A 130465-nucleotide genomic window follows, 5' to 3' on the forward strand; every position below is an offset into this window, starting at 1 on the left:
GAGAATCACAATTTATTGCAATTCTCAACGTATCGCAAAATGCTTTAAAGCGCAATATCAAATCCTGACTCAAGTATGTTGATAATATTGTATCGTGGGGCCTATGGGTGATTTCCACCCCTAATGTTTATACCCACTATCAGGAAGGTTTACAGAAACCAAGAGCCAATATTTTGAATTTTTACAAGCTTTGGATTATGTCAATCAGGCCATAAGTGCCATAGGTGGAAAGCTAATGTGTATTTGGGTTTCCACTTCCACTTTTATCTTACACCTCTGATGATCTGCTGTCCAATAATCCAGCTTCGGGTCCTCATGCAGGAACTTGAGGACTGTTCCAACCTGAAGAATAAGACTAAGGGGGACAGAGTGTTTTTGCTTTAAGGGTTCCACTTCTGTGCACAACCTGCCCAATTAGCTATAGCTTGCTGCATCGGTTACCTTTTTTTTCTTTAAGGGCTTTCCTTTAGCCATTAGCTAAAGGGTAAAACATTTTGTCCTTGGTCCTTTAGTTATATACATTTGGTTGGAAGATGCATGCATACCTTCAGTTTGTGCTGATGTGATCCATGGTCATTGAAGCAGTGAGTGGATTAGAGTGAGTATTTGCATTGATGATCCGCATGAGACAACACAAAGTGAGAGCTTAGTAATCCAATATGCAGTGGAACTTAAAGTAACCTACATATGATTAGCATTCACGACCATTAGTATAGATCGGGTTGCTCCTCCTTGAATAACAAAGACCTCTACGCTTTGCCATGACAGCCCGAGGAATCCGTTTAATTGCCTTCCTTATGGCAATATTTCTCAATACACGCAGAGACTGATAACATCAGAAGACTATACATGGCTGAAAAAATACTGTCTGCGTAACATTTGGTGCCACAAGAGACACGAGTTGGATCGGTGCATCAGCTGGTTCAGTTTTTTTTTCCCCTTCAGTTTTACGGAAGAACAGTTTCTTCTCCAAAGTTTGGACTAATGAGTGTTTCTTTCATAGGAGGAAATTCCACCTTTAGCAATTTGAATTGCTTTTAAATGTCAGTATGTAGTCAAACAACCTGGGAGGGAGGGAAACCTTCATTTCTTAAAACAAGTGATAAATCATGATTGGAGTTAAAGCCTGAAGGTATTGAAGGTAATGACTTAAATGTTTCAATCAAAAGTAGGACAAATTGAAAGTTGTCTTTGGATATACCATGACATGTTTCAAAATGGTAGCACTTTGGGGAGCCTGTGGATTAGTGGTTAGTTTGTTCGCCCACTGTACAGAGGCTACAGTCTGCAGGCAGCCCATGTTCCAATCCGACTCGTGGCTCCCTTGTTGATGTCATTTACAATTCTCTCTCTCTCTATCTGATTTCCAACTCTAACCACTGTCCTGTCTCTCAATAAAGGCATACAAAGTCCTTCCCAAAAAACCTTTAAAAATGGTAACACCTAGATGTGCCCATTGAACCCCGATAAGGTCTCTTGTTCCAGACCAGACTTTCTTAAAATCTCCTCTTTGCTGTAATTTTAACATTATTCTGTGAAGTCCAACGATGCCACTGTCCCCTCCTGGTCTCCCTCACACTCTCTTTTCAATGAACAGCAGTTCCACTCAGCGCCCCTATAGGCATTGAGTACTAATATTGACTGGAGTTGCAGCATTTTCATTTATTCAGATATTTTCTGAACATGTGCGTCTTTGACTTTGTATCCTCTTTTTTTCAATGCGGTTGCTTTTGATGAAGTTGTTTCGGCTTTTACAGTTTTTCTTATATATTTAAAGCTCATTTCTGTAGTTCCAATTTTTTGTACTTTTGCAATTCTAAATTTGCTGAACGCTTTTCCTCAAGTATATCATTATGGCCATTGCTGATTGTTTGCTTTTGTCGACGACTGTATCTGCTAAGTTGTTTGTTTACCATTTCTAAAGAAATCTATTATATGTCATAATTATATATTACATCTGCTGTAACTTTATGACATCTAAGAAATGCTTATAAGTGGTTTATAAACCACTAAAAGTATGAACTAGCTAGGCAAAATCACATAAAATGTTATCATGAAAAAAACCTTCTTTATTGCCAGAACATGACAAACCATACCTAGAACATTTCAGTATCAAAAGGTCAAAAGATGTCTGCTTTGTCGTGTAGTGATGTTGGACATACCTCTTTTAATGATCTGTCACGTATTGAAATCTATGAGTCATACTGGTTTCAAACTGCCGGTGAAGAGAATGAACACGGAGGAGTCGGTCCATTCTTGATCGAAAGATCTGCTTTTGGCTTTTGCTGTCAATTTTTCTCTTTTTACAGCATGACATGACTTTTCCTGGAATCACATATTTCACCTGTAGAGTCTCAACAACTCTCCTCTGGTCTACCTGCTCCTCTGTATGTGTGTGTGTGTGTGTGTGTGTGTGTGTGTGTGTGTGTGTGTGTGTGTGTGTGTGTGTGTGTGTGTGTGTGTGTGTGTGTGTGTGTGTGTGTGTGTGTCCTCAGAATTAAATAACAGTTGAGTGCGGGTCCGGATAGAGCAGCATCTGGGTCTGGATCCGGACTGCAGTCTGTCTTAGTGATATAGGTTCTAAAGTGATGTTTGTTCTAAAAAAGCCTTCACTGTAAGCTTTTTTTCTGACAGTTCAGCTGATGAGTCTAAAGTAATATCCACGTTATGACATCAAACATTTCCCTTTTTAACGTTCCCTTTAGTTATTTTCATTTAGTGTTTGATCTCTAACCAGTTCCTCTTTATGTGGTTAAGTTAATGTCGTAACCGGCCTTCTACCAAAAGGTCATTAGGTTTTTCAAAGTAAAGGCAGGTTTGAAGTCAAGTGAAGTACTCTCAGCTTAAGACAGTTCAAAAGTTCAAAATAAAAGCCTAATGATTTTTATTTTTGTATTCAAAATAATGGAATTTTAAACATGCAACTAAAAATGTGATTAATCGCGATTGAAGAATTTAATTGTTTGACAGCCCAACTTTTTATGCCTTTAATACATTCAAACTTTTTTCTTAGCTTAACTGGAAATGAATCAACAAGATCATTTGAATGGGTTTCATTTGTGTCATAATCACAAAAAGCCTGATAACTGCCTCACTTAGCACACAATAAAACCCCAAGATCAGCATTAAAGTCCTTGAATGTTCCTGACCTTGTGCTGTGGTTGATTGCCATTAATGCAATATGTTGATTATGGAGAAAAAAAAAATGCAAGAAGAGAAATGGTAACTATGACACTTTTGTAAGGCAGCTCTTTTTTTAAAGATTTATTTGGGGGAATTTTGTGCCTTTATTGGAGAGAGAGGACAGCTGATAGAGTCCAAAATCGGGGAGAGAGAGAGCGGGGGAACGAGGCTGCCAAGGATGCAGCCTGTATATGAGGCATGCAAACTAACCACCTGGCCAATGGTGGCAGCTCCTTAAGTAGTTAGCAACCTGGCTTATTCTCTTAAAAACATGTGAATTAATTTAGCAAGTTACCATATTTACTTCTCTGCAATTGTTTAAAACAAATGGAATTGTTGTAACGAGTCAGTTAAAAAAGAGAGGATTTGATAAGCTTGTTTTTTTTTTTTTTGAAGTATGGGTAGGAAAGCAATTTTCCGCAGGGGAACCATGCATGAGCTGGGCTGAGGAGAGAACAGGAGGAAACGGAGAGCAGCAGAGTGAAAATGAAGTTTATTTGTTCAAGTGCGTCAGTGTGACTGCACGTGTTCAAGGTCTCTGTTTGTCCTCGTATTGCCAATTATAGCTTCCTTAATTCTGCTCCTTGTATCTGTTGCATTTGCATGAAGCCTAACAGTGACTGATATCATTCCTTATGGCCGATTTTTCTCTGCATTGTATAGTCTGTTCTGTCTATTTTATGTGTAGTGTAACTGTGATTGATCTCAGATTGACTGAGTGAAGAAGTCAACAAGCAAATCCCCATGTCTGAGGTTGACTTTTAATCACATGCTTCCTGAGAAACATACAAAGATCTCATTCTGGAGGAGTTATAGGTGGCTATATATATTGTAGTTTTATCAGCAACAACACCTTGCTTGTCGAGACACACTGCATGCAGAGCATGTAAAGCAGCTGCAGAGAGGAACGACATAAGAACAGAGGTGGGATTGGGAAGGAAGAATAAAACCTTATCTCACTGATAGGAGCAGAGATGGCTGTCTCAAGTAAATTACCAGCTGCTACGATGGGAAGCAGCCTGTGTAGACGAGGCTTGTGATGTGAAATCACTCCAGAGGTTTGTTGCCTGCTGGGAGCCGTGTGGGGACAGGAGCAGGGCAGTGAGCGATGAGTGGCAAACAAACAGTTCACTGAGTGACATGCAGCGTGCACAGCATGGACACCCTGGGCTGGAGGTTAAAACAGCAAGAGCAGTGAACTCTCAAGGGTGGCAGGAGCCAAACAGACTGAGAGGGAGTGTGTGTATGTGTCGGACATGTGTGAATGTGTCAGACGTGGGCGTTTGTGTGTGTGTACACCATGTGTTAGTGGAGGGGAGGGTGAGTCATTCCTGAGAAAAGGAAAAAGAGAAACTGAGGGAGGCCAAATTGTCTGTTTTATTATCTTCAAGTGATACTTCTCTTAATGTGGACTTCCTCATCTTGTGAATAAGTATTTCTTCGATCTTCTTGCCTGGTATAGACTAGATTAGTATGTATCTGATGCGATAGATAATTTTAACCACTGTGGCAACTTGAAACTTGAATAGACTGTAATGTCTCTACAGTGGAAGAAGCTAGCCTCTAAACAGCCGAACACAGTTATTAAAGGTCGTAATTAGGCCCAGTGCGAGCCGGGTCCCTCCCTCAGGATGGTTTTTGCTACCTTTTTTTTTTACTAGTATTTTTGGTTAGCCCAAACCTCAGGCCATCACAAGTTTAACGACCACTCCCAACTCGGGGCCGTTTTGCCCTGGGGGGCCAAAAAAAACTATTTTTATTTAAAAATTTAATTTAATTTATAAGCTTCAATTTAAGCCCAAGATGACCTTTTTACTCTGTATATTTCACTTTCTCTGGCCCAAAATACTTCACTATACTTCTCATCAGAGGGAAACTAATGAAATCAATTAAACTAATCATAATCCATACGATTTTGTGCCGCAGAGGCTATTTTTATTGTCTTTTTGTGAGTTTTGATACAATTTGAACAAGATCATTTGTAACATTACATTATCTTAACTGAAGCCTTTTTGAAAAAGGGGGTTTCTGGCCCCCGAAGGCCAAACGGCCCCGAGTTGGGAGTGGTCGTTATCAACTTGCAATGGCCCAAGGTTTGGGCTAACCAAAAATACTAGCAAAAAACATCCTGACGGAGGCACCTGGCTCCCGGACTAATAGCTAATGTTGGCCAAGTCCGAATGAAATGTGTCAAACTTGAACCACTGCACTGTGTAACTACTACATCGTCACATGATACATTCTGGCCCTGAAAATACTTTTCAATCCCTTCCCTATCTGTTCCCATCAATTGAAATAGTGAACGAGATTCAATTAAACAGTGTGATAATATTTTTAACACTGAAATCATTCCTTATTTGAATCATTGTGGCCTAAAAGTAAAAAAATGAACTAATTGATAAATTGAGTTAATTTCCTTGGCAAGCTGAAAAGGAAATGATGGCCCCCTTTCTCCACTGGCTGCATGATGCAAAAGCTTCCCCAACACTGGGAGTACTTTGTCAAAGTTTATTGATTTTAATTACTGAGCACTTTTCAAATGATTGTAGCCTCTCCTCAATGCAGTGTTCAGTTATCCTTCTACATAAAAGATCCTCAAATGTCAACACTGTAGTGTTTTACTGTGGCATGCCAGCATCTGCTTATTAGCATAACGCACAAAGAAGAAGAACATTTTAATTTTGAACTTGCAATGACGCTGCACGTTAACTTAAAATGATCTTAAATATCTGTAATTCTTGGAGCTGCTTGAAGCAGTTTTAAAGGCTTTTGTGAAGTAAATTACAAGCCAAATGAATTACCTCCATTGTTGCTTCCTCCAGCAGCTTTTTCAGTGTGAAAGGTTCCCTGTGGCGGGAAATAAAGCTAACAAAAGTGGGCCATTTTCAGAGAATTCCTGCAAAGCCGAGCCTGTATGGCTCTATAAAACTCTGCTTCACAACAAAAAAGATTGAAATGTTGAGTAGAGAGCTCACAAAGACGGTTATGTATGTAAGTCTTTTATCATTTCAGGTTAAAGTTTTGTGCAGACATTTAAGATAATAAACCTCACTTCACTGATTACTCTTTTTCTTTTCTTTTTTATCACATGGAGCCATTGGTAGCTCAAGTGACTATGAAATCAAACTGGTGGGAAACACTGAGCTATTACATTGTGGATTTAGTTCAGTGTTTGCATTATGGCTCATACTCATTATAAGGGCAAAACTGGCTTTATTGAACTCCATTATTAACATATTCTAGTGGGCAATATTTGTCATCAAGCTATCCCAATGTATTCATCTAGCACCTTTCAGGCTAATTCAATTGCAGTCGAAGTGCTTTACAGGGGAGTGGAAAAGTCCTCTCGTATCAGGTTAAAAATCTTGATGAAAGTGCCAGACCAATCCAAGGCATGTCTTTGTGTCTCATCACAAGTGTCTAGAAATGATAACTGCACATTTTTATGTCATCACATTTATCAGTGAAATCATGTTTCTAAGTGTTGTCAGACACATCACGAGTTAAGCACTGATTTTATGAGTATGCAACTAAAGATCATTTAAATTCATGTCACAGTTTTAGTTTCTTATTTACTCTTCTTTGGATAATGAACTATACCCAAGGTCTTTGTTATGTCTGGGCTAAAAAGGTCTCTCTCCAATTAGAATTAATTTAGCAATCACTTCATTCCTTAAGCCCAATAGTTCAAAATAAATATAAATAATGAAATAAATTTAAGTGATAGCCTCCCTCTACAATGTGTCCACATTTTACACTTGCATATTTAAACATAGATGGATAACAGACACTCAAAACTCAATCATCAGTGAAACAGTAACATGTCTTTATCTAGTTCATCATTACACTCTGCTACACTGGCACAACACCCTTTGCCAAAATACACATGTCCCCTGAGTTAATGAACAAACTGCCAGACAGACTGTCAAATTTATCCTGACTTTGATTCAACAAATGCTGAATAAGTTAACTGACTGCTACAATCGAGCCATTTCAGTTTAATTGAATCCTCTTGTAAGAAAATCAATCAGTCTTTATTCGATTAGACATCTCAAGACATTTTACACAAAGAGCAGGTCTAGACAATAACATCTGTTGTATACTTTATACAAACAAAAAGCACTTGGAAACATTTAGAAAAGTAACAGTGGCAAGATACAAATCTTATTTTATAGGCAGAAACCTTGAGCAGATTATTTTCTGCAACTGTTTGGGCTTGCAAAAATTAAAAGAAAAAAATTAAATTAAAAGAAGAGACAAAACAGAGAAACAACAGCAGCACAAACCACAACAAATAAAACAGGTTTATGGCTACAATGCCAAGAATAATGACAAAACTATGTGTGGTATTAGCAGTAACAACAAAGTATAATAATCAACTGATCAGTCAAATAACATTAAAAATCATAACGAGGATAAAATGAGGAGGACTGATCATGTGTGTTAAGCAGTTAGAGGTAATCAGCTCTAAGTTTCTCATTGACATTTTTAAGAATGATAATACACTTAAGGCTGATATTAATAGTTGTGGCTGTTGGAGTCCAGCAGATCTCCAGCAGCAGAGCGTCTGCAGCAATGATCCAGAGGAACCAACAAGACAAGAACTCCTGGGAAGATGATGATTAGAAACCAAAATAGTACTTACAAATTTAAAGTCGGTGACATGCAGTAATATGTGTAAATGAATGCAGATAGAGAGAGAGGGAGAGAGAGAGAGGGAGAGAGACAGGAGGTGGGTGTACCAGGTCCCCCAGCAGTCTAAGCCTATAGTAGCAAAACGAGGGCTGGTCTATATCCAAGCCAGTCTTAACTATAAGCTTCATTAAAAAGGAACATTTTAAGGCTTATCTTAAAAGTAGAGAGGGACCCTGACTGACAGATGATTCCAAAGGATTGGTGCCTAATAACTGAAGGCTCCACCTCCCATACAACTTTAAGAGACTTTAGGTGCCACAAGCAGGCCTGCTTTTTGGAAATAAGTTCAAAGCTACAACACTGGGGCACTGATATCCTAGCGGTTAGGATCTCGCCCTATGTACAGAGGCTATAGTCCTCTTAGAGTGTGACCTGGATTCAAGTCCAACTTGCTGCTACTTTAATGCATATCATTCCCTACACTCTCCCGATATCCTAATTTATCCAGTATCCTATAGTTAATTAAAGGCCAAAAAAAATAAACCCAACACTTTACTAGAAGGGACCTCAAGGCTAATGCCTCCAAACAATGATAATAAAATTGAATTAAGGGTTTCAGTTCTGTAAAGCATTTCAGATATAATTTATTTTTAAGTTTAAAGGTTCTATATGTAACTTTTTGTATTTTTGTATAAATCGTTTTTTATCGCTCATTAATAAGGGAACAGTTAACTGATGTGAAAAAGTAGATGTTACCTGTATAAAATTTTTACCAGGTCGTATTTTCCGCGAAAGCTCCAGGAATCAATCAGATATCAACAGTACAAACTCATCACACACTCCCGGTCTTCACCTCCACAGCCAGAGGCCGTCTTCCATACACTTCTATCCGCTCTGAGAGCTCTCAAAGGTGGACAAACTCATCACACACTCCCCTCTCGGGGTCAGCTCTATGTTCCCATGTTTCTAAGGATTTTTTTTTCACTGAAAATTAGGCCCTATGTTCCCATATTTCTAAGATTTTTCTCAAAATTAAATCCTCTGACCGGAAGCTAGTCAATGCGAGGCCTCTGTGCTACTTAGTTTAGTTTGTTTATTTAAAAGGACCATGTGCACTTACATTAAATGTTTGCAATAAACAAAGAGATGGCCGCACCAGATTTAGCCAAAAGCTACATTCCATCTGTAGTCCATTGCTGCTGGATAATAGGTTGGGGGCAATTGGCTACCAAATTGGGAGAAAGGGAGATAAAATCTGATACAAATTTATGAAAAAGGAAATGTGGGAACATAGGGCCTCATTTTGGAAAACAAATCTTAGAAATGTGGGAACATTGGGCTGTGGGAACAGGCACGCTCCCCCGCTCTCAGCCAGTGCCTGCAGAGACTGTCGTTTGAAGGATGGAGAATGAATCTAATATAGAATCTGTTAGCACAAATAAACGACCGGCCTCTAGCACAACACAGACTCCTTCACAGACTTTCACATGTGTTTGACCAACTCTGTAAACATTATGCTGTTACGCCAGTGTTTCACGGCCGATGATGATACTCGTTTGTGTACGTATGAGCACGTATGAGCACGTATGACGAGCACGCGAGGGAGAGAGAGCAACAGGTTACTGGTGCAGTTCACCTAACGGCCATGTGATATCGCAACAAACGCAGTACTTTTGAAAGTTACATATAGCCCCTTTAAGACAAAGGATTGCTCAAAATGGAAGAAAAGACGCTGTTATATCAGACTTTTAGTTTTGCATTAAACCCTTAAATTTGCACTGTGCAACATTAGATATTTTGAATCATGCCCATGTTTGTAACACAGTATTTCAGTATTGAAGTGTCAAGCTTAATCTGAGATAGCCCAGATGACATCATGAAAGCTCCCGTGAGGAGGTTTCAGCTGTTTATGAAACACTTCACAATTAATATTGATGTCTCTTTTTGGCTCACAAATCAAACTAAGCCATTGTTGTAAAGATTAACTTTTTCTATAGCTAATTTAAATATTGAATCTCTATTTCAGGATAGGTGTCAGGTAAATTGATTCTCAGCACAATACAAGATTCTCTATCAGTGATACATTTGACTCCTAAATGGCAGCAATGACATATTTCCTGTTTTGGTAAAAAAAACTACTCACCCTTGGACAGGTCAAAATCAACAAAGATATAAGAGTGGTGCCAGAATTGACACAAGCTAAAGGTTCCTTCCTACACTAGGTTTAAGAATGTTTCTTCAGAGTTTGCTAAATTCCCTCCATAGCCACAGAAGAAGCAGGACAGCTCTTTTCACAGGCTTAGGCATAATCCGCATGGCAATTAAACCGACCTTTATGTGTGAAATCGATGAAATTTGTCCTAAAAACACATTATTACATTGCAATGCACAATGCCTCCAACATGAATGCCTTCAGACAAATTATAGAGGTGAATCAGCATCTATTCAACATGACTTCAATAAAAAGTTAATATCAGAGACTTCACAGAGGTTTTGTTGTATTTCTTTCTCGGCCACTCCATTTATGAGAATCCCTTTGCACAGGTTCTTAAACTTGTCTGGTCATTAAATGCATTGTGCTTTAGAAATAAAGAACTGAATCAGACCCGCAGCTTCTTTTTTAGACATGCACTAGAAGAAAAGATGTTTCTAAAGTATAAGAATAACCTTTTTCTGTATAGATATATCTCAAAGTAGTGTTCAAACTCTAAAAAGATGCTTGTGTCTGTCCTTGGTCTCACTCAAGTAGAGTGATTCTTGTGGTAAGTAGATAGCGAAGAAAAAACATCTCTTGAGTCATGTGAGGCCAGTCGTAAATTCAGGGATGAGGTGAATGTCATCTCTAAGCTCCAAATCACTTGATATCTAGGAAGGCCTCTGTTAAGCACAGAGGTTTGACAGATCTGTATGAAGTCAGTTAGTCTAGCCAGACACAGCTTATCAAAAAGAAGGTCAAATAACTCCCTATCCTTCCTCTCTGGGAGGCCCCTCACATTCTCCCTCAGCATCAACAGTGTGTCCATGACCTTCCTGAAATAACTACTTGGGTACACAGTAGAACAACAGGTGATCATGCTGTACCTCACATCTTCCTGCATCACTGTCAGACAAGCTATTTCATAAAGGATCTTAAAGAGAGCCCTTTGTGACCTTCTCTGTAACACAAGCCCTAGTTAGCTAGCAGTCGATGTGCTCTAAATAGTAAATATCTTACCTCTTGTTATATATTTTCCCTGAGGATATTCAGTCCCTCCTAAAAACACAAGCAACCAGCATCATCCAGGTTACAATAAATATATAAAATTATTTGAATTAGATGATTAACACACACTACGACCTATTGCTTTTGATTTAAATACAGCCATTATACGTTTCAAAACATTTTCAGTGTCTAAAAAGGCTAAGGCTACAAAGTCAGCTCTCCCATGACATCAACCCAGGTACAGCTTAGATAGAAGATGCACTGTAAAACTTACATTAACATGCAACCAGTTAACCAAACATTACATAACAAAAATGGATTGTAGTTCAGTTGTTTTTTTTAAGTGTGCTAGCGTTCTTTACCTTGCTAGCCAAACATTGTTATGTTAGCATCAAGCAGCAGTCTTGGGTATTGACTAACTAGGCCAATGTGGAAATGCAAAAAAATAAGTTTCTCTAACATCTACTTGGGCTGCATAGGTCCTTGAATTTTAAATGCCCATTTTCTAGCAGTAATAAACATGTTTTACAGCAAATAAATCAATATAAGAATAGATACAAGGTAAATAAGCACTTAAAATATAAAAAATAAGAATAAGAAGAGATTTATACATTAAGGATTTAACTTAACATTCTTACTGGTTAAAAAAATTAAAATGAAATTAAAGCGGACCCAGTGGAAGCACACACATTGAATAAAATAAAAACCTATCACCTCCACTGCCGGAACGGAGCGGAGACGGACCAAACATGCATCTGATGGAAGTTGGCCAGTCACTGACAGGTGGACACATTTTAGATGTTTCTCAGATAAGGCCAGCCTCTTCTACACCCCTGTATCTACATTGAAACAGCAGCATGTTAAAGTGTCCTTAGGCATTAAACTTAACCATAAATTGCCTCTGAAGGCAATCCTGTTTTGAATGTATGTGAATGAGTTAGATTAGATCCTGATGGGGAAAATGGCACATAGCATGGCACTTACTGCCTTCAGTGTGTCAAGGTGTGAGAAAGTAAATTGCCAACATGTAGAACAAAGCACTCTGGTTAGTCAAAATGCCAGAAAGGTATTTTTTATGCAGTCCATTAACTATTTCTTCTGTACATATTTACTGGGTAATGACAGGCCTCCTCTGGTTGTTGCCTGTTGCTATAATAGACTAAGTAAATTAGTGTTGGTCCTTTCCCACACAGAAAATTCACAAATCAGATAGCAGAAAACAAAATGGATTCACACTAGGAAACTGGTAAATCGTTTTAGGGAAATAACCATTTGACAAAAAAAGCACACACAAAATAAATACATTTGATTTATTTGAAAGAAAGCAAAGAATGGAAATACAAACCTGTCGAAGCATGAATAATTCCAAGTTATTTCTGTCCGATACACATCATATCTTGAAGCCAACAAGAAGTAACTGAATGCTATTAGGTGATCCTTGAATTAAGAGGGGAGGTGATCACTTTACAGTTACAGTTCACTGGAGGAATGATTGCTTTTCTTGTGCCATGAGAGTACAGAGTTTTTGTGAGTGTATATTTCCCTAAGATGCACTCGCATCATTTTTCAAACCACATGAGATTACTGTCATATAACCTGTGCACCTCTGCGGCAGCTCTGATTTGTTATTATAAGGAAAGTTTCCAGTTATATATATATATATATATATATCCATTCTTTATATATATATATATATATATATATATATCCTTTTCTTATCCTAACTCTCATAACAACAACAGAGAATCATAAAGCTACTCCTCATCTTTCTCCTTACAACTCACCCAAGGCTGTAGTTAAGGGACCTATTGGTTTTTTTGTAAATCCTAATTAAAAAAAAACACTGAAATGGCTACAGTATAAACATTTTTATGACTTTTAGCAATGCACAAATCCCTGAAATGCATTTTCTCATTTTTGATAAAGGCCATTAGTCAGTATTTCTTTCATTTTAATCACAACTTGCCCTACCAGGCCACTATGTATATCGAAATTGCTGCTTGAGTGCTAGTAACGAGGGCGCCAAAACTCATGCTGGTATTTTCTGTTACTGTGCCTGCTGACACAGTAGTGTCTGGAGACGTTAATGCAAAAAAAAAGGCTGAGAATACAAATTATATCCTCATGACACTGAATGCCAATTATTGTAAATTTAGCACCCTTGTTATCATGGACTCAGTGACTTGTCCACTGCCCAGGCAGTGTGTCTGAATCTTTGTTTGTTGCCTTTAAAGACTCAGCTTGTACTCGCACTGCGGGTGTCCTGTAACAAGCTGTCTTTTTTTTGTGTATTTCACAACTCTTCAGGTCCATATATCTTCACAAATCACATGTTGTGACTACTTTTTCATGTCTGGCTTTTTTCTCCTTTGTAGTTGATGAAAAAAGACATGCTTATGATGTTGGGATATAAGTGGGAATGTTGTGATCATTCACAGTAACACCTTATCACACCCGGGGGTACGTTTAAACATCGGGTTTCTTGTGAATCAAAGCCATTTTATTAACTAGCAGTATAGTAAGTAGCAGTAAGGATTTGTGGATCTAGCTATTTGCTGATCAAAAAAGGACTTTGGTATATCTTTTATTCATGATTATTTTCAATCCTCTTACTATGTGTGAATGATACTTTGATATGTTTTTTTCCCCTAGATTCTTTATGGCATTTCTTACACGTATTGGATTGTAACTAGAGATGTGGGCTATTAGAAAATCCTAGTCTGCACCAGAATTATACGTTGATTTGACAAATTATTAGTATTTGTATTATTTCAATGGCTGTAGTGCTGGTCAAATGTTATGTGTAAACTATAACCCACTACCCTGATGTAAACCAGCACAGAGGATAGATGGCATCTCGCTGGGTGGTATGGCAGAATAATCATTAAGAAAATGGAGCTCAAGCTTTGTGTAGACTGTGTCAGGTTAAACTCTCATATAACCACTGGACCAGAGCAAAACGTAACCAGCACATTCATGTGGATGTTCACCCCCCTGGGTTCACAATGGCTGGCAGCCATTCTCTTCTAACCAATGTGACATTGTTTACTCACAGATGCTGTGATCACCATATAAGTAATTGTTTTGTATTATATCATAGATAATTGGATATTAGTGTTAGGGTTAGGGTAATAACAGTGAATTAAGTAAAAAGGGGTTGGATAAGTTTGAACGTCTTTTTACTCCTTTCAGGGTGTGTAAGAGTGAATGAAGGACTTTGACTTGTCTTTCTTTTGTTGTGTATTTATTTGATTTATTTTCTACATATGTTTGTAGGTTGTTCATCAGCTATTGTTTTTTGTTTTTTATGTTTAAAATAAAGAAATCAATCAATCAATAACCATGTTAAGACAAGATGACGGCAGGGCTAGCGGGGATTCATGGGAGTTCTCTCTGCAACGCCCTCCCCTTGTGAAAACGAACTCTGCACTGATGTAGTAAAGACAAGCGGGAGAAGCATACAGCAACAGTACGGCAGCTTTCAGTAGTCATTTCCGATTCCGCCAATGATCCAGAGGAACCTAAGAGAGCTCAGGAGCTCCTAGGAAAAGATGTGGTTAGTAACTGAGATTTACTGATAGTGACATGCAGCTTCTTTATTTAGCGGTCTTTGATGTATGGAAAGCCGATTGAAGATTTAATAGATATCCTTGATATCAAAGCTCAGTTTCCTGTACTAGTCAAGTCTTTGGCCGCACTAGTTTACTAGTAGAACGTTGAAAGACTTACTAGTAAACTAGTAGAAGGCAAAAAGTCCTACATGTTAACTAGTAAGGTGCAAAATATCTACTAGTTAACTAGTAAGATATATTTTGTGTCTACTAGTTAACTAGTGAGCCTAAAAATGTTTACTAGTTAACTAGTAAGAGCAACAATGTCCACTAGTAAGCTAGTTTGACTCTTTTTAACCTTACTTGTAAACTAGTGAGGTTCAAAATGTTTACTAGTTAACTAGTAAGACCCAAATGTCCACTAGTATCACTAGTGATGCAGTTACAAATTTTACTAGTTTACTAGTGAGGCTCTTAAAGTCCACTAGTTAACTAGTTAGTGCAAAAAGCCAACTAGTAACACTAGTTCAGGACATTTTAGTGCTACTAGTGAACTAGTGAGGCTCAAAATGGTTAACTAGTTATCTAGTAAGAGCCAAAATGTCACTAGTTACACTAGTAGTACTCTTTTTGGCATAACTAGTTAACTACTACGGTTTTAAATGTTAACTAGTACTACTAGTGAAAGCCAAAATGCGTACTAGAAACACTGGTTGAAGTACATGCTAATAAGTGGGTGGGATCAGGGCACTCTCTGAACCTTATCATTGGTTCTCCATATAGACCTCCACCTTCCACAAATTTAACCCTTTGTAAGAAGGAGCAAGTGCTGTGAAGCAACGGCTTCTTCCTTACTTTCCATGGAGAGTAAAACATGAAAATTATATATATATTAAATGTTAGAATTGTTTTATAAACTTAAAATAAGATAGAAGACAGTATTTACAGAAAACATAAGAAAGAGTACATCTTAAGGTCAGTAGAGTGATAAAAAAAATGCCCAAGGTGCAATTGTAAGTTAAAAATGAATGTGTAAATATTTCATATAAATTCATGCTGTTTTTAAAAAGGAAAAAAGTTAATCAGATAAAATTATGGACTTTAAAACAACTGGAACTTGATACAGAATTTATGTTCTTGTACTTAATACGTTTTAATTTGGCCTAAAGTCGGTAAACTAAGAAAAATAAAGGGATTCAAGATTAGGGCCACGTAAAAGGAAAAAAACCTAAAATTTAGAGATTCAAATAGTTAATTTATGAGAATAAAGTCAAATGTACGAGATTAATTTCTTGTTTAAGTCTATATCAGAAGAGCAGCAGCCGCCTGTTCGAAAATGATAAACGTGGAGCATCTTGTTATAGTAAAGGTTTAACAAATAAGGAAATAGGCTCCTTCCTTGTGTAGTCTGTAAAAACAGTTGGACAAATATATCCGATAAGTTGTTTTATCGGCATATCATCATCACAAATAAAATATCAGGACCCTGAAAAGATACTGGAAGCAACTGTAACTTTTGTGGCAGAGGAAAATGCTTTAGGGGTTCTCCTTTCATCATTTATGCGCAGGCGGAAGGCTTCTCTATGAATGTACATTTTCGTAAATTTATGACTTTATTCTCCTAAATCTACATGTTTATTCTCGTACATATACAAGATTAATCTCAAATATTTTCTTTTTTTTTCTTTAAGATGGCTCTACTCCATCGTATAAATGAGCCCTAAAAATGTAATTTTATTATGTAAAATGAAGGTTAAAAATTGTACTACTTGCAAATGCCCCACAGATGGGGCTATACGTATATATACTGCTAATGTCTACAGTACTAGTTGCACTAGTAGCACTAGTCGTACTAGTAGCACTAGTCACACTAGTCGCACTAGTCGCACTAGTCGCACTAGTCACACTAGTCACACTAGTCGTACTAGTCGTACTAGTAGCACTAGTCACACTAGTCACACTAGTCGTACTAGTAGCACTAGTCACACTAGTCGTACTAGTCGTACTAGTAGCACTAGTCACACTAGTCGCACTAGTCGTACTAGTAGCACTAGTCACACTAGTAGCACTAGTCACACTAGTTGTACTAGTAGCACTAGTCACACTAGTAGCACTAGTCACACTAGTTGTACTAGTAGCACTAGTCACACTAGTTGTACTAGTAGCACTAGTCACACTAGTAGCACTAGTCACACTAGTTGTACTAGTAGCACTAGTCACACTAGTAGCACTAGTCACACTAGTTGTACTAGTAGCACTAGTCACACTAGTAGCACTAGTCACACTAGTAGCACTAGTCGTAGACAGAGACAGAGAGAAAGAGAGAGAGAGAGAGAGAGAGAGAGAGAGAGACAGACAGACAGAGACCCTTTTCTTGGCTCGGTGCCACTTCAGCTAGCACGGATAAGCACCTCCACTACTGTGGGTCTACCTGCTGAAGGTGTTTATAAACTGATGTCTCATTGTCTTAAGTCCAAGATGATTCAAATAAGTTGGCTGTGGCTCTAACTCTTGGGCAAGGAAGTGGCTGAGTACTCTTTCTCACTACAGCCTTCGCAACTACAATCGCCGCTGCAGCTCCGAGTGATAAACGCATTTAGTTCCGGAAAGTCTTTCACAATAAAAGTCCCTTATTACCATCTATGTCATGTGCTTTTATTTTGAAGCAGATGAATGAGGAAGTTGGGTCTTGTAAGCAGCTGCAACTTAACATATCTCAGATGTGTGAAAATAAATACTTAAAACCAAGAAGATTCAGTTAGAAGCTTCAGTATTTAATAGGTAAACAAACAGAGACTAAAACATCTAATATTTAAGCTCATACAGGTTCATTTTAAAACAATAAATGGATTATCTTTCATCTCAGGTTTAGTTGCAGCTACATCAGCCTTTGAGGCTGCATTTGAGACTAAAAATAAAAAAACTAAAAACACTAAAATACTCTACACTGTTTATGATTGAGACAAAGTCCCCTTTAGTATTTTCTTAAATAGTTTAAACATTTCCCTTCATAAAACAGCTGAATACTTGAACATATAATATATTATATAATATAATAGTAGAATATATTGGTATATCAGAAGAGCAGGAGCCGCCTGTTCGAAAATGATAAACGTGGAGCATCTTGTTATAGTAAAGGTTTGACAAATAAGGAAATAGGCTCCTTCCTTGTGTAGTCTGTAAAAACAGTTTGACAAATATATCCGATAAGTTGTTTTATCAGCACATCATCATCACATTGTCATAAAATATTAGGACCCTGAAAAGATACTGGAAGCAACTGTAATTTTCCAAAGAAAGAACCACACTGACTTGGATGAAACTGTCTCTTTTGTGGCAGAGGAAAATGCTTTAGGGGTTCTCCTTTCATCATTTTTTTATTCTCCTAAATTTACATGTTTATTCTCGTACATATACAAGATTAATATTTTCTCTTTTTTTCTTTAAGATGGCTCTACTCCATTGTATAAATGAGCCCTAAAAATTTAATTTTATCATGTACAGTAAAGGTTAAAAATTGTAATATTTGCAAATGCCCCACAGATGGTGCTATACGTACATATACTGTCTACAGTACTAGTACTACTAGTTGACATTTAGGCCTTTACTAGTGCGACTAGTAGCACTAGTCGCACTAGTCGCACTAGTAGTACTAGTAGCACTAGTGCTACTAGTAAGAGCCTAAATGTCCACTAGTAGTACTAGTGCTACTAGTACAACTAGTGCTACTAGTACTACTAGTGCAACTAGTGCAACTAGTGCTACTAGTACTACTAGTGCTACTAGTGCGACTAGTGCTACTAGTAAGAGCCTAAATGTCCACTAGTAGTACTAGTGCTACTAGTACAACTAGTGCTACTAGTACTACTAGTGCAACTAGTGCAACTAGTGCTACTAGTACTACTAGTGCTACTAGTGCAACTAGTGCTACTAGTAAGAGCCTAAATGTCCACTAGTAGTACTAGTAGCACTAGCACTACTAGTGGACATTTAGGCTCTTACTAGTAGCACTAGTCGCACTAGTCGCACTAGTAGCACTAGTGCTACTAGTAAGAGCCTAAATGTCCACTAGTAGTACTAGTACTGTACACATTAGCAGCATATATAAGTATAGCACCATCTGGTGGGCATTTGCAAGTAGTATCTTAATTTTATGCTTTAATCATAAAAACATGACTCCTCATATGATAAAATAAATCTTGATGTATGTTGCTTGTGCACTTATATCTGCTCACTGCCATATGTATCTTTTCTGCTGGGCTTACTCGAAGCTAAACCAAGAAAATTTAGCAAGTCCATAACATACCGATCCTGCAACTGACACCTAATGGCCGAAATGCATATCTCTCTGCAGCTACTTCTTGTATAAGGGTTATTTCTCCAGATGTAAGAGGCTGACTTTATATTTATTAAAAAAAACATTAAAACATCTTATTCACATTAGTTTAATAATTCAGTATACACTTGTCCTAAATCCTAATATTTTATTCAATATTTTGCATGATCATCTAGCAGATAAACTAAATATAAACACATTTCTTTCATGATTTAAAAAGAATATACTTAATTTTTCACTTTGCAAGTTTTAAACTAGTATATCTTTCATATTTTATATTGCCATATTTTCAATGGCAAGAAAAAAGCTAAAATCCTTGAACATTAATGTTGTGCAAGATTTTATTTTATTCAATCATACTACTATATATAAATATTAAGTGATGGGTTATTGTTTATTTTTTGACAAATACTGCAATAATGAATAATCATTAGTGATTTTTAGAACAAATAATACTAAGTTTAAAAAAACAAAAAAGATGAATAACAATGTAACATCAGATTTGGATTTAATCTGTGCATGGGTCATAAAATTCTATCAAAGGGCATTCAGTGAGTTACCATTTAGTGATAATATAACATGACACAAATGAACAAACCTTCAGAAATTAGTGCTGGTTTAACCGAAGGTACTATTCAGATCTGGCCCTTTAAGGCTGGCAAAATCGCAGGTTTGACATTGACCAATCAAAATCCTTGTCCCGCCTGCTTCATTATCATGCGGTCAACTAGTGCTACTAGTACTACTAGTGGACTGCCAGTTGACCTTTACAAGTAAACTAGTAAGGACCAAATGTCCACTAGTTACACTTGTAAAACACATTTCGACTTTACTAGTAAACTAATGATGTTCAAAAAGCTTAACTAGTTTATTACTAAGGGCATAAATGTCACTAGTACCACTAGTTGCAGTCTAATTGACCTTACTAGTTAACAAGTAGGGCTCAAGATGTTTACTAGTAGTACTAGTGAAAGAAAAATGCACACTAGTATCACTACTTTGGTCTTCAAGGCCTTACTAGTAAACTAGTGAGGCTTTAAATGCATACTAGTTAACTAGAACGAGTCAAAATGTCCACTAGTTTACCAGTTAGACCATGTGTGACCTTGCTAGTTAACTAGTGAGGCCAAACACAGTTAACTAGTTAATAAGTAATTGCAAAATGTCCACTAGTTGTACTAGTAAGGGTCTTTTTGGCAGTACTAGTTAACTAGTTAGATAAATTGTCAGTCACAAGTTAACTAGTAGTCAACAGATCAGACTACTAGTTGACATCTGTGTTCAACTAGTTAACTAGTAAAGGGTTTTAACTGTTCAGCATGTAAACTTGTCAAATTATATCATTCAACTAGTTTACTAGTCAAAAGCAAATGTCCACTAGTATGCTGTTTTGTCTGCAACTAGTTTACTAGTGCCACACAAAGTCTTCAACTAGTTTACTAGTGAGGCCAAAAAGACACTAGCTAGTTTAACTAGTGGACAAAAAGGCACTTACTAGTTTACTTGTAAACTGTATAGGGCTTTACTAGTAAACTAGTAAGGTTAAAACCGCCCTCAGTAGTGTGACTAGTTGACATTTTAGCTGCTACATGTTAACTAGTAAACGTTTCCGAGCCTCACTAGTTAACTAGTAGGTTTAAAAATATTCCAACTAGTGTTACTAGTTGACACATTTTATCTTACTAGTGACCTAGAAAGGTAAAATGCATCTTCACTAGTGTTACTAGTTACCATTATGAGATTAACTAGTTAACTAGTTAGCATTTTTTTCTAACTAGTTAACTAGTAAAATGAAAACAGATATCGACTAGTAAGCTAGTTCTAATCCTGCAATCCAACTAGTTGACTAGTGTGCAATATGTAAATGCAGTGGGTGGGATTATAACCAAATCCTGGGTCCTGATTTGATGTTATTTTTGTTCTTGATTTTTAGAGCCTATCATAAGCCTCAATCCACACTTATCCCCCACCTCCTCGTTACCATTTTGTGCAACAAGTGTTACTAGTGACATTTTAGATCTAGCTAGTTTACTAGTAAAATATTTAAGTCTCACTAGTTAACTAGTACGACTTGTAAAGATGATACTAGTGCAACTAGTGGACATTTGTTCTCTTACTAGTTAACTAGTGAACATTTAGAGCCGCACTAGTTAACTAGTAAGACTAATAAAGCCATCTCTAGTACAACTAGTGGACCTTTCTGCTCTTACTAGTTAACTTGTAAAAACTTTTTATCCTAACTAGTTAGCTAGTATGGTCCATATATATGCCTTTCTAGCTTACTAGTGGACATTTTGGCTCTTACTAGTTAACTAGTAAACATTTTTAGGCTCACTAGTTAACTAGTAGACACAAAATAAATCTTACTAGTTAACTAGTAGATATTTTGCACCTTACTAGTTAACATGTAGGACTTTTTGCCTTCTACTAGTTTACTAGTAAGTCTTTCAACGTTCTACTAGTAAACTAGTGCGGCCAAAGACTTGACTAGTACAGGAAACTGAGCTTTGATATCAAGGATATCTATTAAATCTTCAATCGGCTTTCCATATTGATGTAAACATTGTCGGAAAATGCCTCATATTGTGCGGTTAATCAACTTTGAATTTAGTCACTAGGAAAATCCCTAATTGTGAAAGCCAAAAAGAAACATGAAGGGGATGCCAACATTTAATTAATGTCTTAATGTTTTACAATTTCACTAAAGGCTGGATGCAAGCGCAACACACAAACCAGTAACTGTAGGGTAGTTAATGTCCAACAAAGAAGCAGAGTGGCAGGTAAAAAACAGGTATGCAGCAAGGAGGGGGCCGATGGACTCCTACCACACAGACAAACAAAGACAGGGCGGAACAGACAGACACAAGGGAGATTGGGAAATACAAGAAAACATAGACAGCTGAGAGGTTGCGGCCAAGGTGTAAAAAAATATTCTTTTGTATTTTCTTACAAATTATTTTTGGTGTGATTGATGGCCTGTTGGACTATTCTTATTATATTTGGATGCCTTTTTTTTTTACAGTGTATGAAGATGGATGATGAAACTTAATGCAAAAGACATTTTACAGCCCTGTGCTGATTGACTGGTTTTCTGTGATTCCGAATTTGTGATGTTTTACAGAGCTTGAGAGGATCATCCATTCCTTGATTCCGAAGTCACACTGACATGACTAATGCTGCTGTGATGATCTAATCTTGTTTTGTTGTAGATGTCAAAAAGTAATCTGTGTCGACGTATAACAGGAGGCCTAAACTCTGGCATTGTCAGATTTATAGCATAATGTATCAGTGGGGATTTATTTTCCTCACCATTCTCTTATTTTCTGTCAACATTAACAATAACGGAAAGTGTCTTTGAAAGAGACATCGATGCGCCCACAGACTCCGCTCTCTCTGCATTACGTCATAATTGAGACTATGATTGCTCAAGGACATTCTTGAAAATAGCCTTGAAGAAGTCGTACTCAATTTCATTAGTGGTTCCTGCTTTAATCCTGTAGCACTACACCTTATGAATTATCTGTCTGCTGTGCCAAATGGCTTTTGTCCCTGTTTCAGCCAGTAGAGCAGTGCCAGCTACAGGGCAGACGAGGACAACTATGACGAAACTCGGACTATTAGACATTTTATAGTGTTCCGAAGGCAAATTTCACCTGTTGCTTTCAGTAGACGCAGTAATCTTCTTTTAGCATTTCCTTTTTTTGTTCCAAAATGATGATGTAATCTGATATCAAACTTGATGGCATACGTTTCAGAACCTAGTGTTCACATCTCTTTGACATTCTCAACTATGATGTCATGTCAGCCGGTATCTGCAGTCTTTTCAGTTTGACAGACGTTAATACACAAGTGCAAAGCTGGAGTCTGAAATGATGGAGCATCTCAGACAATTGGACAGACGAACAGCTGGAAGTGACAGACCACATCAGGGAATGCAGTCGAAAGCTGTCGGAAGTCAATCTTCTATAAACATCATGTAAGCTAGATGTTAACGCAGTGAAAGGTTATGGTTACTGTCATTAATTACCTTTTGATAAATGTCAAACAAGTCCAGTGTACCAAGGCAAGAAAATGTAAACATCTCTAAAAATAAACAGTTATAAATAGTCTGAAATATAAAAACACTAGACGGAACACTAGTGGCGCAAATTAAACTCAATAGTCCTCAGACTGATTGCATTCACTTTTTATCTAATTTGTTGTTTTGCCAACACAGTCGACCCTACTAACCCGTTTTTCATTGATTTGACTAATGGCGTAATCTATTTGCCTGAAACAGAGAACATTCATTGTGCAAAACAGCCCATTGACAGCTGCATTTGGAGGTGAAAACAGACAATTTACATGATAATTATCATAATCTATACTTTGAGCCTTAGGCTATGCACTCAGAAAGTTGGATGGAAATCATAGAAAATGTTGCAAATGATGCCTTTTCATTCCCAGACTAGTAATTATAAAGTACAAAGCCGCAAACAAGTGGCTCTTTGTGCATTCCTATCAGACATTTGGCTTAATGTTAGTGCCTGTATGACAGCTCATTCTGACAGCACTGCACTGTCATTTTTCTGTCACATTTTGCATTGCCAAGTTTTTTTTCTTTTTTTTTTGTGCTCCTGAAAAAGTACAGGTATGCTGCTGCATGAAGCCCTTGTCAACCGACACTTTCCATTTCATTTCACAGAATGGGTACCAACGGCAAGGTCATACTTCACATCAAGGACAGCCTCAACATTCTCGGTCCCAGTCTGCTGTCGGAGGTATTTTGACGAATCTCGGAGATGGAGCGAATCAACAGGTGTAATATGGAGATTGTGTGAACGTGTGATGTTGTGCAGGTGCTCTGAATGAAATGAACAGCTGCAGGCAGCATCCATCTCATCTGATTGAGGGCAAACTGTCATGGGAGTGATGAGTGACTGGGGATCACAGTAACACCATAAGCTGGAAATGGACCTGGGAATTTTTTAAACCTGTGGATACTAAAAACACTTACACATGACAACATATTTCCACTATACAGATTTATTTATTCATGACAATCATAGAGGAGCTCCTATTGATTAAAAAAGAGGGCATTTGTTCAGGAATAGCTTTCCTCGTTGATTCAGTCTGAAGTTTGATCTTAGATATAAATATAAAAAAAGGGAAAAGCTATATAATAAAATAAATAATGTTGTTGAGGGTTATGAGGTGGACATGTCCTTTGTTCTGTTTGTTGCCACAAAACACCAGGAGGCATTGATCCACAACCTTTTTGAAAGAAAATGCTATGTCAAAGGTTGTTCCTGAAAGTTGTAATGCCAAACCAACTAGTGTATTTTACCTTTTTCACTTTTTTAAAAACCTTTAAAATTCCTCAAAAGGTGAAAGTATGCCGTATTTTCACAAGACCATGGAAAAACTTAAAAGTAAAGGTCAGCCGAGAGGCACAATTAAAGAATGGTTAGTGGACATATTAAGCCACATATATCACTGACATTCATGTTGACAAAAAAAAGAGTCGAAGTGAATATTGCACTCACATTGCCAGCTTTGTATTTCTATTTAGTCTATTTACCTTCAGAAATGTATATCCAAAGGCCCATTGCAATCTTTATTTACAACTGCCAGATCGTCTCTGCAGGGACACAACAGAAATCTGGTAAAAGAAAAAAAAACACCTGTCAGCTGCAGCCTCTTCATGTTTAAAACAACAAGACTTACACAGTTAGGTTACCAGCTGTTGCTGTAATGACTGCTGGTATCTCTTCCTCGTCCATTCAAGTGGCTTTGGCCATGTCATTTCAGAGCAGCAAAGGTCGAGCAGAAGAGTTCAAGCGTGTAATAGTCAAATGAAATCAAGCCAGAAGAGTGGAGTAAAATAAAATCACATGTCAAGAATAAAGAGTGAAAACATGAAACGTTTGGGCACAATAGTTCAGAGACAAAAGGAAAAAAAAAAAGCTCAAGGGTAGCACTTCAAAATATTTTCTGATTATACATTTAATATTCAAAAGGAACACTATTGTTATTGATGATTCCAGATACAGTAGACATACAATCCAAATAACAATCCAAACATTACTCCCAACAAGGAAGCAGCAGCAGGAGGATCTCTGAAGAGTAACAAAAGGAATCTACTGCCAAAGACAGGGAACATAACACCTCTGAGCAGGTGCTACCTGTCATAACAGTGGAAAGCTAGGTCAGACCAGAGTAGTAAACGTGGCATTTTTTTGTGTTTGAGGGGATGTATTTAGTTTATTTTGGCATTTTGTCATCATGCTTTAATTTAATGTACCACTGTCTTTTACTGTTATGCAAATCCTTTTTAGAAGCAGGTGAATGTAATGTATGCCTTACTGGCAGTTTCACTCCCGAGCTGATCACGGCCTCTCTAGTCAGTGCTCGTGTTTCCACTGTATGCACCACATTACATCTCTGGATCTTGCCAGCAGCGCCACAGCGATGTGCTCTTATTCAAAGTTTGTTTTTGACAGAGCCCCATGAACGCACGCGCCCAAGCAGAAATACAGAGAAGGGAACAAATTGAGCATTTGGTCAATTTCAAAATAAAACGTAATGTGCAGGCCCACAATTGTAGGAGAACTACAAGATCACGCGAGAATCAAGAGAAAAACATGCAAACAACATGTTGATTTTCTGTATTGTGTTTCATTTTGAAACTGGATGTTTCCTTGGCGTTTCCTTGTCTGACTTCCTGTCCGAGTCGTTCTATTCTGTCGAGCTTGACAGGTACTTGGTGTGAGCTCCGTAGAAAATAGACTTGCAGTGTATTTGAAACCAAGCTAGCTGTGGTAACAGGAGCATTGACTAGAGTGGCAGCAAACTGACGGACAGCAGAGCGGATGGAGTATGTGAAAACTGGCAGTATCATGGCCCCAAAGTCAACTGGAAAATATTCTAATAGTAACTTGTCAAAAGGGGGCATATCTGAAATACTTTTTTCAATAGTCAATTCTGTGCTCGTTTATTGGGAAAAGAAGAGTATTCCAATTGAATGACCCAATCAAGCTATACCTGTAGCTCAACTTAACTGTATGTAAACGTACTGAGTGTATAAACATACATCTTTATACACTAAAAGACATTATCAGACACCTCCGTCGCAAAAACTCCTATATATTTAAAACCTTTTTAAACCTTGTCTGAAAAAAGAAATGCTACCTAAGTTTGTGAAATATGACTGAAAAAACCCAGTATTGCTCATACTGACTCTGGAGTGATGTCTCCAACATGTCTCAATTTGTTCAGTTCCATGCTTTCAGAAGCTAATATTTTGAGGCATACACATAGAAACACACTGTGGTCATTTTTCATTACCTACTGTTGCACAGGTGAATCAGAGGGTGACATCGTCTTATCTATATTTAAGTAGTTGTGACATTTCATGAAGATTCATCATTAACATTACATTTATCTGGTAGTCCTTTCACAAACTTGGCCATTCTTTGCTAGCAGTACAGGACTTAGCATGATTTATTTTTAGACTTGCTGATCCCCTGTGGCTCCCCACTAATTGTTTATGTTCTTGGTGAGTAAATGTAAGAAGAAGATGTTGGTGGAAACCTCTCCTGTCATACTGGAGACAGGAAGATGGTTTCATCTTTCCCCATGTGGGAACATTTGTTGGTCTTGGAGGGTGTCATAGACTGCTTGAACAGGAAAGTGTTCGGGTATGAGTCTGATCAAAACATTTCCACTGCAGTGTTCATCCACCTTGGCAGGCTCCTCGCTGATCAAACCCACCATCTTGTTGACTTTTACCTTGTCTACACCAGCATGCACTTCTTAGAACTAGACGATGTTGAAAGTCTTTCTCTCTGGCTCTGCTGCCTAACCTGTGCCTCTGATAGCAATTCATTTCTTGCCAGTGCAAACCTCAATGCCAACTGCTGCTACCTTGAGTTCCTTGGTGTGTCTGTGTTTTTGTATATCAACACAAATTCTTCTGTGAAGCCACACAAGTTCATTGGCAAGCCAAGCCGTCTTTATAAAGCACCAAGTTTTGGACAGTTGACCGGAAACATTGTACAATAGCAGTTGCCATAACTTTCTTACAAATTGTCAAGCTTGGAAATCCAAACCTTCAAATGTCCAGGAAAACCAGATATGTCAACCTTTGTAAGCCGGATATCCAAATCTCTGCAGGCTGTTTTTTGAGACAAAGGACAAAGGACAAAAACAGAGAAACACAAACAGAGAAATGATACGAGAGAAACATGAACAGTTAGCATCAAGTATCAGGAAATCAGACACTTGACTAGCTGTTCTGTCAGGATGTTGGTGTCCCGGCTGGCTTATGTAACTACGTTCTTTCCTTATGCTCATGAACATCAAGAACACAAAAAGGCTACTAGTTCAAAATAAAGAGCAGACTGAAGCTCAATCAACCACAGCAAAATAAACAAAACACCATAAGTGCATCTTCAAATGACATCCACATTACTCCGCTCCATTTTGCTTTGGGGTCACATGGTTTTTTTCTCCATTGAAGGCAGACTCAATATTTTTATTTTGCTATCATTTTAGTGGTACATTTAGTATTGTTTAAAAATTATTATAAATGTACATCTTAGATGTGGATGTGAGGTTGAGCTGTGATGTGTATTGCATATTTATTGTTGTGGGGATATGAGATTGCAAAAGTCTGAACTATTACTATAAATTTGTCAAAATATTTCATGTGAATGAGCAAATGCTTTGTCAATAGAGATGTAAACAACTTATCTATTGGATGGAGAGAAGTGTATATGTGTTTACAACATTTTGATGCAGTCAGATATAAATAGTGAGCTAATATCTACTATCCATTTTTGTTCATTTATTGAAAGTCATAATTAGATTGCAACGTTAAACAATATTATTGCAGATGAAATACTTAGCTGAACTCGAGCAGGCCCACTGTGTGTGGGTTGCTGTATGATCACATGAGGGAGATCATGGTGTCAGTCTCAGGTTTGTTCCTGTTTGTCTTACAACAAAAGAAAAGTGCTTTGTGAACTAATGTGTGGATCTGCATCTCCTGTTCTACCAATGTACTCTTTAAATAGAAGGAAATCAATGCGCTATTGATTTAAAACCAGGTTTCTGTTTTTTAATGGTGGAGTGGCTTTCGGCTGCCTCAAGGTAATGTGCCTGTGTACACCTCATTGTACGTTTTACACAACCCTGGGCACACACTTTGGCACTGGTATATTTAGTACATCGGCCCTCGGCAATGCATCAGTCAGTGATCAACAGTCACACATGTGCCGTGCCCGTTCTGACTTTTGTTTATCAATCATTCTATCAATTTTGATTTGTATACGGCCAATTAATAACATTTTATTTTTCACATCAGGCTGATGTCTGCAATATGAGAAATATTACTAAGCTAATGAACATCCAGCGTTTCCCACACATAGACTTTACCTGGGCGTCACAACCAAGTGTCAGACTTCTGGTTTTGAAAAATGAAAGTTAGGTTGAGACGGCGTTCCCAGCACGGTGACAGCCATCGATCTACAGTAACGGATTGATGATGTCACTCAGGCTTAGTCCATTAATATTAACAGTCTATGGTTACAACCAAGTATGTTAATTGTCAAAAGGCCTATATACATGTATTTATTTTCAGAGACAAGACTTGATCACCTGTACATTTTATTGGAAGAAGCATGAGTGACGTCACCCATCTGTTACCGCAGGGGGCTCCGGAGGCTCTCAGCCTGACTTTCAGTCAACCTAACGACAGGCTGAGAGCTGGAGCTGAGGCGGGTTTTAAGTCTCCTGACAAACCGTTTCATTGTGACCGCCTGTCAATCATGTCAGCTACAGTATGTGCCTAACTATGCATAACACATTTCATAAAATCAAAAAAGATTAGTCTTTAAAAAATGCACCCTCGTACAGTGTGTGCCAATGAGGATTATAACTAGGCAAGGCAAGTTTATTTATATAGCACATTTCAACAACAAGGCAATTCAAAGTGCTTCACACAAGACATCAAAAGCATCATGACAGAGGAAAGAAAAGAAACATTAAAATATAAAATTTAAAAATCACTGAAATTATTAAATCTGAACATATGTTCAAATAAAAATAATTCAAATGAAATTAATTGAAATAAATAAAGTAAAAATATAAAAAGAGTTAAAAGTTACAGTGCAGTACAGTTAAAATTTAAAATCTTATTAAAGCTGTTTAATGAAAGGCAGCTGTAAACAGGTGAGTCTTCAACCTCGATTTAAAAGAGCTGAGAGTTTCAGCAGACCTGCAGTTTTCTGGGAGTTTGTTCCAGATATAAGGAGCATAGAAACTGAACGCTGCTTCTCCATGTTTGGTTCTGACTCTGGGGACAGAGAGCAGACTTGTCCCAGATGACCTGAGCGATCTGGATGGTTCGTAATTAATCAGGAGGTCACTAATGTATTTTGGCTCTCAACCTTTAAGCGCTTTATAAACCAGCAGCAGGATTTTAAAATCTATTCTCTGACAGACTGGGAGCCAGTGTATGACCTCAGAACTGGACTGATGTGATCCATTTTCTTGGTTTTGGTGAGGACTCTAGCAGCAGCGTTCTGGATCAGCTGCAGTTGTCTGACTGATGTTTTAAGCAGACCTTTAAAGACACTGTTACAGTACTCAAGACGACTGAAGATAAAAGCATGGACAAGTTTTTCCAGGTCCTGCTGGGACATAAGTCCTCTAATTCTTGATATGTTCTTCAGGTGATAGTAGGCTGACTTTGTAATTGTCTTAATGTGGCTTTTAAAATTGAGGTCTGAGTCCATCACTACGCCCAGATTTCTTGCCTGGTCTGTGGTTTTAAGTCTTACTGACTGAAGCTGATTGCTGACTCTTAGTCGCTCCTCCTTTGCTCCAAAAACAACAACCTCAATTTTGTCTTTGTTTAGCTAGAGAAAATGTTTGCACAACCACTCATTGATTTGCTCTATGCATTTACCCAGTGCTTTTATGGGACAATGGTTGCCTGGTGACATTGTAATATATATTTGTGTGTCGTCTGAGTAGTTATGATGACTTATCTTATTGTTTTTTATAATCTGAGCTAGTGGGAGCATGTAGAGGTTAAACAGAAGAGGCCCCAAGATGGAACCTTGGGGAACTCCACAAGTAATTTTTGTTTGCTCAGATTTGAAGTTACCTATAGACACGAAGAAGTCCCTGTCCTTTAAGTAGGATTCAAACCAGTTTAGTAGTGTGCCAGAAACTAATCAACCCTATTTAGTTTTTTGAACCAGGCTGTAAACATGTTTATGTCTACTGTAAAAACTGAGGTGTGTATGTGACTTCAGGTTGCTCATGGAGCCAGCCTCAAGCAGCCCCTCGTCAAACTGCAGGATTTTGCACTTTTGTTCACCGTGTGCTGAAAATCACTCTATTTATGTCCCTCCTGTAAATATGTCTCCCGTTGAATGTTAACTTATTCCATTGTTTAGGAAGTGAAGCTGTTTGTACCTGATGTAAGTCTCACTTTGGTCAGGGACATTTCATTTTTAAAAGTAGTCTTCTGTCACTTCTAAGCAGCCAAGTAATTATATGGATTGATTTAAAATGTTGTGTTCATTAAAAGGATTAGTTACCTTAACTTTACTATATTATTGCAGCTAGGAGAAACAGCTGCCAGCCCCCCTCAATGCTCTTGTTTGTAATCATCTGACAGTGCTATAATTATAAAGACACACTTTCTGTCTTTTCTGCTGTGACTAATGAGGAAGCGGGGAAGATGCCCACTCAACTCCTCTGTGAGTGTATTTATCTATGAGCAATTCAGTTTTGTTTTCTTCATTTATTACATGTGTGTGGCTGACTGTTTGACGGGGGTCCTGGGAAGAAACTTGTAACTCCAGTGTTCTGATGTGAAAATTATAGGCTACACAATCCTTTTGGTAATTTGCCTCTTCCGTTCTTGAATCATTCTCAGTCATTCAAGAACAACAAAGACGTTTGGTCTTGCTCCACATACAGTGGAGCACAGTTAGTGCTAAGATTTGAACAGCAAGACTCATTATTCATCACTTTGATACAAAAAGTCCAATCATGGTTGAAGTAGTAGTGAAGTTTCCAATTCTATAATATGTCATAATCATGTTACAATATGTAATCAATGATTACATTAATTTAAAATTGACTAAACCTATGTAAATCTTTACCTCACATATTTCCCAGAGAAATCTGTAATTGTATAGTTGTAACGTATGGACGTGTCTTGTCATGTTACGTCAAAGACCACCACACAAGGACGCGGTAACTGCAACTGAAATCTGCCATACTTTTGCTGTGTGTGATAAAAAGGACATGTAAATTGTACTTGGATACATCGTAGGTAAACATATTCCCTTCCTCAGTTCTCTTTCAGCCGTTCGCCTTGACTTCGGTCATCGCGGAGTTCAGTTTCCAAAACGAATCATTTCAATTGCTCGCTGAATGGTGAGCAAAACAATTAACATATACTAGCGATGTGATCTGATGAATCTATGCAGATTCATAGCACTCTTTTTTGACCCATCAGCACCTTTGTTTTGACCATGTGACTACATGTATCCATGGGATTTATGCACAGCCATTTCTTTCTTTCCATTGTGGATGATCCGCTCACCATAGAGATAATGATATTCATATTTTTCCTTACTGTTTACCATTATAACTATGTAGTGGGGTTGTGTTGTTCTGTCAGCGAGTGTTTAAGTTTTTCTGTTGTCATGTTAGGCTAAATTAGCCTACTAGCTTGTGAAGATAAAAATAGTTTAACACTCAACCATTAGCTAATATTGCTTAAGTCAGCAACTGAGTGTTTGATTAGTAACTTTAGTCCACAGTCAGCACTCACTGTTTGTGTGATATTAAGCAGATTACTATTATCTGTAGTTGTTGGCTGTAATCCTTGGTCAGTACTGTCACTGGTATTATCATCTGCCACGTTATAGATTTTTGCAAGACCGTCATTTGTGTTGTAGGTGTTTAAACACATACATTTCACTGTAGTTAACCGTTGCCACACCATAGCTAAACCTACAAGCCGTGATGGGTAAATAGAAGTAGTAACCCAATGATTTGTGACCACAGCTCAGATTGAGTCTTCTGCATGTTTCACTGTGACGCTTAGCTGAGCCAGGCAGACCTACATGATCACTGACCAAACAGCAATTTTCAGGTTGATTCAAATACACATGTACAGAATTCTAATTCAGTATCTGCTGAGAACTATGTTTTGTCCATATAGAGACTGCAAAGTGCTTCTTCACTTCTTCACAGTGTACATCTATTTGTGACAGTGATGAAAATAATCTCTGTGAATAATTCCGACACCAGTGAGCGCCTACATTCTCCTTAAATAGCCATGTTGTTTTTTCCAAAGGATTGGATCAACAAACTCTAAGATTCAATTCCATTCATTCTGAAAGTATTTTCAATACAAAAAAAAACAACCAGCTCAAGGATTTGAGGTTACATCTGACGTAGGAGAAGCTGGTAAATGATTGAAAACCATTTAGCTTCAATATCTGATTAAAAACAAACGTGGGTTCCAGTCTTTTTCATAATAAAACCATTTATTACATACAGTGCTGTCAGATGCTTCAGAGTACTGAGTATGAAATACAGGAGACATTTGAAGAGGCAGTAAAGATGGAGGATCAGGGAAACTTACAAATATATCTTTTTAAGCAACCTATATAAATATCTGTAGCTATATCTAAATATGATTTTTTTCTTATTTTCAATATTTTACAATATTGCTTTTAATTTTCAAACCAAAATCTGATCCAGGATATGCTCCAAAGAATTATTAACTCAAATATCCCAATAGTTTATCATATTATTAACAAACATAAAAAAAACAACGTACATACCAAATCAAACTTATATACAAAATGTGCTGACATCAGCAAACATTGACAAATAAATCGCAAAAAATATTACCAAAAAAAAAGATTTGAAAGTAAAAATTTTAAAACTTTGATTCCTCATCCAAACACCAAAAGTGACTCCCCACAAAAAAAAATTGACATGTTTCTCCATTATGATAATCATATTATCTGTAAAATATTACTGCAACCTTAGCTGCAAGTTTGATGAAATCTGTGTGAACATCATAAAGAATATGTACAGAAAAAGACAAAATACAAATACATAAAATGACAGATTTAATCATATACATCTGTGTATTTGACCACATTGAGTTAAAGTGAGTCTCTATAACCAAGAATGATGGAGTCCAAATCCAAAAGTTTGACATCTCTTTCAGTGAATAAAAAGAGCGTCATATGATGACATTTAAAGGAAAAACCTCAGAGGTGCGTTACAATGTCAACAGGTGCAGTGAGAAAATGGGTTCAATCATCTTATTTGTACCACTTAATTCTCTCTGACGCAGAAAAAAAAGCACCAGTTATAATAAGGTCATCAATTCTGGATGAACACGCTTGGTAATCAATAAGAGAATAAGAAACACTTACAGAAGGTTATAGCCCCTGGGATAACAAGAACACAGATGTTTTTCAAAAAACTAAGTCTCCTGGGCTACCGCCTAATTAAAGTGACATAGGGGTTAAGAAAGACTCAGCTGTAGTATAAAAGCAACACAGCAGAGTGAAAGTCTTTCTCTCCCCTGACGCTATTACTCCACACTCTGCTGGGAGGCATTCGCTGAGGTAATTAACTTGGCTGACATGTTGTGAATTCTCGCCTCTCCAACTCAATGCTGGATGTGCAGATAGACTGATTGAAAAACTCCCATTTGGCTTTCAATCTTTAAATTATCCACGTCCAGCCATATTTTTGGTAATATTGCCGGTAATCGCGCTAATTTTACACTTGGCAGGAGATAATAGTCGCAGCTTTTCCTCTGCAACAAACGCTAATTGCCATCCTTGTTTTTTTTTTTGTCGTGCAAAACAAGATACCTGCTTTAGTCCACTCCAAGATGGCAACAAACAAAAGTAATGATGTCTGCCAGGTTAAATGAAAAATAAATGCGTTACATCTCAGTGGAGACCTTTGTAGGAATTTCACAGTGGAGCTACAAACTGATCATGGATGTAAATCAGCTGTGGTGTTGTAAAATGTTTCAATTAAAGTATCAGACACGAGCTGTTTTCTCGTTCTCATTTAAAATCCTTAAAGGCTCATGAGTTCACTATTGGGGCCACAACATTAATATATATATATATATATATATATATCCTATTTTATATATATAATATCAATATAAAAACTGATGCCTTAATGGGGGTCTGGCTTTTCTACAGCAGTTAAAGTAGCCATCATGGTCTCACAGTTACATTTCAAGTATCTTAATTTCATTTGATTAAGTTCTCTTTTCATTACCGGTTGAGTCACGAGCATATGAGTAGATGGAATAAGCATTGATTTCACGGTGACAAAGAATGAATACAAGTTGTACACTCATTCACTTAGTCTGACTCAATAATAGGTCCTTAAAAAAGGAAAGTACACATTGTCCACTTACTGAGCATCTTATCTGGCCTGCAAGTATAACAACTGAAGAACATTGTACTTCCTGTTACTTATCAGTCATTGAAATGGGCACCAACCAATGACAAAAAATAAAATGGAAAAATTCACATTCTTGGAGTGTTTGACAATCAACTTCTCAAACTTTTCTTAAAACTTGAATCATTCAGATTTTCTATTTTTGATGACCTTTTCAGTAATTCAATTCAATTCAATTCAATTCAATTTATTTTTGTATAGCGTCAACTCATAACAAGTGTTATCTCGAGACACTTTACAAAAAGCAGGTAAAATACCTTACTCTTTGTCTGTTAACATTACAAAAGAGCAGGTAAAAAGACCTTACTCATTGTTATGTTACAAAAAGCAGGTAAAAGACCTTACTCATTGTTATGTTACAAAAAGCAGGTAAAAGACCTTACTTATTGTTATGTTACAAAAAGCAGGTAAAAGACCTTACTTATTGTTCTGGCAGGCCGTCAACCAACGATCTTGAGGAACACTTTTTACATTGAGTAACTTCATTTACCATGTTTCATTGGTAGTGTTAGAGTCCATGGAGTGAACTGTTACCAGTGTAATTGTTTTGAATTTTATCCCAACAATATCAGCCTTATGTTTCCTCTTATCTCCCCTTCAGACAAATGCTAACCAAAGTCCATTCTCCAAATGTTCTTTCTGCTGCTGCTTCTTATTATAAAAGTTCAAATGGTGATTCACCAGTTTGGCTTTTGTTGTGACCTAATTTAAAATGCAGTGTATTATGAGTGACATTTGTGCTTGCCTATTGAAATGCATCAACCAAATGTATTCCTAACATTAGTTTTGTAAAGCAGATGAATTTAAAATAGTGAGAACAGTAATGAAACTGGAAGTCAAAGCACATAGATGTATGGAGAAAATACACCATTAAGTAGTTCAGACTCCAACCCACTGTGACTGAATTGTATGTGTTAAGAATCAAGGAGCATTTCAAAGAATAAAAACTGTATGTAGAAAAATCCATACTTCAGTTCAACCCACCCACTTTGTATAAAGCCCCATATCAAGCTGGCATTGTGTCACTTCTATAGAAAGCTGAGAAAAAAAGATGAAATAAACATCTCCAATGAAAAATATAACTTCACAAACCACCAGTCAGAGCTGCGTTGACAGCCCCAGATTGAAGTTAGAAAAAAAAGGCCTTGAGTGCCAGTGAAATATAAAGCTGATAAATTCACTCCACATACAAGTACTGAAAACCAGAAAATGTTACCTGTCAGTGTTGTTTTGTTGTGTGAGTGCTGTGACTGCTTCCCTTTGAAAGGAACCGTTGAAGTAGCCCTGTCCAGGCTGAACTTGCCCATACTCATTACTGTTTCTTTGTTCGCACCCGACATTGTCAGAATTCCACTCGGCAGCCGCAAGACAAGAAATATGTGTTAGTCCCACCTCATAATGTTTGACGTCAACGTGATATAAACGCAGAAATAAAAAGAATTGCAGAAGATTAAAAAAGATGACTATGACATTTACCTCCGATCATTTCCTCTGGATGGGGGCTGTCGTCTGGTGCCGCAGTACTAACACCATTAGTTTAATTAAAAGCTGGTTCAGATGTAAGACAAGAATTTTATCAGTCAATGAAGTCAGCGGCCCACTCCGAGTCAAAGAGCAGAGTGAGGCTGTATATCTGAACACCAGCTCAGATTGCTTCTCTGCTAAGACATTGTGTCAATGGAGCTGAGCAAGCACTCAATGTTTGCTTTCAGCAAGAAGATCTGATAACTACAATCAAAACTTCCTATGATGCTTATATTTATATTATGTTCTTCTCAAACGACATGATTAGAATTTTCCTCTGAGTGCTACTATAGTTATCATAAATCCAGAAATGTGAGGAGAACACAAAACTGTTGCTTAAGCTAATTATTTATATTGACAATTACGTTAATTGGTGGATACGACCGGCGGCATGTACAGAGGCTGTGGTCCTTTTAATTGTGAAGTCTGCGGTTCAACTTCGACCCACCAGCCCTCTTCCCACAATATACTCCCCACTCTCTTCTCCTAAATTGGCTTTACAGCATTAAAACAGTGTGGCATCCTCTTCCACTTACTTCAATAGAGTTAATGTGTGACAAGTGCAATGGCAACGCCCCCTTGATTTACTTATCATTTGGGCTAAATGCATTCAGCCAACAGGCCAACGACTTATGACCAATGACACAACAGTAGTGTTACCGACTGTAACTCCAAACAAACGTACTAAATATCTCTTTACTTTAGAAACGGTAAGTTAAACTCCCAATGCTGATTCAGTTAGCCTCTTAATGGCATTTCCCATTGCATGTTAGCATCAAGCTAACAATCTAAGATGTACATTCTGGTCCATCTGTGAGAATGCCCCCCCAATATGCCAACTGCCACTGGTGACTTCACATGCCAGAAAAACTGTGAATACAAAAACAGTGTAGTATTGAGCCCTGGTTGTTATGAATCACAGTTAATGGATTTAAAAACTATATTTTGGCTCAAAGTTAACATAGTTTTTGTCTTTATATTTGAGAAACTTATTTTCCCGTCTCTATGCTTTTCTCACTTAAATGAGACTTTAACAAACGTTTCTGGTTGAACCAGTAATTGTTGTCCAAAGTCTGTTGAAGGTTCTATTGTGCCCATGTGTGAACAAAAGCATGTTATTGTCCCCAGATTCAGAGCCAAGAAAATGTAATTTACAGAGGAAGCTGACAGTCTGTTAACAGGCGTGCACTTCTCTGAAGGCCTGAGTAACATACACACTGTTATACACACTAGTTGCTGCACGTTTATACAGTAAAGAGTGCTATGTACCTGAGTTTTTCAATGTGGATATGACATTTTATTTTAGAACATCTTGATAGGTTTCTAACTTTGTGAGTCACTTCATGACATTTGCAAAAAATAATTCACTGCTTAGTGGACATAATGAAGGAGTGCTTGCATTAAAGCTAACCCCCCTTAGTTCACGCAATAACTGAAAAAAGTAGCAGGAAACAATCAGGTTTATGAGCCCCCGCTGTTCTTCACTTCTCTTTGTGGGCAGCTTTTTCTGATTGAAGTCTGTTTTTCTTTTGTGCTGTTGTACTTTGAAGTGTACTTTATATGTATAGCCAGTGGTGTGTTGTGCTTATTTTCTATAAGAACACTTTATGCTTGAGTCCTCCTGAGAACTTCCCTTCTTCACCTTTTTGCCTCAAATGTCAAAAAACGTTTTTTTTTCTTTGTGTGTAAGGAACACAGGTTTTCATATACATTTTTCTTGTTTGAATTTCAAAACGTAGGCAAAAAAGAAAAAAAAAAAGAAAAGTGCTGACTACAAATCCCCCGAGCAGAACATTGGGTTTGATCATTTATAGACTTGAGAAACAAAATGTGCAAACAGAAAATGAAAATGTTTTACAGGACTGAAACATTGATTTGCAGTAAATGCAGCCTCTATGAGTGAATTTCAATTATAGGATGGACATCCCGCATTGCTTTGGTGTACTGTTGAGCTTTGAGTTAATTATTTGGTTGACTAATGTGAAGGCCCTAAGCGAGAGCAAAAAGCAGAACAAAAAACCCAATTTTCCCCTTTTCTACTATTGTACATGAAGAAAGGAGTGCATGAGTCACAATCATGTTTCTCTATAGCTGTTAGAGGTTATTAGAAACAGGAAACAGCTTAATCAGCATTTAGAAGTAGGTCTCATTGTTTATTTTAAAGATTTATTTTGGGCTTTTTGTGCCTTCATTGTAGAGATAGGACAGTGTGCAGAGCTGGAAATCAGGGAGAGAGAGAGAATGGGGAACGATGTGCAGGAAAGGAGCCACAGGTTGGACTCAACCCGGGTCGCTTGTTTTGAGGACTACAGTCTCTGTACATTGTGAGCGCACACTAACCACTAGGCTACCAGCGCCCCCTCACAGTTTTAGGATTTAAGGGGTTAGTTTTGAGAGCTCATTTGCTAAAACAGATAACTCTGTTTTAATTTATTGTTTATTTCAGGTAATTTCACTCAGACTCAAGTTGTGCGGCTTTGACCGAGTTCCCCACAGACTGTGTTTTTTTTTAATGTCTATTTAATGTGCTAATCTAAACTCTCAGGGTGCTGTTTTCCAGAATGGCTTTTATCTGTTTTTGCAAATGAACTCATTGATAAACGGTTTGGGAAATTTGAGGGGAAAAAAACGAGATCAAGTGTCTTACTGGGGTGGGGTAGGTATTCATGTGTTCAAGTGGCATTGAGGTTTTTTCTTTTTAATGATCACCTGTCTGTGCATCATAATACTGGATGTTTTTATTTATTTATAAATGATTGGAATAATGTTGGTTGCAGGGTACTGTTTCTACTGTATATCAACAATCAAATATCTGCTTAGTCGCACACTAAAAAAAATAGTGGCTTGGCACAATTCATTTTTTGTTTCATTGTTAAATAGTTTGTGCTGGAGGCAGGAGGGAGTTTCACTCGCTTGATTTATGTAACCACTTATTATGCCACCCTTGAGTTAGTGTGTGCAGCAATGAAAACAAGGCAGGAGAAAGTAAACTGTGTCATCAGAGAAGACATGTAAAAAAAAACGCAGATGATGCGTGATCCTTCTGACTCTGCCCCCGCATTTTAGACCACATGTATCCACAGATCGATGGAGAATTTATCGTCATGGTGATAAACGTACTAGAACTAAAGTAGTCGAGTAGTTGTATTGGAGAACCGCTGTTCAAATGTTAAGACAATTCTGTTGTTATAAATATTTTTAAGCAAGTACGGTATTTTGGCAGACTTTCACGCAGGAAGCAGTCGCAGAGTGTTGATATGTCATTGTGGATGGTTTGTGCTTCTACCTTTCTCCTCCCATTCTCGCTGTCTGCATTTATCATGCAGGTATCAGCTGGTGGTTGCTATTGACAACAATTAGAAACTTAACATAAGTCACATTATCCTCCTGCCTGCTGTAACCTGTAGCTGTAAACTAAGCCAAACAAGCAACATTTAACAGCTCTGTTTGGTTAAAAAACGATCTGATCCAAGGGACAAATCTGTGATCCGATTCCAAACAGTGAGATTTGTGATCTTTTGCTCCCCATCAAGCAGAGGGTGTGTACAAAAGTTTTGTTCATGTCAAAGATGGACTGCCTCATTAAGAAAAAAATGTGTTGTGAAAAACTTTGATTGAAACATTGACTTCAACAAATTAAATCTTCAATAAAGTATGTGAAGTTATATTTCCATTTCAGTTTGTTACTTTTAATTGGAAAATTGCTTTAAAATTCTTTAAAATCACTGCAAAATAATACAATTTGATTGTCATTCCAAAAACAAGAATAATTATCCCCCTGTCACATTAGGATGTGCTCACTCTTTGCCTCTAATGAACCCTCAAGCAAAGCATTCATCTGGGGCCGTATTCACAAAGCTTCATACATACAAAGAGGTGCTCCATAGTGACAAAATTCTTAGATTCAAGACATTTTTCTAAGAATTTCCCCGTAAAGTAAGGACTTCATCCTGGTAAAGATAGAAGTTATTCACAATGCATCTTAGCCTTTAAGAACGCTCATATGGTAGGAAACTGTTAGGAGCAGTGAGGAGAACTTTTAACTGGATTTAGAGTTTCTTAAGCAGAGGACAAAATAGAAAAAATGTTCTTCAAACACTGACTGAAGAATATTCTTATTGAATGATAGTATGGCTAAACAGACTAAAAATATCTATGCAGACATTTTAATCCATCTTGAACTTTCTACAGTAAAACTTGAAGCTGCACAGTGAGTTCCTCATAATGTGTTTACCTCCACAGGTGCATCTAATCACCTATTAAAGGCTCTTTATGTGAAGAGACGACTGTGGGGAGTGGGCATGTGATTTTAAACATTTTGTAGGTTATATACCTTAAAGTACGGCTTACAATTTATTCAACTGAGATGTTAATTTCATAGTGGTCATATTTACACAATGTGTGACTAGATTCTATGATTGGGCCCAATTGATTTCACAGTCCTTTTATGTCTATTATCAGTCAGAGAGCACTTTATTCTCAAGCTTTTGAATCAACCAATCACAGCTTCTGAAAAATGCCATGCCTAGAAACGGGGCCAACCACACCTCCTCAATAAGAGAAAAGTTCCTGTCCCTTCATCGCTCAGAGTTTCTCTGAGAATGTTCCTGAATCACTCCTAAGCTAGGACTCCTTGCTAAAAAAAAAATGTTAAGCTCAGTTTGGAGCTCTCTGAGAGGATTCTTTGCATTGTTGTGACTGTCATCGGCACCATTGAGCTTTACTGTGTGTGCATAAACTACTGTAGGTACTGGTAGGAGAAAAGCAGTCAACTTGAGTGATTCAAAACAAGGACAATCCCTTCAAGCGGACCCGATCCTAAGTCAATTACCAAACATAATTGTAGATTTTGCTTTGTTGAACAATGAGAAAGCCCGGGGAGAAAACTGAGGCTTTCATCCTTTTTGAAGGGTGCTGATGATTTAAAAATTCACAGTATTGTAAGTTGCAGTAGAAAGAAGGTAATGACCTCTGTTGGGAAATTACTCTAACAAAAAAATGTTGAACTAAACTATTCTATTTATCTTCCTTATATAATGACATTTCATAAACAACTCTTTTGTTGAACTCAAAGATGATTGATGATATCTAAAAACTTCATCGTCCCCAGCTTAATGCAGTCACTTCATGATGACTGAGATCCTTTCGTCCCTTGTGTGGCCAGTGAGTCATCCCTGGATGATGAATGCTTAGCAAAGTACACACACACACACGCACACACGCACACACACACACACACACACACACACACACACACACAACCATCAGCACAGTGAAATGCTTTGATATCGACAGATCGACAGAATGAAGTAGGGATCAACAAAAAATGTCAAGAGCTTGACAGTGAACGGACAAAAAGGAAAAGAGACTTTGAAAGCTCTGAACGACGGTAAAGGTGTTTTTCTGTCTTTAACTGAGACTTGTCTCATTTAAGAGACCTATTTTCTTCAAGTGATGCTTAACAAAGAGACTAGGCCACGTATCCTTCAAAAAGAGCTAACCAGTTAACCTTTTGTTACTTTAAAAAAAGGAGAACTAGATTGATCAGACAAAAGCTCTCCTTTTTTTTGGTCACATACGCTTTTTGTCGCCTTGTGATGCGAGTCAATAAGTTAAAGGACACACTAGGTGAGATGAGCCAAAGGCGGGTGCTGTCAGAACAGCACGGTGTCTGGTTCTGGCTCGGCAGAGCAGCTGCTTTGATGCCCCGGGAGCAAAGAGAGCTGAGTGTAATTTTTCAGTGCCTTAGTGGTGCATTGCATGCTTGGAAGGCTGCAGCACCGAGAAGGTTTCAGAAGAGTCAATGAAGAAAGCAAGCCTGTGGGTAAAAAAAAAAGAAAGTTGTGAAATTATCTTAGTTTGCTGGTATTTTACCACAGATTGTATTTCATTGAATGTCTGCACCCTGTTGGTTTCATCATCTCCTCCCTGAACTCCCAGAGACAGGAAACACTCACAGGTTAAGGGTTAGACATTACACTTTGGTGTCTGAGTTGAAATGCAGGTTTGCTTGCAAATTAATTCAGAGAAGGAACTTTCACTTATATTTACCCTGATAACAAAGCAACCTTTTTTTACCCTGATCGGGTTCAATTTTCTAAGTGCTCCATAATGGACTGTTAAATGTTGCTCTTTATCACACATGCCACACTGCATTTGCATTTAAGTCATGTCCTTGTAAAAAACAATCAAATTCATACCTATTGTTTTACATGTGTACCAGTTACCAGCAGACAAATCAGAGATTTATATTTAGGATGCTGTTTCCCAATTTAAAAACCTTACCATACACTTGAATCCCAAGAATTTACTAACATATAGGAAATTATTTCTGGTTGTACTCTTTGAAGAGAAAAAGTTTGCAATGCCTAACCTTACTGCTAATTTCCACATAGCCCATGCGCGCCGCAGTCCGGCAGCACCACGTACTGTACTACGACGCCATACACTGCCACTCTAGTCCTGTTTCCACAGCAAGAGCAGTGGTCTGGAGCGTCCCAGCAGCCCCACTACGCTCTGCTTTGTTCCTAATACGCTTTCAAGTCTATACCTCCGAGAGAGCCTGCTGCACGCAAGCTGAACAGAAGAGATCGACCAAGAAAGGAAATCAGACAAGGAAATGCACAATATCCCGCTTGTATTTTCAATCACCCTATCAACATAACGTCAAAACAGGAAACATTGAATTAACAGCAAATCACCCTCAGAAAGACAAAGCAGCATGTTGTTTGCACCTGTTTTTTCCTCTTGATTTCTTGCCTGATCTTGTAGTTTTCCTGTGATGTGTAGAGCTGCTCATGGCTTGGCTCATCCCCCAGTGGTGGGGCAGGGCATGCGCCATATGAAGGAGCGAAACCGTGATGCTGACGGAACACAGCGTGCACGGACTATGTGGACATTGGCAGTTGGTCATTGGCCTCACACAACCCGATCAGTTGGCAAAAAGACTGCACAACTTTATTCATACTGTAAGCCCTTGGTGCCATAACTTGTACAAGATTTGTCGACATTAAAACTAAGTTATGTTAACCTAATTAGAGAGCTAGTGTGTTGGACAAAACTGTGTTTTATTGAGGTCATCTCTTAAAGCTTAGATTCTAAAGATAACTGTAAATGAACAACATTGACTCAGTCATTCATTTTAAAGAATAGCTTGATGATTCTGTGCGTTTACTTTGACATGCGTCTTACATTGATGTCATTTATTCATTCATCAGAAGAATGATTTTCCCTTTCTTTAAATTCCTCAGGAGTTGTGAAAACATAAAAAGTCAGGAGCTGATACTGCCATGCCCTCGGCAGAAGAGGAAGAGAACATCTCACACAGGATCTGACAGGTAAATGACAATGAAGAATGGAAGTCACTGATTGGCTGTTTGCTAACAAATAGACAAAATCAGTCAGCCATGCATGTTGACGCTGAAACCACTTACTGAGTGGTAACTTGTTCTTCCCCAGTACACAACTTGAGGGCATATTAAAAAAGTTCAACCAACCTGTTAGAAGGTTTTAGTCTCTAAAAACTCATTTATTTCAATTTCCCTTTTTAGGTTGATCGATTTAGAGGCTACTTAGTAAATTAACCTGAAAAGAATCCCTTTATAAGAGGTCACCAGTAAAGTCATGACTTTTCTCTTGCCTGCCATCAGCCATAAAACTCTAATGTCCACCTTAAATAGACCTTCACCATATCAATAACAATGCCATATCGCTGTGCTGGGTCCATTTTTACATCCTTAAAAAATAAATCTTTCTTACTTATATCATTCTCCATGAAGGTGCATGACATGCAAATTGATTAAATTATCTGTTTTTTGTAGTCCGCTTTATTATGATACCATTAGAACAAAGTGTAATTGTTCACCTAGTGTAATACTAATACCTATTGTATCATTTGTTTTAACTTCAGCATTGTAATAAAGAGTTCCTATCAGACAAATCTATCCAGTTTCTTCACATATTAGTTGTGAGAAATGAATAATCCTCACCATCACGGTCTCCATGTGAGCACAAATCAGCAGCATCCCACTCGTAATTTTCATCGACTGAGGCCTTTCTCCTGGAGAGGTCACAACACAGAACTTTATTTCAAAAAGAGTTTGAATGTTTAACACTGACATACGTACACTCATTGGTGACAAGAATTATGAAAACTCTTGGGATAAACTATCCATCATGTCCAAAAAAGACTTCTTATTTTTGCTACATATTTCTTCTGTTTTCATGTGTCCATCAGATTCAAACTGAACATTTTATTGCAGTTTTATTTGCTAACAGTAATAGGTTTGATATTACTTTGTGAACAGTATTTCATTATTACCTACCAAAATAGATTATCTGTGAATTTCTCATATCTGAACAACATCTGTTGCTGCAATATTTGCTGAGCTATAAAAAAAAAGAAACATTGCTTCTGATATTGTGCTGATATTGCTCACACTGTATTTCTTATCTTAGCAAGAGGAGCAAACAAATGTTAGAAGTGATGCTCTTCAATACAGTTTTAAGTATAAGTCACTGGTAAGACACATCTTTGAATCAAAATTGCTGTAATACCTTTGGCTTGGTTCCATTTGGAGACTGTGTTTGTCATCTGTGCTCTCCTGGATTTCCTCTACAGTCTCAGGTGAGCTGGTGAGGGTTGGGGAAAGTTGACACACAGAAAGACGTCCGTTAGCTGGCTCCATACTTCCTCGGCCACTGCTGGCATAACTGCTGTAGCTGCTCCCTGACTCTCGCACTCCATCGTAGCCTCCTGCTTCTATTTCTAGAGGCTCTTGATCTTTTTTGTCTAATGGATAGTATGTGTAAGCTTTCTTCATGGCCTCCAAGGAACCTTCAGCCTCTTTCATGGACTCCTGGTAGGGGACTGTCCATTTGGCTTCTTTACAGATGGACGCCTCTCTTGTTGGCTCATAGTGACAAGGCACGTTGAGATTTAAACTAGGCCTTGGAGACATAGCATCCACAGTGGGAGGTAAACGGGAAGCAGCTTGGGCAGCAGAAGGAGTACTTGCAGGAGATTTGAAGATCTTCCTTGACGGCGAGCTCAAGGGCTCCAAAAACAGAGATTGTGGACGAGAGGAAGAAGCAACAGAGCAGTTCTCTTGGCTGAGTGAATCTATCCACGCGGCAGGAGTCAGGAAATTGCTTTCTTTCCTTCTTCTTGAGTCGAGGCTTTGACTTCGTCGCTTGGAGTCCCACATTTTAGAACTTGGGGTTGCAGCTTTAGTGCTGGCAGGAAGTTGCACAGAAGCTGGGTCAGTGATAACATCAGCCACAGGAGCAGAACCACGGCAGTTAAAGCTTGAACGCCTACTCATGTCTCTGAATCTGCCTCTGCTAGTCAGTGAGTGCCCTTGTTGCACATGGGAGGCGATTCTTTGGTGAAGCATTGGCTCTGTAGGTTGCATGACACACACATCCATCTCGGGGTCATCCACACTCATCTCAATGCACATGTATTCATGAGTGGGCTCAGGGACCACTACCTCCAATTCTGAAGAGTCTGGCACTGCATTTGGAGCCAAATTTAATCTTTCTGTGTAATTATTGCTATGGAAAGACAACGTTGAAAGGCTGCCACGACTAAGATTGTTCTGTGTCCGTGCCTCGGAGCATGATTCAAATGTTTGCATTTCTAAGAGTGTCGATTGTGGTGAATTATCATAACCCTCTGGTGCTGCCTGTATCCTTTCATGTCCCTGGTGCTTTGAGGACAGATGTGGGAGTGTTAATCGGTCTTTGGGAAGGCTGCCTCTCTCGTCAGATCGGAGATAGGACTGCCGGGTGAACGATGGGGCAGGATGATGGTTATAGGACTGAAAACAAGATGATCTTGTAGGTAACGTCTCATTGAAATGGCTTGGGATAGGGATCTGAGAGCAAGGAGAATCAAGAGTACGGGCATCCCAATACACAGACGATGAAGAGAAAGGGCTCTGTGACCAAGCAAAGCTCTCCTTGCTGCCTTGGGGCAATCTGTGAGGCAATGTGCTGCTCTTATATTGCCACACATGATCACAAGTGTCAGCCTCTCTCCCTTCCAAGTCTAATTGCTCCCTATTGAGTTCTCTCACAGAGCTTCTTTCCATCGTGTACTTCTGGAGCTCGATCTCCAGCTCCTCTCTCTCCTGAGCCAGTTTCAGGCAGTGGCTCAAGTTTCCTCTCTCCCGCTCGTGCTCCATTTGGAGAACGAGAGTGCTGGCTGTGGTAGATGGCTGACCTAGGCTGGATCGGATATGTGGGAGCACAGGAAATGTTGGAGCAAATTTTCTGTCTTGATAAGAGACAGTAGCCAAGCTACTGTTTGAGCACATGCTGCGGAGGTCAGGAACGCCATCGCAGCTTGACTTGTGATCATAGATATAAGAGCCATAATTGGGCAAGGGCTGGGCCATGCCACAAATTTGTTTTCTTGAATCAACCACTGCTGGTGTGCTCAGCGGGAGATCAACAGAGAGTACAAAAGGTGGCTCTTTGCTGTCCCTCTCAGAGAGTAGTGACACAGATCTTCGGACTCTTGCTGGTTGGCCATGCCTTACGTTTTTCTTGCTCTGAATTGTCATTGTATCATACTGCGGGAGCACAAAGCGCCCATCTGGACCTCGTGAGATCAACTCCACTGAAGAAGAAATTGGGGAAGAATGTGTCCTCATAAGGCGACCTCTGCTGTAGTTTGAGAGAGGATGCTTCCGCTGTTGAGGATTCTCAGTGCCGAAGGAGGAACAGTCTGTCTGCGAGGAGGAGGTGGTGGTGGTAGAGGAAGTGGTGGGATAGAGGTTGCTGGCTGGAAGTAGGCTTTTCTTCAACATACTGTCTGGACTGCCGGTGCCTGAAGTCTTACTGTGTCAGAGAGAGAGAAATACAGAGAGAGAAGGAAAGAGGGGGAGTGAGGGGTGAAGAACAAAATTGTAAGAAAAAAACGGAGGTGTAAGAGGGAGTGAAAATAAGACCGAGAAAATAAGATTGAGTAAGAGTGAAAGTGGGGGCGGGAGAGATGCAGACAGAAAGAGACCAAAAACAGCAGAAGCAGCAGTAGAATAAGATGAGACAGAGAATGAGGATATGTAAGAGAAAATGACTCTGGTGTTGGCATTTTCAATGTATATCAGTTTGTAAGGCGAAGCAGAGGGAAAGGTTAATGAGGGGGTATTAAAATAAAATGATGAAGGGGTACTTACATTGATGGGGAGCGTTTATGGATGGCAGGATGGGGCTCTGAATGGGAGGGAGAGGGGTAAAATGGTATCTGACTCATTAGGATACAACCACTGACCAAGGAGTAAAAACATAATCAACCCTAATAAGAGCCCATTAAAGGGCCCGAGGCACCCAAGCTTGTCCAAAAAGTTAATTACACTTACATTTATCAGCCACTAATGAGAAATTACCCTAATTAGCAAGTAATGTAAATGACATCAATAACTTTTACAACTGAATGGACGAGCGGGGGTACAAGAGGAGCGCCAAATCCATGCAGTGGGGTATGATTTATATAATGGACTGAAAGTGCCTTCAATATTTTATTGAATAAATGATGATATTCATGATGCAGTTCATCAAAGTGAGTGTCTGCTGAGTCTCTCGAGTGAGGGGCGTTTTACCATCCTTCTTTCTGCGCCGCTGGTCCCTCTTGTAGCTGATGATATAGGCGGACCCCAGCAGCAAGACCAGTGCCAAGCACATGAAGCCGACCCCGCCCAGCACGCCGGTTAATGAAGGCTTTGGGACGAACTCCAGAAGTCGAGATGGGGCAGGGTAAATCTCCATCCCTATCAAATATTATAAACAAGTGGTGATATTTATGTATTTTTCAAAATAAAGACAAGGTAAGCGCAACCAAACTGTTAGCATAACCATCATCTTAAAAGATACTTGTGACCAAATGAAAGGGTTAGGCCTGAGTCAGGAAACCCCTCATCCAAAGTCATGGCTACAGTTGCCACCCCAACAGATTGCAGAAACAATACCACATTGCCTCTCATGGCCCCCACAACCCAACTGTTGCGACCATGGGTAGCAAGAGCCAGGCAAGCACCAGGGTTATCAAGTTAGGAACTCCCTTCATGGATGTTTGGTCCAGTTTGGTCCACAACTTTTAAGGAAGGGGTCCCAGAGCCAACCCCCCCTCTATTCTAGATCTTACCACTCATCGTACCCACCCTCTGAACATATTTGTGCTTTGTTAAAACTGAGGGAGGGGGTGGGGCAACTCTTTCAAGTACCAACATTACACATAAAAAGAATGGGTGAAAGGAGACAAAATACTAAAGCAGAAAAGAGATTTTAGAAAAAGCACAGGAGATGTAGATTCAAGGTGAGGAGCCCTGAAATTAAAATAAAGAGGAAAAAAACCTTCTTCTATAATAATAAAATAAATTAAAAGATATCATGATTTATGTGATCATACTGACTGACCTACAGTAAATTCACATTTCAAGACACTTAAAATAATGCAACTTGTTTACACCAACTGCAAATAAACTCATAAATTTGTCAAATAAGATTGCTTGAGATTTTACCTTAACAGCTTTAAGTGGATCTAATTTGCAATCAGCGTCCCTGATGATCATTTTCAGCGAATCATCAACTTGATTGTTTTGCATAATTTACTCGAAACGTTACATTTGATTTTATCAGCAGAGCTATGTAAAACAATATACAATCCTCGGGTGATGCCATTTAGGCTTGTAAAGCCATCTGTTTGATGAATCTGTACCATATCTGATGAAAAATTCATGTCCCATTCACATAGGAATCAGAAAATACCAGTATAAATGATATCTATAAGTCTAGTGAGGAGTTATTAGTGAAGCTATCTCTATCACTCCGGCTTCTAATGGACAGTGTTCCCCGGGGCCCTGCTCTAATTTTGGTCTGACGCTGGGAACAGAAGGAAGGGGAGAAAGGAAAAAAAGAGAAGGCGAGTTAGAAGGCGCCTGATAGAGGAGGATGGGTTGTAAGAGAGGGTGGGGCGAGAATGCAAAGGGGGGCAAGGTTGCTCTTGAAACACCTACCCACTGTGGAGACATTGACTGATGGACTGGGCTCGCTCAGCAAGTCCCCACGACGAGATAGCAGCCGCAGCTCGTACACACAGTCCTGGGACAAGCATCGGCACGCACACAAACACACACACACACACGCATACACACACACACACACACGCATACACACACACACACACACACACACACATACACATACAGTGGGGAGGACAGAGGATAAAACCACACTTTGTCAACACGGACTGTGCCTGCAATGCTAATGAAGATGATTTGAATTTGTCTGGGCCTATACAGGACAGCATACGAAAGATGGGGGAAGAAAAGACAGCGCTCACAGATTGAAAGAAGACAGAAAAGCCATGTCGGCTGTATACTGAGCATAATTGAGAATCTACAAAAGTAAAATCACTGAGATGTAGCCTAGATAAAAATCTCCAAGGCATTCAACAAGCGGTGTGAACTGATTAGTCTCAGAGGGAGCAATGTGACTGGCTTGTTACCTTGTGCAGACCCGGAACAACTACCGCACTACTGTTGGCACTGATGTCCTCATCCAGATTAAACCACTCCCCTTGTTCGGTGCGGGACTGAAGAACAAAGGCTGTGATGGGAGGATGCTGTGCTTCGGGAAGGGACCATTGCAGAATAACACCTGCTGAGCCCTGATCAGCCGACAGCGACGCAGGGGGCTTTAGTTTACTTCTCCTCAGTGGAGGATCTGTTGCAGGGGGAATAGGAAAGACCTTCAGTCGAGCAGCCAGACACACTCTGGCGGAAAAATTAAATTACAGCGCAGGAAATTGCTACTGCCACAGATGTTCAACCTTGAGAGTGTAAGGGGAAAGTTTGGAGTTTGTGAGTAATTCTGCAGACCACATAAGAACACAGTTTCGGTCAAGCTTTTCAGGTTTGATCAAACATAGGACCAGCGTGGTGTTAAAATATATATACTATATATACAGAGTCTAATCATTCATATTATTTTAGTCCCTTTTTTCTGTGATTTTGTGATGATGCAGGTGCATCCTACTCACTTTTCTACACCCTGCTGTTCAGGAGCTTCTTCTAAATGCAATTTCAAACAAAATTGTTATGCTTGAAGTAATGATGGATAATTAAGCATGAGCTTAATTAAGAGCTTCAGACGACTAAAATTGACAGGACCAGTCAGATGTTTCCTATCTCTCTGTCTCCGACTCTATCCTTCTAAATGCTTTTAAAACTTTGCATTCAGCTGGAGGTTGCATATTCAAATATATTTCTGTGATCTCTCAGCTGTATCAAGGATGCCTTATCTCTGCCAGAAACGTTAATCTGTTTCCAGGGGCAACATCAACATTTAATTCACAACTTTTCCTCAGACTGAGTCATCCACTGACTTGGCCTGCCATGAGCTAGGACAAACTACTTGAGATAAGTACATGTACTGTACATCCTGTTAAGAAGAAGAGAAAAGCAGCCGCACATTCTGTAAAAACACAGATTCTGAAGTTGATTTTACCCTGTGCACATATTTGAAATTCCTGTTGCCTGTCTGAGGTCATGAAATACATGTTAAGATTCAAGTCAATGCCTTTTAAAATGTAAAACCAGAGAACTTTTCAACAGTCACACAAGCTGCTCTGTCAGGCTGTAATTTGTAGGATACACACTGAGGTAAATACTTAGATGCTATAATGCTAACATGCTGACCTTTAGCTGCAGCTGAAGCTGAAAGGTTCATTTCTGAGTAGAATTTTATGTGACCAAATAACAAAGTAACATAATTTTATACAATGATGAGAAGCCTGAACTGAGGAAAAACAGACAATAATACTAGTTGTGTTAAAACAATCTTTGGCTGACAGACAGCAGCATACAGCTAACAAACTTATGACAAGTTTCTTTTGGCCTTTAGGAATGTTGCTCATATCAACTGTAGCTAAGTTTAATTACATTTTTAAACACTCGATATGATCTAAAGCTTTCAGCGTTTCCCTTTTCAAAATGTGATGGACAGCACCGGCTTGGAAACCAAGCCTCCCAGCTGAATGTTTTGTCTGCTGTTCATTGATAAAAACAAAAGACTAAGGAGAAAAGCAACACTTGCAAAAAGGTTTGTTAGACTTGGAACTTCATCTTGAGTATTTTAGACTCCCTGCACTGGTTTTCTATTATTTTCATAATTTGTGTGTATTTCTCTTAACCTGTAAGCCTGTACATAGTACATCAGTTCACTTTTAACTTTAACTGTCCAATAGAGCCTTTCAGATGTGTCTGGTTGGGCCTGCTTCAATCTCTGACCCATCACTTATAATCTCATGACGATGTACTGTAGCCTCTAGAAGCGATGGACAGTTTTTCAGGGCTTCCAATGTAGCCAGCAGTCAGGGATACGATTTACTTTTCTATGCATTGCCATTTTTTAAAGGCGACTATCAACCTGAAAGAAAGAATGGCTTAAAGATAAGTGATGAACTGTAAGAGTGGGTTATTAGCTTTACTTACAGATGTCTATTTAGATAGATGAATAAAAGCTTTAAATCACTCAGAAGCCAGCGGATGAAATCAGTTTTTCTACTCTTTTTACAGATTCTGGACATTTATACACAGACTCTATCAAAAGAGAAAAAGCTCTGCCGGCTGTTCCATAATTCAGGTTAATGTCTAAGTGTGATCGAGCTTGCTGTCACAACTTAGTAGTCCTAAGCAACGAACAATAGTCTGCTGAATTATTTTTTTTGTATTAAATCCTTTCTAAAACATTTATACATACATGTCTTTTATTCTACCAAATACCCTGCTCTGTTTGTGCAGAGAGAGTGGGGAAGAGATGCGAGAAAGGAACCACAGGTCGGATTTGAACCCGGCCGCTGGCTTGGAGGACTATAGCCTCCGTACATGGGGTGCCACCTAATCACTAGGCTAGGCCATCGCGCCCCAAGTAATTATTCTACTACTACTTATTCTACTTTTCATGATGCATTTGAAATGTCATTGACAAAGTATTATGAGTACTTTGTTTTCCTGTGCTCCTAGCTTTGAAAGGGCTGTGCATCGTCACAATAATTTTCATTGAATCTGCATTGATATAAAAAAAAAGAACGGATGGCCAGAAAGCAACAGATATAGAAGACGCTGTGTATAGTACTGACCCAATGTTTGCGCAGTGACAATATCACTAAAAGGCCCAGAGCCCATTTTGTTTTGAGACAGGATGCTGAACTGGTAGTCGGTGGCAGGAGACAGGCCTGTCACCTGCAGCCCGGTTCCAGAGGAGGGGGGGACGGGCACAGAAAACCATTCTTGCTTCCTGTTATTATCACGTCCTGAAATCTTTTTTACCCTGCAGAGAGAGCGAGAGATGGAGGAAAAAAGAAGTGAGAACAAAAAAAAAGTAGGTTTCATCAATCATTTATACGGTACTCATCATCAGCTGCAGATTTTGTGGCAGAGACAGCTCTGATGTATCCCTACAATTGCAAAGGAAGCTTTGCATCTCCAAATATGAGGATTTGCATGTTCTTACCAGGGCTAAGGTTTCTTCACATCCATCTTACACACAGCAAATTCATTGACCTTTGGCATAAAATAAAACAAATCACAGATTCACCACTCAAAACTGCAGAGGCTTTTGAAAATGATTAATGTCAGTCTGAAATGAAGGCATTTCTCCTTGACAGAGTTGCGAGTTCTTTTATGGGGAAACGGAAATGGAAAAGAATATCAAATGACTCTCATTAACCAAGCATTACTAATTATACACACAAGGCTGTTGCGTGTGAATTAGCCTCTTAAGTGCTGCATGAAACAGGTTATATTAATAAAGCACAATAAAGAGCTATACAACAAATGTGTGGGTGTTGTGTGGTCATTAATTTCACAATAATTTGATTATAAAACATGATAATGAGCGTTCACAGTTGTCAAACACCTGCTTTGATTATTGAAATATCATTCAGTGAAAGCCACAGTATGATTTATCTTTTATCTTTTTAGCCTGCACTTGAGATGTCAAGTCAACCATCACCAGTCATCAGACTCATAATGACACTGATAAACCCAGGTCATGATACGTCAGGCACTTAGAGCCAGGACTGACAGAACTTGCCGAAGTTGTTTTTGTTCATCGGCAAATCTATTTTAAGACTTTTGATGTGAATGATATTTATTTCTAGGCTGCTCTTTGCTGCAGTGATGACCCAGTTCCCTCTCAGGGATTAAGATAACTCATCTCATCTTCATCTGATGTAGCGCTCACGGGTTACAACATGATTACGATGAGCATTAGGAGATCATCTCTTGCCTTCTCGTACATCAAAAACAAAGGAGAAAAAAAAAGTAAGAATGGTTTTCTAGAACATCCCTTTTTTCTAATCACTTTAACTTAAATGAACTAACATGGTCTGCTTTTAAAGACATCATGCCCGTACAGTAACACAAGGACTGTCTACCACACACATGCTTTTTAAGAGAACACATTCCAAACAGAAATGTTCTGAGTCATGCAGGCTGCAGTTTTTGCATCACTTTCCCCGGTACATCACTCTCTTTTCATAAATACCAAACATATCTAACAGCTCAAGATCTTTATCTGTGATTTGTATGCCAATTCAGAAGCGCTGATTCACCAAAAATAAATGCATGACGCTGTACTTAGTTGATTACCTCCTGTGGTAGCTAGCATGGTCATTGTTTTCCATGCTTTCTTTTCATGGCCACTGTGTTACACAGCTATGCTCTGCACCAGCTTTTTTATTGTAGCTGCCAAGAAGTGATAACACATAAATGAATTCCTCATCCTCGAGATCAATAGAGTAATACCAGTGCTGTCGATGGCTGCCATGGTTACAGCCCAAGAAGAAAGTGGGAGGCTTTACACCCACCAAACTGAAAATGTCTGTGCTGATCCTCCATCAAAGCCTGCCTCCCAGGATATGTTGGCCTGCTTCACCCCCGGAGAGACGGACAGAGCGGTAGCTGCATGGGGACTCGTTCCTGTAGTGGAGGAAGAGGAGAGGAGTTGATGGAAATCGGCCAGCACTTCAACTACCTAAATCTGCAAAGTTTAGAGGCCATCTCAAGATGTACTACATTTATCTTTTGGAGGCGGATTGGAGGCACAGTGTTGGATGTAAAGGAGGTTGAAACATGTATGGAGAAGACAATGTGAAAAACATCTCTGAAAGGAATCCTTCTGTTTGCACTCACCGAGGACAAAAACCTGTGTAGTGGCTTTCACAGAGGCTACACGGTTAGCAGCACTGCACTCCCACCAACCCTGGTGATCCTTAGTGAGAGGCTGCAGAAGAAGAGAACCATTGGGTTCTATGGAGTAGGCAATCTGGCGAGCCAAGTCGACCTATGAAGAAGAAGGTCAAGACCAGTCAGTCAGAACAAAACACAGCTTTTTATTTAACAAGTATAGTTAATATATTGCTAGGATGGACTATGAAACCAAATGACAAACACAGCACATCTTTTTCTGAGCTAAATTTACTCGCACTCATAAATTATCCAAGAATAGCTAAAAAAAACAATGTCAAACGGATCAAACTTAAAAAAAGAAGCAACAAACGTAGGGAAATAGAATTGATTCATGCAATAAAATGTTTCAATTCCATTTAATATAATAAGAGTAAATCTGAAAATGTAGCACAGTGTAGATTCAGGTCAGTGTCCAGCTCTTGTATGCATTACAGTCTTTGGACAGTGATGTATTTTTGGCTTTTTTTTTTTTTTTTTTTTTTGTTCTTTCTACTTCAGTTGATTGGATTTTTTAAATAAAATAATGGATGAGGGTTAAAGAGTACCTTACCTCTGAATTTGAGTTAATAAATTATACAGCACGCACAATCACTTTGTTATATTATTGATTCTGGCAGCTGATTCTGGTCCCAGGTCTGTGTCTGAATATGAATGCATTTTTTTTTAATTGAGGAAGTTGGCTTCTTAGTTTCAAATGTGTTGAAGTTACTCTTTAAAGGGCAGACTTCCTAATCAAATGCTCATTTAGTCTCTCTGAAGCTAAAGTAGAAATAAGTATCGCATAAGTAGCATTATTATTCTCATGAGGTAAAAAGTTCATCGACACATTGATGAGGGCTGATCTAGAAAGGGAAAAAATGTATTCGGAGCATCATTTTACATAATTAAAAGAACTAATTTAAAGTTATAGTTAAACAACACTTAGTCGTTTATTAAACTTCATGTTCTTATTACATAAGTGGATGTGGTAAAAAATGGCCAAGAGCTTCAATCAAATCCTCCAGTAGAGTGACATTTGACAGGCAATAGACTGTCCATCTGTTCCCTTCCATGGTCAGGTTATGAGGAGGAGCATGAAGTGGAAATGAATAAATCAGACTTCAACCTTGCTTAATTGGAAATCACTAACTTTGCTTGGTTACATATATGTCATTGATTTCTCCGCTAGCAGACGGCAACCCTCTATTTAAAGGTCAAGTGCAGTTTAACATAATTTGTAAGGTTAGCTCATCATCTGGAGTCTGATTTGACTTGACACATTTCAATCCCCAAGTGCGGGATGAGTCATTGCACATGTTTTTTTTTTCATACACAAAAATTCTCTGAAGAAAAAACAAATGTTTGAAAACAGTATTAGAAAATATTTTACCAATACATTCTGTCCCTCAGTGTTTCTTTAAGTAAGAACTTTAATACTAGAGCACACTATTAATTTTCTGATTCATTTCTAACACATAACCACTAAAATAGATAATATATTACTAAAGAGGCATGAGGAGAAAACATCAGAAAAGGTGTCATGTTCAAATAGAGCAGAGCCCCATTTGAACATGGACTCAACCCCTTAAATTGTTCCAGCATTGTCCTGGAGGGTTTCATGTATGCCAAACACATCGGAATGTGTTCAACTTGACTTTATGCAGACAGGAGAAATCATAGGAAAAGCTTTCTGGCAGACAAGGTGAGTGATTTTTGAATTTAGCAGGTGGTAATAACCTGGAACATTCACCTCAAGGAGGCAGGCGGGATGATAAAGTTCATGTTGAGCAGAGTGTCTCTGCTTCAAACTCTTTTCTACCCTCCTCAGTTGTTAGTGTATTGTTATCTACTGATGTCTTTGTGTGTCTTTATACATGTTATAGTGATATTACACTAAAAGCAGTCCTCCTCCTGCACTCTCTACCAAGGAAAACCCCTCACCCAAATGAATCAATGACACAAACAGGCTCCCACTGTGCGGGACAAGTATGAAAGGCAGTTCTGAAAAATGTCATGACCTAAATGTGCTGATATTGTCTAGAAAATGTCAAGTGTTCATGTGTGAGATGGGCTCAGGGCTGCACTGTGTTATGAGCATATTTCTGCTTGACTTTTCGCCTGTGCATGCTGAAAAGGTACAGTTTGTGTTTTGCATAGAAAACACTACAGGCCCAAGCTGAGGTATACAGAAACAAAGAAAAAGATGAAAGCTCATCATTAATGTATCATAAGGGCTCACTTCTATGATGAGCTTTGCAGGGTTATTTACCTTGCTCCAGGTCACTTTTATCGTCAGGTCATCGTTTCCCTGACAAGGGATGAGCAGAGTCCTCCCAGCTTCCTGCTGGTACTGCTTCTCCGGAGTGACGCTGAAAGATGGGGGGTCCTACAAATTGCCAAAGCAACATAACTGAATCAAGGAGATTGCAGCATTGCCAACAATGGATTTTAAGACTGGATTACTGCCGCTTTGGACAAGATTATCTTAATAACAAAAGGATTAGCCACACAATTAACTCCCTAACAGCGGAGCCATTGTAGTGCATCTGAGTTGACTTCCATTAACGCCAGAGGGCCACACATGGCTGTGAAAAGGTCATTAAAATGACGTTTATGTTAAGTTTTTAATTTGCTGTGACAGATGTCGTTTTGGGTAATTAAAACACATGCACAGTGGGAGGAAAGATAGTTAAACAGAACTAGGGCAGATTATGTGCCGGTTTCTTGGCTTCCAGGTCCTGATGGACCGGCACTTTGCACTTTATGGTGCAAATAATGTTCTCATTTGTATATTACGTTTTAGAATTACTTCCTTTTTCCCTCTAAAAGGAGCCCACACTGACCTGTAAAATGACAATTGTTGGCCCAGAGGATCCCATGCTGCCGTAGCTGTTGTATGGAGTACATGTGTACACGCCTGCTGAATCATCATTTACTGTTGCCATGAACAAAGAGCCCTCTGGTGTCAAGGTCCATCCTGGATACTGAGAAAAAAACACACAACTCTGATGGATATAAAAGAAAAACAAGTAGCATGTGCGGTCGTGAATGATACATGTCATTATTTGCTTAAAAAATATAAAGGTAAGAAGTGTGCAGAGAGCTTAGAGAGCTAAAAGGCAAAAATATCTGAAACTATTGCAAAGCCACACATGAGCTCCTCGGCTGGGTTTGAGGGATTTCAGAAATATTTTTTGGTATCTGCCTGCAACAGTCCTGCAGTGGTTAAGTACTGAAATCCCCACTGGGCAGATTATTTCCATACTTCTTGAGAATTGCTTATTATTTATTAATGTTGTCGCAGCTTTTGCATGATGATATCTAACCGTAAGAGGATTTATCTTTTTCCCTCTAATTTAAAAAAACACTATTTGGGAAATTCCCTTCATGATTTTGTTATGGGAGGGAGGGTTAAAGCCAAACACATTAAGAGAAAAAAGGTTTTCAAATTCCATAAAGCAGGTGCTTTTTCAAGTCTTTTTTTCTATTCATTAAGCCAAAGTGGAAGTCTTGTGCTGCGTTATGATTCATCAAAAGGTTTCCACTCAGTTTTAATGAAGTCAAAATTGCTATTATCCTCCCCCAAATGAGAGACAGTATCACAGTGGGTATAAGAGCTCGTCACATCCAGAGTAAATTTAAAATAATTGGCAGAATAACAGCCTGACTCCGACAACACTATACTCTCACACTACAGGAATGAATCACATTTCCTTCAGTGTCTCTCATCAGGCGACATGTCCATCACCAAAGTGTGGAGGGGGGGGAGGGGTGGACTCTGCTTGTGACGGGGTCAGGAGGAGGAAGGGCTGGATCTTTTGTGAGCTCTTAGTTTAAAAGAAAAAGAAAACGTAAAAGAGCAAGGGGCAGTCAGGAGATCCTTGGGGATTGCTCCAAAGCTTTTAAGATGGAACACATCATCCCTGTCCATTACGATGAATGTGATTGAATGACAGTGCAGTGGAAAAAGTGGTTGCAGGTTTCCATCAGTGGACAAAGCAGATGTCCTTTGTTAAAAGCCTGGAAAAATGATTCAATGTCCTGTCGAGTTTTCACATTATAATAGCATGGAAACCATTGCTCTGCTGTTCTGTAGGCAAGTGGACTGTGGGCTGATTGATAGGAAAGTGTTTTGCATGATGGCTGCCTGGAGACTGTCGCTTCATAGATGCTTGTAGTGAGCAGCGTGTGTGACACTTCTCTGCTGATAGAAAGTCAATGGATTCTGTCGCTGCTCCCCTGTGATGTGTGCTGCATCAGAAATCAATTAATAAAGTATTCACAAAGACAGACATATGAGGTCTGGTACACAGACTAGAGCAGGATTATGTCAACTGAATGATCTTGACCCTAATGATGTTTGTCTTACCAATGAGAGGTCAAGTGGCTCTCCATCTTTGGTCCAATCAACACGCAGCAGTGGAGGCTGAGCTGCTGCTGCACAGGTGACCACACCATCCATACCAGTGGGGAGGTAGGTCTTCTGGGGCATTTGAAGGGCCTGGGCGGGGTCTATGCAGAGGGAGGCAAATCAAGTTGTTTATTTTTGTATAATTAAGATGAAACTTACTGTTTCATTACCAGGGGATGCCACATGTACCAGTACATAGAACCCTTTCCATGATTTATCATTTATGATGCATTTTCTGGAGATAGTGTGAAGTTATAATCATTTTCCTGTGCCCATAACTCTCTACATAAAGTCTATGACTCAGACTTTATTTGGACAGCTCTTTGTATTTACAGCTCACTGAGTGTGTGAGATGGGTTTTACTCGTCTCTAAGCAGCAGCAATATGTTCAAGGAGAAGGTCATCTCTAACTTAGAATGATCCAATCCCTGGACATTTACAAGTGAAGCATCACAGAATATGAATTTCTAAAAAATCAAGAACCAATGATAATACCACCTCCAAAATAAATAAATATATATTTAAACCTGTGGCAAATAATAACATTGATTATGGTAATTGTAAATTAACAATGACTAAATCATCAAAAGTAACAGAGAAGCAGGCGTATATTTCCAGCTATGATAAATTGACACAGTGTTTTCTCATTTAAAATAAATTATGTCAATTCCTTGTATAGATATTTTCTAGTCTTCTGACTACTCAAAGCGCTTTCACACTGCAGGCCACTCCTACTCATTCACACTCTGATTGCAACCTAGGGTTAATTGTCTTGCTCAAGGACACAGCAGACATGTTGCTGCAGGAGCTGGGGATCCAACCCCTGCCCTTTCGGTTGAGAGACGACCGACTCTACCAACTGAGCCACAGCCGCCCAATGTATATGGTCAGGAAAATTAGGCAGCACAAACCACAAAGTTTGAAGTAAACAAATGTCTGGCAATGGCAAAACAATGTTTAAAATCTCCTGAAGTGGGCTTATTCAAAATGTTTGTTAAAAAAAAGAGAAACTAAAGTATTTTTGAGTTTAGCCCTGTTTTTGTTTTGTTTGTTTTACCTGAAAAGTTCTACTAATGCAGTTATTTAACAACATCAGAAAAGATACAGACTGCATTTAAAATGGCTGGCCACTCTTTATCTTCTCTAATTTTATATTCATAATGTTAAGGTTTATCAAAAAGCTCTAAATATTTTCACTCATCTTCTTTGAAGGAAGCATAGAAAAGTCTGGACTCCTTTTTGTAAAACTATATGGTAGTCTTTGTTTCTCTGTCTTTGATTTTCTTGAAATGACTCTCATGTCATGTCAGGTTAAAGAGCGTCTTCACATCGTCACTATGAATCTGGGCATTACTGACCTCTAGTGGCAGCAGTGATGTACCTCAAAGTGAGTCAGCACTCAATGACATCACTGATGGGTGTGGTTACAGGTACCACACACACACACACACACACACACACACACACACACACACACACACACACACACACACACACACACACACACACACACACACACACACACACACACACACACACACACACACACACACACACACACACACACACACACACCAGTGAGGTCAGAGGAGGGACACTTACCTGTTGTTGGGTAACTTATCAAGTATTATTGAGTGTGTAACACCTTAAAGAAGCCTAATGTTGCTCAACATATCTTTAGTTTAGAAAGAACAAGTTTAATTTGTAAATCCCTAGCGACAACAAATGAACACTTTGATGCATGCAGATCACCACCCATGTGATTGGAAATATGTGTTTAGATGTGCAGACCAAACACACAGAAACTATACGGACTATACAGTGAAACCTACGCATCACTGTGAGGATGGCAGAGGCGGTGGGCGGGGTCAGCAGGCCGTTGGTGGGCATGCAGGTGTAGTTTCCAGAATCCACGGGGATGAGACCGGAGATGAGTAGAGTTCCATCGATCATGATCTTTACTCGTGACTTCAGAGACCTTGAGAATAAACACAAGAACATTCTTGAGAATAACAACGAGAGGCAACTGAGCTCTTGGATTTGAGTCGAGTCAAACACCCTCTCAGAGCTTCGACAGTGTAGGAGGGCTTTTTCTTTTTTTTTTCTAAGTTATTCACCACTGTGTGTGCAGATGGAGGTTAAGGAAATATGATTTCATTTCAGTTAAGAGGAGGAAGAGAGGAGCCCACTCGTTTATACACACTTACATTAACAGAAAAACTGAAGGCTGAGCAAAGCTTCTTACAAACAGGTTACATATTCAAGCTGCTCCACGTACTCAAGACACACAGTCATATATTTAGTCAAATGACCATAAAGGTGAGATGACTCATCATTTGTAACACTGAATATTCCTTCAAACTTTTCTTTTATTCTCTTTGCATTGAAACAGTGTGAGTGAATTCTTTGATTTTTCAGCTTACTTGCTTATTTTAATTTAATTGACACTAAACTGATTTAAGAGAAGTTACTATCAGAAACAAAAACTCGAAGAATCTGAAATGCTGTTGCCATGTAAATGTACACAAGCAAGGAATCTGACTCGTTGTTTAGCTTCAAGAATAATGAACATAAAAGTAGAGAAGCAATAGGCTACTAAACGGAAGCACTGCTACTGTCAAGGAATAAAATATATTAAATAAAAATAATGAAATCTACAAAAAACTACACACAGCGACTGATTAACTAAGAATGGATTTCAGCCGCTGGTAGATCCAAACAATCGTGCATCATTTGCCCCCTCTGTCTGCTCCACCTCTACGTCTAAATCACTGAGCATATAGCGCCTATGATATTCACACGTCCAAGAAGTTGTGCCGTTCCGTGCAGTTTGCTCTTGTTTTGAGTCTGAATGTGGGGAAAAGCCGTCTGCACCTCGGCTCTGTGCAGAAATGAGCTCTCATGCTGACAGGGCTCTCAAGCTGTCAGAGCTGTTTTGTCCACATAAAGATGATGAGCTAGGAGGGGGAGGGGGAAACTTTTTCAGGGTTTATTTCGATGCCAGACTTAAAAAATGTAACTCGAGTTTCACTGTTTAGAACAAAGCTTCTTCTCAGAAAAGAGCAAGGAAGAGCAACTCGGAAAAAACTTGCATCCTCAACTTATGTGGATGAAGTGTCCAGTCGCTGACAGGCCCAGACTGATTGAACCCCTGGTAATAATAGTGATAATAGTAATGTTGACTTAAACACATCATTTAGGTCGTACAGAAGTGGGATTGTTTTCCTGATCACTGAATAGTTTGCATGTGACATCTCTTGTAAAAACTGTGCCACAGTAAGCACCAGCTGACTGCATTTTTCCCTCCTTTTGCTTTTGAATGAGTGAGTGGAAAGAGACAGTAAGAGAGTTGTACCTATTTAACATACAGTCTCAATGGTGTTAAGAAGCACCAAGCCTGTGGCAATTAGCGCTGGTCTTTGGGAATTAGATAGTATCTGCAACGAGGACCATTTGCATGGGAAGGGGGCAATTTTGCACCTAATTTTAGAATATTCCCTTACTTACATACAAGCAAATGAGACACCCAGGACACTGTCTGCTTGGCTGTGCAGATTGTGTGCATTTCACCTTTGTGCTTTCTTAGTCGTTGACACGCTACCCTTTCTCTCATTCGCTCAGGTTTAGAGGGCGCAAAACAGCACAATCCTTTTGTGACTCATGCCCATGGAGTGCAGTGTAAACAGTAAATTCTCAGTTATCATGACTCTCCACAGCTCTGTAGAGCTATTCAGGCATTTAGTTGAATACCTGATGAACCAACCTTACAGTAAATGCCCCAGAGAACAATAGAAGACTATTAAAAAAAAAACAGAAGCTTAAGAATTCCTAACCTCTCAAAAACCTGTGGAGATAAAACCATGTCAAAGAACAGCTAAGATCACAGATGAATCAAACATACAGAAACTCAACCTCTATAAGTTTTTGGATGTGCATGCTGTTTGATATTTCTGTAAAAATAATCTACACCCTTCAACTTTCTCTCTTGTCCTATGATCATTTGCTTTATTATCAAATGTTCTCTGTTCCAGGTACATTTCTTGAAAATACCACCATGTAATTATAGATATCTTTTGAGCAAATGAGGAAAACCTTAACTAAAAGTCATTTTAACATTTTTAAAGAGCACCTCGCTATTTTTAACAAAGCAATTACAAAAGAGCTTATTCCACTGAATGAGGAGCGGATCATCAGGATAATCCTCATGTGGTCTACTCAGCTGTTAACAGCATTACACATCACCTCCAAAAAGCCTCTCTGAAACTTTTTTTCCCCTCATCAAAATCAGGTTGAGTATGTAACTCTAATGACCAATGATATGTGTGACAAAGTGATGCTCAGGAGAAGTAATGCTAATGAAGCCCTCCACCTGCTCAACTGACCCTATCCCTGCCACAGCTTTTGAAGAGTGTTCAATAGTCTGATGGATGAAATGCTAGAAATCATGAACCATTCCCTGCTCGCTCTGATCTCCTCCCTGCCACTGAACACTGCTATTGTTAAATCTCTCCAACAGAAAAGCTCTCTCTCTCTGTGCTTCACAGTTGCAGACCTATTTCCCTTTTCTTTTCTATGAACTGTGAAGTCCTTTCTTTCTCTCCTTAATTTATGGATGGATTTTTTTGCATCGTCGTCATTGTAAAATGATTCTCCCTAATCTGTTGCCTCACACAATCGAGTAGACACAGAAAACATTAATATTCAGTCAGAGAAGTGTCTGTCTACCTGATGAATGTGACTGCAATACACCTTCTTCTTCTACCAAATCTCTAATTTTTGTCTCCCCTTTTATCCCGAGAAATAATATCCAGGCTCCCCCCGTCAAAAATGTTCTTCAGCGGCTAGTTGTTGTCTTCAATGCTGTTTTGTTTTAGAGCTGATAGAGCAGAACAGGAAAGAGCTGCATGACAGAACTGACACTGAGTTAATGTGCCTTAAAACTAAAACAATGTTCTAAAAATGGCTACAAAGCTCTACAGAAGATCACAGGTAGATGATTATCCTCTGTGGGCTTAGGTAACACTTTTGATTGAATTATTTAAAGCAGTAACGTACCATTTAAAAAGGTACCATGTGGAGTTAGGAAGTAGGCAGGAAGGGATTGTATAAGGAGTTGGTCCCAGTAATCAGACTTAGGCACTCCCAAAATATCACTATAGCACAGCATGAATAAATGTCTCACACAGAAAAAATCATGTGAACTCCTGTGATGTTAGATGAGTAAGGAAACCTGACCTAGTGTCCATGACATCATGTATGACGACGCTACATCAATACATTACACTCACTGCTTTCATGCTACTCCACTGTTCACCCATTCTAAGCAATATCCCCCAAAGAAATGTAGGGGCACTCCAACAAACACACCACAAAGGACTGCAAGCAAACTCTTTCAAATGTAAAAAGAGGGCATTTTAAAATGGTGTTTCAAGGAGAATTTAATTTAAGCGTGTTCCATAGATCTAGGGGAAGTGGCGAGATGCACTTTATTTTATTTATTTGACCAAGTATTCACCTGTAATCAAACATTATACACTGATTGAACCTAAGTCGCAACCCTGCAAAAAAAACCCTGCAGTTCCTTGGGTGTCCACTTGAGGCTGAAAAGGCCAAGGAATTCTCATTAGGTCCCATATTAATTTTTTACAGCAGTGATTAACATGTATACTGCCTCATACAAAAACAGCCAACAGCTCAATTCTCTAGTGTTTAAAAACTGTACAGGGGCAAGTTTTATTTTTATTGCTCATCTGTTTTGATTACATTAAAATAAGAGCTTTGCATAAATTAGCATGAGTCAGGTCATGGTTGAGTTGAGTCAGTCGGGCGCCATGTTGCTGTTTGCCTGGAAACTTAAGTCCCACATCAGCTTCATCTCTTTGCCTGTTTCTAGACTGAATGAAAGCGAGTTGAAAATAACATTTCCAAAAGACAACTTCTATCTTTGCGCTCCATAACCTCTCTTCAGAAACCAATTGGTGACATCACTGAGATACAGCTAAAGTCAGAGGCTGCTTCCTTTAGGACAGCTCATTTGAAGACCAGTTGCCTCAAAGCGCTGTGTCCAAAAGCTGCCCCATTTTGAAAGCTTTGTCAAAAGCATCCGACAAATACGACAAAGGCAGTCCTACTCTTCCCAGGCTATAAAGGATGCATCCAATGCAACCTTGGTGCCCCAACGTATCCCAAGATTCATAGCATGAGTTATGCAATAAGTCAATGGTTTCAACTCAAACGAATAGCTAGATACAAATGTTAGAAACCAAAGGGGCCCTGAATCTTCAAATGATCTGTGTGGGCTGGGCGGCAGGGGCTGTGGTTTTGTTTAAATTGTTATGCTGTCGCTGGCTGCCATCTCTGATCTTCCCCATTCATATTTAACAAGTGAAACTGTTACCCTTGACATGTTATGTGGTACATGTGTGATGGAACTAAGGTGGGGCTGAATTGTTGGCATCCCTTGGTGAAAAAAATAATCAAGAATTAACCTATATCAGATTAGGCCATGGTCATGCCAAGCTAAACGGTAATTAGTCAGGACTCTGCCAAGGGAAGCCAGTTGTCTTATGGCTTCACACCAATCAAATCATAGCATGGTATCAACATGGCTGGAATGAACTGTTAGCCCTCAGGCCGTTGTTATTAGCAGGTGCATATTGAGACAGCTATAGACATTTTGGATTTATAGTAAAATAATAACTTCACTATATTAACACTACAGTAGCCAGTCAACATTAAATTTGACGACAGGCTAACTAAAAAACTACCGCAAAGAACAGCAAGAAAGAAAAGGAAACAGACTGACTTTTAATGATGGAAATCACTAGAATACTAAACTGCTGCTGAAGTTCAGCCACTCCGTAAGACTAATAATGATGTGATTTCACCACCATGAACGAAAATTCCTCTTCAAATAATGTGAGTGATAAACACATCCCCCTCTCTTTTCTCTGCAGCTTAATTGTTGACGTAACTGCTCATTTGGCTGAGTGCATTTGTTTGGCCTCACTTATGTCACTTAATTTGTATGACTTGTCTGGATTTTCTTGCTGGTGTTAATTGGCTCACTGAAATAGTTATTTTGTTGAGGATGTTTGTGAGCAGAAATTAACAACCATGGACTGATCACGGATGACGTTAACATTACTTCAGTTTCAGGTTAAGTTACCTGAAAACATGATGTTGTGATTTTTATAGCCTCTGAAATGTGGTAGGTTACAGCCTCAGTTTTAAGATTATGTTGTAAGAATGGATATTCTGCCTGGTGACACTTCTTTGCATGTAGGGTGCTTACAACGCAGTTTGTGTGTTCGATTGCTTACAAAAAACCTGCTAAAGCAGCAAAATACCCCTTCTATGACCTAGAAGATCTAGAGGAATAAAGCCCCATTTTATAACACTGAAAAGATGTATTACTGAAAATCTATTTATTCTGGTTTTGAGTTCTGTTAAATGGATCTTGGCTAAAACTGGCCTTTAAAAAGCTTTTTTTTTATCCATGCACATGACTTTTTCTGTTTATTATGAAGTCTAAAATCTCATTTCATTCCAGCCTGTGTGTACTGGTCTCTTGATTATCAGCACCTGTTCTCATTACACACCTGCCCCTGATTATGTCATTAGTCAAACCACTTCATAAACTCCTTTGTTTCCCTTCTGACAGATTTTTGTTTATTCATGCTCACAACATATTCTTCTGTCTCCATTCTAGTCTCGTTTTTATAAGATTTTTTAAACGCTTAACTGTTTTCTTAATGTTGGAATTTGCCTGTCCTCTCACTGAATTTGTTTCAAGAGGCTTTTTTTTAAACTGGACCTTGTGTAGTTTTTCCATCTATATCTTTGAATCTGTAATCCCATCAACACCTGCCAAATTCTCAAAAACACCATCGTCCAAATGAAAACGTAAAACACACTTTTATGGCTGTCATGAGCATGCCAAGTCAAAAACCATGTCCTTGATATGTGAAAATGACCATTTCATTTACAAAGTTGTCAACTCGTGCGCCTCTGCTCGTAAACATAATGGGAGAGAGAATGTGTATGCATGTGTTGAGCATGTAAACAGTCCAGTTAGCAACCCTAACACCAGCACTAGATTGGTTGAGTCCACTATCGCACTAATCTCATGTAAACAAAAGTAACCGCGCTGCACAATGATGTCAAACGGAGGAGAAACTGGCAGGCAGCGTGATGCTACATCTCAAAAACCCCTTTCTACACATAAACACCTTTAAATGGAGTTTCTCAAAATCTTCACCTTGAAAAGAGTTTTCAAAAAGGCAGTTTGCTTGTGAACAAAACCTACAGTATGTTTTCAAAATACCTGCCTACGTGTGGACTAGGTCTTGGATTAGTCCAGAACCATATTTTGATTATAAACCTCTTTGCCACCGTTCATTTAAATGGCTTGATGAATACTTTGGCATCCACTGCAGGTATCAGCCTAGACAATCTCACTGTTTCCAAAATGAGAAAAAACATCTTGTGCTAGTGTTTTCCTTCTTTAAGTCTTTATGAAAGAGAACTTTGACTGTATCAAATTTCTACTGAAATGGTAAAGAACCAAAAACTAGATCAAAGGCGGGACATAACATTAGAATGAACCTGATTGGATCGTTTGCTTCGACAAAGTCTATTAATTAGTATAAAAATGAGTTACCACTGGGTGAGATTATGAGTGTGCTGTAGAGAAATACTGACATGTAAGATAAATCCTTTTTGATTTATTTCACTGTAAAATGTACGAGAGCCGTCAATGCCAAGCCTGTGAAGAAAACTGTGATTGCACCTTTCTTTAGAATATCACTAAACCTTTGTCAGCTTCAGATTAAATCTCAACACTCGGTGCAAAGGCACAAGAGTATGTGTCAGGCAGGGTTTTTAAGAAATGTCGCTGCTGAATTTTCCTTGTTCCCCCAGGACTGACTGTCATGTCCTGCAGCTACTTTAGCCAGAAAGGAGGCAGATTTTAGTTTCTGTTGATAAGAAGCAGGTTTCCACTGCAGAGGAACATTTAGTAACAATAATCTTACCTGTTACTAGATTAGATATGTATGATATATTATAAAGTCACTTATATGACGTACATTTTATTGAATAATTTATGTAGGAAAGCTGTTTAGTTGCAGGACAATCCATTGTTTAGCAGTTCAAATAACCTGAGATGGCGATTCACGCGTATGTGTATATACCATAGACTGTAAATATTAATGGATGAAGTCTGAGTGACGTCACCCATCTGTTAAAGCAGGGGGCGCTGGAGGCTCATCGGCAGCAGCCGCCATGCTGGAAATGCTGTCTCAACCAAACTTTCAGTTAACTTAACGACAGGCTGAAAGCTGGAGCTGAGGAGGGTTTGAAGCATCCTGACAAACCGCTACACCACGCTCACCTGTCAGTCATGTCAGCTAGGCACCCATGGATAACACGTATTGTTCATAAACGTCTGTAAGTCAGACACATGAGTGTACTGTAAGTCAGACAGGCTTTTGAGATATTGTGGCTGGATTTGTCTTGTGCCCTGGGGCTCGACTGTGTACTGCAGCTCCTTGGGCCAGAACTAAGACCCTGTGGGAGTCAGACTTCTTGTTTCTGTGGATAAAGAAGCAGAAGTCTGCAACTGTGGACACAGTATATTTTTAAGTGTTGATTTATGTAACTTTAACATTTTAGGAGGAAGTGGTTTTCTATATCAAAGAGAGAAATCTCTATGTGAAAATGTAATGTATGGAAACGATTAGTGATCAGAATTCAAATGATAAACTAATTTGAAAATGAAAATCCATTAACAGAAATGCTTTTGAGTGTCAAAATATGAGTGTATTATTTGACTAATTTATCTAATTTGAATTTTAGTTTTCAACTTCAAAAATGCACATTCTTTGACTAAATTAAAATGAAGAAAATTACATTTTCATTTTCAAAAAATGCCCCGCTAAATCTGTATCATAATTCAAATGAAAAAGCTAATTTTAAAATGAAAATACAGTAAAAGAAACACGTTTTAATTTTCAGAATATAGGTGCATTATTTGACCTATATTTAAAATAAATATTCAGTCATCCAGTTTGCATTATACTTTTAGACTCAAACTTGTACTTTACAGTGCAGATAAGAACGAAATTTCGTTGCAATTGGCCCGTTGTAGTGCAGGATAAAAACAGCAGCATGTATTTACATATAAAAAATAAAAATAAGGTGCAGATATAAAAAGAAAAACTATGAGTAAAAATACTATACAGATAAATATATTGCACGTTATATTGTGTTTTACAGTCCAGTGAGGTAGTCCTGTGTGGGGATGCATATTGTATGACATCATTCAAATGAAAACTAAAAGGTCTTTGGCTTTTCGTTTTCAAACTTGCCGTGCTAAAAAGTGATCATAATTCAAACCAACTCGAAAATGAAATGGCTAAGTGGACGGCGCAGGAAAGTGACGTCCATAGTAATGCATCTTTTGTTGTCATTTCTTTGTCATTATTTTCATTCTAACACATGTTGAATTACAAAACAAAAAACTCATCCCTTGCTCAAACCCACTGCATACAACATCAGAGGTTTTAAATCAAATGCTTGGGGACAAAGATAACAGGTGCACTTACTCTATGTGGTAGACGTTTTCTCCACCTTTCTGCCATACGTAAGTCATATTGGGGGGATCAGCCACCGCCTGGCAACGCAGAAGTGCATTTTGGGACATATTGACAGAGGTGCTTTTGGGAGGGACGATGATGACAGGTGGACCTGTTGAAAGGAAGGTTACAAAAGACATCACTTAATTTCACAAGAAAGGGCTGCAATTATGTATATTTGCAGGATTACAGAAAATGGCTAACACATGTCCATCAGAACTCCATCATGTCTGAGGTCAGAGTATAAAGTTTAAACAGATGCAAAAATACTGAAGAACACTGCACATCCTTTTACCTGCAAATGGCTGTCATTCAGTCAGAAGGCTTTTGCCAAAAGTACACAATCATCTAAGAGTTTGCCTCACTGCTTTCAAAAGATGATGTCCCCTACACTTTGCTGTACTGGACATTATGAACATGCATCTGAAGTTCTTGTAGTGCTAAATGATCATCATCACCCTGATAATATGGGGTGCTATTTGTGCTTTCTGTAGTTAAGTCTTGTTGCAAAGAAGGCAGAGAGAAGAGACCTGAGCCTAAACAGCCTGTAGTTCTTCTAGGGCACAAAGTTGGATAAAACATGGCGCTGGTGCTAAAAGAACAACAACTGCACATGGTTGTCATACGGTGTAGATGGAGAGAAAACTGAAAAATTATTCCCTGTACTTAACTGAATACAGCAAAATATGTGTGTGCTCTTTTTTCATAAAGCAACATTTCTCAAAAGGACTCTGAAACAGTAACACTGAACAAAGTCGTATATCTTCTGCACCGAACGGATTAAACATAAGTTATACAAACAACACTTTCAACAATCTGCTCAAAGGTTTCACAGCTTCAGTGCTCACTTTGCTTTCCCCTATCACAGTGAGAATCTAACAAGCTGTTAGCCTTAAGAACAGCAGGAGGAAGTGTGAAGAATCTATGGAAAATACGGCTTAGATTATAAACGCAAAGTTACTGAAAGAAGTGTTTTTCTAAAATCATGCCAACCATGAGCCTATATTTAAAGGAAGAATGTGCTGTATTTTACACAGTTTATCTTTTGTAGATGTTTTTCTGAGTCATGACCGTCTACAATGAGTGACAAGACAGAGTACTGCCATCAGTACTGTTGTCGGGCCGTGTTTACATGGACGGGACGGCCTTGTTATAAAACTGTTTTAGTCAAAGACTAGAGAAAAGAAGAACAACATACTCTCTTCTTATTTGGATGTCACATAAATGTATTTAGATCGCCGTCATTCTGTGTCAATTTATGTTCAATATGAAGCCACGAGTTAAATGTGCTGACATTAGCCTGCTAACACAACAATGCAGGCCACAGGTGATTGCAGCTCGAGCAGATGACAATTTTGTCCGTCACTTACACTGAATGGTGCTTAATTATGGCTCGTTCTATTTCTTAACTCCTTTGTGCAAATGCGCGTAGAGAGGGGGAGGGGTTGGAGGTGTGTCGCTGGAGGAGAACGGAGGTGTGGCCAAACAGCAGTTTGTTTAGTGTTTAAAGAGCCCATATTATTCAAAAATAATGAGACTATCAAAAAGTCTCACATTCTTCCTTTAAGTTCAACAAAGTAAACCTAACCTTCCTTTGAAACGACATCAGCTATTACTTTAGGAATTTTAAACTGCTAAACAGTAAAGAGGATGTACAGTATAACATACTACTCAACAATAAAATAAACCTAAAGTGTGCATCTAAGAGAGATTGTCATGTATGGTCCAGCTGTGGTTTAGATCTGCCTTAATGGTTTACTTGCTATTAAAACGGCTAGACAAATATGTAACTTCATACCGTGGGAATTTTAAGTTTCCGCTTCACAAAATATTCCCCAAACAGACGAGAGTTCAGGATGAAAGTGAAAGGAAGAGGTAAAAAGTTTAATATAAAACAAAGTATAAGCTGTACTGGATGGAGCCAGGTGCATTAGAGTGGCTTATAGAGGTAATATGTCGTTGAAAATCAATAAAGATATGAGAGGAATTTACACTCAAAAACTTTTGAACTGAGGTACTATGAAAAAAAAGATGAATAGTCAAACTTGAAGCAGATCAAGTGTCCAATATGTAAACTACAAACCTTTCTAATGACAATGCTATCCTACCAAACTGTGTTGTCAAGTACAGCAGGGTTCATTTCCTTGGAAACGAATCCCACGCAGCTCCAGCGCGGTAATACAATGTCATATTTATGTCTTTGTGCGCCGCCCTCCAACACGTGTGCTATTTGCAAAGAGCTAATAATGCAGGCTTCATGTGACACATGTTTCATGTATAAATAAGCACATGATCTCTACAGCAGTCCTTCGTGATCACTCTATAACCTTTAATGCTTCAGGGATATATGCATGGGTGACAGTTTAGAGGTTATTTAAGTCTTTTGCACTGACTCTGTCCAGATCAGCCATTAGTCTACCCTAATCCATCCATGTGGCAACGCTGCAGGGAAACCCAGCCAAAGCTTAGATAATGTGACTTCCACTAAACAGCATTTGGCTGATGAGGATGTTTATTCAAAATGTGACCGCTGCAAATGCAAGGTTTCAAAAAATCAAGTGAAACCTCAAGGAGACATCACGCCGTGTTCCCCCATGTATTTCCCCATGCGCCATGTTCAAGACGAGTCCTGATTCTCTGGAAAAACTCAGCAGTAGGAATTGGAGTAGGAGTCCAGGACAAAAAATAAATAAATCTGAAATCAATTCCGTGATGTATTATGCAGAGATGTATTGGTTTAATCCAGTGATGTAAAGTAGCACATTTACATATAAAAAATACATTAGTTCTTATACTGGACTTGAAAAACTGTGACCTGAAAACGCATTAGTCTGTTGAGGATGAATTAGGACCTTGAAAAAATTAAAAATTAAATCAGACCACATACCTCCAGAGAAATTGTCTTGACAAATTTAAATTTTTTCACTGAGAAAGGAACATTCTCATAAATACATATGGTAATTGGTGCATATTTGGAGACCAAATAGAGAAATGAACCTCGTCTCAGTCAGCCACAGCAGCCTTTAGATTTCAGAAAACTGTCATGTTTCTGATATGCAGCCTTTAAATTGAGCTAAACACCAGGTTTTATCACAATAAAGCAATGCCCCAAACCATGGATGAAATCCTGTCACATATAATGACATCAACATTACCTTCACAGGGACAAAATAGGAGTTAAATTCAGTTCGAGATTCTGTTGCCACTCTGTCATATGATGCAAGAGAGGGAAACGGATATAGAAACTGTGGTGGCTCCCAGCCAGTCAGGCTAACACACATCACAGAGAGTGAAGAAACTGGCAGGCAGACAGACAGGCACACAGACAGACAGAAAGGCAAACAGACAGTGGAGACCAAAAAACAGGCAGACAGGCTGCCAGGCAACAACTAACCTTTGATCTTCACTCTGGTCACGCGGGTCACATTTCCCTCTGAGTTAGAGGCGTGGCAGGTGTACTGTCCTGCTGACTGCATGCTCAGTGCACGCAGAGATAAGGCTCCACCATCCTGGTGATGTGATGTGACGGATAAAATGAGAGATTGATGGTTGCAATGGTACATATACATATACATAGAACAGACGGACAGTGTATGTGTATGTGGTTGATAAGATGGTAGATGGATAAAACCATGTGAAAATGGTAAATGAACTGTGCTTATGAAGTTCTTCTCTCACTTCTGATAACTCAAAACGCTTTCACTCTCCGTCCAGAGTATGCTCTGTAAAGTGCAGATCAGTTCTAACTTGTCCCAGTCACACATACACAATGCCTACACCATCACGACCAATTTGGAGTTCAGTGTCTTGCTCGAGGATGTTTCTACATGTTGGGATTTAAACCCCGGAAAACCAACTGAGGACGAAATCTTCCACTAAGCCACAGCCTTACTATATCAATTGACTTAGAAACTAGTTGGTACATAAAGATTTTTAAGTACTTTGCCTCTGTTTGAGTTTTGAGTACTTTATCTTTTACACTGAAGTAAAGGGTTGATTGTTTTCTGAGATAATGAAGATGAGGGCTTAGTGATGCTGTTAACATTCTTCAAATCCCGACCAGTTGACCCTATGTTTGCATTAACGCAGCAAGGCTCAAGCTGATGTAACAGTAGACCGCATGATTGGCTACTTTAAATTGGTTAAATGCTGACAAAAGTTAATTTTGTTTTTATTTGTTCTTTTGGTTTAAAGGCTTTATATGTGATTTTTCACTTTATTTTAATTTAATACACAGAACATCTGCATGCCTGGAGATTTTAATGATTAATTAAGTCTCTCTGTTGTGTGTTGTGCAGAGATGAACACAGAGACTCGCTTTATTTGGAGAGGCACTGATCATTTCTCATGATGTGGAAATGTACCTAAGCAGCATGTCTTTGCTTGATACCATGAGCTTAAGATCGTTAAACAGGGCTCCTGAATGTTAAAATTCCTCTACCTTAAAGGATTAATATGGGATTTTTCACACTTAAATATAATAGAAATCAAGTATATCCTCTGAAAATAACTGTGAGTCATGACTGTCTACAATGGGTGTAACACCCGAGTCCCACTGTCTGTGATGTTTTCAGAGTCCTATCTTCATTTTGTTTACATCGCAAGACGGCCGGCTGACTCCTCCCCTTTCCCCCCCCTGTTTCTTAGAGTTGGAATTAAGGCGGGCCTTAATCCTCCCAACCTGTCAGTCAAATCAGCCATGCCATGAATGAAGCAACTGTATGCATTACTCCTGGCCTCAATGCAATCAAAAGGTTGAGTGAGCCCACCTTCTTACCAGCCAGTCACCATGTTTAATTCTGCTGTTCAAATGGGCATTTTAGTGTGGCTGTTAAAGGCGCTTCATGGGCTTTTAGAGCCAGCCACAAGAGGACACCTGAGGAACTGCACCTTTTAAGTATGGCTTCATATTTCAACACCGGAGGTTGCCACTTGTTATAAACCCATAAATCCTGATTTGGTATAATTTTTTTTTTTTTTAAACGACAGCACAGGCATTGAAAGGTTTCATCACATACAGTCCAGTAATTCAATTCAAAGGCTTCAAACTTTTTAAAGAGTTCAGGTCAGGTCTAAACTTTGCCCCAGGCTACAGTGAAATCATTCACTAATACTTCATAAATAAAAAAACAAATGTCAATATAAGCCCCAGAGTCAGTTTTTCTGCTGAAAAGTATCATACCTTTTGATATGCGAGTACACTTTCTTTCTGACTTTTCTATTAGATGATCATTGCCGGTCTCTTAATTGTAATGAAGTGTTTTTATTGTGTTATCAGTTGGCAGGTGTACCACTTCAGCACAGCGATGACTAGATGCTGTACAGAGACTGACAGATTGATACTATTGTACAGTGAAACTTCTCATGGGATTCTGATACAGTATATTGATAGATATGGATGAAACAGGCCTAGTTATCTGAGTGAATATTAATGCATCAAACACCGTGTAAACATACCTGATCATTGATTCTTTGAATCACATTGCCATCTTTCACCCAGGTTATATTTGGTGTGGGGTTTCCTTTAGCTGCACAGGCAAGAGAGAGGTGATTTCCAACCAGAGCCTCCACCACAGGAGGCGGGGCTTCAGTGAAAGTGGGTGGAGCTATGGCACAAAAATGAGGGGAACATTTAACTTGACATCATCATAATATGAGGAAACAAACAATTGTTAAAAAAACCACACAACGCTTCTATTAAATACATGTTTAACAGATTAGTTGTTTCTTAGACACACTCAAAACATCAATCACAGGCTGTTCGAGGCAGTAGCAGTACAGGAAAAAAAACTACAAAGAGAAGAGCTGGACTAGCAGACAATAAATCTTTTGTCTCTCTCATCTCTTTTTTTATCTATCATACACAGCATGACAGCAGCTCGGCCTTGTTTGTTAAACAGCAGCAGCCTGTGTGCAGTTTACTGACATCCAGTTACATTATTATTTCAGGCACCAAAGTGAAACTGTTGCTGATGCTTCCCTTTAGATGTGCCTACACGTTTCCCTGCCACATTAGGGCTCAGATCTCATCAGAGTCCGACAGTTTCTCTTTTATCATCTGCGCACACACCCTAATATCAACAAAACCACCTGACACTTCAACATTTCACCACTTTTTCTTTGGGCTCATATCTGTATTATGACTTGAACACTGCTTTGGTATTTTTTCTTTTACAAGATTAAGAAAGCTTCTATTTCTATCAGAGTCATGGGGTGAGATGTCTAAGTATCCCTTAAATCAAGCTCAAATCCTCTGAAAATATGCTCTATAATTATCTCCTGCCAAAGTCCCCTTTGCCTAATAATAGATGTTGTAACATGCAGAAAGTAACTTCTGACACCAGTGGTCTTTGAATGTTCCTTTGTTACATTTTTAAGCCTGTAAAGGCCAATGACAATCTCAAAAGTTGAGTCAGAATGAAAACAATAGGATTTAAAGCCTGCAGCTGCAGGGCATGTCAGTGAAGTAACATCTAAGGCCTTTAGCACACAGACATAATCTATTATAATTCCCATCTCTAACCTGACGCTCGCACAGACCAACTCTGTGGTGAAACTGTCTCCGCTCGCCTTTGATCTGAGATTCTTTATGTTTGTGCGCAGTCATAGCAAAGGTTTTCCCCACATACACATGCACTTCAAAGCAACCAGAAAATAATGATGCATATTTCATATTTAGACGTATCAATAATAATGATGCTAGCTTAAGTAAAAGGGGATTCTTACCGAAAATCTGTGTCAAGAAAGTCAAAAGTTATTTAAATTACCTGACAACGTTTTTTTTTTAAAGAAAGGAGTCTTTAAAAAAATAAGTTTGTGAACAAGTTTTCTTTTCAAACAGTTTTTTGAAAGTTTAAGTTTAAAGGGGCTTTAAACTTCAACAGCCTGTCAAGAAATAATAAGCACTGTGTTATAGAATCACTAAATACATGATGTGTAGAAGATTTGGTTAGATTTTGTTTGCTTGTTAGACGGTCAGTGACTCGGCTGATTATTCTTTGTTCAGCTTGCCAATCGAGTCCTTCTTTTGGAAAATTCCAGATTGTATCCAGATCAAAAGTTGACAACTGTGGAGCACAAACACATAAATAATCTCATTTGTTTTTCAAATTGGATCCAATCCACTGGTAGAGGTGTTTTACACATGATACCTATGACATTCCTCTGGATGCATATCAGTAAAGTCGCTCTGATTGTTCATATAGTATGTTTTAAAGAGTTTTACAGCTCTGGCTTTGAAAAAACAACCTGAATTTTAAATCCAGAATGACTGAGGTGCATTAGGCTTTCTGTTCTGGAAGGATCTTCTCCTTGGATGTCTCCGTGTGGTGACCAGATCTGATTTGAGAAGCAAATCTCAAATCCCCTGCGGTCTAAAATAAGCCTTGGACTAAACCGCTCGATAATACTATAAAACTGAAAAATAGAATATGCACATATATTTGCAATATTGAGCCAAGTTACGGACAGATGCAGGCATGATATTGCTTTAGAGAAGGTGACAAACTGAAACAGATCAACAGAACAAATCTCCTCCTCAGAAAGCTGGACTTATAAAGTGAGGGAAAAAAAGACCTCCTGCCATTTTGCTGAAACCTTCTTTGCAAGTAAGGGCAAAACTATAAGGAACTGAGTTAACAATTTGTTAAGCATCGTGATAATTCAGACTTTTACAGGTCATCTCTTGTCACCAAAGTGCAAATCTGCTCAGAATAAATGACAAACACTAAGAATGTAAAGAACACAACGTCGTATATGCATTATTTTAAATTGTAATTTTTTGGCTCAAAAAAGGTTGAAATGACATGATTGAGAAAAGTACGCTGTGAATCTGTGCTAATATAAGCTAACTAGGTTAACTCTGTTCCAAGAGATAAGTGGAAGCTTTCTGTTGAAATATGAACATTAATCCTCCCAAATGTTAAATGTTGAAAGGGAACAGATGTCTTCAATCACTTTGTGGGCTGCAGCTCAGCGGCTGACAGTGAGTCTCCAAGCAACAGCGGCCCTCAGACGTCAGTCAACACCACCTTGGGAAACACCCACCCAGAGGCACGAGGCTGAGACATCTCTCCATAAATATGTGTCAAAGAGGTTTCAGCCTTTTTGGACACATTGATTAAGCAGTATCGTTTCAGATTATGTTTCTTTAGTCAAGCAGAGTGGGCAGGTTTTGAAAAATTTCAGTATAGCTGACTGTAATATGAAAAATTGCATCATTTAAAAAACAGTATTTATGTGTGTGTGTGTGTGTGTGTGTGTGTACTTGCAGTGCACAAGACAAACAACAAATGGTGCACATGCATTAACGAACTGATTCTTCAGTTTTTGGAGCGAACACAGCGCTCTGTAAGTTTAGCTAAGTTTACAGCAACAGACTACAGTAGTCTGTAATGTTACCAACATGAAGCTGCTGATTGTTGTCACACTGATTGTTATTAAACCCCACCAGCTGATACCTGCATGATGCAGACGGGGTGAGAGTGAACGGGCAAAAGATGAATCAGTGTTGGAAATAGTACCGCTTTACGACCCGTTTCTGTGTGAAAGTCCATGAATAGATACATTTGTATAGCTGGTCTACATGACTCATGGGGTCATAGGTCCACCAAACAGTGGGGTGGGGGGGGGGTGGGGGTGATTTGGATGGTACACAGATCAAGTGTGATCCATCTCACCACGATAGAGTAGACATTTCCCTCCATCTGTCCTGACTGGTTTATCATGTTTGTCACATTTTAGTCTGAAGCTAAAAGTAATAAGGTTTAACACCCGGTTCTAAACACATGATGTATGTGATGCATCAATGTGAGCATGTTTGTTGTTGAATTTTCACCTAACGCGATGTTAAAGTTTTCTATTTTGTTTGAACTTCTTGTCTCTTTGATTGGCACACCCAGATGGAGCTTTCCCCACTATCACCAGACCGAAGGTTGTTTATTGTCCAAACACTTCTTTGTTTACATTTGGAGCACAGATTTTGCCTTATGAAGCTCAACATAATCTACTTTCAGATTTAAGCTTTACAGGCAGGAAGCCAAAACACTCACACTCACACTCACACACTCACTCGTCTGTAAATCTCACCGGTTACAGAAAGCATAGTCCAGGTGCCGTTCTGCAGCTCATCTGTGGGTTCATCCAGTAAGAGGATTCGACACTCGTACAGGCCCTGGTCGTCCAGCTGCAGGCCCTCCAGCCTCAGGGTTGTGATTCTCCGGAGAGACACGCGCCCTGCAGAAACAGATTGAGGTTAGACAGGTGAAGCTGCAGGGGTGAGGGGCATGGGATGGCCAACTTTAAATGATGCTGATTTTATTTGACATCTCCTCGGTGTGACCTGTGTGAAGCTGCTGGAGAGTGGAGCTTTGTTTTGCTGGAAAACAACATTGTCCTCAGCCTCACACAAACACAAGCACAAACACACACACACACACACAAACAACCGCTGACACGCAAACTTTGTAATGTGATCTCCTGGTTGCCAGGTGACGGCTCCCTCGAGCTGGAGCGCAGCTTGCCACATCATCCCCTTTATCTTTTCCAGGCTGCAGCCCACATCTTTTTGTGTCCATCTACTTCTCACAGTTTGTCAGACAGACAATTGTCCAGCGACCTAACGGCCTGCAACAGTGTGGCTGACGAGAAGCTGTCAATGGCAGCATTATGTAAGATGCACTGCCGTCTCTCTCCAGCATTTCAGGCTTAAAAACATCTAAAAAGAACTCATGCTGCAGCCAGGAAGCATCAGTGGTACTATGACGGCTGTGAAGGGATGGTAATTATTAACAGAAGCTCTGATTTCTCATCACTGTGGCAGGGTGGGACAGTCAAAAGATCCAGGAAGTTGGAGTAAGGTATGTTGGCAGCGATAACACACCTTATTTACTTTTCCAAGCTGCCAAAGGTGACTAAATCCACTGGGGAAAAGCCGGGCAGGGAGGGGTAATGCAGAGCAAAACACACAGATGAATACACTCAGGAGATTAGAGCATTTCAAAATCCTAAACTTTGACCCCTGGCGGGGTTTTTTTTTCCCTCTCATGTTTATTGGCTCGGTGTGAGATATAGGTCACTATAGCACCTCAGAGGAAAAAGGCTGTGCGGAGGGAAGGGAGGTTTGTGCGACCGTGGCTGGGAGTTGTCAGATAAAATGGGAAGGGAAAGGTGGAGGTGAAGCGAGAGCGTGACCTAATGGCACCACTCCTTCCATCTGAAAAATGTATGACTGCAAAGGATTTGAACGTGAGGTAAATTGACTGTAAGGCCACCTGAGAGGGAAAGCAGGGAAGGAGAGAGAGAGAGAGAGAAAGAAACAGACAAGGGGAGTGAAACAAGTGTGCACGCCTTCAGAACAAGAAGATTAGCTGCTGTATGTTGTGCAAACAAATGAAGGATGTACAGTATTTTCCGCACTATAAGGCGCACTTAAAAGCCTTTAATTTTCTCAAAAAACGACAGTGCGCCTTATAATCCGGAGCGCCTTATATATGGATCAATTGGTTAATTGGTTGATCCATACTGGTTGTACACGGCGCTCAGCAACACTGACTCGGATAATGACGAGAGGGAGCCGGGCATGTTGGATGCCGTACTCGCCCAACTGTTCAATTCGGACACTGAAGAAGAAGAATTCGAGGGATTCGTGGACGGGGAATGAACTGAAAAAGTGAGCTTTACGTGTTAGACGTAACTGAACAATGTTGAGTTATGCACTAACGCAGGGGTGCCCAACCTTTTTTGAACCAAGATCTACTTTTAAAGTTACCAGTCTGCCGAGATCTACCAGTCCACATAGTGAGCCATAGCCTTTACCAACAGCCTACAAACGCATTTAATACTCACACAACAAACAGAAAATAATAAATGAGAGTTCTGTAAAAAATAATGCAGACTACAGACTACAGCAGGCTGCTGTGAGATGATTTTGCTTTTGTTAAATTAGCTGCAGACACGGTGAGAGTGAACGGAGTAAAGTCCAACCGACTGTTTGACCGGGTCACGTGTGTTCCCACCTCGGTCCGTACGGATCACGGATCAACTGTGTGCTGTAGCACTAAAAGTAAAAAGGTTTGCGTGGTGGCTGGCGCTCCAGTGCAAGTGTGTGCGTGCGCGTGTGCGTTTGCGCTGTTTGTTGGTGTGTCTCGTGCCCCGCGATGCTCACAGTCATGACAGCAGAGAGGAGCAGAGAAAAGTAGCTGCAGCTTCATCAAATGCGCTTAATACTCGTAGCATAGTTTCTATATATGACTTTTTGGTAAAACATTTACCCCCCCGGTTTTACCTGCACGTCATTGCGCATGCCTGCACTCTCTCTTGCGCGCGCTCTCTCTCTCTCTCTCTCTCTCTATCTCCGCCGCTCGCTCTCTCATGCACGCAGCAATTTCATGAATAAATGAAAAATTAAATACACACAGGTCGGAATTATACTTGGGCTCCCAACACAGGTATCGTGTGTGGGAAACAGTGCAATGAGATGAAATTGAAATCACTTTTCTATTTTACAATTGTATTTTATATTGACAAAACATCTCGCGATCGACTGAGAATCAGTCAGCGATCTACCTGTCGATCGCGATCGACTGTTTGGGCACCCCTGCACTAACGTTTGAATTAGCGGTATCAGACTGTGTTTCTTTTACGTGTTTACAACTGAACAAGGCTGGGAGATATTGTGAATATGCACATTAACGTTTGAACAACGTTGAGTTATAGTGAATGCACTACGTATAAAACTACGTTTTGAGAGTTAAGAGAAACGTCAAAGAAATAATTTATTATTTGGGGAAATCGTCTTATGTACTTTTGTTTTTGTAGTTTTATACGTTACGTTTTATACGTATTTATATTTATATATTCACAATATCTCCCAGCCTTGTTCAGTTGTAAACACGTTCTATTCTATGCGCCTTATAATCCGGTGCGCTCTATATATAACAGTTCTAAAATAGGCCATTCATTGAAGGTGCGCCTTATAATCCGGTGCGCCTTATAGTGCGGAAAATACGGTAGTTAAATTAGGTACGTTAAGTCTGAATTGGTGACTTGGAGAATAAAGCAACAACATTTCCCTTTTCTTCTTTCACTCCAAGCTCACTTCTGTAAACCAAAGGAAACATGAAAAAAAAACCAGCTATTTTGTGGACAATTTGAGTTTATTGTGAAACTAAAAGAATGGGAAAGTGAATTCATCCACGGTGCTTTTCTTTGCAGTTATTGATTTCCAGGTGTGTTGCAGAATATATGCCACAGCAACAATGACCGCATAACTAAATAGCTGGTCTTTTTGTACAAAGCTTGTTTGATTTGTTTGCTCAAGGGTTTTCACAATGACAGATTTTTAAACTAAGATTCTAGAGAAAAAAACTAAAATGTTTCAATATATGTTTTAATACTACAGCAACAAAAAGACGAGTCCTAAGCATTCCCATATGGGGAGATTTCTTGTCCTTAACTCCCAAAAATTGTGTGCATATTCCTGGAATCCTGTCCAAATACCACAAATATGTTGCCAGTGTTTCGGCCAACAGATTTCTGCAGTTTAGACCATTCTGTCTCTCTGTCGCTTGTGGCTGCTTCTGAAAATTTGACTGAAGATCTGAAGTATTTCTAAAGCTTCTGCAATTTTCAATACCGTTGATCACTTCAATAACAGATATTTAGAAAAAATTGAGAAAATAACACTACCTCAGATCAGGCTATGAGCAGGAATGAAAGATACACCGACTGTTTGGGGAACAGCATTAGTTGTTTCATGCCAGCCCGTTCTAACTCCATTAGTGGCCCTAAATGAAATGAGGAGTGAAAATCTCCTCTTGGGTAAGCAGTCAAGGGCTGAACATACTAGGTACCTTAACGTAGGAGAGCAGGGTTTGAGTTCAGTGTTAAAGAAAAAGTATATGTAGCCTTCTTTGGGTATTGTAATTGTTTAAGTAATAGAAAGGTTATTAAAGTTGTGTTCAAAGTTTGGACTCATTGGAACTCAAACCTTTATCTGTTTCCTGAATATAACATAGTGAAGTTTTTTTGCTGGAACTGTTTATTGTTATATTCTTACCTTATTTTGCCTATTAATGGTTGTCAACTTGCCTGATTTCCCCAAATTACACCCCAGAGTTGAAGAAATTATTTCTGATTCTGATTTTCAAAGTCTAACTGTACGTTAGCATTTAGCTACCTTTTATTGTCCTACAACTTGATCCCTGACCCCTGTGTGTACAACACTGACACCACAGTGGTAAATACATCTACTAATTTGAAGCTTCGGGCCAATGACCAATTTTCTTTGTTTGATGAGTTGGTTGTGAGAATGTGTTGTCAGTGCAATTTGGGTATGAAAAAATCGCCTCAGCTGCACAGAGACCTGACCTCGACCCCATCCAATGTCTTAAGGGTGAACTGGAACACCGACTGTTAATCAGACCTTATCAGCTGACATCAGTGTCAGACCTTCCTAATGCTCTATTAAGATTCAACTCCTGCAGCAAGCTTTACAAATCTGGAGGAAAGACTGAAACCAGCAGAGTGGAGGCTGTTAAAGCAGCATATTAATAATAGTTTGGGAATGTATAACTATTACATATGGTAAAGATTATATTCTTACACATATCTTGTGTTTATTTGTCTTATTAATGACAGGTTTGTTTGTCTTGTTTTTACTTTATGTCTTAGTACTGAGCCCTGTGGTCACTTCATCTTGTCTTGCACTGTGCTCTGGTTTGTACGTAAAAGGAGACTGACTCACTCTAAACAAAATCTACCTATGAGTACAAATAAAGTCACCTTACATTACCTTAGTGTCTAAAAACCTTTGACCATATCGTCAGCAGAGATGGCTGCTATAAATGTGGCAGCAGGGCTAACCCTCCCTTTCCTGAACAATGAGGTTAAAAAACTATTCTTAAAATAACTTGGAACAGTAGTTAGTAGTAATAGCAACCAAACCTAATAGTTATAAGTGATATCTAAACAGGCTTATTTATTGCAGCCTTATCACTGTAGCATCTTTGTAGTGTGAATGGGTGAAAGGTGTCATGACACAGCCCCTTATTTTGATTTGATTTCAGCCTCCAGGCCACCGACTTTGCCCAACGACACAAATGTAGCATTACAGACTGTAGAGATGCTCAGAAACTAACTTAGCATCCCTTAGCTTAAGAAGCTATTTATGTTCCTCAAGATCGATGACAGCAGTTCTAATTCTGTTAGACAAAAATAAACTCCCCTTTGCTTCCAAATAATTAGGTAACCTATTAAGAGTCCTACAGCACCTGATAACTATACTGACAACATATCAATGCCCCACACTGAACCCCACCAACACACACCCCCCCCACCCCCCCACCTCCTCCTCCTCCTCCTCCTCCTCATGCTCCCTGCCCTGCTCTTCTGCTGTCAGCTCACTGAATCTGCTGAATTAAATCAACCAGAGAGCAGCTTTTTGACTTCTTCAGGCCAAACAATAGCCGCTATCAGTTAGATTCATCCACTCGCACACAGACACACCCACAGTGATACTCTCTCTCTCTCTCTCTCTCTCTCTCTCTCTCTCTCTCTCTCTCTCACACACACACACACACACACACACACACACACACACACACACACACACACACACACACACACACACACACACACACACACACACACACACACACACACACACACACACACACACACACACACACACACACACACACACACACACACACACACACACACACAGCATTTATTTGCCCAACTGTTTCCAACCGAAGCCCCCCCCCCCCCCCCCCCCCGAGAGCTCTCAGGTGACACAGAAACACAAAACCCTCCCTCCAGCGCTGTAATGAAATAGAAGACTTTACAGATGAAAAGGTTTAGTGTGAGTTGAAAAGTGTGCAGACGTTGGTTCTTTAGTAGAACAGATTATTAAATGTTGTGGTAATGATGATCTTTATTTTAAATTGCAGCTTTGTCAGAAGAAATAAAAAAGAATCGACGTTCAGCACTCTGAAATACTAATTAGATACTTTTGTCTGAATTTATATTAAGACGGATTAAGATTGAAGTGAAATCCTTTGAAAATTAATTCTAAACACAATTAACCAAGCAGCTTTTTTCATAATCTCAGCAGAAATGAAAGGCATCATCCATATTTTTAAGTCCCTTGGAAAGCCTTTTTTTTTTTTTTGGTTAAGTTCGTTGAATTTGTGTTTTTATTTATCGTGTCTGTTTCATGTAACACATTGAATTTAAAAAGTACATTAAGCTAATAAACTTTGTACAAAAGGTACAGTGAAATCATTGTTTTCAGACAAAATCAAGTCATCGTGAAATGTTTAGGTTCGAGCTGATGTGAGCATTCATGACAAAAAGGAACTCTGTTAACCGTCACTGAACTGTTAATCTGGTAACAAAGAAGTTAACTTTGACATCAGTTCATTCATTAATGAAGTTAAAAGTGACTTTAACCCGTAATCTCCGAAAACAACAAAAAGAGGTTGTGATGACTTAGGCCCCGTGGCCACCTAGCGTATGACAGACACTGCTCTGTCACTTTTTACTGCATGTTTTATATTTGAGATCATTTTCTACCCCAGCAGACAAAGAGGATGTGGGTACAAGATACGATCCATAGGAGGTTAAAAAACAGGAAATATCATATACATTTTGAAAAGAGCGTCGGTTACTTTCTGAAAAGTTCAACGATTTTCAACTTGAGCGTTGGAGCGGCCGCACAAAAACGGCAGAGCACTCTTAAAAAAAGATGCCGGGTGCTGCGCTTTTCATCCAGACGGCCGCTTTCTGCTGTGAATGCTCTCTACCTCTTGAAAACAACTGGAAAAAAATCTCTAGGTGGACTCGGGGCCAAAGGGTGGTTTAACACTAGGGACCCGGGCTCTGGATGTGAGTACGCTTGACCCCAAAGAAGGGCTGTGAAATTGATCCAGTATTTTCCGTAGAGCTGGCAGTTGGCCTGTTTCTCCTCTCATTGTCTGTCCCTCTTCACCCTGCTCCGCCTTTCTCTCTCTCTATCTCCCTCTCTCTTAGCTGTGAGTATTTTATGTAGGAATGGCACATTTTTTATCCATTCTATTTTATTTGAGGCACATTTTCATTTAATAATCTTATTTTTCATGTCATTTTTCATGCACATTTTGACATTGTGCAGTCGGCTGTTATTCAAAGAGCCTGTGTGACATTTGGCCCGTGTGGATTTGACTTTTATCTGACTTTGTTTTTGTTATTTCTTTACGGAAAGTTTATATCTAGATATATTCAGGATATTGTGTATCGACATCCAGCTAAAAAATATCGAGCTATATCTTAGGTCCATATCACCCAGCCCTACCCTGAAGTCCGGTTCATTTGAGCAGTGTGAACACAAATGTAATGTACCGTACTCGGGTACCGTGTCCAGGTCCACTTGAAGAGGTGGTCTCGGGCAGGATTCATGTCTACTCGAGTACGGTCCACAGGAGATGTGAACGCAGCTGTGCTCAAACAAGGAAATGGACCGCTATATGACGTCACAACTAAAAAAGAAGCTGTGAAAGGATCTCTGTGGAGGAACCAAAAAGTGACATCAATTCTAAATGAAACTAAAGAGCAGGTCTGAAAGAAGGAGAACTTTAAAGGCCACAGTGAGAGTTTTTCAGAGTGAAGGATGCCCCAGAGGTATTGATTTTCTTTCTTCCAAAAAGGGATGTGTAACATTTTGGAAATGAATTTTTTTTTTTTTTTTTTTTTTTTTTAAAGTCTGTTGGGGAATTGCAGGTAAAGCGTCTTGTTTGGTCGGATAATATTCGGCATGAAATTTTCAATACCGCTTCATGCGACACGGACGTTTGTGTCTCTGAGAATGTGATATTTACAGGCAAGGAGCCCAATTCTTGGTCAAAGATGTCGTCAGCTCCTGGCAGGCCGCTCAGAGACATCCAGGTTTGGGTGAGGGAAAGGAGTAGATAAGGTTTCACATGAGGTTGCTGCTTGTTGCTTTATTAAGCCGGAGAGTGTGTGTGATGGTTTGAAATTTGAATCAAGAGCTACCCGCTGTTGTAACGATGATGAGCAATCCCAGTGCAAACTCCCATGTTTGGTCATGTGGGGAAAGGAAGCGTATTAGCCATGTGAGCTGTGTTTAATGTGCTCCTCCTGCACACACTCTGCTCAGGCTCATTGTGAGGAGATTAACATGAACAGTGTATTTATACAGCTGTATTCTTACACAGTCAGCAGCTGTATGGGTGCAGAGGGGACTTTCTGTCCTCTGCACAGATCAGGCACTAATCCTTTGATCTTAACTGCTCCATTACAACAAATACATTTAAACCCTTTTAGCTCTTAACACTCTCCAGGGAGCAATCTGTCCAAAATCATAGAATGTATCTCACACTGTGTGAAGCTCCACACAAGGTCAAACACAAAGAGTACTGATGGAGGAGGTGACCTGGAATCAAAAAAAGGTCAATTTTGATCCTTTTTAAGTTGTCAAAGAGAGAGGGAATGGTGGATAAGAAAAAAAACAGAACCTCAGCAGAATGAATCGCTTGTGTTGCTGTCAGAATCTCTACAGCAAAGCAACAGTTGGACTCTTTGGCTCCTGACGCCAAACTACTGAGACACCCGAGAACATCCATGGCCTAAGGAGGTGAAATCCACACCTGTCCTTCCATCTCTAAAGCGTTAGTTTCCCATGTTGCACCTGTTACCCCGACACCAGCCACTACCTGTGAGAAAGCCTTGAGTGCAGCATCGGATTGGACAAAGCATCTCTTTTCAAACCTTTTGAATCGCTAGAGAACAGCAGCTTTCTGTTTGTCATTGGAGAGGCATGTGATTAACATGCCTGTCCTTTAGAGAGAAGGGGCCTTTCCGAGCAGGGTGCTTTATTGTCGAGTTGAGTGTACAATAAGTGTAATTCACAGGCCAAAGGGTAAGCAAACTTTTACTGCCTGTATATTGCTCTGCACTCTCCCGCAACTAACATCCAGTGTAATGAAGTGTGACATCAGTGTGAGTTGAAGGATCGTCTTCAGAGTCAGCGACAAAAGGCCCGACTGTCTTTTATGAGCCCGAGCTGGAATTAAAGTCTGCCCCGCTCCCACTTACAATAATTCATCAGCCAAGGTTCAGGGCCAACTTTATTGCTATGTAAATGTCTGTATCGTATTTCCTGCTCGCGTTGGATAAGGGTGCAGCATTCAACTCAAATGAGAAAGGCCTTGGCTGAGTTAAAAGCAAGGTTCTGATCCTTTGGCAAACAAACACCTAAATGCCACAATTACTGCTCTTTAATGTGTCAGGACAAGCAATGAATCTGTGAGACCAGTGATTGTTACAGGTTGTATTTAAATTGACACTTAAGTGGAAAAAGCTGGCAAGGTTCCACACTTCTCCCCAAACCAACAAAGAATTGATCCTGCTGAAAGAGGATTGTCAGTTCAGCCAGAGCCTGATTTATCGACTTAGTGTTTGAAGATATTTAAAACATGTCACTGAGTCACACCGTTACACCGGGTGACATGTTTCTTTATTACCATGAACACTTTATTTCTTAGTCAATCCCCCATGGATTAGTCTGACATGGTAAATACTAGGTAGCACTCTCAATGTGGGTTCAGCCTCATCTCCAGTAGAGGTTTAAGGTCAGGTGTGCAGTCTGGATATAGATGTATTGAAGAATTGAGAGACAGTTTAGCGCTTTGTTGGTTTTATTTGTGCATTGGATTAGTGGAAAAAAAAGAAAATGATCATAAAATAAATTCATTTACCTCTATAGAACATCTAGAATGCATTAAAGAACTTAAAGCCCCCGTGTGGATCCTTCAGTTTGTGTTGATTTGATTGCCTCCTGAGATAAAGCAGTCCCTCTTAAAAAAGTAAATTGTGTTTTCTGTTGAAACATTTTCCTCCTGCTTATTTTCACATTCCAGTGTATCAGACATCTTTGTCTTAACAGAATACGGTTTCAGCAGCAGTTTGTTTGACACCTACTCTGTGGCAGCAGTTTCATGCATCAATTATAACCATATAGAAATAATACATCTTGTTGCTGATGGTCTCGTGTGCTTTAAGTGGGTCAGTCAGAGGCATCCATATTGATTTCCGTCTGTTGTAGAAGCAGCTCAAATCTCATTTAACTGCAGCTTTACATTTTTCAATAGTCCAGATTCTTTCCATGTATGTAGGGAATAAAAAAGTATAAGAAAAGCTTCATGTGAAATGACCTTACATTTCAGCACAGCTACTAATGGGTTGCTATGGTAACTGTCAATCCTTTTTCATTAAGCCTTTAACACTCAGTCAGCTTGTAACACTTTCATTTTCAGATAGTTTGCATTGAATGAAGATTACTTTGACAGTAAGTCGGGCACTTTTGGTGAACATTACAAAGAACAGTGTAATCTTCTGATTCCAAAATACATATTTGTGCATGTTTTATTAACACTTAGTCAAACGTTTGTTGTAAGACTTGTTGTGTTGCCTGGAGTGTGGATAAGTGAATGGTCAAAAGGTAAGAGATACAGTCTGCATCAAAGGGAACGCCCACAAAATGTCACATCTGATCGGTGCTGAGGGGGAAAACAGACCACTATAGATAGACACAACACTGAAGGGCTTTGTCACTACAGATAAAATGAGAAATCTTAATCTGAAGTTTTAATCTGAAAGGATTCTTTTCCCCTAGGGGACACCCTCAGACAAGAAGCCGACTGAATCTATTAGATTGTTTAGATGTTTTGTAGATTTTTGGTTTATAAATGTTTGATACTTAAAGGTTAAAGTTCATCTTATGCTTGAAACCTTTTATTTCTTTAACTAAATAAATAAAAATGAGTTTATAATGACTCTGCATTCAGAAAAGTTTTAAATATTCACAGTGGTGTGCTTTTATCCAGAGATGTGCTGCATTTTTTAAATGACATTTGAGCCATTTACTCCTTGAATTTATTCTGTTAATTAAATCTTTTAATGTTTCCCCTTAAAACGCTCTCTCTCCAATCTCCCTGGGAGTATCACAACATCGTGTTCCAGCTCCTCATTGAAGCTGTATATGCGGCTGACCCTGAGTGAAATATTTCAACATCAAATACCATCATATATTCTAGGTATTTTGTGCATGGTTTTATGCACCTTTCTTAAGACAAATTCACCCTGACAGATTTGGTATCTTTGGAAACGCTTGAGATCTCGCCCAGAATTTCAAATTAAGTTGGTGGGTTTGAACAATATTTAGCTGCACAGCATGACTTTGTACTAACTGATGCAACAGCGGGTAAGAAGGGTTTAAGGAGCTGAATCACTAATGGATTGGTTGTTACAGAAAGTGTTGATATCTACTATTCATCAGTATTCATTTAGCTAAAACTTAATAAGACACAGGTGACCGGTGTGCTCACCTGAATGTCAAACAGTAAGAATATATTTTTCTCTTTGAAGAGGTTTCATAAAGCCTGCCCGTCTTTCTCAAAGTGCACTTCTGTTAAAACACTGCACGGCCCTCTAGCTGGAATCCAAACAGCCTTTGGAAAGTTGACCAGGGAAAAATTCAGTGGAAAGGAAAACTTCTGTGACAAAGGGGAGATCTGAGCCACCCAGACATGCTTTCCTTTTGTCCACACCATTCCCATTGTTTGTGACTTTAAAGGATAACAGGAGCTGCACACAGGTTTTCTTGGTCCATTGAGGGTATTTCTCCCCACAGACTCTCTTTGTACTCGGTGCTGCGGGCAGAAAGTGCACAATAGATGGTGATGCAATGTGAGAGTTTCAGTTCCAGCAAAAGTAACTCCCACTGAGGCTGATTTGAAAGGCCGTCAAGGTGTGGTACTGAAAACACTCCCAGACTCAGATATTGGTTCCATTTTTCTCAGTTGCAGAAACTGGGACTGTGGTGTGAGAAAACACTCTTCATTCTTACTAGGTTATTTTATCTAACCTGGGCCTTGAATCCCAAATGTAGTTTTTATTGACAATTTACAGGGTGCCAGTAGCCTAGTGGTTAGTGCACCCACACCATGTGGACGACTGTGGCTCAGTGGTAGTGTCAGTCTTCTCTAAACCGGGAGATCTGGGGGTTCGATCCCCAACTGAAATTTCCCCTCACGAGGATCAATAAAGTAAATCTTCTTAATCTTCCTGCAGCCCAATACTTAAGTGTGTGGGCCTATCTTCTTCCTCAGTGTGCTGATTTTGCACTGCCCTGCGCCTATGTGATGTGTCTATAACTACCTCCTTTTTCTATCGCTAAATAATAATCGTGTTAATTGACTTTTGTAAGAAAAAAAAGTTTCTGGGCCACAGGTTTAGAACTGAAAGGTAAACTCCTGCACACTGTCTTACTTGCAAACATTTATTGTCATTATTAGTACCAGACTAGTTTGTCTGAAAGTTAGACAGTGTGCAGGAGTTTACCTTTCAGTTTTTGATGGACACATTGCTCTCCTACGCACCTGTCTTATGAAATGGATGTGTGAAGGTGTTTTCTACACTCGTTTAAAATGAATTTTAAATTGGCCAAGAAAATGTATCCAAGCACACTTTTCAAAGTAAGTACAAATGATCCTGAATTAAAAACATGTTGAGAATAATGTAAATACTGTGGTAAATTTAGTAAATGTTTTAATAAACATTGGCCTTCCATATGACATCTTTATATCCCTTTGATATGAAACAGATCTGGTGATGCCAGAAGTCAAGGAAGCTTTTACTGCTACCTCCTACAAGCCTGCTTCATCTCACAGAGGTTCCTGCTAGACCCCAGCAAGGGCCAAAAACTCCGGCCTGAGACAGACACTGAGCTCCCCACCATGTGTCCTCACTCTAATATATACATATAAACACACACACAGTCAAACACTTTTACACAACAAAGAGCTAGACTTCTTAAAATCCTCAAAACATAACTACTAGTGCCACTGTCCATCAAGCCCACAGATATTAAGAGGCTGCCCAGTGTCCATTATGCACACCGTACAGAACATAGCTAAGGAAACCAGCAGCAGAAAAAAGGAAATGTTTTTGCTACCTTTATTTGAAGTTAATACACGGAACATCTGCATGCCTGGAGATTTTAATGATTAATTAAGTCTCTCTGTTGTGTGTTGTGCAGAGATGAACACAGAGACTCGCTTTATTTGGAGAGGCACTGATCATTTCTCATGCTGTGGAAATGTACCTAAGCAGCATGTCTTTGCTTGATACCATGAGCTTAAGATCGTTAAACAGGGCTCCTGAATGTTAAAATTCCTCTACCTTAAAGGATTAATATGGGATTTTTCACACTTCAATGTAGAAATCAAGTATATCCTCTGAAAATAACTGTGAGTCATGACTGTCTACAATGGCTGTAACACCCAAGTCCCACTGTCTGTGATGTTTTCAGAGTTTTCAGAGTCCTATCTTCACTTTGTTTACATCGCCAGGACAGCCGGCTGACTCCTCCCCTCGTGTATAAAAGTTGTTTAATTGAGGGACTAGAGAAAAGAAGAATAACATACTGTACTAACTGCTTAACTGTGTTTCTAGATCACGCTCATTTCAGGTAAATTTACATGCAGTGTGAAGATACCAGCATAATAAAGATCACTAGCATTAGCATGCTAACACAACAATGCACCGCAAGTTGTTTTGGTTTCATGCTGGTGCTCAAGGGCGACATCTGCTGGATAAAAAAATCGCATATAAAAACTTTAAACCATCATGGAACCATCATAACATGGTGGTTAACAAGTAAGAGTGTGACATCAGCATAAAAGTATGCTAGGTTCAAAAGTCTAAGCAAATATAATATTGCCATATAAAACCAAGCAAAGGTTGGCAATTAAACTTTAAAGTGCAACCTGAAGTACTTTACATGATGATCATGGATAGTATAAAAAAAGTATTGTACAGTTGAACACAAGGGACTATGTGATCGTCTCCACAGACACTCACCTTCATATTGTGGATGGACGCGAGGCATATAGGATCCAAATTTGATCAGGATGGGGATGTCGAGTCCCTGTCGAACCCATTCCACCACATGCAGGGAGGCGGAGGACACAGCAGCTGGGCCTGATGGAGGAAAGCTGCACTCCAACTCCACCACACCTCCGGCCTTTCCTCGCACCTCTGGCCTCCCACCTTCAGCAGTCACTGTTGGGTTTGGAAAAGGAAGGAAAATGACAGTCAAGTTAAGACCACACAAGTATCAAAAATAAATGATTAGCATGTCCACAAATCATGGAAGTGGGATGCAAATGAGTCTTTTAATGAAATGCTGCAAATACTTACAAAATAGGCAAGAAATGGCCACCACAGTCAAAATCTGCATATACGATCTCGCTGACCCCATATCTGTCAGTCACACAACCTGCAGCATGTTCAATCTGTTAGCAAAGGAGATACAATTGTTACAATCACATTACTTCCTTGGCTGCATGCAGAAAGACAGCCATCTGTGACAGATTTCCAAACTTAAAAGGCTACAGCCGAGCTGTCGCTTCTGTCATCATTTCACAGACAGGGGGGAGAGGAGCGTTCAGATTTTTATACAGCTTTCCAATAACTGGAATTCATCCCATATCATTACACAAATGGGCAGACCTGCCCCAGCTGCCAGAAAACTCCATGGCCCTATATCCTTTTTCTGCAAGTAAATGTCATAAATGTCACATAAATCCTTTGCGTGTCACGTGGAGAGCGACATCTAAGTGTTTTATTTAGGGGGACATCAATGGAGACGTTTGGCTGGAGCAGCCAGGAGGCTCAGAACTCAAGGACAGAGATAAGCCGAGCTGATGGGAGCATAAGGCATCAAGAAGTGCGACTAAATGTCAAGATGCAGCGACCGATTCAGTTCAGTCAAATAACACCGTCGGTTTTATAAAAACGGGTGAACTAGAGGGAGGAAATCAACAAGATAAGACCTTTTTAACGAATTAAAAAGCATCTGTTATTTTACCATCAATCACCTCCAACAGCTTGTAGTGAACTCTCTGGACTAATTAGCAGCACAGATGCTCATGAGAGGTGTTTGTGCATATTTGTCCTGGTAGCATGACATTGCACCACTGGTTTTAGGGTCACATTTGACAGGAAAAGGGGCTGACAGTCTAGCCTGGCCTTCTCTAGCTCATATCTGTAACAGCATCTCATTAAGATGAATTATTGCAGTACATCCAGATAAAGAGATGCAGCTCATTTTTGGTGGCAGTGCCCTTAACAAATACTCCAGGCTGAACATGTCTGTCCATTCACAATGGCAAACATCAAAACCTGGAGCAGAGAAGGACACTGCAGCTTCACTGCATATAGGAGAACATTTTTACATTTTGTTGTTCTTTCTATCAAGTTATGTCCGAATGCAACACAGAAATGTAAAAAATACAACTACATCAAACACATTCCTACACACACACGCACGCACGCACGCACGCACGCACGCACGCACGCACGCACGCACGCACGCACGCACGCACGCACGCACGCACGCACGCACGCACGCACGCACGCACGCACGCACACACACACACACACACACAGTCAAAACTGCAACTCTCAGCTGATCTATTTTTTTTTTTAATCTATTGTTTTAAATCTATATTGTGGTATCCATCTATTTTTTTGTACATTTTTTTATCTTATTTAAATTGTACTGTGTCACGTTCTGTCTGCAATCTTTGCTCTTTGCTGCTGTAACAATGTAAATTTCCCAGTTGTGGGATAAATAAAGGATTATCTTATCTTACATACATAAATAAATACATACATGCATACATTGTCTTATGTTACGTTACATACATTTTCATTTTTCCCTTCAACCACTGTGAGTTAAGTTCTTAACTGACTTAACAATCAACAAGTGGATACTTCACATTACTGATAGTGTCACTCCTCGTGTTGATGCACTCTTTCATTACTCAGAGCAAAGCCCGACTGAAATGAAGGAGCTGCTCACAGGAGGAAAGAAGTGAACTATTTTCTCTCTTTTTTTTTGGCAGAGGTGCAAAAGCTGCAATGACAGCTCATAAAACAAGAAACAACAAAGAAAAAAAAAAACCTCAAATCCTTCTGGGGAAAAACTCTGATAACAGAAATTTGAAGTTGCAGTGTGATTGACAACATGTGGCTTCGGTTATATCTAGCTGCTGCAAAAAGAGTGTAGTGTGCATTAATTTCTGGAGTGCTATCTGTCACAAAGGACTTTATTAAACAGTACAGTTTTATTGTACATGTTCATCAAATCTGTCAGCGGCTACATTTCAGCTGAACGGTAACAGAAGGTTACAAAAGTTAATGCAACAATAACTTTGCCCACATGAAAACACCTTATCTACATGGTGAGCCAATAGTGTTATATGAATATACCATATGTTGTTTTGTGATGCTGTAAAAAAGTAATATTTAAGTTATATGTAAAATTCTCAGACTGTTCAAAAAGTAGTGCCAGTAAGTTTGATTCATATATGTTTACATGTATGTCTTTAAATCCATCTGTCCATAATAGTTTCCAAGACAGACTGTTACATGTTTGTTCTGTCAGTTTGATAATATCCTTGTCCCCCCTTCAGTGATGTGTCTACTTCCTGACCGTGAACACACTTGTCCCAGCAGCAGCATATGTGCATATCTGCACCCTCTCACCACAAGGCTTTTATTGGCTTTTTCATTTCATGGCAGGGCAAAGTCTGAACTGGTGAAATACAATTACGCAGCCTGTCAACAGCTGCAGCCACTGTTTCAACACACTCCCATGCTTCAGCAAACAGCACAGCACACACAAATGTGCCTCAAAATCAAAGTAAAAGGCAAAAAAAAAAAAAAAAAAAGCAAAAGCCTCAATCTGCAGCATGTCTGCTGATCTTTGCCTGCCTCCATCCTTTGCCCTTCACCCTGCTGGCTTTATGCAAAGCAGCAAAACAGAAGCTTTATCCTGACTTTTTCTTTTTCTGTCTTTGAATTAGCATGGAGTGTGCTGAGACTGACTCAAGGTGATATTAGAGCATTATGATTCTGCTGCTTCTGGTCTTTGCAAAGTGGGAACAAAAACACACAAGAGCCAAATAAGACTGTTGCCATGGCTAAGCAGCGGCAGGTTTTTCCTGTTTGACAAATAATGAACAGATGCTCAACATCTCCTCGTTCTTCATTGTCTGTCTCTTGTAAACAGGAGAATGGGAATGATAAGACTTGTATATCATGTAATGGCATTCATCAAATCACTGATGAAGAAATATGAGCAGACACTTCTGCACTGCCATCCAAATATGGACACAGATGACTCAAATGTCGTGTACAGCTTTGTTGCTCTAACAAGCTGCAACTTATTTGAGAGTCTGGCAAAAACAGCAAGGTAACAGAATGGAAAAACTCTGATAAAAGTTGGTTTTTAGATAGAAAGTGCAGCAAACACAGCAAGAACCAAGATGAGAGGCACCAAAAAAAAAAGGTCTTGTTAAGCTGCAGGACATTTTCTGTCATTAGATGTGAACCAAAGTCTGGCAGAGCTGGCAGACAAAGCGTCCTGCACAGGTGAAACCCTCCACCGCGGTTACAAAGATGGTCTCCAGACAGTTTCCCTTAGACAGTTTCCCCTATCCACTGACATCAAGGACATGCATAAACATAAGCACAGTGACAGCCCGGCACTCAAGGAACGGTTAGAGCTATAATAAATGAGCCAGTGGCTCTCAAAAGAAAGCACCCCGTCTAACGCAGATTTATCAGCTGACAGGAATAGAAATGTCCGTGACAGGCATGCTGCTGGAATTCTGTGTTGTTGTTGTTTTAATCTACACATGGAAAGAAATAGGCAGCAGCTGATTAATCGCGGCCGAGGCACAGCAACAGATTTATCAGCGGTGCTGCCTCCTCTTGCCCCAGCACACTAGAAACCAAAAGATAAAAGGACTCTGACGCATTTGTTTTCTGATCAGATTTATTCCATTTCTCTCCCCGAGTATTGCCATGGTCCATGTGTGTTTGTGCTCATGGTTATAAGATATCATTTATACTGTCGGGGGGTATTGATTTAGACGGAGGTATCCTAAGGGAAACAACGAGGGAATTAGTTCTGATTGTTACAGTGATGTCAAGGCTGTTTGATTCCACCAGCAAGATCTCTCTACAGAGAGAAAACAGAAAAAATAAATCAAATACTTGAAGTGCAAGCTAAAGGGAGCTGACAATTTAATGTAAAAAGATTATAAAGATCAGAAAAGGATCTTTTTATGTCACACAGTTTTCATCCTTATCAAAACCCGGTGCAGCACTTACCAGGGATGGGGATCAACAACCAATACTCCTTAACGGTATGAGACTATATCGATACCCCTCTAAAGATGCTTTAAACGTTATTAAGCAATCAGTGAATGTTTGTGCAACAGTGATTTTATTTAAAAGACTTGACTCATATCGAGATGTTATGTTATATTACAGGGCCCACAAGATGGAGGCTTTGATCCTCTAAAGCGGGCGGCCGGGGTTCGAATCCCACCTGTGACTTCTTTCCCGCATGTCATTCCCCACTCTCTCTATCTCCCTGATTTCAAACTCTATCCACTGTCCTATCTCTACATTAAAGGCACAACAAAGCACAAAAATCTTAAAAAAAAAGCAGTATTGATAAGATAAGACGTTTATTTTTTGAAAAATGCAGAACTGGATCCTAATGGAACCAGGTTCTGATCCTCATCCCTAGCCATTACCCTTTACACAAATCTAGCATTGACAAATCAGTTAAAAATATGTGTGTGATATGTGGCTATCCCCCAGTGTTAAAAAATGAAGCCAATGCAGATAATGAAGTTCCTCAATTTTCCACTTAAGGCTTGCTCCAGAAGCTACATAAATCCATATTAGAACTGACTTTGTTTTTGGATTTCTGTACAGAAAAAACAATCAGGATAAATATCAAATTGAGCTTAAAATAAATAAATGGAGATATGACTTTTGGCCATATTTCCAGCCCTAAGACAGTCTAATGGGTTAATACTGGAGTGATAGGAAAGACTTAAGCAGAGATGATGAGTGGACTAAAGAGGTCTGTTCATCACTTTTTTCAACCCTGCAACCTTAATCCATGTAGTTTAAAGAAAACTCAAGTGACATCATCCCAAGGCTTTAATCCGATGTGGTACTCCTAAACAGACTTTAATGGGGTTCCCCTGGAACCTCCGACCAACCAGTAAATGTGGACTCAAGACTTGCGGCATCTATGCTGTGAGATGGGAGGGCCCCATGAGACAGCTGTCAAATTGAGAGAGAATGTGAGAGAAATGTTTTAGATACTTGAGTCCTTATTTTAAAGAAAAACACGCCTGCAGACTGTCCTGTAGACATTTGACTCACACAGTCCGTGTCCAACTTCATCAGACTGAAAGTCATGATAATCAGTCTTAAAGTTACGATTACGACAACTGCAATGACTCATGTCTGCAGTTTAACCAATAAGAAAACTGTGATATGACAGACACATTCTGCCAAGATGACATTATGAGTACAAATGAAGAGTTCATGTGCAAAAGCAGATAACTCCATTTTTAAAAATGTCATAAAACCTTTTTTTTAAATCTCACTCAGACTGAAGTTGTGTGGCCTTTAACCGAGGTCCCCGTAGACTGTGTGGGGTTTTTGCACCATAACAGATTTTGGATCACATAGCAGCTCTATTCAAAGTGCTAATCAACAGACAAGAAAACATATTTATATTTTCATTTCAAGAGACAAGAAAACATATTTACATATTTATATTTTCATCTCATTGTTCAGTGTTCCCCTTTGTTGTTTTTCTTTGTATTATATCTTTGCTTTAATACAGTGTATAGCTTCTGTACAGTTTATTTTAATTTACTTAGCTGTTACTACTACTTTATATATATATATATATTTCATTAGTACTTTTCTACTCTTTTTTCTTATAATGCTGTTCTATTTTATATATAATTTTAACTTTTTTGTAGAAGCTGACTCAGGGAGAAACGCACAAAAATTCCAATGTACCTGTACCTGTTCAAATGGCAATAAACATCTATTCTATTCTATTCTATTCTAATCAAAACTCCCAGGTCACTGTTTTCCAGAACGTCTGTTTTTGAAAATGAACTCTTCAAATATAGAGTGACAGATATGTGCATCATATGCTAAGCAGCAAACGGTGCTTGTAGATGACGAGGCTTTTGCAAAGAATAGAAGCAAATCTCCTCGTTTGCACTTGTTACAATTCACTTAGCAGACTCTTTTATCCAAAGCGACGTACATCAAGAGCAATTACAACACTAATCCATTCATACATCGCCACCAAAGCAACAGGAGCAATGCAGGGTTAAATGTCTTGCCCAAGGACACATCGGACATGTTGCCATGACGATACCAACTGAGCCACAGCGGCCCACTTGTGCTTGAATAATGCAAAAATCAAACATCAAAATAATTGCAGGTTCATTTTCTGTGCAATGACCAATCAACAGACTCATTAGTACAGCTACGATGTGAAGTCTTCAGTCACACAAATGCAACCTCACTTGAGACTTGAAATCAAAAATATGAAGAAAAGTGAGAACTTTTTACCTAATTAGAAATGTAAAATAATAAAGGTAAGTAAAGCAGTAACATAAAGCCTCTGTGTAATCACAAAGCTTGATATTTAATTATTACCCTCTTCAATGCAGAGACCTTTAGCCACATCAGAAAAAATATATTTATACATAAATGTATATTACTAGTATACTTTCAAAAGGAATCCAGCTATTTCAAATAACTGTACTTCTACTGTATATGACCTAATTTAGAGATGAACATATTCCACTTCCTGTCATTACACATTCTAACACACTCTATTCCTCTTTGCGGATACATTTTCATTGAGACTGATCTTCCTTAACAAACTAAAGATGTTTTTTTTTTTTTAAAGATCTCTGTCAGCTGATGTGCTTTAAAACGTCCTATCCCAGCACTGATTGCCAGACGCCTCTCGCAGCTTAAAGAAGCAGCTTTTTCTTTTGGTATTCAGCCGGCTGTAACCCACCTCTGCAGCAGTAGTTGTTCTTTAGATTTTCTTCCCCAGCGCGTAAGCTCTTCTACACACGGTGCTTACATTATTTTGTCTGCACCCTCTTAAGTGTACATTTTCCTTTTTCACAAATAGCGCATGGCGTACAAAAAGCCCATTTTCAAATTCTAACACTAGCTTCCAAGCACAAGAGGAAGCCTTGGCGCGACTTGATTTGATGTGCACTTAAGAGAAAATAGGACACATTGAAAAGGAGAGAAAAAAAAGAAATGTAAAGAAGTTTCTGCTGTGTGGGTATACATCTCTACACTCAGAGTACACACATTAAGTATCTTTTCTGTGACTCAGAGAAAAGGCAGGTAGATCCAGATAAAAGCTGAAATATTTTTGATGGTTTAATCCATGGTATACACTTCAGTCACTAACAGAAAATCAAAAGACACCAGAGGTGAAGTATAGATGGGAAAAAGTCTGCTTTGTGTATCGCTAATAGGCTATATGTCTGAAGTCTTGGCTCAGTAGTCAAAGAGACCACATCCTAAAGTTTTTTTAGTTCAAAACTTTTCCGAGCTGTATTTTTCCGTGGAGTGCCCTTTTTTTTTTCTTTTGACAATAGCAAAGTGTTTTCCCTAAAATTCTTGCGACGTGATTGGTTCCTGTCAAATTGGCTCAAAATCTATGTGTCAGGGGAATTTCCACATGAACATAAATGTTGAAACCACTTTAAGTAATAACTAATATTAGCTAATGCTTTACCAAAGCTTAATACAGTACAATTATTATTAAAGTGTTTCTCATGTCATTTAAAGGAAATGTTCAGCCGTAAGAAAATAAGAAATGTGCACCTGTGTGACAAGTGTGAATAGATTTTCTTAAGGCTCATCGATCATTTCTTTGATGCCATTAGAAAAACTCAAAGATTTAGTCATATAAACGTCTGAGAATGGTGATAATCAGGGATATGGGATTTTTGGGATAGATACCGATACTAGGGAGAGAAAGAAATCTGATACCGATAAATCTGCTGATATCTTTCTTAGATCTATGTTCGATCTGTGGAGATAAATATAGATATACACATGTATTGTGTTGATCTCTCAAATGAAGCTATCAAACACTTGAAAATAGTTCTAATACAGACAAGATGGTCACTCAACTGGAGTGTAACTGAGCATGTAAATGCATCACTGCTTGACACTTTACTGGTGACAGTGAGAAAGAGAACTGCTGGTGTAATAAAATGATACTCCAATGAAATGCTATTTGACTGTTGAATAAATCTGGTAATATCGGCGCATATCCGAGATAAAATCAGCTGATACTGATAGTCACTGGATATGCTAACATTGGCCAAAATCATCGGCCGCCTGATTAACCGGTCTGGCTATAGTAATAATGATTTTTTTCTTTCTTTCAAAGGAGCTGCTTTCAGTAAAACTTTGATAACTATCAGTTGGAGAGTTATATCATCATCAGGGGATGACCATTGTTTGTGCCTGTCTTAATTCAAACAACACGGCATGCTGAAAAAAAAAATCATATTCTTCATGACTTTGTGTTGCTGTTGAGTAGATGTCTAGGACTTTAGTGAGTGCTCAAATGCTGATGGGCATACATCTAATTTATAATGCTTCATAAGGCATACATGGTCCTCACTTTAAATGAGCTCACTAAAATACTTCACTAAGGGCTTTATGACGACCTGAATGAATCCTGAACTTCTGCATTAACAAGCGTTTCTGGAGCATCTAGTAACACACTCATCAACCCTCACTACATGTTTGAATCATTATCTGTGTGAGGGATGAAATAATGTACACCTATATAGTTTATTCAATTAAAAAAACTTACTTTAATTATACACTTGTAAAATGATCTTATGAACCTATGACAACTCCACATTAGATAGTTTGTTAGCGATGCAACTGTTGTTTTATGAATGGTGAATTCATAATTTCTAAAGTGTAAAAATAATTATTGAAAACATAATAGATGAATATAATAATCAACATTAAACATTTACAAATGTGCTTATAACTGTGCATAAATGAGCATTAATAGGAACAATAAGTATTAAGTGATACCGAGTCTGTCATTGGAGTCTGAAGTATTGGGATACTGCCCTCAGCTCTGAGTCAGTTTGAGATGATTCCCATAGTTTTAGTTAAAGCTCGTTCTAAGTTAAACATCGTATATCAGAAATACTTTCTGAAAAGGTTTGTTCTCCATCACTATCTTAGTGATTCACTGCTACAGCGTGGCAGAGCTTCTAGAGAATTCACATGTCATCTTCCAAGATCCCTTTTCTTCATGGCCTTTGGAAAAGGGTGATGTCATATTTTTCGACCAATCAGCATTAAGCAACATTTGAATAAGCACCTTTGGGAGTTAATCTGCAGAAAACACACCCGTATTTTCCTCATGAAGATTCTTTGAATTTGAATTTCCCCTTGGGATCAATAAAGTATCTATCTATCTAACTTTGAGTTTTTGAGTGTAAAGCACAAAGGTGTTCACTTGTTTTTTCTCCCCTGTCATCGTTTCACACAGTGTTGGAAATATGATGGCCAAGTTTTTCCTTAAACCTGAAGATACCAGATACTTTTCACATCACTGCCACTTTTAATTTGGTCTTCTCTCCAGACTGGCGGTTGTCTGTTTCCCTCCACGTCACTAAAGTGCTTCAGAGACTTCCCGGACATGGATAATTGATCGCAGTTATCATCAAGTCTCATTTAATTCATGTCAAAAAGTAAAATCATTGTCATGTGTTGTCTAAATGAAACTCCTCTTATGAAGTTTATCTACATCACAGCAGCACTGAATCATCTGTAATGAAATGGAACAAACATGCAAAAACACTGGTAGGGGCTTAATAGTGTTTTCCAGGTACTCATTTGCATCAGTCATTTAACTATGACATCTGAGGAGTTCTCAGCATCCAGACAGGCCTCATTCACATCATGTTAGACTAGTTCCTGTCCTTCAACAACCTGAACAAGAGTTGTGTTCCCCTCACCGTCCTCTGATGATGGAATATATTATATTACGGAACGCTGATCCCGTCTGGCGTCTTGACAGAGCCAATCAAACCAGAAATAGACTGTGAAATGATTAAATGGGCCCAGTCTGGGGGGCGTTATGAGAATATATAAAAAGAGATTATGGTCTTAGTATAAAATCAACAGCACAAAAAGATGATGATTCATATTCTTCTTCTTGCCTTTGTTTATTACACTACTCATTTTAAAAGATTCATAGTAGCCAAAATAAAAATAAAAAATTTAAATAATGTAATGTATTGAATAGGTTTCTGCCCCTTTTTGGACAAAACAATCCTTAAGAGTGCGTTTGTCTGAGTGATTACTTTTTTTCAAATACTTAAATGAATGAAAACTGTGGTTTGGAGGTTTTCAGTTTTAACGCCTTAAAACTAAAGTGATGTGAATACAAATAACCAGTCATAGTTTTCTAGGTTGCCCTTGTTTAAACCCCAGTTTAAAAGGTTCAAATGTCAGTTCCACAGGCTGTCCCACCTTTCTAACCCCATTACAACGATATCAGAGACACCCATCAAAATAGGTGAAGTAAATGATTAACACAGACCTAGTTTGCATCGGAGCTTGAACTAGCCTTTAAAGTAGGTTAAAGTGACTGCTGCTGCGTTCAAGTTCCACAGACTTCCTGCCGGTTTTTTGAAAATTCCCATTCTGATGAAAAAAGCCTCCATAGAAACTTGATCACTGATATTTAAATGCATGACTCCGTTTGGAGAACTGAGAGAACATTTCCCGAGCTCAGAGCAGTAATTTCTCATCATTTCAAAGCTGCAGGAACACAGAAACACTTTCTGAATCATTAACTGTGGGGTTTCTTTCGTTATTTTCTTCCTACCTGTAGCTGTAGCTTGGTAACTGGCGGCCGATGGGATACTTCCTTCTTAACAACGCATCCTTCGTAGGCCCCCTTAAAGTCCAACTTATTTATTCTTCCTCCGTGTGGAGGCCAGGTCACTGTGAGGGTGACTAACAGCGGGCCTGGTTCCTTTGAGGCGTTTCAAACTACCTGAAATATGAGCGCTTTTCCTTCTTTTTGACAAAAACCCCGACGGCAACAGGTGTTCATTTCACGTACAGGTGACAGTGAATCATCGACGTACTATGCTGCTCCCTCGCTGAGCTCGTGAGAGTCCAACCCCCCCTTCTAAACTCACCCACACCTCCCTCCCCCCCTCCTGGCTGTTGCTGTTTTATGTTCAAAAGACTAACCACATTAATTGAAGTCACTGCCACAGCCCTTTAAGCTCTTTAATGTTTGAAGCCAATGCAGCTTTAATAAAAGAGTTTGTTTGTGCAGGCACAGGATAAAAAGATGTTTTTTTGGTGCCACTAATCCCTGATGATATCCACATATGCTAACCACAAGAGGGTGTCCTTTACCTGATGTTGGAGGGCAAACCAGGAGGAAAAGTTAGTCAAAAACAAACTTTTATTGAACAAAGAAATATATCTTAGCTTTAAAAATGATGAAATAACAGATGAAATAACAGATGCAACATTTATTTGCTGTTCTCAATTTATTTCATGTTTCATATAAATATGTTTTTAGCAAATAATATTACAATAATGGAAGTTCACTCTGGGGCTAAGTAAAACTTAAATGGAATTTTTTTTCTATCAATTTGAGAACTTGTGTTTCTTTGTTTCCAACACTCAGGTATATCCACCCATCCATTACCGCTTTTTCCCGATCGGGGTCTCAGGTGCTGGAGCCAATCCCAGCTGTCATTGGGTGAAGAGGCGGGGTTACACCCTGGACTGAACGCCAGAACGACAGACAACCAGCCACACTCACGTTCAGACCTACAGCACTCAGGTAGGTATATTATTTATAATTAGAAATGGTTATTTAGACAGTTTAATTATCTTGCATCCCAAGAATCACCTTTTCAGAGACAAAAAGACAAAAATCCCTCCAATCATGAAATTTAATTTATTTGGTTCAAATCAAGCATATGTATGTAAAAAATACATGTTTCTGTGATATTCAAAAGTAAATGAATATGCACAAACAGCAATACTTCATAGAGAAAGAAATACACTCCATTCAAAAATAGTCTTCACTTTAACAAAGTTATCAATCTTTGGACAATACTGCAAATACAATCCTTCAGGAGAAATATAGTCCCCCCTCCCTTGTGATATAATTTCAACTATACAGATAAATATTTCTTAAAGGTACACTACAAAACAGCTGTGCAAAAGTTAACACTTAAGATTCTCAGTTATCTCGATTATGGGTTTCATAGCAGTAGTTTCCAAAAGGCATCAGTGCAGACTCCTGGCTAGGTTTATCATCAGGTCTTCAATGAGTGGTGAGTAGTGTTCAAGAGCAACATGTTGCTGAACTCACTGGTCTCACATCCTCTGCTCATTTAGTATTTGATTCACTGTTAATTAAGTTGAATATAAAAAGCCTCTAAGGTCTGTCGAGCTTCAAGGAGCAGAACAAAACAAAAACAGATTATAAAATGATTGCAAAAAAAAAAAGTTAAATCCTGCAGCAGTGCACTTGTGAATAAACAAACGTCTCTATGGCTGAACAGCGATCAGGTTTTTTTTTTGCTACATTCATTCAGAAGCTCAAAGTAAAGAGCTGGTAACAGTTTTCATAAAGGGATTCTCCACCAATCAGCAGCTGATTTTTCGGCTCAGTCGCCAAAATCTGGGATGTCTTCATAGGAGTAACCACGGTAACCCTTGGCAGCAAAGTAGGCGATTCTCAAATGGTAAAATCCAGGCAGGAAAACGAGCAGCCCTATGATGATGACAGGGATGGTGCGGTCCGGATGCTGGAAACACAACACAAAAAAATCACATGATGAATAGCTACAAGCAAACATTTGGTTGTGTTAATAGGGTTTGATCTACTTTTTTTCTGAATATTTGACTTGCTAATGAGTTGCTGGAAGCAGTATAACAGATTCTTTAATGTACTCATCAAGCTTTAACATACTTATCTTCCCTGTCGCCTGTCATCACCACATAAACCCCCTCTGAGTGAAAAGAGCATGCAGGAGGCAGACACACACGATGACTTCATCTGTCAGAGATCTGGTTTCATGTAAATTATCGGACATGAAATATACATAGCAGCGAACCACCAGGAGGCACAGGCTGTTTCTGTGCCAAGTGTTGTGTTTCAATTCACCACCAGATGGCAGTCTTGTGCACTGGGTTACTTTTATCCCCCTTGATGTTTTTTTTTTTTTTTTTTTTTTTTAAAAGGACTCACTGCTGCAAGGGCCATGATAAGAGCTATCATATCTTTGTAGTTCCCTAAAACATTTAGAACTACATGCCCTAAAGAGCACAGTGAGCGGTTACAAACCACACTTTACAAATACACTGTAAAATGTGTTTGACCAAAGTAAATCAAGGTCTTATTTACTGTTTTTGTAAATGTTCAACTGAATCTCACAGTCTTCTTTTGCAGATGGAGTTTTTTTTTTGGTTGTCATCGTATAGACTAAAAAAAAACATCTACATGCAACCTGAGTAAACTCAGTCTACTAATGGATTCAGGGGGCGCAGATTCAGATGGTGTCTCTTTTGTTGAGACGAGATGCAGCGAATGACCTCGATTTCAAACTAATCCTTGAACCTTTAGAATAAAAATCTTTTTTTTTTTTTTTTTTTAAATGTTATGACACAAGCCTTGGATGGAAACAAATCCTGGATGTAACCTCTTCATCCTTGAATAAGTTGATTTTATCCATGAACTACGTCATGAAGACATACTATGACTTGAGACTGTTAATAACTTCCAAGAGCAACTCCCTCTGTTTAACAAAGATCTTAAATAGATGACGTACTATCTCCTGCTTACTTTAAAAGGAATGATAGCCAGATCAACATCTTCAATCAGAAGGTCAACCACTTTTAAGAAATTTTCACAAATCAAAATTTCTCAAAGCTGATTTTACAACTGAATTCTTATCAACATCATCAATAAGAAGTACAAGTCAATTAGAGGAGGGTTAGCATGTGTCAACAAGTTGTTTTGTTTTATTTGATTGGCCACTGCTATGGTGTACTACGAATACAAAATGTATTTAACTGTTTGTTGAAGACCTGGGCCCGTATTCACAAACATTCTGAGGATCCTTTGAGACCTTCTTACTTAGCTTAAAAAATCCTAGCAAGGACTTTTAACTTAAGAGTGATTCAGGAACATTCTCAGAGAAACTCTGAGTGACAATGAGAAAAAAACTTTTATCTTAGTGGTTGATCCAACGAAATGGATTAAAAAAAAGTCAATCATAGAATCTATTCAGACATTGCAATGTAATTATAAAATTATCATCTGTGTGATAACTGAAAGATGTACTTTAAAAGTATATAGTCTACGAGATGTTTGAAATAACATGCCGTCTGGTGCAGTAGCTTCTTCCCTTTCTGAGTTATATCAGCAGGTGAAGAGCCTTAATTAGAGATTGGATACACCTGTGGAGGTGAGCACATGTAGAGAAACTCAACATGTCTCACTTTGTACTGAAGAAAGTCAGTGTTGGCTTGAAATCCCTGCAAAAATCAATTTTGTCTGTTTGGCCTAACTGTGGTTCAGAAATATTCTCCATGAAGTGTTTGAAGACCATTTCTTCATTTTCTCCTCAGTTTGATAAACTCTTAAGACTCTTAAAAGTCCTCCTCACTGCTCCTAACAGTTTCCCACCATATGATGTCTCTTAAGGGCTAAGAAGCTTTGTGAACGTCTTTCATCTTTAAATGGATCTAGTCTGAACTTTAAGGGAAGGATTTAGGAAAGGATTCTTAAAATAATTTTCTTAAAATGTGTCACCAAGAGCAACTCTTAGTATTTAGGAGGCTTTGTGAATACGGACCCTGGACTTTCCCCCAGATCACCAGCAACACTTTGATGAAACAAAAGAAAAAACATAATAATAATACAAGACATTCATTCAAAACAAGATCTCCTAGCAATACAATCTGGCATTATTTACATCATTTATTGCATGAACCGTGTGTAAATCATTGTATTAGAAGCTTCATTTTAAAGAAGCATGAGCTAATTGGCAAGAACAAGGCTTGGATGCTCCAAACGCTGCCTTGATGTCAGAGCAAACTTCCTGCAAACAAAATCAAATATATAGCTATGTGCAGACTCCATTATCTCCCACACAGAGTCACGAGTTTAAGAGGCAGAGACCAGAACAGGGGGTCCACCAAATTGGCACTGTAAAATATCCGAATCATTAGCTATTTATACACACACACACACACACACACACACACACACTTTTTGGCTAGGAAAAGCAAGAGCACTGTGGAAACTGGCAGCAAGGCAATGTAATGTCAGGACAACTGTTCCATGACAGTTTTTAAAAATACGTTAACAGCAGAATGAGTGCTTTAATTACAGCTTGAGTGGACATGTTTAGGAGGCTGTGTTGGCGTTCTTGCTGTGTGTCTAAAGGAGACGTGATATCCCACCATCACACTTGTTTTTGGTAATGACTGATATGTTTTCGTTCTGTCAAAGTGTCCAAATTTCAATGCTGGCAGAGAACGTCTGCTCAGATTAGCTGTCAGGTTTATTTACTCTAAACTCAGAAAGATACCGAATCCAAAATGTAGCAGAATATTTGGCAGGATATTTAATCCAGACAGGTTCTGGGACCACCGCTTTGACAACACAATTTTAGAGAATTAACTATTTTGTTAAATAAGTTATTTTATCGTTTTCTTGAGTTAGATGAGAAGATTTATACTGCCATTAAAGCTGTGTGGAAAAATGTAGCCAACAGTAGCAAAATAGGCTAGCTTAGCCAGCTGTTGGCTAATATTTGGGTGCGCCTGTGAAGCAGCAGGGCTGAGTGTGGAAATGGGCTACCAAATAAATAAGTAGGAAAAATTGATTCGTGAGAACGTGGAGCTCTTGTTGTAACTTTGCTCCTAGACGAGGAGGGGAAATGTCCTAAAAAGAGGAGGAGGTAAATGAGCCTCCTACTTGATATGATTGGCCCCTTTGGCTAAAAGTGTCTTCAACTAAAGACGATCAACATTTTTAAACTCTTATGCGCACCAGCAGGAGCAAGAGTGCCTGCCAAGCTTGCTGTACCAAAGGAAAACAATAATTCAGCTGGTGACGCTTTTCTAGCGAAGCGTCTCTGTGTGATCAGGCCCTGAGCGAAGGAATGAACATTTACTGTTCATCAGCAATAAAACATAATTTGAGTATGTAAACTATCTGATATAAATGACTTTGTTTTGCTTGAACAGAGTTGTGCTAGCTGGGCTGCCATGTTTCACGCTTTATACTCAGCCAGAGTGAGCTAACGCTAACCAGCTGTTGTTCATAGTAAGGATACCTGTGGAAAGATGGGACGACTCTTCTTATCTAACAAGAAAGAAAATACATGATTTTCCCAACTTGTTCCAGTATTCTTTTAACATTAAAGAGTATCTTGAAGACTTGACTATAAAAAGTGTTGAGACGTATTTATGACGCATCAAAAAGAAAAAAGAGTCAATAAGGCTTATCTGATTCACATACAGAAGCAGAATAAAAAGACTTAGTATAAAATAGTATCTTCCAAACAGGAATTAGACTCTGAATAGACAGGAGGCAGGCAGCTCAGACAGATATAGATTTGTCACAAATGGATTTTCATGAGACGTGTTTTGTGGGGACAAGCCTGACGGGGTATTTACTGTCAGCTCGAAGAAACACAAACACTACAGGAGAGTGTGACATGCTTGGCAATGAGCTTTTTAGCAACACCTCAAGACGTTGCATTTTCAATTTATACTTTGGACACATTTCAACTGCAGTCTTACACAAGAGGGAAATAAATGAACTGGGAACCTAACAATGTAATTCAACATGAAATAGTTTTTATCCGGTTAACAAATCACACTCACCTCCACCTCTATGGTTCCTGAGAGGAGAAGAGCCCCGAAGATTATCAATAAGGAGCCAATCAAAAACAGGAATATCGCCAGTGCAATCGCCTTGTAAGGGACCTTCGGGGGGCTTTTCTTGAACTGTAAAAGGGAAAGAGTTCAACATTCAGTCTCCTGGAATGTTCTTTTATCATAACAAGTCATCTCAGCACACAGTGTTGCTTAGTGACTGCTTGAAAAGAACACGTTTAACAATGTAAATCTGTTCATGTAAAAAAAAAAATATTTTCAACCCTGACTAATAACCAGACAGGCAAAAACTGAAACCCAAAGTTAATCAGACTTGTTCGTTAGCAGACAGCTTCTCCTCTGGTATAATCCCAGACAGCTTTACCATCTTTCCAGGGAGCCATTAATTGGGGATTCACCTCAAATTAATTGCCTGCTGTAGTGAAGACTTTCCTAACAGCCGAGGCTCCAGAGCAATCCATCGAGCCACATGATGAGACCACAGAGAAACTAGAGGAAGCAGAACAAATGTCTCACCTGTAAATCTATGTAACCATCGTCGTCAGCAGCCAGCCGTGAATACTTGACCTTGTTGTTGGATGCTGCAGCACCCAGCGTATTGCTTCTAGCTGCTTTCATTATGACATAGGAACTGTAGGGGGGGAAAAAGAGACAGTAAAGTAATCATCACATCATAGGGTATATTTCCAAAGTGCTTTTCAATTTCTGAACAAATACTATATCTCTACAAGACTCTCTAACAATACTTTTTTTACTGTTCACATACAGTACAATGAAACAATAAAGCGAGCCATCTCTCTTGTGACTCACTTTAACCAATAAATATACTAAAACAGATAACATCAGGTGTGAGAGCTGTAAGGCATAAACTATAATTTCAGCATCCAGCTGTGTATCATCTAACATCTGTGTTAAACTAATGTAAACTAACATGACTAGTTTACTGGCTGTCAGGTCAAGTTGATCTGATGTTGCTTGGCTGAGACAAACTTACATTCAAATAATAAAAAACATTTTTTTTTACATAGGTGTGGGAAGTAGCGGTGCAGAGGATGCTGCAGCACCACAATCAGACACAGGTAAAAGGATCAGCTTATAAAAACCTTTAAACCTCTGTTTACTTTGTACAGTAGTTACAACGATATGTGTGGTGGCTTTTTTTTACTATAGCATTCTGTAACGTTGTCTAATACTTCTTGCAGAGTGATACTACTCAAAGCAGATCGGAGCTTTTGTAAATGGATAATAGTAAATGGACTTGAGCTTGTTATATAGTGCTTTTCTAGTCTTCTGTGTACTCAAAGCACTTTTTACACCACAGGTCACACCTACACATTCACACACTGATGGCAGAGGCTGCTGAGTGAAGTGGCCATCAGAAGTTACTAATCCCATTCAAACACATTCATATGCCGCTGACATAGCAGTGGGAGACACTTAGTGTTAGATGTCTTGCCCAAGGACACATGGGAAATGTTGCTGCAGGAGCTGGGGATTGAACCCCCGACCTTCCAGTTGAGAAGCGACGACTCTACAAACTGAGCCACATTTGCACCACGTGCAGCACAGTAATCAAAGACGTTGTGATCATCCTGTGAAACATATATCTCTAGAATTTTGAGTTTTAGTTAATCATTCTTTAAATGACTTCAGGGAGAGAGAGAGAGAGAGAGAGAGAGAGAGAGTGCTCACATGGGCGAGCGTCCCATTATGCAGAAGTTCAGGGCCAAAAAACAGAATCTTCATTCGATTAGCTTTCCTAATTTAGCTCAGTTTACCAGTGAAGTGTGTGAAGTGTGTGAACACTGCAGTCTGCAGTCTCGGTAAACAGAGTGATGCCGTCTCATATAAACCACACCAACGTTTGCTTTCCACCCTTATGACTGCTCTGGTATTGACGTATAATATACTGTACCAGCACTTCAACACTTCACCTCCCATCTCTTTAGCACTTAAATCCTAGCGTAGCCTAGTGTGATGTTATGTGTGTCTCTGTCAACTGATGCAGCACAGTTCATGTAGTGGTTGCTGTGTGTTGTGAGCTTCTTTACGTGTGTACCAGCAACCTGCCAGGGGACTGCAGATGGAAATGAGCCTATGGCAATATACATGTTTATGTGCATGAATGTGTTAACGAGCTGCTGTGAATAATCTTAGTATGACTGCACATTGAAATTATCCACTCCAAGTGGGTGGCACGGTTTCAGATCCAACTCATGGCTCATTTCCTGCACGTCGTTCCCCACACTCTCTGTCCCTGATTTCCAACGTTACCCACTGCCCTATCTCTTAATAAAGGCATAAAAAGCGCCCGAATAAAGAAGTTAATAAAATATGAATTGAATGAGCAGAAAGCACAACATCATCTTGTAGAACGATTTCTCTCAGCACCCCAGGTATGACTGAATTCCAGCATCCCTGTTGTGCTGTAATAATGTTTTAAATCACAACACATAATGTTACAAACATAATTTGTAAACTTTTCAAAAAGCTCCTGCAAACCACACGTGTGTACTACAGTGTGGTAATCCTGGTTTTAAAACATACATTCAAATATCTCAGCTCCGTTAAAGCTATTGTAGGACTCTGGAAGGTGAATTTATATACAATACAAAACCCTGCTTCCAGTTAAAAGCATAAAAGACTAATTGAAAACTCCCTCAGACTGTGAGGTCAGAGATAAGAAGATGCTCATCTTCTCACTTTATTTCCACTCTTTAACCTCGTCTTATAAATGTGAACACAAAGTAACATTTCTGCCACTACTTTTTAGTCAACATGAATGTTCTCAGTTTAAACAAAGGCAATGGGGGTCACTGTACTGATGACAGTAGTAACTAGTTAAATGATGCACTGTTGGGAGTCACAGTTTTTTTCTGCGACACTTTCTTCATCACCTGCCGTGTACAGAGACTGAACGAAAATGAAAGATCAATCTTCCTTCTCTCCTCTCTCAAGCAACCTGTGTGCGCACTGCAGGGAAATATGTTTGCCAATTACATATTAATAGAGAAAAATCTGTATCTAGTCCTGTTTCTTTAGCCATGGGGGACACTGCCTTTCATTATGTTTATAGTTATTGCAATTATTCCACAAAATTCAGTCAGCACTCAGCATAAATAAAGACTAAATACTCATACATTATTTAAGAGATTATCACTTTCTTATCTGATGCACTGTTCACACACAAACAGAAAAAGGACAATAAAATACCCCAACATCGACCTGCAGCAGAAGGACTTAGAGTAGTGTGACATCACAGGATGTGATCGTCCTCGAGGCTTAAGTTTTGTTTTCATTGGAAATTTTGGCTCAATGAATTTGCTTACTTGAGCCCCCCTTCGGGGACTAGTACCATGAATAAAAACTGTTGTTCCTGCTCAAACAGAGGATGAAGGCGCTCTCAGAAATGTTCTGTTATTTTGCTGGCAGTTGTCACATTAAATTGCCACAGAGCCACAGTGATGAGGGGAGCTCCAGGTTATATTTATTGTAATGCTGCAGCACACCGCGCAGCAAGGGAATACTGTGGATTTAGCAAAAATGGAGGCAAGTGTTTACAAGGCTGTTCTGGATGTCCCTATGTTATCTGAGAGAAACATATTCAGGTTTACACGCACGATTAAAATGCAAACATGTGGGAGTATTCATTAGTATTCATCTGGATTGGTTTCAGAGGGAGAGACAGAACCTTTCTGCAAATCCATAAGATTGCTTTGATCAACTTGATATTGTATCATATCTAACTTTTTTTTTTCCTGTTTCTACCATGTCAGTCAAACATTCAGTAGATGGCTGATCAATAACAGAAAACAAACATCAAGTGTCATAGTAATGTGTCGGTCCACCAACCCAAAAACCTTCAACAACCCCCAGTTTGTTTGTTTTTCAGGTTCACTGCTTTAATTTGTCACCTGTCTGTTCGATTTAAAATTTACAATTTGCATGCTTACTAAATGATCTTTTTTCTTTGTTTGCCTTTAGAGCTGCAGATACCACAGATGACACTAAGGTCAGGTTTTCAGTCATATTAAGCAGAATTTCAGGTTGGACACACTGACGAGTTTACATTGCTCCACACTACAGATGCACACAAAATATAGTCAGTGTTTTTAAGATTAGTGCTAACATATTTTAGGCTGATGTCTGGCTTTGAAACAGCATTGAGACCTTACTGAATCACACTTACATTAATACAATTCTGCTGGTGATTGTATCAAGCCATCAAAAGAATCAAACTTCCAAAGTGGTCGAGTTGATCTGGGGGAGTTTGGTCTTATGATGCACTAATGTTTAATCCAAAGTCCTGGTCCACAATGGTTCCCTTGAAACAGGCTTCATGCACGTTTTATCTTCTATGATTTCAAATTCTGGGAATTGAACACTACAATTTTAAGCATACCATGTATAACATAGACACTAAGCACGGTGTCCTGTTGTTATTGTAATGCAATAATTCAAGGTGTATTTTGTGATAGGCCTAACTGTGCCATCCCATAAAGTTGTACAGCCTGCATGTGACACATTACCCAGAAATAAACGTCAGAATAGACAGGCCTCCATCATCCCCAACAGAATGAGCCTTTTTCACTTTTTGTTATTTGAAATGGAGATCTTGTACATTGATTTGAACCAGAACACTGGTTTAAATCAATGTTACATATGGCTAATAACAACAGTAGCGTATGAGTAATAATAACATAATGTAAGCTACCTGAGGGTTTAGCATAGCACCTAAGAAGTAGTTTACCCTATCAATAAAGATATAAACCGCTAAGTGTCCTGCTAGCTTATTTAACCTGCTTTGGATGTTTGTGTCTATCTTAATTAGCTGGAGCATTAGCTTCTTAACAAAAAGCTATGTAACATAACGATAACATTATTTTCTGTAAACTCGTTTCTTCTGCTCGACTCTTCCTCTCTTACCTGAAGTTGAGATACAGAAAATGTGTGTATGTGGCGCAGACTGCTCCTCTGCAACGCCACATCTACAACATCGTTTTCATTGATGGAACTAAAGCGTACGTCAACTTCCTTGTTTACAAACAGAGCGCATGCGCAGAAAAAACAACGTCCTGTTTCTGATCCTGATAAGATTCATGGGGCTTTCAGCACACGAGTTTTCTCCATAGACTGTGGTAATATCCTTGTTGATTTGAGTAAGTTTATAAATACATGTGTTAATGGTGAATTATACAGATATTTTACTTAAGTGCTGATAACAATCCTATTTTCCAGTTATACTCAATTTAAACTTTTACTTCAGTGTATGGAAGCCCATTTCCGTTAGTTAAAAAGAGATAATAAAGTCATAATTATGAGATAATTTCGACTTTTGATCTCATTATTATGACTTTATTATCGCAAAATCTTAAAAGCACCTTTTCCTCCTTTTGATATGACACCATACAACTGAGTGTTTGTAATGGTGCACTTCCTTTTTTTGTGTCTTTCAAATTAAACGAGGCCCACAGGTATGTGTAGGCTAAGACGAACAAAAGTAACTGAAGGCTAGACTTCTCTCTCCATTTAAAATTCAAGGCAGATGCCCCTTAAAATCATCTGCAGTATTCCCATACTTTTTTTTGTAAAATACCATTCACTAACAACTTCAAACCTCTTTTTGATCTTCCACGTTGTTCTCCACGATCATAGTCATAGTCTTTTTGCTGACTGACTCTGCAGCTGTTTGGTTACTTGGAAAACAAGTGGCACTGTGATTTTAGAAAAGATGAATCCGCTCTTTGTTATGACAGTCAATCAAATAATGAGTGATCAGCTGGTTTGAATTTCTGAAGGCTAATGCTTATGATGTTGCTTAGAGCAGTGATTCTTGAAATAAATAAATGTCTTCAACATTTCAACCGGATAATTTGTATGGTGACAGCTCGATTTTGATATGAAAGGATGACGTTCCCTCTAAACCCACACAAACTGCTTTGTCATCTTTAGGTCTGTTATAGAAAATAGATGCACTGCAGCCTTTTTTAGAAAACCATCTCCACTTTGTTCACATTGAACCCCTTATTGCTTATAAGAAGCTACATCCTACCTGATGTATGAATGCACTGTGCACATGATAAAAGTTGTTTATACGGTTCTGACTCACATTATCTGGTGCTTCATGTGCAACTGTTAGCAACAATGAGCATCAATCTACACTTGAAATGTATTTCTTGCCAGTGTGTACAGTATGCCATTTTTACCAACTGAGACTAAATGAGCTCCTTTGATTACAGACGTGAAGAAAGCATTAAGCATATTCATCTTCATCATCAGATTTGCAGCATGTTTCCATCATATCACTGAGGCGATATATTGCAGATGATTGCTTTAGCGTTAAACTAATCTGAACTGCCTTTGCAGAACATCAAGCACATTAACAACCTTCCTACTGGCAACGTTTCTTCTATCAGTGGGAGTCAGAATCAGATAGAGAAGAGGAAGAAAGTTCACACAGTTTGGGGAATCTTGATACAATTACAAGTCATTTATCTTTAAAGACAGATACATGCACAACTCACAGACAAAAAGCTCCAGTTAAAGGAATTTTATTTACACTAAAGTAATAGTTTACAAGGCAATACACACATGCTTGTGAATATCTGAGGCTGTATTTTTTCTGGTTGACTGCAGTCTTTGAGCAAGCTTAATAACATGGCATGCTCACATTGACCATGCTATATTGCTGATGTCAGCATGTTAACATTTGCACACACACAAAGAAGCTTTACTGCTTGAAATGCTTTCTTATTTGAAGTTTTAAATCATAAGCCAAAATATTGGGTTTAATATATAAATAAGGACTTTGTGATGGGGCTGGGAAATTCATTGAGTTTTCAGTTTAAATTACAATATTTTGTCATCCTATGATCATGAAAACAAGATAATCAAGATGAAAAGATTACTGTGCAGCATGTTGTGCTCGTTTTGTCCATAGGCTTTGTCATGTGTGGTAAATGTTTGTTGTTACATTATGGCCACAAGATGGTCACAAGAGTGCATCACAACTACATCAAAACATAGTTAATGTATTTTTCATTTATATGTTAATATTTCTATATATTTTAACGTTTTTCATTTCTTTTCATTTATTGTTTGTTTTTTAAAGTGTTTCAGAATGTTAAAGTGTTTCAGATGTTGTATGTACAAGTAATTGTGCTTAATAATCATGATCAATCAAAATCTTCTTGATGTTACATTATTCATCCTAAGAGGGACAATCAATCAATCAATCCATCAGTCATTTAATCATTCAGTAACACATTACTCAACACAGTACTCTTTGTTAAATTCATTACAAAGACCCACAGTTAACACAGCAACAATAAGCAACATTTAGCAAACATACAGTTGCAAGGAAAAACTTCCTTTTAACAGATAAAATCCTCGAGCAAAACCAGAGTCATGATCAGACATCAGCTGTGACTGTTGGGCTCGGAAAGTGGTAGAGGGAGAAGCAGAAAGAAACGGATTGAGAAAAATAAACAGAGCAAAAACAATAACAACAAAGAATAAAACACATATATAGCTACAGTGCCAGTAATGATGGTAAAAGAATGAATGGCATTAGAAGTAACAGAGAGAGAGAGAGAGAGAGAGAGATACTTTATTTATCCCGAGGGATTTTATTTTCCGAGGGAAATACCGGCATCCAGTAGCAGCCTAATAAAACACACGACATGAAACATTTGTTACATCTAACAACACCCACTGTCCCCTTTCCCATATATACCCCAACGAAGATTAAAAGAAACCCCAACATAGATCAAAATGAAACCAAAATGATACCGTACAATTAAAAATTAACATATACCAAGAAAATGTACACAACCCGTGCAGGAATAAGAATAGAAACCTATTTATAATTTAAAAAATAACAATAAAGTTTAAAAACAGTGTTAAAATAGATACTGTACATTTTAGAGTAGACACACAGCTGCACAGCAACATTTATGTTGAAAAGTTAAGCAATGTTTAAAAGGAGGTCATGTATTTTTTAAGAGTCTGTGCATACTTTAAAGTGCGACATTGCTAATATATGATTTGTAAAGATAAGCATCAAAGTGTCCAACGGCTGAGGCTGTCTCTTTCAGACAGCTGAGCAGCTGAAAAGTGAAAAATCCTCTTTAGTCCAATAGTCAACAGCAGATAATAATATTAAATATAATAGATAATAGATTGATCATTCTAATATTGACATTAACAATGACAATAAAATGGGAAAGACTGATAATATTAATTATAAAAGGTTAATTTAAGCAGCTCATAAGATTCACATCAACAATTACAACCTAGATAATAGAAGTCAGACACATTTTAATAGATGTAGCAGTTTCAGTCAGACCTAGAGGAACCCCACGAGTCAAGCGAGCTCAGGATCCCTTTAATGTCCGAGAAGATTTACAGTTAGTGGCCTGCAGTAATACATGTGAATGCATACAGATAGAGATATATGGAGAGGGAGAGACAGCAGGAGAAGGAGGACAGGATGGGTTTACCAAAAGTTGTAACAAACCATTCAGTAGTTGATACATTTTACTCAAAATCAATGATTTCAACCCATTGGAAAAATGAGAGGGGATTGTCACAGCCTGCATGTTCATCATCTGTAAACCCAGATTACATGTCCCAAATATTGTGCCGATCCATCCTGTAAATCCATCTATGCATTGATTATCTGAACAGCTCATTCACAGAGTGAGGCTGGAGCCTATCCCAGCTGTCATTGGGTGAGAGGCGGGGTACACCCTGAATTGGTTGCCAGTCAATCACAGGGCCAACCTGTAAATATTAAGACATGAGTCTTTCACTGAATAGTAAACACATTGTACTGCTGGTGGTGCTACATAATCACCAAAGTCAAGGAGGGTACCATTAGTGTTTATTAGAGATTTTATTTCAGTTTGTATGACAGTTGTAAAGATATTACAATCTGGACCAAAGTGACTGACTATTAATGCTGCTACCAGTTAGCATTCATTAATGACAATAAGATGACAAATGTAATTGTTATATGAATCAGCTTTTGAAATATTCCATGTCACCATCTGTTTAATGAAAATCCTCCACACATTGCAGCACATTACTGATCTTGAATCATTACACATTTAATCCTGTATTCCCATGAGCAAATCTGACTCTATCACAATCACACCCACATCATTCTGGGGAAGCCGTCGGCAGTATTAAGACTGCAAAGCAAATAACTGGAGGGAAGAATGAGTTTGAGCCTGGAGTTAACTGTCTTTTTCGACTGATGGTAGTAAACCTGCGCTGTGAGCTCAATTATGAACTCAATACAGCACAGCCGTGAAAAAAAGAGGACACAGTTTAGAGCACACTTTGATCATTTTGAGAAATTCAAACGTAACTCTGCAAGTTGAGAAAAAAATGAAACAAAGTGGAAATAGCTTTATATGATAACCATTATCAAAGCCTTTTTACACACAGAGCAGGTACCATGTTTACTCCAAATGACAAATCAGCAGCAGCTTTGTCTTCCTGTTTTAAATCATAAGATAACCAAACCTGGCTGTAACTGAAATGTATGGAAGTAGGGGAACCAAACTTAATTTAAGTAAGTCCTTACCAATCAACAGAAGGGTGGTAAAGTCGGTCGTTGCTCAATTGGAAGGCAGGGTTTTTCCTGGCTCACAATGGGCCTTTGGGGGGTGACTTTACGCGCTGTAGTAAACGTTCGACCCGCGTATTACTGTGTAGTCTATGAGTCTGTATTACCTTATTTGACAGAAATCTATGCATTTCCTGTTAATTCTGACCATTTTATTAATAATATTATCATTATGCTTAAGTTACTGAAACCCCAATTAAATCTGGAAAATAATTGTTTTTATTGCAATGGCTGTATCCGAATTGCCAAGTACCTACTCAATCTGTCAGTAGGCAGTAGACAGTACGTACTATCCGTGCTGTATACTGTTAGTACCTACAATTCAGTATGCACACACAGTAGGCAGATATTTCTTCCTACTTCAACTGATTCATTCAGTATGGAAGTGACGTCATTTATGTTACCCGAACTGGCCACATTCACCCAGTTTTTTTGTTGTTGTTTTTTTTGGTTTAGCTTTATTCAAGAAGAGTAATGCACATATACAGTCAGGTAAACAAAAAACAATATTACAATGTAAATCAAGTAAAAGACAGATTAAATAACTAAATAACATCCAGTAGCCTTCATAAAGGAAAGAACAAATGAAAGACAGTAATATACAGAATATAAAATAAACCAATAAAGACACATTTAAATAGTTAAATCATTATTTAAATAGAGGGAGAAAGGTTTTATAATAATGCAGATATTTGTTATATTGTCTGTTGTTAATTAAAAGTAGTGATTTCAGTCGGGACTTTAACTCTCGATTAAAAATTGATTCAATTAATCCACGCTCGTTTGTTTTGATTTGGAGGCGGACGTGAAGTGACGATTTATGTTTAATTTCGCACTGCATTGTGGGTGGTAAAATACAATTCATTTCCTGAAAGCACGCATCCGATCCATACTGCACAAAACCAGGAAGTTAGTATCCATGCTGAAATGTTCAGTATACTGAGGTGGACCCAAAAAATGCATACTGAATGACCATGAAAGTTCAATATACTGAAACTCCCTACTGAAAAGTACGTACTGCCTACTGAACTGTGGATATTCAGAAAGGGCTGGTGATTGCAACAGTGAAAGATGGGAGGAGAGGGATTTTGAGGGAAAGGGGTGTAATGAGATTGGGAGAGGGGAGGTCACATCCTGCCAGTGCATTTCACCCTCTTCCTATGATGGCTGCTCTTTTTCTTTGAATTGTGTTTTCGTTTTACATACACATTTGTTTAAGTACATTTATTTGAGTTACTAAGGTATTATGCCAAATAATCACAGATTTCAGTCACAGATCCTTTGGATCATTTGATCAGATCAGGAAGTTGAGAAATAATAAAAATATATTTGCTGGCTATAACGCAGCGCTGTTTGACAGTTGAACGTGCGTTCCCGACTCGGTCCATACGGATAGCGGATCAACCTTGTTCCGTTGTACTACAAGTAAACAGGTGGTTGGAGTTCCAGTGTGTGTGTGTGTTTGCAGCCATGTCTCGGCGTGCCCCCGCGATGATCCGTCTGCAGACAGCAGAGGAGCAGGGACAAGTAACTGCAGCTACATCATATGTGGTTTAATATAGTTTTAACATAACTGTTGGGATAAATATTTACCGCCATGAAGAGCATTACTCTTTGAAATTAACTCGCCAAACGGAAAATCAACTCTCATTTATTGCTTGTGGGTGTCAGTGGATCGTCCGGAACCAAAAGAAACGAACAGTCAATCAGCTGGCTTTCCAGCGAGAGCCACATGCGTAAAAGGATGAGAGGGGAGATGACTGTTATAGAAGTCAGAGATGTCGTATTCAAGTTTATGTTCTGCTTGTTCAACAGTCGTTTGATGTATTGATATTTTTAATATTTTATTTTTCAGAAAGGATTTGATTTGCAATTTGAATCGTCTTTTTTTTCTTTTGGTGCTCGTGATTTTCCTTTTGGCGCTGGGTAAAACCTCTTTGGGGGGCGCCAAAGAATTCTCTATGCAGGACAAACCCTGGAAGGTCAGGGGGTTTGATCCCCAACTCCTGCAGACACATGCCGATGTGTCCCTGTGAAAGACACTTAACCCCAAGTTGCTCCCGTTGCTTGCTCTGCGGCGTATACTTGTGTATGAGTGCTTAGCTAATACTGATGGTCCCATAGCAACCTCTGCCATCAGTGAGTGAATGGGTGTGAATGGGTAGGTGTGACCAGCGGTGTAAAAGCGCTTTGAGCAGCTACTCATCCTTGCAAATGACTATAGTCAGAAGACTGGAAAAGTGCTACAGTGTACAAGCTCAAGTCCATTTACCATTTGCCATATTCAGGTACAGAAAAAAGTGTTTACAATTTATTGCTTTGCAAAACACTTCTGGTGGTTTGCCACTGCTAACAAATATCCCAAATGTTCCACTGTATTTAATAACCAGTCACATAAAAGATGTGATGAAATTAACAAAAAGCCTTATAGGTTTACAGTTCACGTGCATTGAACCATCTATCAAAGCCCTCCTGGCACTTTAATAACACAAGAACCTCAAGGTCTCTGGTCACAACCAAGTGATGAAAAGTTGTTGCAGAGAATTTACGCCTGAGTTGATGCCAAATAGGGGCTGCTACCCTGGAAAATATGACATGGCCTGCACACCCTCCTCCTTTATATTCACAAGATGTTCTCTCCTGCTGCTGCTGCTGCTGCTCTGGCAGTCATAAAGAAAAATGCTGGCAGTCATAAAGACAAACTTCTAAGATGTTCAGGATGCTTCTCTGGCTGTGGCAGAGCTGGAAAGACATTCTGTTCGCTTCTGGAGGTCCATAATCCATCTTTTTTTTCCCAGTTTTTTCTTCCCAATTTTTATTAAACTTTGAGGTGATTTGTTTTGAAATCACAACATGAAGAAAAAAAAACAGACTTCACATTATTTGTACTTATTTTGGACAATATACAGTTTTTATAATGTAATCTGTACAATATTTCCCCAATTGAATGCAACTTCTGCTTTACAGTAAAACTTTACCAGTGAGTTGCTCAAGACTTTCAGATGTTATATAAATAGTGTTGTAGTAAAAACCAGTGCTCCGAGACTAAGACAGTACCAAGACAAAGACCATAGAATAGCACTGAAAAATCATCATCTTGTGTGCAGGGGGCGTGTCAATCACTTACACCCTAACACTGGGAAGGTTGTGGATGTAACTGGGGGATAAAAATGAAACTACAAAGGAATTGAAGTTATTTGTTCTTTTAGGCGTTTTCCTGCTTATAAAAGCAATGACTTGGAATAGCCGGTCTTGATTTAAATCTGGACTCCGCCCAGTCCGTGGCCGAGATGCTTTCGATTCCGAGGCAAGACCAAGACCGATTTCGAGTACTACGACAAATATAAACAAGTGTATGAATCAGCCCTTTATAATGATGATGATGCATTAAATATTATAATCATCCCTTGTACTTTCAAAAGAGTTTATTTGATTTGCATCTCTGACGACACTGTGTATTCATGCATCCAATGCCTGTGGAAGTTTATGTCCATCATTGGGCTTGTACCGTCAATATTTGGAAGAGAAGTATTTGTTAAATAGCGGTATGCAGCAGTTCTTTGCATTTAACAGTTGCTGCATTAAACTGATAACTGTTGGGTATCTTGAATATTGTCAATATATTCATCGAATAATGAAAAAGAAAGAATTACCACTATCAAAACATAATCAACTCCTTTCTAAAAAGTCTAATAAATCAGCACACTTTAATTCACCTAATGTCTTTAAAATACTTTTGCAAATCAACGATTTAAAGCTGAACTTACGTTTTTTTGATCGAAAAACATGACAGTGAGACAGTAAAATGTACCCAAAGCAAAAAAATTGTATTTGACAGTTCATGTTGGAAAAAAAGCACCCAGTTACCTGATTGCTTATGAAAAGAAAGGAAGTGACAACATTGAATAAACAGCACATTCCTCAGGTTAGCTTATATGCAGCTGCCTTTAATTGCATGCCACAGGCTGTCTTTCCATTTAATTTCCAACCAGGTTATTACCTCTTCTTGTTTCCATCCTGCTTTTCTGTCAGTCTCAGAGGCTCTGGAAGTGAATGAAACAAAAGCGCTCATAATTCCATTTGCCCATCTTGAAGTGTATCTCACAATTAATTTGACCCATCTTTTTTCCCCCTAAACATATCCCCTATAACAAGCGTCCACAGGCATCTCTGCAGAGTCCTCTCCGGCGGAGAAAATTGAATCATGATTGACATTATTTCTTTGAAACCCCTCTCTTGCTGTGTCTACACAGGGAGGGCAAACCTTGTGTCGTGCATTTGATGGATGAAAGTGCTCCATGAGTCTCTTATGAAAAATAAACTGAGGTCTAAGAGCTCTGCACAAAGAGGCGTGTGTCTGTTTTCCTCCCTCAGCTATTAGAGCTCAAGATTCTGCTGCCTCCATGACAGCAGGTCAGGACATTCGGCAGGTTGCTGAGCATGCTGGGAAAATGATAATGCCTGTTGGACCCACAGGAGCAGGTGATGGATGTTTCCATTTTCCAAACTACTCATCATTACATGAAGCCTTCTTATTGCAGTAGGTTGTAGGAAGCTGCCTTGACCGTGTCCTGTGTGGCTTTTAAATGTGTTTTGACGTGTTTTCTCTGAAGCCTTAATGTTGTTGTATATTTTCCAATCTTTCATAATTTCAAGGCACGACATTTCATAACCAAGTTAATACTTTTTTTCACCATTTTACCCCTACATACAACCATTGGTTTAGCTTGCTTTTGTTTTCACATGGCCCAAGTCTGTACACCATGCATAACTCCTTGTATAATTGTATCCTTTTATTTATTGATTAATAGTGTTTGACATGGTAACTAAGTCATTGCTGACTCCTTACAACAAACTACATAGGGGTGCATGTATAATAAATAATCTGAAGGAGTAGTTTTATAGTAAATCTCTTACTTTTGATTTATAAAGCTCTACATTTAAATAAAAAACTCTACACTTTAATATAGAGCGTAAATCGTTCTGTTCATATTACCTTTTAAAGAGACCCAACTTTATCCACCAATAAGCTAGTGCTTGGTGACAGTTGACAGGAAAACCTCAAACAGAAGCAGACTCATTGGTGAACAGCCATCTGCTTTGACCGGCGGGGGAGAGAAAGAGTGATACAAAGAGAGAAAGTGACTCAGGGGGAAAACAAACATGAAGATATACAAAAAATACAAACTCATGAGAGCATGAAAGGTTTTCAGGTTGATTCTGTGATTTGTCAAGGATATTTCCTTTGTTATTTAAAATAAATTACTTTGTCATACCAGACTAGGCTGTGTTGTAATTATACTGCCTTCACTTCCATAGAATATAAACTAATGCTGAGCATGGATTGAACCAACTTTTGGTTCTGCTCATCGAGGCTTTGCAGTATACGCTTATTTGATAAGCTGTTGTGTTTCTAAATTTCTCGTTAAAATATTGGTCTCATATCAGTGTTCAGCCATGGGTTGTATCTGTATCAACTCTCTGAGTTCATCACTATTTCTAAGAAAGTCTCTTTTATTTCTCAAAGAGCTCCTGCCAATCAATGCCACCTGTCTTTTTTTTTGTTGTCAATCAAACTTTCCCCTGTGGCTTACTATCTGTCTATCAAGACAGCCAGTGTCTTTCCTGTTCTCAAAAGATACCCCAGATTTAGTCAAACACAGATCTGTTTCCGAAACTTTCTGTCACAAATTCTTGGAAAAACTACCTGACCAGCGTCTCTAACCTTTGGCCACAATATCTTTGAAATATTTCTAAGAACTGAAACAGCACTGCCTCAATCAGATGACATTATTCCTTATGCATGCAGATGAAGGAGAATATTCCATTTAATTTCGACTTGACTTAAGGCCTTCATTGACACCATGAATCATGTCGTTCTAATTAAAAAGCTCCTGAGCTATGTTAGAATCTCTGGTCCTGCATGTAAATGGGTTCCCTCATACTTGTCTGACATACACTTCAATATCAACATTAACAACTCTGTCTCCCCAGGTTGCTCTCCTTTGTGAGGTCCCACTGGGGTCAATCCCTGGACCTCTTTTGTTCTCATTATACAAGCCACCTCTGGGTCATATGCTTAATGCCTCTACTATTGCTTGATTGCAGCTTTAGATCTCTGTTATCTTTACAACCTATAATCAAAGCATCTTCAGGCCTTTCTGGCTTCTCTTACAAATTAGGTGTCTCAAAATTCCCATTATCTTAACTCTGTGGTCCTTGTGACTGGCCCTCATTGATTCACAAAGAAAATCAGCCACTGAATTTTCCCCTTTACAATAAAAAACATCAAACGGTCTTTTATTCCTTTTGATCATCAGTTGAACTTTGAGATTAAGTCTTGTTTCTTTCAGTGTAAAAAATATCAGACCTGACGGACAGACAGACAGACAGACAGACAGACAGACAGTGACATTCCTGAGGACTTACATTATATGTTACATGATTGAGGAAATCTAATTATAAGACACTTGTACATGCAGTCTTTGCCAGTGTAAATAAAATATAACAAGATTTGTTGTCCCTGGTCCAGATCCACATTATTTAATGTTAATGTCTGCAGAGTTTGATCAAATACTTTTATTTTCCTGTACAATACAGCTGCAAGGGGCAAAATTCCTGAGGCTGACATTAAAGTTATTAAAATCAGTCCAATACATGTGCTTGACAATTGAATAGCTCTGCATTGCATTTAAAAAATCCTTTTCAAAATAGCCTTAAGTGGTCATCCCTTGCTGCAGTTGCCTGAATGACATGCATTCTGCTTAGTATGCCTTTTTTTCTTAACATCTTTTGCACATTAACATGGATTTTGCTGCACTTGCAGTGGCATGTTGTGTTCATCTGATCTCTGCAACGATTTGTCCCCTCTACGAACAGGAGCTGTGGCTTTAACTTGCAATTAAACACCATAGAAGACAACAAAACAAGAGACTGTCACCCAGAGCTGAAATGAAAGTGAACATATAATCAGTAAGGATAAAGGTCCAATATGTAAGATATCTATTGAATTAAATCATAAAATACTATATCATCAGACATTAAGGGAACATGAAATATCAAAGTGCTGACTTCTCTGACAACATGTCCTCCTAAGTTTCTATTCCGGTACAGAATGTTTTTTGTTTTTTGGCCAGAAAAGGGAGGCAGTTTTACAGCACCCCCACTCAGTTGTTTTAGACGACCCTAAGTTTGTCAGGCAAACAGCAAACCAACAGGTGTTACAGCGACGAAAGCAGGCAAGTGAACTGGTTCAGATATAACTGATTCTACCCAACTTAAAAAGCCTCAACATTTTTCTAATAAGCTCCAGAAACGTGGTAAAACTAGGATACATACAGTATATATGTTCTGCCATTTGTGGATTAATTCAATGCTGTTGTATTGTGGTTATCTATTGTTCTGTAGATGTTTTTAGTGTAGTTTGTATTTCTTAACAATGACGTTGTCTCTATCTCCTGCCCAGGGACTACATATGTAAATGAGTAAATGAGGGGGCGCGGGGAGACAGTGCTCCTCAATGGTTTGAAAATAGTATACATTTTAAAGAGGTCATATTATGCCCTTTTTGGGGTTCATATATTTAATCTATGTACCTACTAAAGTATGTTCACAATAGCTAAAGTTCTAAAAAAGTGTCTGTTTTCATGTACTGTAGCTCCATGCACCTGCTCGCTTCTGACTCTCTCTCTAAGAATCTGAAGTGCCCATGTTCAGAGTCCCCACGTGTGCCAAGTCTGATCTTATTGGTCGGCCTGTCGACTCTGCCGTAATTGGTCAGTCGCTCAGCACGGTTCTCGGAAAAGTCACACCCATTTTACCATATTGGGAATGCAGCCACTTTGGCTCCGAAGGGAGCAAAAACATTAGCACCTTAGCACTACTGTGCTACCGCAGACTACGGCATATTGTGGGCGTGCTACAGAAGTTAACGGGTGTGCAACATGAGCTGCTGGGCTTGCCACAACGAGCCAATGGGCTTAGATCAGTGATGTCACACTGACACATTTTTTTCGAGGGGGGCTAGAACCGAGCGTTACATGCAGCTAATGCTACAGCTAACAGGAGGACGTAGGAGAAGCTGCGTTTCCGCGGACTTTGAATTTTTGCTCATAGATGTGCCTAAACATGCACAGGTTTACACTAAAAACACACTAAAGAGCATATAAAACCAAAAAAGCATAATATGACCCCTTTAAATGCTAGGTGTCAGAGTTACATATTTCTATTTAATAGCGACTTAAGAGAACACAGTATTCAGTGTGGTAAGTACTTTGGTTTTGGGTTTATTGCCATCAGCGTTTTACAGAAGAAATTCAGAAAAAACATATTTCTTTGTAATTTTAAATTATGAGCATTCAACATAGGCTAATTGGCCATAAATCATACTAATAAATATCCCCATCCCAGGCTCATTACTGTTTACAATTCTTCAACAGCTGCCTCTAGCTCCCTTGACAAGGCAGCCCAAATGGACTGATGGGAAATAAATTAACACATTATAGCAGGGCTGAACATCGTGGGGAGAAGGAGCTTATCACACTGTTTGTTTTTGTTATGTTCTGCTAATGGACAGAAATGGTAAAAAGTAAACGGATTTTTGAGGGCTTCTCACTGAGGTTGGTGAGGGAATCAACTCAGTGCAGTGTCAGGTGTGTGTGGCTGATTGACTGTAATTAAGATCAGGTGTGGGAGGCTTTGTTATACTCTTGGGCCCCAGTGCACTGTGCTAACTCAGTTTCTCACCTCCAGAGGTGGTGAGAGCTTCTTCCAGACGCTCTTCTTTTTCTACGATAACGAACATTTAAACCATTTTACTCACAAACCAATAATCTAATGTAAGTGGTCACAGGACAAACTCTAGCTCTGTGTTCTCCACTGTGTTCGCTTTGCAGATAGCGCTGACACAACACAAATCTGGTTACATCAGCTAAACATGCTAACCCTACTGAAATCTTTTACATCTGTCAGCAAAACAGCTGAAGTGCCAAAGCTGTTCCATGCAAGAAACTTTGTGATTTGATACTGGCTTCAGAACAACTGCAAGCCTAGTGTAAAACATAATCAGTCTGATAGTGGATTTTAACATTGTGGTGTTGGTTTTTGCTGTAAAAGGCTTCATCCCCTGCTAACTGTGTGCCATGTGCACGGCCGCATCCGTCGCTTTTTGTATATGAAAGCAACAGCTTATGTTGAACAAAAAATGTCTTGTTCTCCACAAAATCTATTTTTTGATATCTGCTACAATATGAACAGTAAAGTTATATTTAATCCGCTGGAGCTTAAAACAAACATAACAAATAAAAGATTCAGACAGAATGAAAAAAGAACACTTAAACAACATTTTTGAGACATAAAGATTTTAAATGTTGCATCGTGTGTGCACATGCAGGGGATCACGAGTAAACTAAGAGATGTAATGACCTTTGATCACCTTTGTTGTTTGTTACACATTTGGAGTAAAAGTTTAAATCAAATCAATGGCATTTTCTTCTTTCCCTGCAGACACAAAAGACAGGAGAGATGGACAGATTGGGGGGACGGGGGGGGGGGGGGCAGGGCAAAGGGAGTTGGAATGGGACCAGGACTGCTGCAGTAAGGTCCAAACCTACACATGAGCTACCATGAAAATCAGTTAAACATGAAATCAAATGTGATTTCTTCTTGAATGTATATTACAAGTTACAAAGTTGAATATTCTTCTCCAAACTTGATGTCAGAAGTAAGTTGGAAGCTACTGTTATTTATAACTTTTATTATAATTGTATTTTGAAAGTTTGAGGAGTTGTGTATATAGTTTCTGAATGGCATGTCGGTTTTTTTTTCTCATTAAAATATTATCCACGATCCTGGTGTTCAGCCAGCCTCCCTCCTGCATTCAAACAGCAAATGGGATGAACAATTAGGATGCACTAATCTCATGAGGGCAAGCCTTTACCGCCCTATGAATAATTAAGCATTTAACCAACCGAAGCTGATAACAAAATGTATTTCCCTCTGCCAAGCGGAGGCTGGAGCTGTGCATGTTTGCATTTCCCTGGCAGGGGGAAGGAGGGAGGAGGATTTCCCAAAATGTAATCAGTTTATGTCAGAAGGGGTTGAGAGAACATCAGTTACAGGATGCCCTGAGTGTTTCAGTGCGGTAAGATGAAATGACTGTCGGCACCAAAGCGAGAAACCTGACATTTAACCAGTAAAGTATTATTTTTTTATTTTCCATATAAATTAAAGGTAACACAAGTTAAACGAGAAAACAGCAGACTAGAGTTGAGTTCCACAAATATTCCTGCCAATGAGAGGGATGACTTGACATAAAGTTTATCTTTTAGATCAAACCCAGGTCAACAGAAACATCTCTATCTTATTATTTCTGTACCTACATGACTTCCCTTTTTAAAAGCAGCAAATAGGATAGCTTAAAGGCTTTATATGCAATTTTTTTTTTTTTGATGCAGTAGATGTCGCCCTTGAGCACCAGCATGAAAGCAAAACAACTCGTGCTGCATTGTTGTGTTAGCATGCTAATGCTAGCGATCTTTATTATGCTGGTATCTTCACACTGCATGTAAATTTACCTGAAATGAGCGTGATCTAGAAACACAGTGAAGCAGTGAGTACAGTATGTTATTCTTCTTTTCTCTAGTCCCTCAATTAAACAACTTTTATATGAGAGGGGAGGAGTCAGCCGGCCGTCCCGACGATGTAAACAAACTGAAGATAGGACTCTGAAAACATCACAGACAGTGGGACTCACATTGTAGACAGTCATGACTCACAGAGTTATTTTCAGAGGATATACTTGATTTATATTATATTTAAGTGTGAAAAATCACATTAAGCCTTTAACTTCTATAAATATGAAGATCAAGAACAGGGAGAGTATAGGAGAGAGTAATAACTAGAAACACTTCTCTTCTGAAGTATGACTCACACTTTGAGTGCCCAGTTTATTCTTTAAGCTTTTAATAAAGTCTGTCATTTCAGGACAGAAAGTTTTTTGTTTTTGTTTTTAAGAACTCCTTTTATAGACTAATACGTCTTCATGAAACACTTGGCTTGAGCTTTGTGGCATTTAAACCTCTCAGGTCTTCACACAGAGTGACTTCACAAATCACTTGAAAGGGGAGAATAAAGGGTCATGTAGCTCTTAGGTTATTGGGCTCTTGATTTTTCATCAGTCAATATTTATTTTACAGCTACAGCAGGTATTGAGGAATTAACATTTCAATTCTATAAAAAGTTGAATACGTCTTGAAAGGGAACCCTTAGATTCCCTTTAATTTCCATCTGTTGATTTTAAGATAACACAACTAGCCTGGAACAGACCATTGCGGGTCAATCACAGTTGTGTAATCCACAAAGTAGGACGACTCCCACAGTACGTTTCCAACATGATTTAACCCTCATTTTGTTGTTTATTAAAATGATTATTAAGTAACGCAATAACATGACAAAAAAAAACACATGACATAAAGACAGGAGCAAGTATTCAAATACTGCTGACATATGCAACTTAGAACCAAACACAAGGAAATCTTGGGCATTAGTTTGGCATGTCTTTTGTCAATCCAATTTTTTTGTTGTTGGATTAGAATTTGTTTGAGGGCAAGAAGAAGGACCTTTTGTAAACTTCCTAAAAAAAACTTACAAGGAGGCCAACCA

General features: G+C 38.9%; 2 protein-coding genes across 2 annotated transcripts; both read right to left on the reverse strand.

The window, feature by feature from the left end:
• Positions 1-32445: 32445 nt before the first annotated feature.
• igsf9a (immunoglobulin superfamily, member 9a) lies at positions 32446-103374 on the reverse strand. Its single transcript, XM_020630580.3, has 21 exons — positions 103109-103374; positions 92497-92591; positions 92158-92358; positions 78325-78471; positions 74695-74843; positions 72632-72746; positions 69208-69349; positions 60433-60578; positions 58559-58701; positions 57033-57173; positions 56459-56575; positions 54154-54304; positions 53829-53940; positions 52098-52288; positions 49464-49681; positions 48973-49057; positions 47560-47727; positions 47137-47173; positions 44510-46798; positions 43942-44012; positions 32446-41771 (listed from the first exon to the last, which is right to left on the reverse strand). Exons 2-21 carry the CDS (start codon positions 92555-92557, stop codon positions 41608-41610), a joined length of 4848 nt encoding a protein of 1615 aa, XP_020486236.2. The 5' UTR covers positions 92558-92591; positions 103109-103374; the 3' UTR covers positions 32446-41607.
• Positions 103375-104187: 813 nt separating this feature from the next.
• Positions 104188-114223, reverse strand: tmem230a (transmembrane protein 230a). The gene is made up of 4 exons (XM_020630598.3): positions 114097-114223; positions 109687-109801; positions 109159-109281; positions 104188-105065 (listed from the first exon to the last, which is right to left on the reverse strand). Exons 1-4 carry the CDS (start codon positions 114156-114158, stop codon positions 104925-104927), a joined length of 441 nt encoding a protein of 146 aa, XP_020486254.1. The 5' UTR covers positions 114159-114223; the 3' UTR covers positions 104188-104924.
• Between the last annotated feature and the right edge of the window lie 16242 nt (positions 114224-130465).

This window comes from Labrus bergylta, chromosome 17 (assembly GCF_963930695.1).
Source record: "Labrus bergylta chromosome 17, fLabBer1.1, whole genome shotgun sequence".
NCBI classification, from domain to species: domain Eukaryota; kingdom Metazoa; phylum Chordata; class Actinopteri; order Labriformes; family Labridae; genus Labrus; species Labrus bergylta.

What these genes read in the sequence shown, in the direction of transcription:
- igsf9a (XM_020630580.3), bottom strand. Translation starts at nt 92,557, where the DNA reads ATGGGGTCAGCGAGATCGTATATGCAGATTTTGACTGTGGTGGCCATT. An exon ending in GCGGCGCAGAAAGAAGGATG is followed by an intron (nt 47,174 to 47,559) that starts GTAAAACGCCCC and finishes CCTCCCATTCAG; the next exon opens with AGCCCCATCCTGCCATCCAT. An exon ending in CAAATGGAACCAAGCCAAAG is followed by an intron (nt 44,013 to 44,509) that starts GTATTACAGCAA and finishes TGACCTCTCCAG; the next exon opens with GAGAAAGGCCTCAGTCGATG.
- tmem230a (XM_020630598.3), bottom strand. Translation starts at nt 114,158, where the DNA reads ATGTGGCGTTGCAGAGGAGCAGTCTGCGCCACATACACACATTTTCTG. An exon ending in TTTCTGTATCTCAACTTCAG is followed by an intron (nt 109,802 to 114,096) that starts GTAAGAGAGGAA and finishes CCCCCCCTACAG; the next exon opens with TTCCTATGTCATAATGAAAG. An exon ending in CAGGAACCATAGAGGTGGAG is followed by an intron (nt 105,066 to 109,158) that starts GTGAGTGTGATT and finishes TTGTGTTTCCAG; the next exon opens with CATCCGGACCGCACCATCCC.